Source organism: Perca flavescens, chromosome 6, assembly GCF_004354835.1.
Source record: "Perca flavescens isolate YP-PL-M2 chromosome 6, PFLA_1.0, whole genome shotgun sequence".
NCBI classification, from domain to species: Eukaryota; Metazoa; Chordata; class Actinopteri; order Perciformes; family Percidae; genus Perca; species Perca flavescens.
The window spans coordinates 22,092,350-22,236,528 of NC_041336.1; the positions used below are offsets into that span (position 1 = coordinate 22,092,350).

The 144,179-nt window shown below is 41.0% G+C and overlaps 6 protein-coding genes across 10 annotated transcripts in view; 4 read left to right on the plus strand and 2 right to left on the minus strand.

The window, feature by feature from the left end:
• The first annotated feature begins 6,067 nt into the window (after window positions 1-6,067).
• kirrel3l (kirre like nephrin family adhesion molecule 3, like) lies at window positions 6,068-40,269 on the plus strand. 2 transcript variants are annotated; one of them, XM_028580365.1, is made up of 15 exons: window positions 6,068-6,667; window positions 26,594-26,749; window positions 27,374-27,523; window positions 29,378-29,535; window positions 30,917-31,067; window positions 31,241-31,346; window positions 33,573-33,721; window positions 33,829-33,956; window positions 35,122-35,248; window positions 35,415-35,515; window positions 36,220-36,418; window positions 37,244-37,363; window positions 37,571-37,680; window positions 37,850-37,939; window positions 38,043-40,269. In XM_028580365.1, the coding sequence occupies exons 1-15, from the start codon at window positions 6,628-6,630 to the stop codon at window positions 38,532-38,534; spliced, it is 2,277 nt and encodes a 758-aa protein (XP_028436166.1). In that variant the 5' UTR covers window positions 6,068-6,627; the 3' UTR covers window positions 38,535-40,269. The 2 variants fall into 2 exon arrangements, with proteins under 2 accessions (XP_028436166.1, XP_028436167.1); XM_028580366.1 differs by having other exon boundaries at window positions 37,244-37,351.
• Window positions 40,270-40,783: 514 nt separating this feature from the next.
• On the minus strand, window positions 40,784-63,665 carry st14 (ST14 transmembrane serine protease matriptase). Its single transcript, XM_028579519.1, has 19 exons — window positions 63,275-63,665; window positions 56,489-56,636; window positions 55,669-55,829; window positions 53,930-54,000; window positions 53,365-53,519; window positions 52,608-52,646; window positions 51,814-52,042; window positions 49,072-49,211; window positions 48,824-48,927; window positions 48,240-48,349; window positions 47,835-47,965; window positions 47,241-47,345; window positions 46,651-46,758; window positions 46,191-46,304; window positions 45,498-45,617; window positions 44,819-44,999; window positions 43,356-43,624; window positions 42,655-42,791; window positions 40,784-42,518 (listed from the first exon to the last, which is right to left on the minus strand). The coding sequence occupies exons 1-19, from the start codon at window positions 63,299-63,301 to the stop codon at window positions 42,357-42,359; spliced, it is 2,511 nt and encodes an 836-aa protein (XP_028435320.1). The 5' UTR covers window positions 63,302-63,665; the 3' UTR covers window positions 40,784-42,356.
• A 2,088-nt stretch (window positions 63,666-65,753) lies between these two features.
• On the plus strand, window positions 65,754-99,395 carry aplp1 (amyloid beta (A4) precursor-like protein 1). Of its 3 annotated transcripts, none has more exons than XM_028579520.1 (17): window positions 65,755-66,168; window positions 86,333-86,512; window positions 87,538-87,667; window positions 89,313-89,425; window positions 89,920-90,113; window positions 90,209-90,531; window positions 91,757-91,884; window positions 93,153-93,227; window positions 93,348-93,506; window positions 93,669-93,797; window positions 93,970-94,069; window positions 94,193-94,360; window positions 94,490-94,510; window positions 94,624-94,691; window positions 94,841-94,906; window positions 95,065-95,208; window positions 96,387-99,395. In XM_028579520.1, the coding sequence occupies exons 1-17, from the start codon at window positions 66,109-66,111 to the stop codon at window positions 96,486-96,488; spliced, it is 2,160 nt and encodes a 719-aa protein (XP_028435321.1). In that variant the 5' UTR covers window positions 65,755-66,108; the 3' UTR covers window positions 96,489-99,395. The 3 variants fall into 3 exon arrangements, with proteins under 3 accessions (XP_028435323.1, XP_028435321.1, XP_028435322.1); XM_028579521.1 differs by having other exon boundaries at window positions 65,756-66,168; window positions 96,390-99,395; XM_028579522.1 differs by lacking the exon at window positions 94,490-94,510 and having other exon boundaries at window positions 65,754-66,168.
• A 5,073-nt stretch (window positions 99,396-104,468) lies between these two features.
• zbtb32 (zinc finger and BTB domain containing 32) lies at window positions 104,469-113,654 on the plus strand. The gene is made up of 5 exons (XM_028579544.1): window positions 104,469-104,552; window positions 107,361-108,400; window positions 109,273-109,382; window positions 111,523-111,690; window positions 112,761-113,654. The coding sequence occupies exons 2-5, from the start codon at window positions 107,385-107,387 to the stop codon at window positions 112,988-112,990; spliced, it is 1,524 nt and encodes a 507-aa protein (XP_028435345.1). The 5' UTR covers window positions 104,469-104,552; window positions 107,361-107,384; the 3' UTR covers window positions 112,991-113,654.
• Window positions 113,655-130,480: 16,826 nt separating this feature from the next.
• Window positions 130,481-134,011, plus strand: igflr1 (IGF-like family receptor 1). Its single transcript, XM_028579582.1, has 7 exons — window positions 130,481-130,562; window positions 130,655-130,847; window positions 131,134-131,170; window positions 131,824-131,914; window positions 132,004-132,081; window positions 132,279-132,383; window positions 132,971-134,011. The coding sequence occupies exons 5-7, from the start codon at window positions 132,036-132,038 to the stop codon at window positions 133,294-133,296; spliced, it is 477 nt and encodes a 158-aa protein (XP_028435383.1). The 5' UTR covers window positions 130,481-130,562; window positions 130,655-130,847; window positions 131,134-131,170; window positions 131,824-131,914; window positions 132,004-132,035; the 3' UTR covers window positions 133,297-134,011.
• A 3,456-nt stretch (window positions 134,012-137,467) lies between these two features.
• The window catches only part of kmt2bb (lysine (K)-specific methyltransferase 2Bb), a 29,789-nt gene continuing 23,077 nt past the window's right edge, over window positions 137,468-144,179 (minus strand). For both annotated transcript variants that reach the window (XM_028579513.1, XM_028579512.1), the window contains exons 34-36: window positions 143,845-143,928; window positions 140,096-140,225; window positions 137,468-139,977 (exon numbers count right to left, since the gene is read on the minus strand). In XM_028579513.1, coding sequence (XP_028435314.1) covers window positions 139,702-139,977; window positions 140,096-140,225; window positions 143,845-143,928 — 490 coding nt within the window. In that variant the 3' untranslated portion in view covers window positions 137,468-139,701. The remainder of the gene's footprint in view (window positions 139,978-140,095; window positions 140,226-143,844; window positions 143,929-144,179) is intronic.

Genomic DNA, 144,179 nt, shown 5'->3' on the forward strand with positions numbered 1-144,179 from the left:
GTTTGCTGCAGGCCTTGATTTGATGCTATTACTCTGCAGATGGAGAGACTGGCTCGGTCTGCATGAGCCGAGAGCTGCTGGTGGACAACACTTGCCTCTGGCCTGGCCGGGTGGCACCGAAGCACATTTTGAACAAACAGAGAGCTAAAACCGACTGGGTTGAAAAGGGTTTTAACTTTCTTAGCGTCTCCCCTGAAACTACATCCTCCTGTGATTCCTCAACACACTCTATGTTTGTGTTACAGAGGCCAAATGACTAAATCTTTCACATATATTTCTCCCTCCCTTCAGCCAGATGTTCCTCATTCATTTTTCTTAGACACAGCTGCATATGTATATAATCCATGATTTCTCCTGCTGGACTGGGGCATATTGTGTGTCTGTGTAAGTAAGCAGTCTTCTCTTTTGCACCAGGGGTGTAGACCTGTTTTTACTTTAATGCAGCGCTGTTAGTTTTTCATTGGCTCAGTGGGCAACAGAAAGTCTGTCTCAAGATGATGAGGTCAATCCCTACCCACAGCTCTGGCAGGACCTTAGCACAGGTTATCTAACACAAGCAGACGGATGACATCTTATCTGAAAGTGCTTAGCTACCTATTCCAGGTCAAGGCAGATTTCCCGCTGTTGATTTTCTAGCAGAGGCTTGCTGTATTACCCATCTTGTTTCAGGCCCCCAAAGCATCTCTTTCTTCTCTGTGGCAACCATCAACTGCACTAACCCAGAGGAAGACTGACAGCCGACCCACTGAGGAGGTGTGCAGGCAAGCCAACCACAACAATAACAAAACTGGAGTCAGAAGCAGAAAGGGGAAAAGGACAGACCCTAATAATGGCCAGGCCGTGGCTTGACATGCTATGAAAAGTGACAGTGGACGAGTCATCCATTATTTATAGCAGTTGCAGAGCTGGGTTATTTATTTTTTCAGCAGCACGAACAGCAAGGGATCATGGCACAAAACAAGCAGCCAGTCGTGGCCCATTCACGTGATTGTCAGCAGACAGTGAGGCAAACCCAAGGAAGCTGTGACTGTAGTTGAGACCTAGTACAGACACTGTACCCAGGACAGGATTCACCTTGACTATTGCTGACTCAGTCTCTCTCATTGCCTCTCTTCCATGTCATAGGCATGAGAGGTCAGTGTCACCTGTGGATTGGTCAAAACATTGTGGCTGCTTACTTTTAACTTGCAATGTTAATGCTATGATGAGGCTCTGCTGCATTGATAAAAGTATGCAGAATATAATTGTGTTCATCACATTGTTATTGTGTTGGCAGTTTACTAAGTATGTTGTATCATAACACATTAGAGTTTGCTACACAGGGTAACGAGTCAAAGTGGAATATTCACCAAATAATCACAAACTGTTGATAGAGCCAACAATCAACTGACACATCCATCAGTAAGTGGCAGAATTGCTGATCTCAGTGCGAGACTGCAGTGGCTAATCTATGTGTATGGATTAGCAGAAGTGTTCAATAGTTCTGTCCAGGCGACTGGATCACTATCGTTGTCTCAGATATTTATCGCGGCTGAGTGGAGCGGTGTGTGTCTGGACATGGCTTAGTACAGCAGAGATGCCACGGACGCCATCAGGGCATTTCTGGCACACAGGAATGAACATGACATCAGGAACAGATGTTGCACATGGTGAGGCCCGTCAAGGGACAACAACTCTGCATCAGTGCATGAATATTTTAGACAGCTTACTGCTGTACTTATCAGCAGAGACACGGCTAGGCTGGCCAAGGACCCAATCAATCTGATCTTAAATTTCGGAGGGATGTTATAATCACTTTATTGAAGAAGTGGGGGAAAAGGCACACCAGCTTGAAGAAGTGCTGGCTTGCAAAAAGGAGGAAGAGTTTTTTTAGATGGTTTTTTATTAGATGATCTTCATCTGGGCTCAAATCCTCAAAAAAAACAAAAAAGCATTGGTCTTTATCCCAATAAATATGCATATGAGCTACGGAGTGCGCAGCTTCACATCCTTTTTGTTACAATGACTTTATTACCATGTGAGCCTCTATACCTTAGAGTCACTATAGTCACGACTACTGTAATGTCAGACGGCAGATCTTTTCTATATATCTGTAGAAATGGAGTTTAACAGCCACATTCCTGTAATCCACACCCTTTTTCTAAGAGCAGCTTGAACCAGAAGCCTCAACCTCTCCTTGACCCCCGAGGAAAAGAATCCCTCAACCAGATCCCCAGAGGGACTTTCATTACAGACAAAAACAAAATCCACGGGTGGCCAGAGTCATATTCTGATATTAGGGCAGAGGACCTGGATTTGATATCTGGATGGAAATAGTCCTATAGACTGCTGAGTGAGCCCCAGGTCCACGTTCAGCTTTAATGGCCCTCCTCCTGCTCGTCAATCACACATAAAGAAAATGCTTAATTGCAAATTTCAAACCAGTGCAGTGGACTGACGTCATATTATTGGAATGGGGGAGAGGAGACAGGTTTTGAATTGCTCGCGAGCTGGGCAGATGGATACCACTGCCTAGCAAAGGTATATGTCCTTATGAGTTATGAGCTTGTAGCAGCATTTAGAGTTATGGTTGACACAGATCAGCTCAACATTCAATATCACAATTACAGTAAAAGCTGGTGTAATGTTTCTCATATATATAGCATCATAAACCTTAGACCCCTAGAGCAACCCAAACACTGCAACATGATAGACATACATGTACTCTACAATATACAAAGTATGATGTTAATATTCATCAGTCTAGCAGGCTATATTTCAAATTCCAAGACAAAGCTTATTAATTATGATACAGATTCAATTAGAAGGAATGATTAGTCTGTGTTTTAACAACGCATGATGATGATGATGGTGGGATTGTTTCATATGCTCATATGAAATGCTTTACAATGTATGTCCAATGTGTATTTTCATTCAAAACTATGTGGACTTTTCCCATAACAGTAGAAGGTTTTGAAACAAAACAAAACTCACATTCCTCAGCTTCTAGCTCATGTTATATTGAGTTTACTTTTGAGAGAGAAATGTCTTCTTTTCCTGTGGTAGATAATGAGGTTGATTTTATTCCGTTTAATATTCATTCAAACTAAACACACGGTTTGTGTCGGCATGAATACATTTTCCTCCACTCCAACGTTAGATCCGCTTTCGAGCTAGACAAAAGAGAAAGCAAGTGATTGTAATTTTAAGACCCAGCATGCCGTTCACCACGACTGACAACTCTTTTTTAATTGACCCTGGGTCAAATAGGAACTGAGATAATATTTTGTTAAATTATTCTCATTTCCCTATGAATCACATTTCCATATATCTCCACTTCATGCCTTATTTATTACCTCCTTACAATTACCATGCAAACGATGTCTTAACTGTCACCCCTTTCTTCCTCTGAACAGTTTAGCAAATATCAAACCATATTTATTATTAATAAACCCACAGCTGAAAACCCCCTTTTTATCTATAAATTATTCACACACTCAAAAGCTTGGGGAGTATGGGCGCCCTCCATTTGATGCCACGGAGGCCAGCATAATTAAGACTATTGGCTCAAACTGATGCTTGTGCATGTATCATCTGTTTTGCCCTCATCTATCTGTCCATCTGTGTGAGCCATAGGAGATCATACGTTTCAATCACAGCATCATGCCCGGTGACAGACCGATTTCCACAATGGATGTTGATTTTATTATCACAGCACAACTGGTGAAGGCAGCCCCTGCTGTTTTACTGCTCACCCAAGCCCCCCGCTGTCAGTCACTCATTGATGGTTTCACACATGCACACTATGCCCTACAAACACACACGCACACACATACACACACACACACACACACACACAAACAACTAAAAGCACAATTTATTTGTATTACTCTCTATCTCCCACATTCAAGTGCCTACTCGCAACCTAAATCGCACTCTGACATATGTAAAAACAACAAACAAGAATCTATTCCTGCACACACACACACACACACACACACACACACACACACACACACACACACACATTCAGACACGCTCATTTACCCATGTGCTCACTCACACTAACCTGGGTTGGCTTCCCAGCTGTGCAAGCTGTTTCTTCCATCAACATGTGTTTACTGGCAGGGGAAGGTTATGTTTGCATTACAGGGAGGCAATAAACTGGAAGGTCAGCCCCAGGGTTTTTTTTTGGGGGGGGGGGGACCCTCATGAGGAGTGATTCCTAATCATTGTGCGGTTCAGCCTTTAGTAAAATGCAGCGCGAAATGTCAGAAAGAAAGACTCTTATTTTTGTGGATGATGTTTTCTGGAGTAAACACATGCTGAAGTCCTCAGTGTCCAAATCTACACTTTGATGAATTTTTCACAGTCTTGTGGAGCGCTAACCACCTGGTTGAGTTAACAGGGAACAGGGAACATGTGTGCGTGTTTTGTGTGTGTGTGTGAAGGGGGGAGGAGGGGTGTTAACATTAAATTAAGTCATTGCTTGGTACAATACACATTCAAGTGAAAGACTGATTAACCAGATGACTGCAAGGCCTTTTATTTTGGTTAATCAATAGATCCTTGAATAACTAATGAACAACATCAAAGAACCAGCCTATAAACAGCCATGGGCAAGTGATAGACTGCACTGTTTTCATCTCTTTATAAAAGCCTTAGCTTTTGTTGAAATATGATAATGATTCTGTTCTCTGTTCATTTAAGCACCCGCTGTATGACAATGAACAATAGGCTCATTTTAGATCAAACTGCACCTGAAAAAAAAGTAAGTCGTGAGTCAACTTCAAAGAAAATAATTTGCAAAAATACTCAATAAGCCTATGAATTGCATGCAACTATTAAGGGCTTTAAATTTGAAAACTCTCATTGTGAGTTAACTGAAATGGCATAGTCTAGATAACATTAGTTGTTTGGGGAAAGCTGAGTAAATAAAAGACATCAGCAAATGTAGTTAATGCTGACAGTTTTGATGATTTATTCTTTCAAATGTTGAGGTTTTAGAGTCAAGAGGTCGTTTCACCATTTGGCAAAACATCTGCAGCTGCTTCTGCTTTAATGCAACTACTTACACATAATTCACCTCAATTGCTTTCCAAATCTGTTGGGTAATGGAGGGAAGCGATTAACTGATTTTCAACAGTTGGATTTCCTTTTAATCAGAAATTGTCCAATGATTGACAAGAGCGTAACTTCGTACAGAAAAATTTAAAGTTTCTGTATAGTTACGACAAAATGAATGCACACAGGGAAGTCAGTTGATAATTGGGCTGCAATTGACGAATATTTCATTGTTGAATAATCTATTGATTTTTTTTAAATTAATCGATTAGTTGTTAGGTCTATTAAACGGTGAAAATCTTTTTAAAATATCTTGTTTTGTCCACAATGCAAAGATATTAAGAAACTGGAGTCACAGAATTTGACTTTTTTTTCTTAAAAATGACTCAAACTGATATATTGATTATAATTGACATTGATATAATTGACTCATTGATTAATTGATTAATCTTTGCAGCTCTGGTTAATAATACATTTATTAAACCTCAGCATGAAGTTAAGTTAAACTGATACTGTTAAGTCTTGACATGATTAAATCACAAGATAAGATAAGACAGATAGATCTTGTTGTCCCAAAGGAAATTTGTCTTGGACACATAAAGCTGCAATTATAAAGCAAAGTTAAGATACATGGATTTGTGTTAAGAATGAAAAATTCCGAAAATGCAGGTTTATATTGAGCTAGTTATCATGAATAGTATTATAATACTGGAATACTGTACTGTATAATACTGTCACCTATAGGTGATCTGTAATGACGTTTAAAAAAAAAAAAAAAGTAGCCTATATGAACCTCTTGCTGCAAATCTCGGGCCACATTGCCTGTCTATCATTAATATGATTGAAGTCTCCATGTGGGCTACTACACCCAAAAATCTTGGGGCAGTCATGTCACTCCGTAGAAGTGTTTTAAATACCCTCCCCGTGACGCCCGCTCAGCCAATAGCATCTGAGGGGCTCCTCCGACTCAGCTCCTGCCCGATTTGGTGTACCCCCCCTACCAGATGACTGTAAGTGCGCATTTCCTATCGGCAAGAGGGAGTGAGAAGTAAACAGAAGAGACCGACGGGGGAAGAGTGTGTGTGTGTGAGAGAGAGCAGCAGTGAGTGTGTTACAGAGTAAGAGACTCCAGCAAAGGGGACGAGAGGCATCTCCACCGGGGTTCATCACTGCGCACTGTCGAGCACGAGAGATCGCTTTCGAGCGCAGCATGCTCAAGAAGGTTCCAAAAGTGGGCTGTGGACGAAGCTAGGCTCCTGGTTGAAACCTCCGATTCACTAATGGACTGTTAGAGAGAGCGCAGTGAGAGGGGCCAGCCGTGCGTGCAGGGAACGGACCCCGGAGAAGAAGCTGATGCAGTGGGAAAAGTTACCAACTATGGAGATGCTTTGTTAACTGAGAGTTTACAAACTGTTCGGACCATTTAGAGTAATTTCTTTAAACTGGATGCTATTATAGACGAATCCCAGCGCTTATCCGCCCGGTGATATCTCTCGGTGCCGCGGTGAACCATACCAGCTCAGTCACATAGACGGAGCGAGTGAATCCTTCCACGCAACACAATCAGCGGCCAGAGCTACTAACATGATGGCGTTATACCTCATCTTTTGCCTTATGGTCACAGGTAAGGCATGCTTTTGTTTCTTATCATTTAGCATGCAGGTCGTTATTGACGGAGAGCACAGACCGCGCTCCACACTGACGCGCTGCGTCAAGCCATCCAGTGCGCCGTATGCTGCAGTGCTACAATTCACTACTGTTAATTGCCGGTAAATGTTTAATTAGTTTTGAAAGAGTGATTACAACAGGAGGTTTCCCTGTCTGCAAGCCGACCCGGAGCACCATAGTGAATAATGGCACTGCGTAATTCGGGGAAGCTGTGATTGTTTCTGTTGTGGTTCAGATTTCAGATATGAGAGAGACGATCTGTGCTTCAGTGGATAGACATGAGGTTGCGGATGCAGGGCGCACTAACGGAAAGTTTAACTTAAAATATTATTATTTTTTTTTTTACCAGGTGGATTACGAACTGCTACGTGTTTCCGTGTGTTTATTCACAATAAATTATCTCGTGTTTTAAAAAGAGGACGAAATGCTTGGATATGTAAACAGGTAAAGATGAGAAAACTAAAGCGCTGAGAGATGAGACAACAGCGCCGTGCAGAGCTGGGCATCCCCTTTCCCCCCGAAGTTAGTCAGCGGTCCCCAGATTGATTTCCATTAAACAAAAATAACTGAAGAGGTTTAGCTACATTAAACGGTGTGAAATTTACGTTTGCTACTGGTCCTGGATCTGAAGTTTTTCTCTTCGAGTTGTAATCCATCAGAATCGTGGTCACTATGAACGGTGCGTAAATAGATAAAAGGGTGCATGGTCTATCATGAGGGGGAACACAGTCCCTCGGGTGCAGAGGCAGATAGAGAGAGTGAGTGAGTATGAGAGGGACATGGAGAGGGGGAGCATTTGTTTTTCGGGAGACAGGCAGAGACATAACGCACCTGTCTGCCCACCCCCCGCCCCACTCCCCCCCACCACTGCTTTTTGATTGCAGAATCGAGTTGCCTACAGTAGTTTGCTTATGAATTCTTATAACTAAATATCATATCTCATATTAAAACTACCCAGTCTCAATGAAAATCAGACAGTGTTGTATGGAAAAATTACATAAATGAATTGCTTTGTGAAAAACAATAAATTAGTGTTTAATTGAATGCATGTCTGATTTATAGTTTTACCAACTTTATGTATACTCTATGCATCACCTTATCGATATTATTATAAAAGTGATCCAGTAATAGAATTACCATGAGACAGAGAAGGAAACTAGATGCTTTTCCAGTATAAATATAATCATTATGAACAAGCAGCTCTCTGAGCAGCTGGTAAAATGTACTCTAGTGCTGTAAATGTCTTGATGCCATTAACACTGTGCAACTGTTGACTTATCAGCATTTTTCAGAGTCGTTGATAAACTCATGGTCATAACACTTATCTGGGAGGGACAAAGGATGGAATAATGACATCAAAATCCCTTTAGTTTTTTTCTGTCTTTCTACTTCTCTGCCTTTGCCAGAAGCAGCATTTGTATAGCTTCCATCACATGCGGTTTAAACCAGCTTTTAAGATCACAAATGGCAAAGCGTGCTTAATAGCCATTTGTTGTGAGTAGCCTACCTTCAGCCCCAGTTCAGCATGGTTTTGTCATTATTCAAAGCTCGGGGGAGGGACATGACACCAGTAGACCTCTGCTCTCTGACAGACTAGCAACAGCTGGATGAGAAGGGGCGGTAGCCAGACAGTGGCATACCCCCCCCCACACACACAACTCCTTTCTCTCTCTCTCTCTCTCTCTCTCTCTCTCTCTCTCTCACACACACACACACACACACACACTCACACAAAATGATAATATGAAAACAGTAACAGCTGCCCTAATTAGAACCTAAGAGACCCTAGACCTCATTTATTGAGCCTCTCTTACAATATGGCCACAGCTCATGACTTCTCTTTGATATGGCATATAGAATACATTTGTATGCATGTAGTCTTGTACAACACAGATCATTTACTTTCTCAGAAAGTCCCCTGGGCTCTCAGAGGAATTGGATTCCACACTGCATCAGTATTCTGAGTAATCTTCAGTGAGCTCTCCTTTGGAACCTTTTGCTTTTGGTCGCCTGCGTCTCATCGGGCCAAGTTCAAAGGCTGTGAGCCGAGATTACAAGTTTCTCTCCCTTCCACTTAAGTCATGTCGCCACTCACGTCTCACTATAGTGTAACGCCGTAGAAATGTTCCACCTTGCTTCTTCTCGCTACTTTCTTTTCCTGGCTGCAGAATTTGTGACTATGGGACAGGAGGATATGAGAGCGTATCTGCTTAATGGGCTGGAGGCGGTTGCCAGACTTTCACCGAGGGTTGAAAGCCTGTTCACACACATATTTAATGCAAGCACATACAGGCACAAACAGACAAGTGATATCTAGCTGGGGAAGTGGTAATCCCTGACCAAGCTCTATGCTGCCCACCCCATCTTCCTTCCCTTTCCCATTACCAGAGATTTGTCTTTTCCTCATGCGGGGCCGATATGTTTGTGGACGCACTGGCAGCATGGCCCAAGAGGTTGGTTTCAGGGAACTGTGCATATTTTATGAACTACCGCTCTTTGAATTCTTGTGGAAGGAGTCAAGATTACGCAGAGGGAAACAGAGTTTAAGATGAGGAGGGGCAGGGATGGGAGTCTTGTTGCAGGGATAAGACTCAGATGTTTCACCAGTGTCTTGATGATTAAGGTGACAAGCAGCAGGGAAACACTGAGGAAGACTGCTGAGCATCGTTAACCTTTTCTTCATCTTGTTACTCTGTCTGTCACACAAACACACACACAAACTACATACTCATGCTCAAATCTCTCCTTTTGGTCTTCCATTTCTCTCCCTCTATCAATTTCAATCTTCTATGGCACAAAGAGATTGAGGATAGTTGTAGAAAGTTTGAAGGCGAGAACCCCAGCCAGCCGATGAGGAGTGTTAGATACGAGGTGCACAATAGTGCAGACGAAGCAGAATTCGAACATAGCTGAGTCTTGAACAGAAGTGTCTTGCATTATTTAGGAGACATTCATGGCAAAGATATAGATGGATTTTGGCCTACTTTGATTTCCTGTGAGCTAATAGTTTTGCTGTTGGGGTGTTTTATGAATTTTCTAGATTCACTTGTGGCCACAAAGCAAATGTAAAGATAAACATGTTTGTATCTAAATCTATGTCCAAGATATGTATTTTAGTTATTCTAACCTAAAAAGTGAATGTTTCTTGTACAAAGACTCTAGATTTTCACTTTCATTCGGAAATGCAGACACACACACACACACACACACACACACACACACACACACACACAAACAGACAGACAGTAATGAATGATCAAGATCTTAAACAATGGCCTGCTGTTTCTTCTCATCCTGGAGACGTGTCTTGCACACATGCCATTGTTTTTCTGCCCCTCTTCACAAACAGATATCTTCCCATTCCCCCTTCCTGCACACACACTTGCTACGTGTACGGAAGGAGAAACTGGAAGGAGAAAGGAAACAATGGGGCTTCATAATGTTGCCTGTCTCTAATCAGCTTTGCCATGCGGGTAAACACAGATAAAGAACTTGGCAGTGTGTCCCGAGGCTTTGTTATCAGCTGCTAGCAACTTAACTGGATGTGTACGCCGGTATGGCTCAACACAGGAAGCCAAAGAAGCCAGGTAGCAAACTGTGGATGGCACTTGGCCTCTTCCAGTATTATTTTTACCCCTACCCGCCCATCCTCTTTTTGTCTTTGCTTTCTCCTTGTGTCTGTCTCCGCACATCCTCACCTTGTCTTCCTCTGGGGCAGTCGGAGGATCCGGGGAGGAAATGACAGGGAATGGGACAATGGAGTGGCCGTGTAAGCTTCCTGCCATCGCCTGGAGTCTTCTTCCCCTGTTACAGCACTTCAGGCTGTATCATCGGCATACAGACTGGGGGCAGCACAAACATGTTAATTTCTCCGTACAAACAAAGTAATGGAAAGAATAGAGAGAGAGGGAGAAACAGGATTTCTGTGCATGTTATTAAAAACAACAGCCCCCCAAGAAAAATAGTCACATTTATACAGTAGCAGTTATTTTAACAAAGACTTGGATTGCATTTATCTCACCCTAAAATGCAAGTGTCACTTCCTTCAAGATAGATTTATCACCATTTCAGAGGACCCTAAGCCCAGAAACCAACATACAAGAGAAACATTGCAGACATACTAGACCACACATTCATTTTGCAATCAATTCCTGCCCTGCAAGACAAGAATTTCATATCTTCTGCCGAGACACAGAAACCAACAGCAAATTGAAATTTATCTTCTGCGTTGCAGCAATATCTGTTCCTGTGTTATCTTCACCAGCCGTGTTCCTTAACCTTGTATTAAAGATAGCTCTGTTGGAGAAGGATTCTGGCAGCTGAGAAGGGGCTCAAGAAAAAAAAAGAAAAGTTCAGTTAGGAATACAATCAGACATTTATTTAACACTAGATGCTGATTTATTTAACTTCTCCTTTTTCCTAATATGAAATGTATAGTCACTGGCACTTACCAAATAGATCTGAAATATATAGCTGGCTGTACCATTGCTTGTGGCATGTGCACATCATGCAGATATGACTCATAAGGAGCTCACGGAAGCAACATCCTGAGCACACACACACACACACACACACACACACACACACACAGAGGTCAAGGGCACACACAGGGGCAGAGGATGATAAGCTGAGATGAGTGTTTGGCATCTTCAGGGCTGTGTGCCCTTTCTTGAGCGATTAGTCAAAGTACAACTGTCTAATTAATGATGCTCCAGCAATCAGGACATGTCATCTCCTTAGCCAACTAGGGGTAAAAACATATTCAATGAAACACGAGATAGCTTGCATGCTGCTCACTTTATTAGTGATGGAAGCTGCACCCCCCCCCTCCTTTTCATCTCTCCTTCCTGACAGTTCAAACTGCTTGGAACGCCAGGGCTAATATTGTGTTAGTGACTCAACCATTAACCAAAATAGTGGGTTGTCTGTGGTTCATTCTCTTCTTCATCTGCACAATGAAATACTGCAGTGTTGTTGTAGGAGGCTGGGTGAAGGGTTGTCTTTTATTTCCATTTTCCATTTCGGATGGGGCTGAGAAACTCGCCCTGGGAGGTCTGTTAGAGAAGGCAGCCAATTTGCTATCAACTGAGGGGTGTCAGTCAAAGCTTATCGATCGAGCTTTTAACTGCGGCTCCCTCACTGGCAAAACATGTTAATGTTATTGAGCTGAGTGGAGACGTGAGGAACAGTGAAGTGCGTGGGTGGCGGTTGAACCGGTAGGAGGGTAAGGTGTGCCTCTCCCCTGCCTTCTGTTTGGCCAAAGAAAGCCGATGCAGAAACGCCAATGAGCTTCAGCATGAGAATAGGGGGAAGGTGAGAGAGAGAAAAAAGGAAGGCTGAGGGGTCAAAGGGATTTACTGATAGGAGCCTAGCATTTCAGGTAATGGATATGCTTGTATTGGTGTAAACCAAACCTGCTGTTTTTCTTCCAGCATGGGTGAAGTGAAAAAACAACAAAGGTGTAACTGACTGCAAGTCTGAGGGGGATTAATAGAAAGTTGATATTTCAACACCTCAGGCTAAACATTAGATCTCAGGTGTACACTCAGTCACGCAGAAAGCTTTTGTGTGAGTGCATGCATGTGTCATTGTTTGAGTGTAGAGTTGTGGATAGGAGGGTGTAAGAGGGTGAGGTAAGGAAGGTGTATAGTGGGAGGCTTTCTGCTGCTGCCACATTCCTGTGAAGCTGCAGCAAGGAGGGCAAGAATACGTGGATAAGTGCTTCCCAAGCTGGCTGAGGTGAACCTAACACCCCGCCTAGAGGAAGCAGCCCAACTATTGTTCCAGCACATTGCACCCGTCTGACTGAGGCATCCTAGTGCTGTGCAGATCCCAGGGGTCTGCAAAGAGAACGAGGCAGCGGAGGAGAGGGACTGATTGTTCCCTGCTCAGACTATCCACAGATGGGGCTACGGCACAGGATGCTGGCTGTTTGCTTTAGAAAGTCCCAGGCGTTTGCTTTGCAGCCGTGGTGTATAGAATGCTCTGGGGGATAGAGGAGAGGAGAGTGCCAGTGGAGACAACAGCAGGGGAAAGGAAAGAGAGAGTCGAGCAGAGAGAAAGAGAAAGAAAGGGATAGAAAAGGGACCTTGCCTAATATGATGTCAGTGTGAATATAGTGTCAGTGCCAGGAAAGGAAGACAGATGATACAGCCATACAATGATAGGGTAGTTGGGCGAGAGAGTGCTCAAGTCCTTCCCTGTTTCCAAACAGAGACATATAGAGCTGATAATGGAGAAGGAGGGCGAGTAAAGAGAGTAAGGGATGAGATGCAGGGAACCCAGGCTGCATCCATCATGGGGTTTGGTGCAGAAGCCATTTGTACCTTTTGTTCTCCATAATTTGTTTTCTCAGAGCCTGCAACGGGAGGGGTGAAGGGGAGCGACAAAGCTACGGCAGCCATTTATTTTTGCACTAATTACATAAGTGAGACAGCATAATTAGACGTATAGCTAAATAGACAATAGGCTGAGAGAGATGCACAGAGAGAGATAGACAGGAAGGTGTAGATGCATTTAAATAGATGAGAGGCATGGCCGTATCTATTTCACATTCAAAAGTATAAGGGAACACGTTAGAAGACGTAAAGGGGATGGAAAAGGATAAAAGGAAAGGAAAAGGGAGAGTAAAGGAGATGGGCCGATGGAAGGGATAAAAGATAAGAGGGAAGGAGAGAAAAGCCCTCTTCACAGACGGCACTTTGAGGTGCGGCCCTATGCTGCTGGAATAGTCACCTCATTTAATACACCTGCTCAGCGGGAAGGGATAGAGAGATATAAGGAGATGTCGTAAAGAAAAAGAGAAAAGGGCAAAATAGAAGAAAGGATAGAGGAGACAGATCTCATCTCTGCTTCTTCAGATCAAAGGCAGAGAGTGGCTACAGAAAGCTGTTTGTTGTGGCTTGTTTGGGAGGGTCTCTGTCTGTGTGAGGTCATGGTTTGACCTGGCCTGCTATTTTGTTCATGCAGTATTACACTTCAACACAGCCATATGACAAACCCTTGAAGGCATCACAGGACATGGGACAATTTTCTAAAGAGAACTTGTGATGCTCTGGGGCGGCGAAGCTGTAGGAAAGCTGACAACAAGATGTAGGTTGTCCGGTAAGAAAAAGATAGAGAAGTTAAAACCAGTAAAGAGATTGTACATATTTTCAAAAAGGACCATGTTTTTAGCTAGTCGATTGTTGTGTTGCAGAATGTTCTTTGTGTGCTACTGTAATGCAGTTGTGCATCAGGTCCATTTGTAAGCGGTGCGTGGGTGTGTTGAGCATGTCAACCTCTTTTATGGCTGTGATACAGGAGAAGGTAAATAGGCCCTTAATGAAGCCACTCAATCACAAGCCAGTTAAAACAGCTGACCAAAGATTTAGGGGCAGTCAGGCCTGATTGGAGGCCTATTGAAGCCGGTTGAGGGAAGCTCTTGAGCCGTCACACTTTAGATTAGCCATTCAATGCACCATAGACCTCTGGCCTAACTGCTCTTCTTTCTCTAAACAGTCCTCTGACACACTATAGTATAGCTCCAGTCAACTCCCTGATTGTGCTGGGGAGTTCTTTAAAAGCCAATTTAAACTCAGTCCTTTGTTTAACTCCCCAGGAACTCAAGCTTGGACATTGTGTGTGTGTGTGTGTGTGTGTGTGTGTGTGTGTGTGTGTGTGTGTGTGTGTGTGTGTGTTCTTTTATTGTTGGGCCAAGGTTTAAGATTTGTGTGAGCTGTCTTTGAGCATGTGATGTTTTGTTAAAAAGAACTGGGAGTATCAACAGAACTGGCACAGACTAGTTTTTTTGGGTGAAAGAGTGTGTGCATGAGAGAAATCAATGGCCCAATTCAACCTATTACAGCCATGACTGTTGTTGTAATGGTGTGGAAATGGACAGTGGTCATGTGGATCCCTTTTCTACCTCCAGGCTCGGCTCACAACTGAAGCTCCGATTCATTTCCTCCCAGCTTTGATTTAAAAAAAAAAAGTACTCTGAGGATTTCAAAAGACTCTCACATGATGGTGATGAGAGAAGAGATCCTTCCGTTTTGTGAAGCGGGTGAAACCTCCATTCTGCCAGGTTTGCCGAGGGACAGACATAACACTGGGCTGCAATTTTCCTCGACAAATAATGACTTCTCTAGTCCTCTCTCCTTCCAGCCTTTGCTTCTTTGATCCCAGGTAATGTGTTAACAAGCAACAGGTTCATGGAATACCCATAACATTAGTATGTGTATTCGCGCTGAGGTGTCAGAGTGTGTGTGTGTTTGTTTGCACATGTGTGGCTTCATGTGTGTTTTTACACCAATTAATGAATTGCTTTATATGCCTGCTGAGGTGATGATGGCCTGTCTCCAGCAGGGCATTGCTTTTTTTCTCTTTTGTGTCAGCCTCAACCCATGATGGCCAGGGCCCTCTCTCACACTAACACATTAATGAGACCAGTCTAATTAGTGCCTGTGGTTCCATATAGGGGAACCCTGGAAACCACAGCACCATTGTGAGTTGGCCTTATCAGGGGACCACTCAAAGACAGAGGACCCACTGCACCAGTGAGAAATTTCACACATAGGGAGACCTGTTTGGACTCAGACTCAAATTAGTGTCCTGGTTAATTGGGATAGGACTACCAAAAATGAACTGGTCATATTTCCCAATATGTGACCACCGAGGTTCAAGTTCTTCCCGTTCAGCTCCCTCTCTCCCTCCGGCAGCGCTCCCAAGGGCGATGCAGAAAAATGATTTTGCTGTCCTTCATCCCTCTCCCTCACTCCAGATAATTCAATCTGTTCAATATCAAATAATCTCTCCCAATTTTTCAGCCCATTCTAACGTTTTTTGCTCAAACATACCTCTGGGGGATAAGACTCGTTCCACCTTGTTAAAAAAAAAAGAGAGGGAGAAAGAAAGGGAGAGAGGTAGCCCAGGAAAGAGGGATGGCAAATAGCTCTCAGTGGAGTGCTTTTAAAAGCCTCTCTCTCTCGTGGGCCATATGTGAAACAGCGGCCAAATAGATTGAAAGAGAGAAGAATAGTAAGGATAGAGAGATACAGAGGAAGATAAAGGAAGACTGAAAAAAGGGGGGGGTGTAGGTGATGCAAGTTGTGGTGCTTAAGGTCTGGGGCTCTAACTTGTGTCCCACAGCACTTAACATACCCCTAGCCATCTCTCCTGGCAGTTAATTAGAATCCAATAAGGTTGCCGCCTGTTGGTCATTATTCCTCCAGTGTGTTTACCCTTTCCAGAGGCTCCATTCGCTGCTTAATCTGCCGAGAAGCTGAATGTCAATAGGTCAGACCAAAACTCCAGAGCCCTGAGAGCCAGGGAGAGACAGAGTGAAGGGGGAAGGAGACAGGATCAGGGGGATGAAGGAAAGAGGTCATTTCTCTCCCTCTCTCCTCTCAATATTTTCCTGTGACGTTCCATTCTCGTTGTTGTTTTTTCCCCTCCCTCCATCCCTCTGCATCTCCTCTTCTCTTCTTTTCTTCTCACTTCTAATCCGTCCTCTTGATTGTTCTAAGCTGCTTTCAGCCAGCCCCTGGGGGTGGGGGGGGGGGTGGGGGTTCGGAGTCTGTTTTAATTAAGATTTAAAAGACGACTCCCTCAAGAAGGGAGATTTAAGAGCAGGATGGACTGAGTAAAGTAAATAAATAAAAGGTATGACAGATTGTAGATAGGGCTCAATACAATTTCTGAAATAGGGAAAAGGAGAATGTTTAAAAGCCATTATTTTACACACGCAGATGCGCACATCGCACACACCCACACATGCACACAAACGCAGCCAGACTCTGAGGCATTCCAGTGGCTAAACCAAATGGGATTTTTTTTTCTTTCTCATTTGTAATCAAGCGGCACAATCTATATAGATTGATCTCAACTTCCTGTGATTCATACCATATCCTGCAAGGGTGATATGGGATCAGTGGTAGCCAGCAGGCAAGCTGAGGGAGTTATCTCCACACTCTGTCTAATAATCGATCATCTCACCAGATGGGCTTAAGAGCCTGTCACGCTCCACTTGTTTATCAGAGCCCCAAACCTGGGGCATCTCCATAGATATGACCTGCAAAGAAAGTCTTGTTTTGCAGACAGACAGTTAGGATGCATGAACTAGAGAAACTAGAAAAACGAGAAAAAAAAGAGAAACAAGACGTGTTTCAAAAGTTTAAAGTTTGCTTTTGCTGTCTTTGCATTAGGACCAGACATGTGGATAGAAGCTGAAGTCATTTCCCTGTGTAATGTGGTTCTATTTGGGTGGTAATGTCACCATCGTGGAAGCGCTAGACGTTCCTTAATTAACAGTCTTATCGCACTAGGACAAAACAAAATTTCTCTGTAGAAGTCTGGCCTTCAGTGATACAGGCACTGTACTGTCCGGCGTAGCTTTACTTCTAGTGTGCAAACAATGTGTTACAGACAAAGTGTGTGTCCGTCTGTGTGTGTCACTGCAGCCGAAAAAGGCGCGTGCTATGTGTTTGGTAAAACAGTCACACATCTGTCCCTGCTGCAAAGCGTACATTCTTCAACCAGAGTAAAAACCCGAAAGAAAACACACCCCAAAAACAGAGTGCACAATGAAGTGTTTAAGTTATCAAGCCACAGACTTTGGTGCAGCCGGTAAGGTGTTAAAGGCCAGGCGAGGGTCAAGAGCCCAACCCACTGCATTCTCTGCCTTGGTACATCCCAACACACAACCACCATATGTCCAGGGTTTCACAGTCAATGCGCAAACCCACCCAGCATCACAAAGACCTATTCACACCCAGTTGACTCTGAGGTAATCTGCAATGCCATGGTATGTTTAGGACAGAATGCAGCACTAGTTCAACCAGTGGCTGTTTGAGAAAAACAATAGACTCGAGCGTACCGAGGAGTAAAAGGAGTGTTAGGGAAAAGGGTACGTAGACAAAGAACTTTACAAAGCATTTTGAGCGGATAAATGCAAGAACGATCTTGCCCTCAGCTTGCTGCAGCTCCATCACTTGCCTCCATCAAAGCCCCTTGAGATTCTCCCAGCACACTCTGCCTCCGTCACTCACAACTCTGTTAATAAGGCCAGCAGTAAACGCCAGGAAAGATATGCAGGGATGAAAGATCCTTCTCTCATGTTTTTGCTTTGAGGATGCGTTTCCGGGTGTCAAGGCGGAGGGGAGGGGGGAGGGGGTGTTATAGCGTAATGCTGCATTTGAATATAAACAATAAACCCATCCGCTTATAAAATAATATTTTGTGTCCCATATCCTGTTGTGTTGCAGTTCTAGGGAGGGACTTTTGGCAGACACGAAAAAGAAAGCCCCCACCTCCACTAAGCTAAAGGTATAGAAGAAGCCCATGCCAAAGAATAGTGTGCGGAGCTCCTGGGGGAGGGATATGTCACACATATATTCTTTCACTGCAGCGATTAATATCTGGGAAAAAAGGTCAAACTTGACTTGAAACAGTCCAGTATATCACAGTTACATTCAGAGCCTGCATTTCATTCATCAATCCCTGCTGTGATGTCTCATCAGCCTGGTCACACAGGAGAGACCCACACTGCACATTATCAAAGATTGATGGGATGTCCTAGTTGAAAACGGGGGGGGGAGACTGGTTAGGGAAGGGAACTTTGCATTACCCTCTGCCTTTTCGGAGGTGTTGACTGTGTGTTGCGTCGCCTTTTTACAGCCCAATGCAAACAGCATTACTGTAGTTGGCAAATGTTATGCCAGGCTTCGCTACGGCGTGACCTAAAGACCTGAGCCCAACATATACCGGGTGGAGTGGGGAGGTGGTGGGGGTGGGGGGGACACTTGCAAATGCAGACTTTTGAGGTCAATGCTCTCACACAAGATGACGCCGGCTGACTCAGGAAGCCTAAGACGTAGGGGCTGAGCCTTCCATCTCCTCCCATCCGCCCTCTTCCTCATCCTCCCCTGTATCGGAAGACAAAACAAACTGACAGAACAAACAGGCAGATTATCCTAAATCCTTTTTTCTCAAACACACAACATAACCATCTCTTATATCCACTGTTCACCGTCATCCTACCCGTTTCTTGTTCAGAGTGCTTGCTTAATAATTAATTGATTAATTAGTTCGCTCATTAATCATTTATTCATTAATCATGGCCTGATTTTTCTAGAGGAAGCAGCGCAATCTGAAAAAACCCTGACTTCACATTTCACTCTAATTATGCTCCTTTACTAATCAACGCTTAAGAAATGGAGTTTCAGGAAATTAGTTTCCCCCTTTCCTTCTTTTTCTCAACACAAAGCAGGATGTATTGAGGTCGGCAGGTAACGTTCTTTCCCTCCCTTCCTTGTGCTCTGAAAGCTCTTAGTCATCAGTAATTTTAAAGGAATGATTCAAGTTACAGGCAATCTGATGAACAGGATAAAAATTTGATGTTAAATTAAAACTCGCCTTTTCTCCACCTCGAGATGAGAAGTGAAGAGAAATTCTGTTCACAGACCAACCACAGGCATTGATTAATACATGGCAATTTGAAGACCGTTTGTAAGAACAGAAAGGCAGCAGCATTGTGAATCACACACTTATTGTTTTCACTGGATCCATGGCTCTCCTGGGAGAGAAGGTCATTTGCTTAATCGCCAGTAGTTCTGTTCTCTGGACAGAGAGATGGGAAGATAGGAAAGTTCAGAAACATATTCTGTAATGTGGAGTGAGCAGGAGAAGGGAAACATTTCAAACAGGTTTAATTAGAAGGGTTGTTGTGCCTTTGTGGTCCTGTTGGATGCAGAGTTCACAGCACAGCTCAGCTGCTTTCTGTGAAGGGGCTCTTGTCAGCTGCTGACAAAAAAGAATTATGCATCAAATTAAAGAGAGCTCCAGTGAAATGGAGGCAAGTCGGGCATTAACCTCTAAGCTTTAAAAAGCACACATATTAAGCAACACTAATGAGACTCTCATTGAGCTCGTTGTGTTTTATATTCAAACACACACAAAGGCACAGCTTTGACTTCAATGTGCCATTGCTGCTTCTGAATGAGGTTGTCTCTCTAATTCATCTTACCAGCAGCACACACTGCAGAAGTGAACAATAGCGTAGATGGCCCTTTTACTCTAATGAGATGCATACATTTACAACATTACCACCCTCATTAAAAAATAATAATAATAAAGGGGGGGGAAAAAAGTATTAATTATGAAACGCACTACTTCCTATCGTGAAAAGCCAAGGGGGTCTCCACTGGGCTCAATTAGGAAGAGTAGGCCGCAAATCCCTAGACTAAATTAATTGACACCCCAGGGCATTAGGCCCAGAGTCCCAGTACAGAATCTATGTAGAGAATTCCTTTGTTTTCATTTCCACAGCCTTTTCAAAAAAGCAAGAGATGGGGGCAATTTTAACATGATCTCTTCATTGTTTTATGGATTTTAATTTGTATTATTTATTTATATATGTATTGTTTACTTGTCATGTCTGCAGCTGGGAATGAAAAGATTTACTTTTTTTTTTTATTCCTGGCCCCATCTTCGAAAAGCCTTTTTTGTCACATGTTGCACACTATCGCTGTTTTATCCACCATGTCAGCTGTTGTGCACACACTAAACCGGGGCTTTTGCAAACAGCACAAGAAGTTAATGATTTAAAAGCACAGTAAATTATACTGAAAGCCCTTCCATCCAAACACTGGGGAAAGAGGGGGAGGGAGCCAGAGAGGGAAATTGGGATACAGAGACAGCAAGAAAAAAAGCGAGAAAAGACAGAAAAGGGCTAGAACTGTGACACAGATCCAGCCAGCAGCTGTCTTGCAGTGAAAACACCAGGGGGTAAGCAGGAATGACACAAAATGACAAGACTAGCTCAATCAACATCTTGTCAACACTACTGGCTGATGTGTACAGACAATTTCATACCGCCACCACTGGCTCTCTCCCCTTTTCTCTCTTTTTTATATGGCTTTTTATTTTCCTGTCCTCCTGCCAGCCAGCCAGTCACTTGCTATCTGTCTACATAGAGTCAGCTCTCAGCTCTTTGTCTGTTGGCTTCAGAGTGGGGGGAGCTGTTTAAAAGCTGTGCTAGAATTATACTCAGAGAGATGCTTCTGCCCACTAGAAACCCTAAAGATATGGGAGTGTGACAGTTAGTGCGTTTGTGTGTATGTGTGTGTGTGTGTGTGTGTGTGTGTGTGTGTGTGTGTGTGTGTGAGAGAGAAGACAGTATAAGAATGAGTGTATGTATGGCACATTGTCGGGCACTGCAGCACAGTGACTGCAAGAACCATTCACATACGCTCACACACTGACTATGTCACATCAGCACTCTTGGTCTCCCCCTGCAGTCTCCTCCTTTTTTCCCTCCCTTTTTCCCCTCCTTGTATGCATACCACTCTATAACTCTATCCACTGCATCTGCTGTAGCAGGTACCCGGGGAGAAACTCTGCCGCTGCTCGCCCATGCGATCAGCCTGACTGCTGCCCTGATGTGTGCAGTGCCCTATTCTAGTAGAGAAAAACCTCGTGGTGACAGCCTTGGAGACAGACTGATTACAGCGTTCCATCAATCCCCTCTCATGGCCCACTCCTTTGCAATTGGAAGCTGACAGGAGACCACTTTTTCCATTTTTATCTTACCTCAGTTTTTCCAGTCTTTCTAACATGTGGTGGCTCTTTTTCTGTTGTCCCCCTTACCCTGCTTCCTTGAGTGTTGTGTTGACAAGCTGACACAAACCCCTGTGATTTTCACACCAGGGATGCAGAGAGCAGGAGCAAGGGACAGAGGATACAAGAGAAAAGGAGAGGGAGAGATGGGAAGAGAAAGTGCAAGGGAGAGGCTGGCAAGAGATGACAGCTGACACGGAAAAGCAGAGTGATGGCAGAAAGAGGCACGGAGAAAGCAAATCAACAATTAGTAACACCTTACATAACTCTCAAAGGGGGCCTGCTAGGCATTGATTTCAGGGATCATGGCTCACTGACTGTAGACGTATGAGTTATGAACAGAGGAATGAGAGGATAGGGGATTGTAGAGGAATGGAAGAGAATGCCCTGGGTGGGGTTATCAGAGCAGCAGGGAGGGCTGGGTGGATGAGCGGGTCCACTCTCTAAAAAAGGGTCTAGGTCGGAGCCAAGATTTTCACAATGGAATAAAGGCTGAAAGGGAAGGCTAGGAGGATTAAACTCCAGCGAAACAGTTCTTAAAAAGCTGTTAGACTCCAATTTGGGCACAAAAACGCAGAATGGGAGAAAAGATAGTGAGAGTGGGTGGGAATGCAGCTGGAATGCAAGGACTGAAGAGAAAGGAGAAGAGTGGCCGGGACACAGGAAGGTATGAGGGAGGAGGCCATCTGCAGAGACACAAGCTGAAGCAGTTTGCAATGGTCCAAGTCAAAGAAAAACACACAGGTTCCTCACACATGCAGTGCATGTGTTGGGTGCCACACTACCCCGAGTTGGTGGGTGGTATCTGTTGTTAGGCCCATTCAAGCCCTCAGAAGTTCTGTAGGAGCCATGGTAATGAGCTTAGTTGCCAGATCAAACATGAGATGGGTGCAGGGTCCCCTTTGGGATATAGTCTGTTCGGCTACCTCAGCACTACTATCTGTTTGTACACACACACACACACACACACACACACACACACACACACACACACACGAAGGGGAAGACAAAAGAGCCTGACTCAAAACAAAGGGATAATAATTCCATACAGAGAGAAATGGAGCTTGCATTTTCCAGCCCGATTTAGAAGCCTTATCTAGACAAGGCACAATGGATGGCATTTGGGGAAAAGGGTTATTTTTTCCAAGCTTGACATTTTTTTGCCAATTGCCTTGTTTTGTGCCTTTTTTTGGGCGGGGGGGAGGGGGGGGTATCTATTTTTCCTCCTTATTTTCTCCTTACAGGCTCTTATTGTGGAAAACTCACACCAACTAACCCTAACCCTGCCTTCGCCGCTGGGGCAAAATGCAAGTAAATATCAGCCACTGGTTTTTTTTTACATTTTGAATTATTACTGCACAGAGCAAATTGTCCAGTCAAGTTGAGAGCACTTATATTTATAGACCCCACAGGACTGGATGTTGCACTGGATAGGAATGAGGACATGGAATAAAATCAGGACTAAAATAGGGACTCTCTGCGAACGCAGCTCGGAGCATCTTACAGTGAATGAACATATGCAGTTGAGTGTCATTGTAGCTACACAGGGAAATGGGCATTGTCTCGGCTGTTACAAACCAGAGAGTCTGGCGTTATTTTATGTTTTATTTGAAGGACCTGGCTTTTTGAATGCTGAGTTAAATTGATTTATGTCCTGGCATTTATTTTTTACCAAAATGGCGCCGTAAGAGATTATGACTGTGGTGACTTGGTAATAAATGCACTGTACTGTGTGTGTTAGATTCCCATTTCATCTAAAGGTCATCTGCAGTACCATTATCTTTCTCAGTCTTTAGCATCATGGCCGGCACTCACACACACGCACGCGCGCACAGTGACTGGTTCAATCTAATTCTATCAAGGCAGATGTCCAGTGGTGGACGGATCATTGCTGACATCTGTCCATCTCTTCCTGATCCTTCCTGATGTGAATGTTTCCCTATCAGCTCAGATGAAGGAGAGAGTGCAGGCTGGCCAGCGTCGATGCAAAGCTCTTTAATAGCTTGTGTCCAAGTCGGAGAGGCTGTTTTGCACTTAACTCCGACCATGTGACAGAGACAGCAAAGTCACTGTGTCAAAGTAACTGCTAAATGTGCCCTCCGGTGCCTGACAAGTCGCTTTTCCTATTAACACTGCCCCACCCTCCACACTCATTCACACATTCAGATGCAGGCGCGCACACACACACACACACACACACACACACACACACACACACACGCACACTTTAAGACACCAAAACACACACACACACACACACACACACACACACACACACACACACACACACACACACACACACACACACACACACACAGTTCACAGAGCTCACAGAGCTCACACAGTCAGGCTAAAACACACACACACACACACACACACACACACACACAAACTTAGCCCCATGTGCATCCAGCAGCGTGAAATGATATTCCATTTTGAGAAATCCGGATTAAAATGTATCAGGCCAAATGTGTTTTGACCTTGTTACTGGGGGATGGAAAAGCACACACACACACACACACACACACACACACACACACACACACACACACACACACACACACACACACAGCAAAAGGTAAGGAACAGAGTAAATGTTGCATTTTTTTACAATGAGTACTCGTAAATCTAAATTAAAGTAACATTAAGCACAACGCATGTGGTACAACTAATCTACAGTGCACATATTTACCTGTGTAGTATTCAAAGCGACACGGTAAAAAAAACTCACTTCTACTGGATTTCAAGGGGATTCAAATCTTTCTTTTCGAATGCGATTCAATCGATGCCAACAGACAGGCACCTCATTTTGAGTCAAAACTGTGAAAAGCGATGGCGCTGTGGTGCTTGTGTACCTTGCATGTATGTACGTGGCACTGCAGCACACCAAGAACAAGCCTCCTCACACCCACAGCTCCCTACTTCTTCTGACTACCTCTCCTCCACTGCTTCTTTGTCTGGTTCTGTTCCTCCCTCTCTCCCCTTCAGAAATGTATTCATGTAATTAAGCTGCTAATACACCGTCAAAGAATTGTCTAATTCAGCAAGGAGGAATTAAAGGAATCTGGCATGAGTCATTAGCCAGTCGAGATGTTCTGTTGAGCATTTTCAATAAGGGATCTGGAGAGCAATGAATCACTCATATGGTGTGAAGACATTCGCTACAGCACATAATATGTACTCTATATTGGTACCCCTGCATTTGAATGTGTGTGCGTGCGTGACGTTAATTGCCATATGTGAGCATGAGAAATTGTATGTGGGTGAGGTACAGAAAAACAATTCAGTGCATGTAATCCATCCAAACAATCAACCAATGCACAGAATGATTACCCATTGTAAACATTTAGATACTCTCGGCAAGATACTTAATTGCAATCAATGTTTGTACTGTTGCAAGTATAAAGAGCAAAATCCCTAACTCACTCTGCAAAGGGAGAAAAACGCTCAATAGCTCATAAAGGCAGAATGTTAGGGACAGGCAGGCAAACTGTGAAAACAGCATTTTCGAAGGTATGATGGGAAAATGCCAGCCTTCGCTAAACACCTAATAGCCTGAGCTAGAAGATGTTTCACTTCTCATTGACGCTCTCAAATTGGCCTCTTTTGATCCACAGTACGTGACACACATACAGCCTACCTGTTTGCACCCGCAGCTCAATAAGCTTTTCAGAAACTTTGGTAAAATGATGTACAGAGAGACATTATTGGTGAACTAACATGCATTGTTCTCTGATCTTTTTTTCTCTTCAGCTATCTATTTACATCTCTTTTGGTCCCGATGGAGAGTAAGAAATAATGGGCGCATGTGAAAATGGGTTTTTGAGGCGGTTGTTGAGAACCACAGCCGTTTGAGCCATGGAGAACTCACGTTCCTGATGAACTCACTGTTTGGCGGCTTTAATTGTGCTGTTGGATGTCAGAGACAGGAGGGTGCAAAGGGAGAGGGGAGGTGAGGGGCAGGGTTCAGTCCATGGTGCACCCCGAGATGAAGTGGATAATTGAGTGCGGAATAAACACTGCCAACAACCTCGGAAGCCCCCCTTTCTTAAAGAAAGAAAAACTAGAAAGAATGGAGTGAGAAAGGGGGGAAGGAGACTGAGAAAGAGAAAAGGGGTGAGAGAGAGAAAATCCCAGCTACCCTCTGGGGGGAAAAGCTGCTATTGAAAAGCTATTAAACTTGCATTTAACAGGATTGATTGGAAATGAAGAGGCCTATTAAAAGAGAGGGACAAGGGGACAATAGCGCGTCTCTGGCCGCCGTATGTTGCCCTCCTTTCAGCAGCTTTCTTTGCTTGGGAGGGGGGCAACCCTGTCTGTTTAAGCGCTCCCACCAAGAGAAGCAGTTCAGGGGGGGCTTAGCACTGCCTGAATAGAACCCTCTTTATCTTCCTCTGTCCCTCTTCCCTTCCATTCTCCACAGAGCAACAAAGAAAGAGAGACTTTTTTTAAGTCCTCTTCCAGGCTCATACAGACACCCCACTTAGATAACCAACCAACTGCCTCTCTCCCTCTCCTCCTACCTTTCCCCTACGGATTAGTTACCTCTGGAGTCTTGCCATCTTACCCTGCCAGTAGGGTTTGTAATACTCAGTCTTTAGCATAGTGGCACAAATAGTTGGATCCGTATTCACGCGGCGTTTCTGTATGCGTGTGAAGACAGGCCAGCCAATCCAGTGAGACTGTGTGCCATACTTAAACACAGCAGCAGAACAGCGGCAGGTGTCTGCGCTGACTTTCAGCAGGCTCAAACGGATAGGTCCCCCGGGAACTTTAATGGAGTTTTGATTGTTTAACATCCATTTTTACAAAAAGCACACAGAAAGAGTGGCAGATTTTTCTCCACAGAAGCGTGTTTGCTTCATGTCAGCGAGCACATAACCAGATGGTCTTGAGAAAGAGTTAAATAAGTTATGAGCCGCAGCTGACTCTTCCTCTTAGACGCCAGATTTATGAGGGGGAAAAAAATAATATTTTCACACATGTCCACCTCTCTCAGCAAGTGCCATGAAAACATGAGAGTGAGCAGACCAGTTCATGGGAGTCTGCCCTCTTCCATACTTACTTTTTTTTTCACACCCCTTAGAGTGCAAGTTTCACTTTTCTCATGCTACATCTCTGCTGGCACTGCAGAAACGTACTGCCATTACATTCTCTGAAATGCCATTAGCAGTATTCTGCGTACCTATATATTTTATAGCTAATTTGTGAATTTCAGTATGAATTGTCCATCTACCACCATGAAAATGTTTTACTCACGTCTTGCTTTCTCTTTCTTTTCTCACAGCAGCCACCCAAGCAGCCTATTTCTCCCAGCAGCCCCAGGACCAGGTGGTTGTATCCGGCCAGTCAGTGACTCTACCCTGTGTCATTGTGGGTTATCGGGGAATGGTACAATGGACCAAAGATGGCCTGGCACTGGGTGGCGAGAGAGACCTACCAGGTATTATCACTGACCTCTTATTTCTTTCTCTCCTTTCCCTTCTTGTTTCTGTGTTTATTGCTCTCTCTGTCTCCGTCTGTCTTACCGCGATCAATGCCAAGCCTCATTAGAAACCAAGTCTCTCTATGTCAAACGCTGGAGTTTTACACAAATGAATGTTTAGAGAACAATGCTCTGCAGACAGGTCGGCTACTGCTGCACACACCAAACTTTAATTTGTTGTTTAGCATTTTAAGGGTCTTGCAGGAAGGTAGAACATCATATGGCTTTTCTCGTGCACTGACATTTAAATGTGTGGCAGACTAGAGAGAATGTAGAGAGGCCTCCTCTTGACCTTAGCCACCCCATCTTTATTGTGTCTGTCTTTAAAGGACAGGCTCGTCATGCAGAAGCCTTTCTCACGTGTTGCATTTCCAGCCTCACGCTGCTCTACTAACGCAATGGCTCATTGCCTGGCCCAGTGAGGTGCTGCTTGCTTTCATTTGTGCCTTAAAGAGCCTTGCCACGTTTCTCTTGCCTTTGTTCAACACACAAGTCTGTTCATTTTATAGTCCTTTCATTATGTGCTTTCTGTTGGGTGGTTTGTTTGTCTCTGACTCTATTCTCTGTGTTGGCTTCACGCAGGCTGGACGCGCTATTCCTTAATGGGCGACCCGCTATCAGGCGAGCACAGCTTGCTGATCGATTCGGTAGAGTTGGAGGATGACGCTGTGTATGAGTGTCAGGCTACACAGGCGGCACTGCGCTCCCACCGTGCCAAGCTCACTGTACTAGGTAAGATACACAGCTCATGCATGATCCTCACAGCCAGCCCTTGTGCCAAGGCTGGCAGCCCTTGGGAACAATCAGGGGAGTGTCTTCATCACAAAACACAGAAATTTGTAGACAAATGTACAAATAACACATGTAGTACACAAAAGATAATCACATTTAAAACACAACTTAACAGAGACGAATAAACAGTATATCAAAAATACTCTTCAATTTGCACCACTCAAAGATAACCCCATTGCAAATCTAGTTTCCTGGTTTAAATCTCGTCCTGAGAATATAATTCAAACCAAGCAAGTCTCAGCCAAGAGATTTATCTAGAAAAAAAAAAGGAAACCCGTCTGCTCTCAGTAGCGATAATCAAGACTGTGGACGTCTAGGATAATGTGATTGCTGCAGTCACAAATGACTTGCGTAGTCGCTCTAAAGTCAGGTTCTGCACAGTTAGCACATTTTACAGTGAGCTGCAACATTTGTCAACCGCAAGGTGGTTTTTACATTAACATGATGTGAGTGATCTACTTCTTCACACAGACGTTCCGAGGTGGAGGGTGGGGGGGGGGGGGACGAGGGCCAGGTCTTGTGGGAATCGGAATCGGCAATGCATTGCTGGCATCTGGTGGCATGCAAAGGAATATCACTCTATTCATTTGTCTTGTCAATTGTCCTTATATCCAAATAGGACACAGAAATATGGGAGCAATTAACCAGGCATGATGCTGCAGCTTATGCCACAACACAATGCAAAGCTTTTCACCACAGAGCCTGTTGTCCTTGATTCTATCTGTTGCCATTAAGGTGTGTATTCTGAGTTCATGAGGGTGATGAGCGCTACAGATAGGGTTGCCATGGAAAGGCAAGCAGATTGCGATCACAAGCGATACACAGGAACATTTCAACTAAATGAATAGCATCAGTTCTTCAGCCCTTTCTGTGTCTAGTGTCACTGCACTCACCACATGCCCACACACAGCCACACAGATACCTATGTGAAGGCAGCAAAGAAAGTTGACTTTTACATTTAATGCCCTCTGAAAGACCAAGGCTGCTGGTTCATTAACATGACATGCATTTCATAAATATATAAAGGAAATCAGGTGAATTGCTCAGGAATGTGCGGTTTATGTTTGGACATGAGGGTGTTAAAGAGAGAAGGGGGGGGGAGCATGTACGTATGTGTGTGTCCACATGTCTGTGTGTGTGTGTGTGTAAATCAATGTGGCCAGATGAGACCAAAGCAATCCTGCACAGTCAAAGGAGTCAACGGCGAGAGTGCAGTCAGGGGAATCGGCATGGAAATTAAAATCACCTAGCACTCGGATTCCATTAGTGTCCGTGCCGCGGCAGCGGAAGGACCTCTGACAATTCAGATACACACAGTGAAATTGGTTCGGTGGAGGGAGCGAGAAAGGCCAGCACAAACCCCATGTTTACGCCTTCTCATATTGGTTGGGGAGATAGACGCCTTCATCAGGGGTGGCACGCTTGGCTTGCCAGTGGTGCGTGCGAAACCATGCAAATAAATGAACAAATAAGCAATTCAGTTGAAACATCACTCTGCAACAGTAAGAGCAAATAGAGTAATAATGCTAGTCCCAAGAAAGGAAATAAATATGGTTCAGTCTGTATTTCCTCCAAATGACAACTGTTCTTGGTCTTTTCTCCTGTCTGAAACTACACCTTGTTAAACACAAGCGCCATAAGAAGATATTGTTTTGTCTCTTTTGCTGATATATTGATGTTGAGCTAAGAGCAACAGCGAGCTCAATAACAGTATGACTTCTTTGTGGCTCTGTGCTGACTTGGAGCTGTAATGACTTTTTTTGTTTTGAGTGGTATGTTTGTTCTGCTTTACAGTTCCTCCTTCAGACCCTGTGGTGGAGGGTGGCCCTGTTGTACGTCTGAAGGCCCACACACCACACAATCTCACCTGCAGAGCCTCAGGAGCCAAACCTGCTGCTGAGATCACCTGGTACAGAGACGGAGAGGTCATGGAGACTTCAATTTATTCCAAGGTACAGTGAGAACACATCTATGCCCAGCATTATCATTCAGTCTCAAACGCCTACACAATATTACAACACGTAACAGCGGGCAGAAAAATGCAAAGCTATTCAAAACAGAAATATTTTCTCTTAGGCTATGATACTCCTCTTCCATTTCTCTTTTTTTATCATCTTTCTTCCATGGTCTCACAGCTTTTTTTTCCCATCACCACCGTTCTCTCACACAATTTGTTCGCTCACTCTCTGCAGTCCCCCTCCCATTTTCACTCATGCCTGACCCCCCCCCCACCCTACCTCCTACTCCTCCCCTGCCCCCCCCTCCACTCGCTAACCCCCTCCACCCCCTTTGCTCGCTAAAGCAGCAACACTACAGCATAACTGGAGCATGCCAAAGCTCAGACAGGCATGAGTGTTTCATACAGTAGAGTTTCTGCAGAGAAGAAATCACCCACAACAATGCAGAAACACAATGGGGATGCGCTAGAGCGTAAGCCAGCCACGGCTGGGAAAGTGTCACATTTTTCATGCTCTCTGACCACGCTAAACGACGCTAAACGCCACATTTAAGGAGGCGAGAGCCTGCAGTGAGAAGGGAGGGAAGCGGATAGGAAGGGGGAGGGAGGAGAAGAAAAGAAGAATACAGGGAAAAAATAATATAGAGTTAACTACTGAGATAGCTTTTTTTTTTTAAAAAGCATTTCTGACTGGGGGGCAAAAAAAGCTTTGTCCTAGTGAGGGGTGGTGACAGGGAGTGATGTGATTTGATCTAGCATAAAAGTGCTTTTTGTGTGTGTCTGGCTGAGGAAGTGAAAGCCTGCATCCATTGATTTGGCCGTCCAGGGAAAAGGCTCTGCTTGCCCTTGCTCTCTTTCTAAGATGTGTGACACTTCTTCCTCACTGTCACCACCCAAAAAACAGACACGCTGGCACCTTGGCCATCCCAGTTTGTTTGCGTGTTTGCGTGTGTGAGGAAGAGAGGAAGAAAGTGAGAAAGCAGTGAGCCATATCCTCAGAATCTACACCTTTCCTCACTTAGACGTATTGATTTCTGTAAGCAGTAAATAGATTTAAAAGATGATGACAAACAAGGAGCGCTGACGGGGAACACTCTCAGAAATGTGGGAACAGCACAATATCCCCTGTTGCATCATAAAATATATGATTTAACTGCCATGCCAAAGAACGGGATGGCAATTTTAACTCCTCACACATGAAATAAAAGCACCTGCAGTGTCATAGAGATATTCCTAAGTGGTGCAATCACAAATGGCAAGCGACTTGCTTGTGTGCGCCATTGAGCTGAAGCTCAGTTCTGCACTTTAAAAGCATAGTTTGTCAACTGCTTCTCGGACGTCCAGCAGCATCTAACGGTTATTGTGCAACTCCACAGACACTGATGGAGGATGGAAAGAAGGAGTCGGCTGTCAGTATGCTTCCAATCGTCCCTGAGGATAGCGACTCTGGTCGCACCTACACCTGCAGGGTTCTTAACCCAGCTGCCCCAGCTGGACGACAGACATCGATCACTATCAATGTCCAGCGTGAGTGTCTCGGCATAAAGACCACCAAAATCTCACATTGTAGCAGAGTGCCTGCTATGTGCAGTAATCTGTAAAGCACATTTGATTCTGTTGCACTGTCAAAAGGTGAATGGTGCCAATAAGATTACTGAATCCAATGCGTGTCAGTAACATAAAGGTTTTCCTTCTCACAGACCCTCCTTCAGTGACACTATCAGTCCAGCCTCAGACTGTGACTGAGGGAGCCAAGGTTCTCTTCATCTGCTCTGCTTCGGCCAATCCTGAAATCACTGGATACAGGTATCCATCCTGCATATTAATTTCAATTTCACACTCTGATCCTGCCACCATAGAACCAGCAGTCTAAGATGATGATACAGCACAAACATATACAACTACTTCAAGATATTAATGCTTTCCAACCAGAGTAAAGTTGTCATCCACAAAAAGCAGTACATATATAGTTATAGTTATATTTTATTTCTGTGTCATGCCAAACATCTTGGCCCATCCCACATGGGATTACAAGACACCACAAATTCACTTATTCAACAAACATCTTCCCATTGCATATACAAATCCTTCGAACAAATACATGAATACAAATATATAGACATACACATACATACATGTATATACACGTACACACATACCACACACAAACAACTAGTTCTCATCTACACTCGATAAAGAGCTTTTTCCCTCTTCTCCCAGGCTTTATCTAAATAATTAGCCAATTTATATGTTTCATATGTGAACAGCCATCTCAATCTTTGAGCATCATCCATATTTACCAAATCAATCTCTGCTTTTATCCTACAAAACAAAAATTCACGCTGCTCACGATAAAAAGGACAATAGAAAACAAAATGGAACTCATTTTCTACATCATTCAAACATCACATAGGACAAATAAGTTTTTCCTCTTCTACATTAACATATCGTCCTGTTTCAATAGTCAAAGGCAAAACACCAGATCTCACTTGAGCACATAAGGATCTTTGCCTTTTTGACAAATTATATACAACATAATTCTCAGTGCCATATTCTGGTTTTATCATTACAAAAATACGCAATTTTGGCTTAGCCCATATATCATCAGCCCACTGCTTTTTGTCTTTAGCAAACACAGATTCTTTAAACAAACCGATATTCAGTTTTTCATTATTAAGAAACAAATCCCCAAAACCATAATTACAAAACAATTTGCATATGTCGTTAGACCAAAGACCAAGAATGTGTTTATCCCAGAGAAATATTTTCCTTGTCAACCTATTTGCTTCCATATCTAATAGACGATTCCATAACTGGGCCATACATATCTTCCAGCGAGCCTCACATGATTCCCATCCCATGTCTCCCACTATCGCCAATGTAGGGGTATACTTATGCACACCCAGCATGCACTGCAGATTATCTTCAGATGGAGACAGTAGTACTATATCATCCGCGTACAAAAGAATACTTATCATTTCATTTCCACATCTTATCCCACAATTCAATGCTTTAATTTCCTTTGCCAAATCATTTATATAAATTGCAAATAATGTGGGAGACAAAGCTTCGCCCTGTTTTACCCCTGATGATGTTGGAAACCAGTTGGTATGGAGTTCATTCAATTTTACACATGCTATGGGCTTGTGATAAACAGACTGCAGTGCCATATAAAAATTTCCATTTACCCCATACTCTATAAGCTTATATGCCAACAGATCCCTATTGATCATATCAAAAGCTTTGTGAAAATCGATAAAGCACGAATATGTTGGCTCATTTTCACTTCTTTCTCTAAATACAACATGAGCCTCTCATTAAGTATTGTAGAATACAGTTTATAAACTGTTTATAAACATTAGACTAATCTCTCTATAATTTAAGGGCACCCTTGGATTTTCATTTTGGGATTTTGGTATCGGATTAATAATTGATTTAAGCCACATAGATGGTATTTTGCCACATTCAAAACATCCTTTAAATAAATCACACAAAATATCAAATAGTTTGGGTGATTTCAGTATTTCATTTGGGATATTTTTGACCCCTGTCACTTTTCCCAATTTAGCCTTATTAATAGCCATTTGAACTTTTCCTTTTGTAAGACTGTTATTAAGATCCTTATTTATCCAATATTCCCATTTTAAAATGTAGCTCTCTATTACATTTTTCCTCTGACATAAATCCTCGTAATACCCTCCATCAAAATCAAACATCTCACAAGAGAAAAGATCTTTAAAATCTTTCTCCCACCTATTAATTACATCAGACAGCCCAGTCACTAAACTACCGTCATTCCCCAGCACTTCCATGGGTATTTTACAACTACGCCTTGGCCCTAGTTTATTAATTTCTGACACAAGTGTGCTTAGTGTTTAGTAGATTCATTGGGTTAAATGGGCTGCTTGATTGGCAGCGTTTGATTGTGATTGGCACAAGCTGTGAATCAGCTAATAACCACTTTGATACGCATGATTAAGTACCTTCCCTCAACTAATGCGACTGTATAATGTGATTATTCATCTGTCCTAGGTGGTCGAAAGGAGGCGTTCCCATCTCTGAAGCAAATGGGGACAGCCTTGAGGTGACAGTGGACTACTCTTACTTCACAGACCCAGTCTCTTGTGAGGTGTCCAACTCTGTGGGCAGCACTAACGTCAGCACCCTGGTCGATGTCCAATGTGAGTATAATAGACACAGTGTAGCTATGCTGGGTATTTAGAGAATTTCTCAGGGTACATGTTATTTTGAAAGCAGTCTCTTATTGAACTGTGTCGCTTTACTCTAGTTGGCCCCAGACTGCTGTCAGAGCCTAAGCCAATGACGGTGGATATCGGGATGGATGCAGTCTTTACTTGTGCATGGACTGGAAACCCTCCTCTGACCCTGGCCTGGACCAAGCAGGGCTCCAGCGTGGTAAGGCAACAATCACTAGTCGCCACCTCAACTTTGTGGTAAAGCTTAACACCACCCCTCAACACCATTCCTCCAGAGAGAAACATTAACACATGGCCTTGAGGCATGAATTCCTCACACATTTCCCCCAAACATCTGAGGCTGAATCTTCAACACCTCCTCTCTCAGTGCTCCCTGAGGGCTAAAGACTCTGACAGCTTCATACACCATCATCAGGACATGCTGTCATAACTCTAATCAATCTATCAATCTATCAGTCAACCAATGAGCCAAGCTGTGGTTCTAACTAACATAATTACAACTTTTAGAGCAGGCATTTCTGCCTTTTAGACATAAAAAAGGCCTGACTGCACTTGAGTATTCATTTTCTCAAAGTCAGTTTCCTAGGTGGAACAAATGGGACATTTCCACCTTAACTTCACATCATCCTGGTAAAAGTATTTCAGTGCACACACCATCAGTGGGGACATCCCATAGGAGCCCCTCTCCTGGTTACTAATATCATTTTTGAGGCGTTGTTGGAGAAAACACCCCAGTAAAGAATGCTGCGGGATGGCGTAAGCGATGCTGTCATCTCAAAGAGTAAACGCTTTCAGCCCCTCTGAGGGAAAAGCACAGGCATTTTTCTAATCCACCCACTGCCACTGTCCCTCACACAGCCACGAGTAATGGATTAATTGGGTTACTCCATAAGTGTGTTGAAATAAAAAAAATTGGAGAGAGTGAGAGGGGGTGTAGAGAGGGATGGAGGGAGGAGGGAGGAGTGGGGGTAAATGGATTAATCACAGCTTGATGGAATAACAGGATCAATGTGCTGAGGAGTGAGTGAGTGTAGCAGCTCCAAAGGCTAGGGCCCACTCACACCATAGTGCGCTCCGTTCTGGCCCCACTGTTTAATTACAACAATCTCCCCAGCAGCACGGTCACTCAGCGGTGGCTGGAGTGCTTAATGCTGTGATTAAAGCTCTTCACAATGAAATTAAACTCAATCCACCAGCATTTGTTACATTGGTCAGCCCACCTCTGTGCTGCCTCCACAATGAGTGGGCCACTGATACAGGTCCCGGTTTCCTTTGTCTGCCTCGTCTCCCCAACGCCTCGCTCTTTCTCACTCCTTCTCTCTCTCTCAGACACTTCTGACTTGTCTCTCTGGATTCTTCACTAGGTGCTCAGTAACGGCAACACCTTGCAGCTGAAGGCTGTTACCCAGGAGGATGCTGGAACATACACCTGCAAGGCCATCGTACCCCGGATTGGAGTTGCAGAAAGAGATGTCACTCTAACTGTAAATGGTGAGTGGTTTCTTTGAGTACACATGGTTGCTTGTAATGTTTGGACCAATTGTGTTGAATAAGTAGCATCAAAATTAATATCTGGCAATTTGGCGGTGGTCAATATTGCAAAATATTCTTTTATTTTTTTAATTTCTCTGCTCACTCTCCTTCTTCCTCGCACCAGGCCCACCTATCATCACAGCGGACGCCACGCAGCATGCTGTCAAGCACTCCAAGGGCAAGTTGGAGTGCCGAGTGGGAAGCAGCCCCCCGCCTGATAAGATTGTAAGTGAGCCCTTTTATTTCTGTTGTGCGTCATTCACTTAAACTTGCGAGCTCACGTACTCCGTGTTCCTCCGCGCCACAGCCACATGACAGTGATCACTCAGTGTAGCTTTACCCCTGACCTCACCTTCACACCTTTTACACCAACACATCTCCAACTCACACGCTAACAAACACACACATATTCACAGCTCTAATTGCACCGACATTGACTGTAGAGACAGTCGAGTAGGGGGAGCTGTGGGAGACTGGCTTCCTGCAGGTTTCAGCCAAACCGCATTCAATTAGCGGCCCAAGAGGCATCACTCGGCTGACCCTGTTGAACTGCTGAACGTACGCTGGGCTGAAAGAAGATAATTAGGGTGTGAGGAGGAGTGAGAGACAGGTGCCCTGCTGGCCCCGCACTAGAGACAGCAGAGAGGAGCCTTATTTCATAGTGCAGCTACCTAACCCTCCTTAGGCCTCACCTGCAGGGCAGACGTAGGAGGCAGCTTAAACATGAGCCTGTGAGCTGTGTCAGCCACGGAGCACCTTCGAGGTCGGCAGAGAGAAAGCAGAACAGAAAGAGAAACTGGTGTTCAGTCAGCGGCAGGCCGGGATCTAAGGATAAACAGCCGGGCAGGCCTCTGCTTTGCTCCGCGGTGAGGAATTTTTCATACAAAAGTGACTTACACCTGTTTTTTTTCTTCTGCTCCTCTCAACAGGTGTGGACCTTTGGAGACATGAGCCTGTCCTCTGGTACCACCGGTCGTTATTCAGTGCAGACAGTAACCAGCGACCATGGAGTCCTGTCTTCCCTGGTGCTGTCTGAGACTCTGGCGCAGGATTTCCAGTTGCGCTACAACTGCACTGCATGGAACCGCTTCGGCACCGGCACCGCCCTGGTCACCCTGAAGGAGCAAGGTACACACTGACAGGAGTTATAATCCACACCAGAGCCCTCTGCAGAAGTTATAGTGATACTCTCAATCCTTGCTGTAAATGGGGCCAGATTAGGTGAAAGCAGCACTCCGGTCTTGTGCTTATCTTAATTATACTCCTCTAAATCAATATGATTTAATCAGCAGATGGTTCCTTGAATGAATATTTTTGCCCCATAACATAGATATGGATTTGGGGACAAAAGTAAATTAGAGGAAGCCATATGCGTTTGCGGTTGGACTCATATTCTCTATCACTGTCTCCGAGCCAAGTTCAGCATCTCAGGCTGCAGCCCCTTTAAGTGATCTTAAAATTAGGCAGTAGTACTACGACACTGATGCTGCTGGAAGCCTTTGTTGCAGCAGACACCAAAAATAAGGTCCTCGCTAGTAATTTACATCAACGTAGCCGAGTGGGGTCTCCAGAGAAATGGGCAGCGGTATCTCCTGGAATCTCTAATTAGATTACTGTCTGTTGCTTCATTGCATGTCAGGCCTTGTTACCCTTCTTTCAGAGAGATTAGAGACAATAGCCAGGCTGTGGGATGCCAGATTGCCCGCATGAGCATACGCTAGCTGTGAGCATGCCGGGGCTTACGACAGATGAATTTATATAGGCTCTGCCGTTCCTAGGATTAGCAAGACAGATGAATGGATCTCTTTCTTTATTTTTGCTCTGATCTGCCCGTTTTTGACTCTAACACTTATGTTCTACTATCTCTCATTTCATCCCTCCCCTTCTCTTGACAACCATCTACCCCCCACCCCCCTACGCCACCCTTTTCTTCTATTGCTATTCTTGTGACAGAAGCCCTGCCTATGTTGATAATTATTGGTGGAGCAGTAGGTGGAGGCTGTGTCCTGCTCATCTGTGTCATCACTCTGGTCTCCCTGTGCTGCAGGCACACAGGCAAAGGTGAGCTCAACGGTTAGTATGGGCGAGAGGGTCAACAGCCAATTCTTCAAATCAAACAGATTAAAGTCTTTGTCTTTTGCGAGCTGAAAATTGAACAGGTTTTGTTCAGTTTTTGTGCCGTTTCACCCTGTGATTAAATGAAATCTTTGATGCCAATTTTTATGTAATAGTCTGCCCGGTGATGTCAAGTAAAGCTCCTCTTCTTTTCAATCCACACAGGTAAAAGGTGCACTCGTCTTTCAAAGAGTGACATCAGAGTTCAGATTGTTCACAGCGATCACAACGCGACACGTGGCAATGATGATGAGGAGGACGTCAAAGAGCCCATGGTAAATTTCTTTGAGCACCATCTTTGTATGCCGTATAGATATCTCTATAGATGGTTAGAGAAACTTCACATTAACTGTGTAATGGAATGATCAGACTTTGTTTTGTTCTTATTCAAGTGAGGTCTTGCTCATCCTAGTAATTCTTCAGAAATGCTTGGTCTTCCTTCAGGCACCGAACAGCAGCGAGTCTCCTGGGACATCACGCACAGAACACAGCGACCTCCTGGAAGAGGAGGAGGATGAGAGATCGGACATCAAGGTAAAACTGAAAATACTTTTATTTTCATTCAATCAATTATTTTCATCAATTATATGCAATATTGAACTATGCAACATTTATGATTTATTTTTCCTTCTAATAGGACCCCACCAATGGCTACTACAATGTCCGTGGCCATGAAGACCGCAATATCCGCAGCAGTGGATTCTCTGAATATGTGCCCAACACTCGGCCAGTCTACACTCCATCACAGCTGCCCTCCCCCAGCCCCATGTACGGTCAGCATGGCACCCAGCCTCGTGCCTATGACTTCTCCCAACGATATGCAACTACCACAGCGGGCAGAACCGCATATGAACAGCAGCAAGCTGCCCAGCAGCAGCCCACCCAGCCAGCCAGCATTTATCCCACTGATCCCCTCTACAGTGGCTCTGCCTACCTACCTGCTACCTATGGTCGCGCCTTCACCAGCTACGTTAAACCCGCTTCCTATGAGAAGGTGGATGCGTATGACCAATCAGATCAGGCCAGCAAAGTGTCCAGCTCGTCTCGCTTCTCTTATGCCTCCTCGCAAGTATCCTCCCAGCAGTCTGACTATGGCCGGCCTTCACAACGTATGCAGACGCATGTTTGATTGGACCAAAGAACTGGAAAAAAAGAAGGAGTACAGGAGCAGTGAGTAGATAACCATTGTCACCTCCACAAACACTTGTGGCTGGACTAACATGAACAGAGACTTACTTTACTCGGACGGTCCTTCGAGGACATGTTTGGAGGTAGCCATGTGCTTTATGGGGGTTATGGGATGACCAACCTTTATTTGTTGTGATGGATGGCGTGATCTACAATAACGCTAACCATAGAGCTCCTGAGCTGGAGAATTCAGCAGATTGTGATGTTCAAGTCAAACTTATGATTACAGTGTGATACCTCACCAGGTTATCTCTACATGATGACCACCCAAACCTGTGAAGATATTCTGTCAGTGCAAGGGCCAACTAGAAAATAAATCAAATGCATTTCTCAAATTTGGGTGGCCAAAATGACTGGGGTAGCTGTTTACTTGCCTCTCACGAGTTTACTTTGTATCAAACATGACCTCTAAAATGCTTTGAAAGAAGATATTACAAGCGAAGACAAGAAAAAACAGATATGAGCCCCCTATTGTTGTCTGTCATTTGGTGTTTTGTTGGCATGCGAAAGGAATTCTAAGCACATTTGTGTCTCTATCATCCACAAAAGACTGAGCTTTCCACATCCAGAGACAGACAAACTATTCCGCACAACAGGCTAGCTCTACTGACCAACAAGTGCTACAGGCACTGTACTGTATGAAAAGTTTAATCAGTGGTGGAATACTTCTGGCCTGAGTTGTATTCCTGGAGCTTCTTCTGATAATAACCCTTACATGTTGGACGTAGCGGTGTTGCTTACTGGTGGGAAAAGAAGGAGATATAAAGAGAATGTGTATTTTAGCCGTCATTGTAATGGAGGGCTATATGTTAACTGTGTGTTGTACCAAGACGGACAAGGTAAGGCCATGAAAACCCAAAGATGGTGACACTTGTATAGTGGAGAACTGGGGCTGAGGCTGATTACTGCTGTCCTACCCCTGGTACTGTTTTCTGATTGTAAAATGAAGAGGAGGCTATGACCAGAACAATCAAAAGTGGTGGTTTGGAAAATGGTGGCAATCTTGAACTTGAAATAAACTTGAATGCAGCGTCATCTTCAGCAGGCTCAGGTGGGGAAAGACGTGTAAGGCAGTCCTAATGTGGACCATACACTCAAGTTTTACAACTCAATCAAACTGTCTCAATATGTTTACAAGAAACAGTACTACCCTAAAACACTAAGTATCTGTACAAGTGGCTGAGCCCATCCTTTCTCTCTGTTGCATGCAAATGATGTGTCTCGTGAAAATCTTCAGCGTTTATATTCATGTTCATTTCATATTTGAGACATTGGTTTTTGCACCTGAACCAATTGCATTCCACTTCCTGGATGTTTCAGTATGGACGCCTGTACTGCCATTTGTCTAAAAAGCTGTTCCCAGGCAGCCTGATGAGAGAACAAATGCTACTAAAAGTGAGGAGGCAAACATCATCGCTTGTCTTTATTTTTATATTTTATATAAGCCTTAATGTACAGCGTGTAAGCTGCTCTATTGTAAAGTACCTTTATATACCTATGTATCTATCTTGGTTGATTTATTTGGGTTCACAGATTTTCTTCTCCAAGTTGTTCATCAATCATTGAATCCAGTTACTATGCTTTTTTGGAACACAACTAATTGCCATTTGTTTGTTTATTCTTTTAATAATGTATTAAGACTTTTATTTGCTAAAAATGAACTATCGTTGCTTGTACCTTTGTACACATATTTATATTTAAATAAAACCATTTCCGATAAAGAACTGGCTGGTGTGTTAATCAGCCTGGTGAGTAGCTTCACTGGGCATGGGGAACAGCGACAAACAAAGCTTCCCATGTAACAACAATGATGAATACATAAATTAGCAGCACTGTCTATGTTGATTTTCCTATTCCCCCAGTGGCGCGCTGCTTTTAATGAAGACAGATGAGATAGCGGAACCCCCACTGTATGTGTATCCTGCCCATCTCGTAGGGTAATAGAATAGAGCTGTGACAAAGGCAGGTATTATTTCACAATATGAGTTTGTCTTGTCACCTCTGTTCCCCAGGTAGGCACGCTGCTCACGACGGGGAGGAGAGGTACATGCTCATTACAATTCTACCGTGAGAAAGGACAAGGTCTCCCAAGACATGCATTTATTATGCACAACATAATACAAAACGAGACCTAGTCAAAGACAAATAATACACGTAATGCAATTAGGTACTGAAGAATCGGATAAAAGATGTTTATTACTACGACTCTTTTGTCTATTAAAAAAAAAAGAAAATGCAAACACACACAAACAAAGAAAGGTTATAAAGTATGTCCATATTCCAAATACAATGCTCATCCAAATACAATGCTTATAAAAATATCTTATATCTCAAAGTTGTGGCTTCTCCCTACTTTTTGAAAAATACACATTTACGCTTGCATAGTTTCACTGTAAGGCTCTATGGAATTATTAAAAGAGGTCCTCTGAGTAATATCCTTAACAAATTTTTCTTCTTAATTCTTTCCCCTCCAATAAATAATACTTATGCAAATATTTGGTTTGCTTATGCAGGATACAAGATTTCCAAGATAAGTCAGCGATGAAGGCAAGTAGAGTAAAAGAAACCATCCAGTCAAATCTTAGATTTAAAAGTTGACTGAGTTGGTCGTGAGCAAAGCGAGGAAATTCTCATAGGGATAAGAACTTGTTGCATTAGTCTGGCAAACCGATGAAAACCCATTGGTTTGCTTTGGCTCTCAGGTGTGTGTGACTGAAGCCCTCAATCACCCTGAGCTTAACTAGAGACCTGCGCAAAAGCCAAATGGATCTAATCCTCATCCTCCTTTTTTTTTTTTATATACATTTTTTGGCAACTCTTTCACAGACCAGACAAGGCCAGTGAGCATATGTAAATATGTAATCAAAATACTACTCTAGGACCCCTGTTCAGATCAACAACAACTTAAAACAACTTTAGCGTCACTACGGTCTTTACATGCTGGACTTTTTCCCCGTTTTAGCCCACGGACTACAAATCTGGTATACTTAACATCACTGATGTAGGCTTCTAGATTGATTATTGCATTTTATATGCTTCTGGTTTCAATTCATTTTAGTAGGATATGAAAATGCCCCTGCATGGATTTGAGTAACATGTTGAGTCTTTTGTTTTTCTCTCTTAAGTTATGTTAAGAAAGAAATAACCGTATCGAGTTATGGTCCTTTAAGATACTTTGATAAATAAAATCCCAAATGTATAGCTATTTACAATATGAGCCCACTGGCGAAGTGCAACATTGACTGCAGCCTAAGAGGATGAAGGCATCTCACCAGTTTAGAAATACACAATAGTAAGACTTAAAAGCACTATCTACTTGTACACTATCAAATGTGTAAAATGTTCGGATTAAAAAGTTACCTTGGACAATTAATTCCCAGAATTTGCATATTTTATCATTTGCACTCTATATTCACCAGTGATACATGACAATATTGATGGGGGAAGATACAATATGATATGAGTTGGAGTGGTTTATGTGTAACTGTGTGTGTGTGTGTGTGTGTGTGTGTGTGTGTGTGTGTGTGTGTGTGTGTGTGTGTGTGTGTGTGTGAGTGTGTTAAAATGGGGGGTTGGCAACCAAATAAAGTGCTTTAAGTCATTCATGTGAGTAGTTTTGTCCGTGCAGCAATATCCTCAGTCAGCTGCTAAATTAATACATGTTGGAGAGACTTGAATCAGATTCAAATGTTCCGTCTCCATTATATTTAGCACTATGATGCTGGTCCCCATTCTGCATCACTCTCTGTTCCTACCGACATCATCAAATCCTTGTCTCCGTCTTGAGCCAGTCTACTAGCTTGGTGACGCGTGAGTAGACACCAGGCTTGTTCCGACGAGCGCAGCCCTCACCCCAGCTTACGATGCCGGCCTGGAACCACTTCCCACTCTCCTCGAAACATACCAGGGGGCCTCCGGAATCTCCCTGGTGACCATGGTGAGGGGAGAGTGAATATTAGATTGGGTTGTGATGTGAGAGCATGACCATTATTTGGTTGTGATGAATCTGTATCAGCCCTTTGTCCTTATTCTATTCTGGACAACATGTTGCTCGGTCTCACCTGGCATGCGTCAACTCCTCCAGCCAAGAATCCACTGCAGAGCATCCTGGAGGTGAGTTGGCCCTCCGTGACCATGTCACACACCGTGTCGTTGATGATTTTCACCGATGCCTTCTGCAGCAGCTGTGACTTTGAACCTGCAAGAGCAGGACAAAGGGGTCACATGACCTCTGTGTTCGCCGCTAACATCAAAAGGTGTTAATGGGCTGGATTAGTGTTAGCTAACGAAGGTTTAAGAGGCATCCCAGGAGACCAGACGCCTGTCTTGATATATGGATATGGAAGAAGGCTTAATGGAATAGAGCAGATTAGAAAAAAGATGAGAGAAAAAGGAGGGAGGGTTGAGCGGAAGAAAAGTATGTCATGATGGGAAAGATAAAGAAATGGGAGGGACATTAAAGGAAAGGAAGGCTAAAGGATGAAATGAGAAAGAGATGAAGGGAAGAGGAAGGAAGCAGGCAGGGAAGGAAGATGAAGGACAGAGATGAATAGCTCATTGTGAGAAGGATGGGGGAGGAGTACGATGTCTTAATCTTGATGCGAGTTGGATATGCAAAAATGAAAAACAACTGTAGAGGGGGTCATCCATAATTGAGAAATAACAATATAAATATTCAAAATTAGTATAATATATCAGTTACAGTGAAAAAAACTACACATGACGACAGTTCCACGCAGAATCAGCAATTCCTGCATAATACCTCCTTCTCGGAGCGCGCCCCAGCCTGTGACCCAGCAGGGCATGCCTGCAGGGAAGACGTGGGAGGAACTGGGTAGGCAGATGGGTTGGATGGTGTTGGTGAACTCCAGTGGCTCGCTTAGTTCCAGCAGTGCAATGTCATAGTCAAAGGTCATCGGGTTGTAATTTGGGTGGGTGATGATCCTCTTCACTGATCGGAGCTGCACTCCATCCTGCTTGAACTGGTCCTGCATGCCACTGTAGGTTTGCCAGTTGGATGCAACAAGGTTCCTGTGGTAGCATCGTGGGGCAGAGGTTATGTTTCTGTACACGTGCGAGCCAGGATGGGTGAACCCAACATTATAAACATGTGTGCAATGCAATACAAGCCCATACAACAGTCCTGCAATATATGCTACTGTAAGGTTACAGTTTCTGTTGAGACAAAATGATAAGAACAGCTTCAAACACATAACAATCCAGCATCCTCTCCAACAGTCTCAACAAGACCTAAACATAAGTAGGGCTGGGCAATATATCGATATTATATTGACACTGATATATGAGACTAGATATCGTCTTAAATTTTGGATATCGTGATATGACACCAGCCTTGTCTTTTCATGCTTTTACAGGCTGCATTACAGTAAAGGGATGTACGTTTCTGAATTTACCAGACTGTTGTAGCTGTTCTATTATTTGCCTTTACCCACTTAGTCATTATATCCACATTATTGGTGATTATTTATCTAAAATCTCATTGTGTAAATTTGTTGTGAAAGCACCAATAGTCAACCCAACAATATCAACACTGATGTATTTGGTCAAAAGTATCGAGATATTTGATTTCATATCGTAATTATAAGCAACAAAAGGTATTTGATTAGATTATTGTACTGGATTACATTCAATTTTCATGATATTGTCTCCACCCCTGTACAAAAATATGCAAATATACTACTTATTGTGATATATGCCATACAGTATATGATAACTGTTGTGGCTTCCATAAAGTAATCTGGAAAAAAAATTGTATAGCAAATATCAACTGTGAATCTTTGAAAATGAACACATTCCTCTCTCAACAACAATAGAGGTGGCTCAGGTCAGCAGCATGGTTAGTGCTCCACCTACAGGCCACTCTGATGAATACAGCTCCATGCTTTCATGGATGAAATGTAAATTTAGCCCCCTTCACCTTCAAGGTTTTTCCAAATTAACTGCATCATCAGGGGCTATTTTTCAGACTTTGCAATCTGTATATAAATGGTCCTCCGATGTGCCATTTTGCCTGCAGAATATGTCTGAGCATATTGCATAATGAGATGTAATAAAATTTTGTCTAATGTGATGAATAATAACATACTAAGGGAACAATAACAGCTTATACACCCAAATATATGAGAGGAAATGTGTTACATATTATATACATATTACAGTCCTGTTCTGTATATGTGTATGCACGCTATGGATGTTGTGACTCACGCTGAGCTGCTGGTGACAAAGCAGTGGGAGGCCGAAAGAAGCCACTTCTTAGATATGATGGAGGCCCCGCAAACATGCCCATAGGTCAGGAAGTGAAGGCTGACCTGCCAGGGCCACTCCCCCATCTCAGCGTTCTGCCCTCCTACGATGCGGTTCAGCTTATAAGGCCTGGTGCCACAAGCTGACATTTAACAGAGAATATAATTAGAGAGGAGGGGCGTTGAACGGTGAGTGCAAAATACTAGGTGAGACTGGCATTTGTGATCAGAGGGAAAAATCAGAAAATGAGATTAAGTTGACTGGAAGCTATCATGATGCCAGCCTTTGCTGTGAATCCTACTACGACTCTTTGGAATCCAAATAAGGCACACTGGCATATTAGCTGATCAAAAAAACAGAAAAAAAACAGACACACCCTGAGGCTTAAATGGAGGAAAAAACTAAATCTTCAGAGATGACAAGCGTTGCTTTCAAAGACAAATGAAATAAATAAAGCAGTCAAAGCCTGGGGCTCTTTTCTAACAGACAGCTCTAACGCAAAGCTCAACTCAGCTCTTCAATAATCTAGTTTGAATGACACTGAAGAGATTAGATCCACTTTCAGCTGTTTTACAAATTGTAAAAAAAAAAAAAAAAAGATACATTTTGTAAAGTGGAAAGAGACTAAAATATTTCTTACCGCAGTAGGCCTCGTCAGAGTTATCAGAGCAGTCCATGACGCGGTCACATTCGGCATTTATCTTGTTGACACATTCTTTGTTCCCACACTTGTAGCTGAATTCAGAGCAGATGCCCTGAGCTACAGTGGGATGGAGACAGGTCCCAAAATCAAAACACATAGGGTATTTCAATCAAGTGTTCGAGCATTGCCAAGTAATAGTAATACTATGCAATCAGCAAGGCTTCAAAGTGAGGCTTGAATGCACAATGCATAGTGATTGAGGAGCAGATTGCATTGACTGGGGGTATTGATTGGGGTTAAGGTTTAATATCCCCCTTTATTCACAGAAGTGAAAATCAAAAGGAAATGCAAGAGAGCCCTGCCTGTGTGTGTGTGTGTGTGTGTGTGTGTGTGTGTGTGTGTGTGTGTGTGTGTGTGTGTGCGTGCGTGCGTGTTTGAGAGTGTGAGTGTGTTTGAGAGTATGAGTGTGTGAGGAGGAAATAAGAGAAGGAGCTGAACGAGAGAATAGTGAAAAATACTTTTGAATTAAGAATGAAGTCTTCAGTGCAGCAGGGTTGTAAAATTCTAAAGCTTTACTGACAAAGGTTAAATGCTCAACAGTTTGTATAACATTAAAATCACTCTGGTGGGGCTTTTTTTTTTTTTTTAAATGTGTGACTGGCTGGGAAAAGAATAAGTGCTGCCACTTACAGGCTTCACAAGAGGCCTCGTCGCTTCCATCTTCACAGTCCTGTTTCTTGTCACACACAACTTCACGAGGCATACAAACCCCGTTACCACAGCGCCACTCACTCTCATCACAACCTGGAGGAAAGGAAACATAGTGATGAGGAAATCATTATAAAATAAAGATGAAAACTTGAATAAAGGACAAGACATGCCAATAGGTTCAGGAGGACATTAGCGGTGAAGCCACGGTGGACATTAGCATCAGCCTTCATTCTTCTTGTGTGTATTACACATGATTAAGTGTCTGGAGGGATGTTGAGCAAATTGGGCTTCAAGGCATCAAACAAACTCCATTACTGATAAAATAATGACTACATACAGCCCAGGTGTCAGTGACCAGAGCATTAGCAGTGATGTGCCTTTAATGTTAGCACAATTAGCATAGCATTATATAGGGTTTGAATGCTTTAGAAATACTTACTGCAACTTTTCTCATCGCTCCCATCTCCGCAGTCATTGACGCGATCGCACATCCAGAGTTTTGGTTTGCACAGGCCATTGTCACAAGCAAACTGATCCTTCCCGCACTCTGAGGTAATAGAAATGCCAAGTATTAGTGCAACCGAGAAAGATGTTTATAGGAGTGATTGGAAAAGGGCATGTTCACCAACACAAACCACAGGATATACCTTACACCAGTAGGTCAAGATGATTAGAAAAAGGTAATGGCTAGAGCCTTAAAGAAATAGTCACACATTTTCTTTTATTTCTTGCCAAGAGATTAATGAGAAGATAGATACATAGGATACATTAACGGCTACAGCCTTCACAGCTCAAATTGCAAATAAAATAAAAAAGGTACATGGATGTTCCAAATGCAGTTTGAATAGTAAATATATACATCCAGTCACTGTGGAGATATCAATGTCTTAATGTGTCTTCCTGCAGTGTGTGCTTAATTTTTGGAACTATACCTTTAGGGGCTCAGAGTGGAGGATATAGGAAACAGGATAAGAAATAAAGAGAGGAGGAAAGACCGAAAAAGTGTGGTTGGGTCGAGGGGGAACTCACGGCACTTGATCTCGTCGCTACTATCACCGCAGTCGTTCCAGCCATCACACTTCAGTTCTTTTGCGATGCAGATGCTAGAGGAGCAGGCAAACTTGTTGGGGCAAGCTGCTCACAAAAACAGAGAAAATAGGGAGGGAGCAGGGAGAAAAAGGAGAGAAAGACGATGACAAATTGAGCGAAAGGGAGTGACAGTGTATGTTCGCAACATCCATCATGTTGCCAATGCTTGTCCCTGTTGATCAGAGCAATTATAAATCCATTTCAGTCAAACTGGGAGACAACATAAAGAGCGGAGGGTATTGAAAGTGGAGTGCTCCTGACTGACAGTGGCAAATAAAATGGACCCAATAAACAAGCTCTCTGGTGATTAGTCTAGCTCTTGAGTTTTACTGCTGCAGTTTCTAAGCCTCTATCACTAAACAGCTCCTTTGACTGTCAGTCAGCTACTGTCTCGTAGTCTCTCAGACTCCATGGTTACTCCCCCTATCTCGCTCTGTAATGGCAGGCTACGAGTGTCAGTGTCACGTTGCAACGTTTCACCCATCTTGCCAAGTGTCGTGTAAACGTGGGTGCGAGACCAGACTTTGAACTCACGGTTTGTAGGATCGTAAGCGCTGTATTCGGCACTGAAGCCTTTGTCAGTGTAGGACACATCGGAGTGGAAGCTCACATTTAGGACGTTGGTGTCGCTGGTCAGAGCCAAAGAGGAAATTTCTCCGCAATACCTGGGACACAAGACCAATGTTCAAAAGGAAAATTCAGGTTTATTACAACTTGGGTTTTATGTTTGTAGTTCTAGTGGGTATGATGACAATGTGCTCACTAAAGTAAATGCTAAGATTAGAGTAAAAGGCAACATTACTACAACAATGTCTAAGGGGGCGAGAAACAAGAGCAGTCAGAATAAGAAGAAGTCGTTCTGTGAACTGTGACGGATGTTTACTACAGATGGTATATAGGGTATAATTTAGGGTGTCATTCAAATCGTTAAAGTCTTACTTGTTGTCCATAACCTCCACATAGTCTTTGTGACAATCACGGGTGTCCACCCTGGGCTCTTTCATGCGGAACATGGTGAACTTCACCCGCACCTTGTTCCCAGCAGGGACCTACAGCACAGAGGAAAAGCTGATTGGTACTAACAACCTTATTCACCATGCATGTCACTCCTCCATCTACACACCAAGACATGTATCTGTATGCCATGTAAATGCAGGCATGGGCGCGCACACACACACACACACACACACACACACACACACACACACACACACACACACACACACACACACACACACACACACACACACACACACACACACACACACACACACACACACACACACACACACACACACACACACACACACACACACACACACACACACACACACACACACACACACACACACACACACACACACACACACACAGCTGCGGCAGCAACAGCGGTCTGACAGATGAAGATAGAAGAGGTACTGAACAGCTTGGCTTCTATAGTGCTGTCTCAGCATTCCTCTCATGGCAGGCTAAGGATGGAGGAGGAGGAGGAGGGCCAGTGTAAGGAGCAGAGTGTTGCAAACCTTGATGGTCCAATTGCAGTCCACTGCAGGAGGATAGAAGCTGGGGTAAAGTGGGGAGGTTAAGACTCCTTGACTTTCAGAGAGCATGCCACCACAGGTTGTAACTGAAAGGAAAACACATCATATATTCACATTTGAGCATAACACAAAGGGTTTAAGTATTAACAGAACTAAACAAATTGAGGTGAACTGTTGTAGATAAAGTACAGAATGCAGCTGATGGTAAGTGCTGTAAATGTCTTAATTACCGGTGGACTTGAGTTTGGTGCTATACACGGCCTGGAAGCCAGGCCTATGGATATCAGAGTCAGTTATCAAATTAATCAGCATGATGTTGCCGGATGACACCACTGCCAGAGGGTTGGAGGGGGGCCTCTGACCACACTTTCTGTGAGAGAAGGATGAGTAGTCAAGCAAGATGGTACACAAACCAGGTACGATCACAGAATCAGAAAGAGGCGTTTGCTACAAATTGTAGTAAACAAAACCAGAAAGCGTGAGCTGAACGCCTGATGCATTTACTGACTGGAGTTTTGCTCTTTCTTAAGACGTGAAACATTATACAGCTGTAATTCCTTTTAGTCAAAAGCACTAAAAACATCAATTTGACAAACAAGTTTAAAATGCTTAACAGAAAAAAAGCAATTTGAAAAGAAATCAATAGATAAGCACAGAGGTGTAGAGTAAGAGATAAATAAGGAGAGATGTGCCAGCACTAGATAGAAATTGCTTAGATGGAGTTTCAAAGTCAAACATTAGGTACATTAGCAAAAAGTTTCAGCACTGCTGGCGGCAGAGCAATGGAGGTGTGAATGACACTGCAAGAGCAGCAATACATCTACCTCTAGTAGAACAATGTCATTATAGAGTATTATATTATGGCTCTCATAAACCTTATGTCACCTTGGATAAAGTTGATCGCTCAATAGCTTTATAAAAATGTTATGCATCACTTGGTAAGGCATATTTGTTGGGCAATAGTTTCTGAGTTGGAAATTGCCTGCAGCTACAAATTATGTTGCATTCAGGAGCCTTTACTTTTAGAATCATAGCCCTCCCACATAGACAAAGTGCAGTTACACACAGTGGTGTAGCAGGATTCAGTTTGGCAACCTTCACAGATTTGAAAGCAGAGGTCTTTTTGAGCCAACTCAATCTCACTGAGGTCTCAAAAGTTAACAATACAATGAGACATGCCATTGTAAAGGCTTCAGGGCCAAGAAAAAAAAAAGGAAAAAAAGTTGTAATCACAAATCCAGTAAAAGGAATGAAGTGGAACATGTTTTCCACCTACATCAAAAGAGCTTTTACTCCTAAATCCCTCTGCAACATTTCAGTCAAGTTCCTAGTGCTTGTCCTCTGGGAATCTGATCGTCAAGGCTAAATAAAAGAGACAAATATTGGTTGAGCCCTATCAAACAAACCCTGCTAACAAGGTTTAAGGCAAAATGAGAATATGATTTGTCTCACAATTTGATGTACTGTGGGAGCAAAAACTTGTCAATTTACTGGTTTTCTCTTCCTCTCAGGGGAGAGGCAATAGCGCAATGGAAATAGTCCTCATTAGGGGACTTTTTTTTTTTTAAATCTTCATCGCAATATCAACTAGCACAATATACGTGTACATATCGCGAAAGGCTGCAACATATCGCAATAGACACTACGAGATTTTTGTTAGTTGAAAGAAAATATCAGTAGAAAAACTGCAAATTAAAATGTAACTCACTTTTTTAAGTGGTGCCTTTTATGTTCAATTCAATGTTCAATTTGTTCAATAAAAGAAATAAATGATTTCCTTTTATTTGTTTTAAATTCAACAAGCAATTTGTTGTATTTTAAAAGAATACTGAAAGAAACAGAAGGGCAGAATGAGTACAATTTAATATCTGTTTATTTATCACAAGTAATATCGTTATCGTATATGGTATTTTTTCCTAATATCGCGCAGCCCTAGTGCAAGGAATACTGCATGGCATAGTATGATGAAACCTGATCCAGAGATATTTTACTTTTAAAAAGCACCAGTATGACCACGTACCATGAACCATATGTTTCTATTAAAGTGCCCTTATTATGAAAAAAAAAGAAATAACTTTTTCTGGGATTTGGGGTGTTATTTGTGTCTCTGGTGCTTCCACACGCATACAAACTTGAAAAAAAAAAAACATCTATGCTGTTTTGAGCGAGATACAGGTTTCTGAATGTATCCTGCCTTCAGTCTCCTGTGAACTGTTCAAAATCTGCAGGGTTTTCTACGTCAGTAGCCGAATTGCCACCCCCCCCCCCGTTCTCCAGTTCACCAAAAAGAACTACTTGCATGTAGAGATGGCCCGATACCACTTTTTTGCTTCCCGATACCGATTCCGATACTTGAACTTGCGTATCGGCCGATACCGAGTACCGATCCGATACCAGTGGGTCATATATTTGATTATGTTTTAACAGCTGTATACTACTATCCCTGTATGGATGTGATATGATTTCTATCTTTGTTGTTGGTCTGGCTCAGGTTAAACTCTTTGTGAAACATGAACAAACACAAACAATGAATGTCGTACAACTTTCTTTTATTCTCCAGTTTGACAGTTGGTTATAACGGAAAAAGAACATAAAAAAACTACTTTAACGTAGATTTTTCTTCAGGGCTTTATTACGTGGTATCGGATCAGTGCATAAACTCCAGTACTTCCCGATACCGATACCAGCGTTTTAGGCAGTATCGGAGCTGATACCGATACTGGTATCGGTATCGGAACATCTCTACTTGCATGTCGCTGTTCTGCAGGTATTCCACGCAAAGTTAGCTAAAACCGAGATCTGAACACACAGGGTGAAAAGAGGAGCTGCAGCAATGTGCAGTACAACAAAAATATGGTGTTTTTTTTTAAATTAAATTAAACCATGTAAACCTATTCTGGTACAACCTCAAAATACAATTATGAACCTGAAAATGAGCATAATATGGGCACTTTAAAAAGGCTCCGACTTACATTGTGATGGCCTGAGAGTAATCTGGACTCAAAGAGTCATAGATGGAGACAAAGTCATGATTGCAGTCATCCTCAATGTGGAAAAAAGGGAAAGCGACAAATATGACCGTATTCTCTGAAGCTCGGATTTGCCATTGACAACGCGACTTGGTGGGGTAGCCTTTGGGGTACCCTGGTGACGTAAATGTTTTTTCCGTTTCTTCAGCCTTCAGAAGGTAGAAACACTCATCTGGAAATACAAATATTGGGAATCATACAGTGATTGTCATTGTGTTTTGTATCCTGCTCATTTAAGTTGTTTTCTTAAAAAACATTGACAGTAAAGTTTGTTTGTTTTTCCTTTCAATATTTCTTTTATTATGCAAAGATTATTCTGAAAATTAAGTTTTTTCTGTTTTTCCTTGCAATAATTTTTTGTAATTATGCATAGCAATGACTTTGCATTACAAATTACACAGTTGAGCACTATTTATTCACAAGTTCTGCCATCCTTTATGTCACAGATGTATGCAACGACAGATTCATGTCCGGATAGTACAGCTACTCTGGTAATGCAATGTAATGTAGTCTAATCATCTCAAGGTAATAAATCAGCAGACAGTGTCAAAGAAAAGTGTCGTGCATAGTGACTGACTCGCTCTGGCCCGATACAGGGTTCTCAATCTCTGACTAGAGCAGCACATGTACAGTACAGGCCAGGACAGTCATTCATTACAGACTGGCAGGAGGCTGAGCATCTAGCCAGCTGGAAAATTACAACTGCGACTGATTGAAATGGAACATGCCGTACTCACTGTCGTCTCTGGGGTTCCTCACCATGCGAGGATCTGTTACTGGAGACAGAGAGAAGAAGCAGTCAAACAGGAGGAAAGGTAAGAATGGGTTGCTAATGTTGGGTGGTTGATAAGATTTGATGCATGAGCCTAAAATATTTGGGTTGCACATTTTCTGTTCAATTTCCCTGCGGTTAAGAGAACCGGTGATGGTGTGTAGCTATTTCTGCTCCATCTCACCTTGCCCTACAGCAGCAAACCCATACATCTCTGTCTAACTATCTGGGACAGCAACATCAAATCATAACCACAGAAATCATTTTAAAGAAGACCAAAAACCACTGAGTCACAGGGCCAGAGCTTGGCTGGTGGCCAGGATGTGGACAAATGTAATGTGAATGCTGAGAGGACAGAATGAAGAAAAATGGCTGTCTAAAGCCAGGCCAGGGCCCAGCTAATATCATTAAAGGATCCAAACAGCATAAAATGTGCAATCTTAGATGCAGCACAAGCAGAGAGGTCTGGCTTATCGGTTATCATCTTATCAGCACAACTCAGAGCAAGCTCCTGTAATACAAATAGAAAGCATACCAATGATAAAAAGGGAAAATACCAATGCTAATAGGAAATGACAATGACCTTATTTATATCTGTATTCACAGAGCTTTATCTTTGCTGATTGTTAAATGTCATAATCTGGAGCCAGTTGTAGTCCCATCTTTCTGCCCCTTGGTGTGACCCCCCTGCCTCCCTCCCACCTGGCCCTGGTGGTACCTACATGATGCAGTGATTTCAGTGATCTGGATATCCACACGGCTGCGCTGCCCATGCTCCAGTACCTTCAACACCCGCATCTCTGAGAACTGAGGCACGATCTCCAGGTCTTCGACCGGAATATCAAACTGGGACCAAAAGAAGGCTAACACACCCTCACTGGTGTAAGAAGAGGTGAGAGAGAAATGGATGGAGGGTGGGAAGTGAGAGCATTAACACTTGTTACTGAAAAAGCAAAAATTAGTGGAATATGGGTGATTTGGATTACTGTGAATCACAAAAGTCAAAGCAGTAGCTGAATGCTCTGTGAGCTGTCGGGATTTACTGCAACTGTTAGTACAGAACTTCACAATCCACTAGGGTGCAATGCTACACACATAACTGGGTGTGGTCGAAATGCAGATTTGAAACTTGAAACTGACTGACACTTCAAATGCCTACAGAAAGTTGTGCAATAAAGCTTTTCCTTCATACAAGATTTAGTGTGAAGTTTATTTTTTACATTAAGCTTTCACTATCTGTTCAGCTGTATAAAAAATAAATTAGAGGAGCTCAAGATCTCACAGTACCTGAATGCAGTGATCTGAGACTTAGTGTAGTACTTTTCGAGGAGTGGATCTTTCTTGTAGTTTTCCTTAAGCTGTGTAGAGAAGATGTATTTTGAGAAGAAAGCTACTGAAAAGAACATGTACAAGATTTCTGCTTGTCTGCCTAAAGACAAAAGTACAAATTAGCATGTTAACATTAAAACCGCTTTCCATGAAAAGCACAAAACAATGGGATTCTCAATTAACCGTTTTGCCTTCAGCAGCAGTGAGCTGCGAACTGTGTCAGACAAGGCTGCAGTCATACTCATTTGTGGTCTTAAATGTGGGTCACTAACATATTATGCATGTAAGGCCTTATCTAACCTCAAGTGCTTGAACAAGAACCAGCTGCAGAAGGATGAGCAGGTGTCATTTGGTAATAAAAGCCCCAAATGACATGGAGGAAGAAGAAACGGGTTGTTCGTAGGACAAAGAGTTCCATTATCATAAAACATCAACACCAATTTCAAAATGGCCATTTCTTAAAGGTCCCATGGCATGAAAATTTCACTTTATGAGGTTTTTTAACATTAATATGAGTTCCCCCAGCCTGCCTATGGTCCCCCAGTGGCTAAAAATGGCGATAGGTGTAAACCGAGCCCTGGGTATCCTGCTCTGCCTTTGAGAAAAGGAAAGCTCAGATGAGCCGTTTTGGAATCTGCTTGTTATGAGGTCATAAGGAGCAAGGTTACCTCCCCTTTCTCTGCTTTGCCCGCCCAGAGAATTTGGCCAACCCATGAGAGAGAGACATCATGGCTTTCAAACGAGAAAAGTGGCAGTTGATCAAGGCCACACCCCCACCCTCCACCTTGCCCCCCCTCTCTCCTCCTCAATAGCTTCAGACACAGAAACGGCACATACTAAGGAAAGCTCATTGTGGGACTGGCTCTAGTGGCTGTAGTTCTGCACCAAGGCTGAATTTTGGGAAAGAGACTTCAGATACAGTATTAGGGGACCACTAAGGCCTATATAAAAGCATCCAAAGAGCACCATGTCATGGGACCTTTAAGTTAAAGTCAGCAACATTAAATATGAACCCATTGCCATTTTACTTAAACAATCTAAGACACACAGATGAGATAAAATACAGTTTTCTAAGGACTCCAAAGGCAGGTGGGGAAAAAGTTCAGAGTCAAGTTGGTTAAACATGTTGCAGCAGCAGTTTACTTAAAACTATAGTCCATAAGTTGTACTAATCATGTTAACAGTAACCTAGATCTGAAGATATTCCTCAAAAGTGGTCCTTTTTGTTGTTGTATGCGAGAGCAAACCTAGCACACCATGAAGCTCCCCCAATCATCTAGTCATCTAATACTCCAGCTCCACTCTAATCCTCAGCCAACACCCTCACTTCGGTAGCTTTTCACTGAGAAAGTGTGCGCTTGATGGGATTTGAGCGAGTTTTCTTTTATTGTGTGTGCTATCAACATGTTCCTAAGTAGTGCTACAAACATCTCCACTGCTTCCAATAATAGGAGATGCTGTGGAGGGAATTACAAAGAGGATGTACAGCGTTTTATTACACCCACGCAACTGTGCCTTCAGCTGTTTCTGTGCAATGGTAGGGGCGTTTTTAAAAAGCATTTTCACAATGCCAAGCTAATCCTCAGTTAGAGAAGGGAAATGAGAGTAACACTGCTCAAAATAATTAACAATAAACACTGTAGATGATAGAAAGGGAACAAAATAGGGAAGTCATCTTCTTTGGGTGTCAAACTCACAACTGCCTCCAGGTTGACTGCCAAATCCTGGAATTTTTTGCCGTGAGTATTCTCCAGCTCCTGGTCATACGGTACACCAACCAACTTCATATGCCCACTGAAGACCCGTGTTGATGGGCTGAGCTGCTTACTAGCAGTGGCTTCTGAATCAGCATCTTTAACTTGGAGGAGAGAGGCAGAGAAGAGGTGAGTGTTTGATCAACAAAATGATAGCTGCCTCTGATTAAATGGGAGACGTAGGTTTTTAAACAGACCCTGAATCACCATTTTAAAGTTGTGCAGTGTGATCTCATATCAGGCACACAGTTTGGCTGTCCGATCAATTAAAAAAGCCAGTTGAATCAAGAGGCTGTTTATCGAGACTTCAGAGGCCTTTTTTATCAGACCCAGTATGTGTAAATGACAGGGAAGCTGTCATGTGACATTTTTCTCCTTTGCATTTTCTCCTTTGCATTATTTAAGGAGAAAGTCTGAGCTGTCAAATAGGCCAACACTAATGGAAAATTCATTAGAAAGTCCAAACAAGCCACTCTTACTCTCTAACTCAAAGTGATGTGCTTACAGCAAGTGGGAGTGATGCAGGTTCTGATGTTATGCCTGTCTTGGCAGTAACTGATTTTAGAAATGTAAATATTCACAATTTCTCATTTAATTCTATTAAGAAAAACCTTGATTTATGTACAAAAATGTCCAACAACTTTGGTTTTTCTTCATCTTTAACTTACCCACACAAAAAAAAAAAAAAATCATACGTACATCATACATACATACACATCTAGCGTGGATGATATAGAAGAGGAAAGCTTTCAATTATACTCACAGACAAACAGCCAAATGAGAAACGCTGCAATGCCCGCAAGGATGAGAAGCGCCACAAGGACCCCAATCAAGATGCCGACTTTCTGCTTTGATGAGACCTTCTCTTTGCTGGTTAGGAAGTCAATCCGCTCGTTATGGCCATTGCGGCCCTGATGCCGAAAAGGAGCAAAACAAAGTCAGCAAACATACAGCAAGCATGTCATGTTCAGGATGCAGATAACATTTACTTTGATGTTAATTTGTGGGAGAAGTGTTCTCATTACACTAACACTAACCTCTGCTTTAACCCAAACCTTAAAAAAGATACCCAACTTATGCTACAAGGATTTCAGCTTCTGACTGAACAAATCACATGTTCTCCTCATAGATAAAATAAATAATGCACAGTAGTTAGTTGTGAACCTCCAAAAGATTAATTTGGTTATATGCATCTACAGATCACACATAAATCAATTTGTTTTAAATGGTAGGATAATGATTTGCCAGTGTTAGATGGGATTTTCTATAAAGGAAATTAGAGAAACAACACTGGAAACACACTAATCCCGTAAAAGATGAATGCATGAGTATTGTATTAGGGAAACATCTCTGACCTGTCGAGTTTGTACTCGAGGAATAGATTATTTGCAAAATGGCGTAAAACAAACAATATTTTTACTTTTCAATATTGAAACTGCTGATCTGTGACATGTTTTTTTTTTTTTTTTTTTTTTTAAAACATGACATGAAACGTCTTACTTCCCAATGTGACATGTTCAAACAGGCAGCTAGGCATATGTTACCAAACAACTGGCAAAACCTGTTTGGCAAGTGTGACAACACTCCCTCACTCATACCATCATACACACATACATGCATTGAGAAATTTCATGATAATTAAGGGAGTCCTTGTAGAGATTACGGGCTTTCTGCTTTAGGCCGTGTTTGTGCATGTGTCTGTCGATACTGTGCGCATGTGTCTGTTGGTGAGCTCTCTCAAGTGGGCGGACTGAGAGAAAGGTTTCAGGCCGGTTAGTAATCAACACACAACGAATTCAATGTCGGTAGCCCATGAGTGAGGAAGCCCGAGTGCCATTAGGGATGGAGAATCACTTTGGTATTAAATCAATTTGTCAGATGTGCTGCCCCTTAAGACGGGGGCTCAATTACATGAGTCTAGATGATAACTCATGGCAATTAAGGCCTATTCTTACCCGGCTCGGGCTTCCACACATGCTTTCTAATTGGAATCTCTAACAGCAATCATGGGCCAGAATGAGCAGAATCATTAGAGATGGGGTCAGCAAGTGCTCCAGGGTCTCTCTCTATCAGTCATCCTGATCACAGCCTAATAAAACCATTACATGCTCTTCATCATATCCCATTCTTCACTCCTAGAAAGAGACACTATCCCATTTTTTAACTGTGTAGCTTTTCTTTTTAAATACCAGCTCAGTGTGTTATGCCATTATTAAACAGGAAGTAGTGCTATCTGTCTCTCAACACTGACTGAAGAAAAGCCACAACATGATGAAAATACAAGTGTTAATGTTTGATAAGAAAGCTATTAAAATTGCTGGTAAACATTTTGTCTAGTCAGCGTCTGCAGTGTATATGTATGAAGTCTAACCAGTTTTGCAAGTGGGAAACAAGTTAACACTGCTGTGAGGTGTGGTTTAAGAAAAAAAAACGTAGGCAGCGTTACAACTGTCATTTCAACAATTAATAACAACGATTTATACCAATCCAGATCTCTTGTCCGAGTATAAATCATAGATTGTACTATAATGTACAGTACTTGGATATTGGACACCTTGTTGGACACCAACAGGTAAACTTGTTCCTGTTCACTGGACTGTATACTAGGGGTGGGACAAAATATCGATACGGCACTATATCGTTGTCCTACGTGCGATACGATAATCGATACGCTAGCACCAATTAATTTCCCTGCTGTTTTCTTACAGTTTGGACTTGCAGTGAATAAAGAGAAAAAACCTGCACATGACCTTTCCACTGGCATTTTGTATTCATAGTTATTATAGTTACCGATATCGTGATGTATCATTATAGGATTGCCTAGCAATAAATTGATTATCACATAATTGCTGTATCCTGATATTATCGGAATTGTGAGCAATGTATCGTTAGGTACCATGTGATTCCCACCCCTACTGTATACTGATTTTATGCGAAATTATATTAATTGGATAACTGCCTTTACTGCAACATTTTTCAACCAGGTTAAAGCATCAATAATGGGACAATTCTTCAGTGTGTCCTTTTGATACTGAAGTACATGTTACTCTGCTGGATATTTAAGTAAAGAGCAGAGTGAAAAGACAAATTGAAATCAAAGTGATTGGCGCCAACAAAGTTATTTTATATTCTGTACTTCAGTCATGCAAGATGTTGCATTATGAAGTGCTGTGTAAGTGTCCTCAGTAAAGGCTCAGTAAAACAAATAACTGTCTTGCCATTTTACTAATCAACTGACTCTCTACACATGGAAATTGACTGTCAGACAGATTTGTCTCAATAGATAAGTAACATAGCTGACATTTCAGTAAAAGAAACATGGTACATACTGTGTGGTTTGTAAGCCAGTTCTGTATCTGCGTGTGAGATAGCATAACCTTTTTTTTGTTTTTTACCTTTGCTCAGTCATCTCCCAGACTGTTCTCCTCTGTTGACCTAGGGTGGCTATAGACTCCTCAGATGCACACGGAAATGCAAGCATCTTGCTTTAGTTACACTTTACTTACACTTGAACAGATCGGAGTAATCATTAATGTTAAAAGCTTAAATGATTACAACACCTGTAACACTTTGTGCTGTCCCTATTGTGACAAAACAAAATGGCTGGTGTAACAAAAAAACCTATGGGCTTCAGCCCCTTATTTTCATGTCTCAGCCAGTCGAGTCCTGTCTCCACCTAAGGGCAGCAGAAACACCACAGATGATCCCAGGGACGGACTGGGGCTAAAAAAAAAAAAAAAAAAAATGGACTTTCTCCGAAATAGGTCCATCATCCGGCCATTCGCCCCTAGCCGTGCGTGACAGACACTAGCCAGGATGTCCTGATACTAAGCCACAATACTTATTTATTACCACAATAATTCAGACGAGGTATTCACAGCAAGTAACATCTCAAAACCAAACCCGTTGCATCTGCATTGAAAATAAAATCCAAATAATGAAATGTCACTGGCTACAGAAACCCCAAATTACACAAACTTGTAATTATAAAAACACTTTCAGAGATAAAGTAGGCTACTTGCTGTACCTAAACATGGGGATTAGATATATTGTAGAGCTATACCAAAACTACACTGAGTGTTAGTTACTATATACTATAATTTATAACTATTCAAATATAATGTAAGCAAATTTAATGTTGGGGAAGTAAAATAAAAAAAAAACTTTAGGTTAAATTTCATGAATCATTTAGCCCCCTTCCCTGTTTGTTAGCACGTTTAGAGTGATACCAATGCATGCCTGTTTTCCCTTTTTTTCAATACCATGGTCTTCATCCTAGCAGCAAAAGTGAGCTCACTACAACCTCTCATATACAACCAAGTGAAATCACGGTCAACCCGCAATTAATTTCTAACACGTTCAATGTTTCAAATTAACCTAACAGAAATTATTAAACACGTTAAGTTTGACAGCACTTAATGGCACGATAATTTTCATAATCATGATGCACACCCTAGTTGATAGCTGACTATGCAATTTGCTAAGATAGGGATAAAGGCTGCCTATTATAATGTGGCCTGCTCCTGGCACTTACCAGTACGTCTTGCGGATGTGAAATTAACTCTGCTGTCTGTCCCTCATCATGACCAGGCTGTGGATGCTCAGGCTCAGCTTCCACTTGGTCCTCTACACTCTGGCTAAGTGATGCAGTGCTGCTTTGGTCGTCAAGGACTACAACATTACTGCTGTGAGCTTTTTGCATTTTGCTGCATCAGTCTTGAGAGACTTGGCCCTCTCTTCTTTGAATTTTTCCCATCCACCTTTCTCCTTATGTTTTCTACTAGCCATTGTCCCGTCTAATGATGTAGGCCTATAGACTGGGTAAATCCAGCCCAATCAACCGGCGATTTGATTTTGACCTGCAAAGATTGAGCTTGTTCTGGTGATAGCCAGACTAGTAGGCCTACTCTTCTTCCTCAGTTTTTTTTTTTTTTTTTTTTTACACGTAGCATATAAGTGATCGGATTCTACATGGACCAGAGGCTGCAGCACCGCCTACTGCTGCCATCCAACCACTACTAAAGAGAGTACTCCACCCATTTAGCATTGCACCCCCATAACATTGTCGGACTCACAATGGATAGGTTTTGAAAAATTATGATAAAATTGATGCAGCACACCCAGATAAATCATCTTATTTATTCCACGCATTATTCACCCTTACAGTATCCATGATGCAAATAGACCAGTTAAAAATTTGTACTCAACATGCTAGAAGCAAATAATCTAGCCTCGAGTCGCTACCCTCAAGCAGAGATGAGGAGCGAGCTACAGAGGTCTGGTTACCTACCCCAAACGACGTTGCCTCAAGTGACATCCCTTAAGGCAATTTGTCATATTTCGAGCAGCTCCCTCTGAAACCACAAAAGGCTATAAACAACTTCCCTCCCACAACCTGTAAACAGACTTTGATGTGTAAAATCTGTGTATATCTGTGATATAATTTTCTGAACTTACCAGACTTAGTAGCAGTTTTATTATTTGCCTTTAACCACTTAGTCATTATATCCACATTGTTGGTGATTATGTATCAAAACTCTCATTGTGTTAATATTTTGTGAAAGCACCAATAGTCAACCCTACAATATTGCCATCAATGAATTTGGTAAAAAAAATATTGTGATATTTGATTTTTTTCCATATCGCCCAACTCTAGCAGCCTGCAGCAGGTTGTGCACACAGATTGTCTAATTTTACACAAAGATGCAGACAGCGGCCAAAGATGGAAAGCCCTGACTGAAGTGTAAACAAAGCCTGCGTGAAACCGAATATATAACTGAAGATAATTCATTATTTATTAAACTCCCCAGTTTTGTCAACTGTTCATTTGAATGGATCACTCAGTGGAGTCATTAATAAGAGACGTGCCGTTAACACAGCATTGACTTCACTTGCTCAAATTCAACATGGCTGCCCTTGAGATGTGGCCTAAAATGCAAGAGAAAGGGAGTATGTCCTTGCCTGAAGAATTGTGTACAGACGACTCTGCTAAGCCACCACATAAAACAGAGAACAGACTGACTACAATTATCATAGTTCCCATTTGATCCAGTATCTAAGACTGACCTCATTGTCTGTGAGTAATCAAATATTAACAAAGGAAAAAACTGTTTCACTCATGCATCTTGCATCATTTAAAACAAGTATCTCTCCCTGCTTTCAGTATAAAAAAGGCAGAGGTGTGGCATGACAACCTTACAAAATCAAATTCCTAGAGAAATCTCACACACCTTTCAAAAGAAAAACCTATATAGTTGTGAAAAAAGGGAAAACAGGTACTTGTTTTGATATGTCACAGAAGCAGGAAGGGGTCAAGTAAGAACATGCTTGGCAATTCCCTTGTGTCTAACACCTTACAGCGTGGGCACTCTGTCCTCTCGGAGCTGGCTCTCATGGATATAGATATTTTCGAGAACAAGCTACGGTTTTTGAAGTCCTTGTTAATGTCACACTAAATTAAGAAATAATTATTTTGCTGGAATCCCGTTACTGTTTGCTCACTTTCTCAGCAGTACACATACTGGTAATACTGCAGTGTGTATTTCCCCAGGGGTTGGGGACTGTTTTTCATTAGCTGTCCAATAAACGTGGTTGAGAGCTGATGAATTTCAGCAGCACTGACCAACAGCCTTGTAACCATCAATGATTCCCTTTGCAGAGTGAAGTTCACCTTTGGCCGACACTATTTTCTGCCCACATCATCTACTGGTAATTCATTTGTCTAAAACAAGACTGAATTATGTAGTTACAAGAAGTGTATAAATATGTACATTATGCATGTTCCAGGAGAATTTGACCTATACGTTAGGCAAAATAAGCTTTTTGCATTTTTCATATTCTATTACTATTATTTAAAATACCATCCTATACACATATTGCAATACAAAAGACACTTCACAAAACTGTTTTTGTGACTGAAAGTTATAGCTATGTTTTGTAAAGACTAGGTAATGTAAAAGAAGAATTATTTAGAAATTAAGTGTGGACAAAAATATTCTGCAGAATGGATCATTTAATTACCCACATTTCCAACTCCAGCCATTATCGGATATTAAATTGAGTGTATTCTATTATTTATTAAAGTATGGCCTTTCTGATAGCAGTTTAGATGTTAATAAACAAAATTCCCTTTGTTCATAACAAGGTTCACTTACCACACTCATGCTAACACCTAATTAAAAACTTTCCAGTCACAGACCACTGACAACACCACAGGGATAAACAGCATTTAACACTAGTCAAGACTGGTTAAATCATTCATTCAAACTTACATAACATTCAAACTACGTCGTCGTAGTATCAACGTTGATCCTAGGATGAGAGAGGCCCAGAAACATAGGCTATACTGATGACAATATAATATAGAAACGCCGTCAAAGGCCAAAATATCATGGTTCGAAATGTCTGTAGGCCTAATCGTGTGAACACTGTCAATGTGGTGTAGGCCCACAGCAAACAAACGTTAAGTGTGTAGTAAAACTGTCTCTTTGAGGGACATTGACGCAACGGACATTGTCATTGATACGAAGGATAATTTGACCAAACTTACGTCGTATTCATATCTGGCGGAATGCATCTTCCAAAAAACGCTCCAACTGAAGTCCAACAGGATCAGTTCACCTTCCCAGGAGTGTCACACAGTTATGAATCGAGAATTTGCAGTGTGTAGAAAAAAGTATTTGCAGGTATTTAAAGTTAAATCCAAATGTCAGGAGGTCTTCCTGTACAGTCGCGAGCTGGCAAAGCAGAAACACTTGAAACACCGCTTCCTCACACACCTATGATGTAAACCACGCCCAAATGCCTGCTGAAGCTGCTTAGTAGCTAAGTGTGGGCAAAACTACAAGACCACACTGTCATGGCACAAAAATAATTACCCAGAGTCTTCATTTAACATGTATAATGGTGCAGTGGACCATTTTATTCAAACACTTGCTGCACGAGGACGTTGTTTCTCTCTTTATTCACACCGTCTGTTCCCTCCGCTTGCCGGGTGTGCCAGTTTAGCTGGTGATCATGTTAACTGGTGATATTTGCATAAAATCAGTGAATATTCAACAAGGCCCTGCCTACTTTTAAGAGCGTTCTGGTGATGTTTTCAGTGATATCCATTATTTTGTCTCACTTGCAAACACTTGGTGAAAATGTGAACCTCTGGCACTCAGGGGCGGAGGCAGAGCAGAACGCTCTTAAAAGTAGGCAGGGCCTTGTTGAATATTCACTGATTTTATGCAAATATCACCAGTTAACATGATCACCGGCTAAACTGGCACACCGGTCATGTTGCTATCAAGAACCTGAAGAAAAAAACAAACAAACATATAGCTTGGAAGCATATGCACTACAACAACCAGTGGTGGAAGAAGTATTCAGATACTTTACTTAAGTAAAAGTACTAATAGGCATACCATACTGTAAACATACTCTGTTACAAGTAAAAGAGCTGCAGTGAAAATGTTACGTAGGCTAAGTAGCATCAGGAAAAAGTAGTCAATACTGAAAAATCCTCACTTTTTAGAAACTGGAAAATGTCGAAAAACAGTTCTGTGTTTAATCGTCTAATTATTTCAGCTGTACACCTACTTGTAGGCCTGTATATTGTTGGGTAGTTTAATTTACAATAAAACATCTTATTTTACTACTACATGTGTTTTGGGTGTAAAAAAATGAACTAGTAACTAAAGCTGTCCGATTAATGTAGTGGAGTAAAAAGTACAATGTTGTAATCTGATATGTAGTGGTGTAGAAGTACAAAGTGGCATGAAAAGAAAAGACTTAAGTGAAGTGCACGTACCTAAAAGTTGTACTTGAGTAAATGTACTTAGTTACATTCCACCATTGACATCAACGTAAGGATTTTACAACACAGTAAAAGTCCATCTCCTAATGCCTTACAATACAAATATAGTGATGTGTTACAGGTTTTTGGGGGTATTTCATATTTGTATTTTTTGTTTGTCGAGTTGTATTCACTTGTTACCCACTGCTCCTTTTGGAGATTCCAGACATTGTCCAGAGGTTTTATGTGTTTGTGTAAATCTAATGCAATACAATAGCATGTGCACTCAGCTAACATAAATGGAAAACAGCTATTTTGAACATAATTTAATATAATGCAATCCACTACAGCAATACCATAATACAGCCTCAAAAAGTAATTAAGCCAACACTCTCTATTGAAGGATTTTAAGAGGTTTATAGTATCCAGTGTTGCACAAGAAAATTAAAAAATGAGAAAAGTCAATAAATAAATAAATAAATATAGGCTACATTCTAAGGCATACATCTAAAACTAATGTAGTCTACAACAGTACTACCTTCATGACGTTTATAATGTTCAGGTTTTGTTAAAACAGTTTGGTGTTGATTACAACTTTCTGATAATTTTGGCAGCCACATTTATAGTCCTGTTAAATTAGATCACGTTATACAGAGAAGTGTTTCAAATATGTTGTCCAGTCCCATTTAGATCAATAAGGGTATACTAAATATTAGAAACACCACTCAGTATAATGCAACACAGTTTATTGCAGGACTGTTGTAATTACCTAGTAGTTCCTGATAGACTGGCAACTGAGGGTAGGCTAATTGTATGTTCTTTTTTTATTATTTCTTATCCGGTTTAATAATTCTGTGACCCGTATTTGTTTTAGTACATTTATTCATTTAAAATGTTTAAAATGAAAAGAACGCTCGTATATTCATATGCTAGATTTTTCAATGAGCGTGAAGAGTACAGTTTTAAAAATATTTATCATTTAAGTACTTGAACTATTTTGTAGGAAAAACGTATCAGACAAAACATATTATTCACAGACGAGCATTTTATAGGTCTTAAAAATTGCGTTGATAGGGATTTTATCTTTAAGTTGTATTCTCTATGGTTCAAGGATTTTCCCCCAGATGACGTCATCACACAGCCAGATCTGTTTGCTGTTCAGCTGAAGGAGAAACCCACTTCATTTAATTCACAAATGAAAACTGCAAAGTAATGTTAATGTCCAGAAATGTTCGGGTGCATTCCCTTTAAACTGACGCACTGATAATCAGCAGGCGATCCAGCTGTCGTGCATTCTCAACCCATCACCACCAGATGTCTCTCCTCACTAAGCCACCGTGCGGTCGCCATGAGTAAACTGTGATAAATACCCGCAGAAACAGGGCTTGGTTCTGTCAGGCTTCATCCACATAAAATCCCAAGCTGCCATTGGAGAGCCCGTTGGCAAGAGCGAACAGGACGCAGACGCAGGAGATATCGCAGGAAGGCGCCCGACGAACGCAGTGTCCATCACTTCAGCTCATGTAACCAGACAGCGTATGTTGGAGGCAGTTATTTAACAAAAGCAACTTCGTAATAAAAAAGATACAAAAGAAGGCGAGAAAATGGGACATACCGCAATATTGATGGCTGTATTGTCCTACTGCGTGTTGGAAAACGTCGAGGTAAGAGCAAGACAATCTGGACCATTTGTACCGATGGCGCATTGTCATTTTGCTGTCCGTTTAACTGAATGTCGATGTGGACAAAATGCTGTGTTATAGTTCATATCGACATTACACATGCCACGCATACAGCTGCCTCTTTCTCCATATTGCTGACACGCACCCTTATCTAGGGCAGGTTTAATTTGTAAATGCATCCTCGGGCTCCGTCCTATGTCAACAAGAGTAACGACACACAGAGTCCATGAAAACGCAGTGATAGTGAGAGAATTTCAAATGCAAAAACTGCAATAGCATGGAAGCTGACTTTCAGAACGTAAATATAAGAGTCTTCATAGAGACGTGGTTCACAGTGCATTCGGCTCGCTGCGTCAAGTCTGGGCCTGACATGAATAATGTCACATAGGCCTTTTGCTCTGTGCAAGGATGGAGCTTAAATCCCATTTTATTGGTATGGGACATCTGGCCTTGTCAGAGAGAGAAATCAGCTTGCATCCGTCCTTTAGAGGAGTGGTGCAGCTCTCGAGCAGGATGGAGTCGTGCATATGCAACTGCTGTTTTGTATTACATTTGGTCTTCATGACAGAGCAGTAAATAGATGAGATAACTCCCAATTTAATCTCACAGTGATGATCAGGAAATGACAAATTTTCAACGGATGGTCCTCTTTCATGTAGCTCTATTTCTAAATATGTTGCCTTGAAAATGCATGTGAATAAACTGATCATCCAAGAGGCTGTGACTTTGACATATCATTGGACATAGAGTGCGATACAGAGTATACAAATGAGAGAGATGGGGTCATCTTATTGGCATCTGTCTCCATCAATAGGTAGAGAGGAGATAGTGAAAGTCTCTGATAGAGAGCGACAGATCAATGGGCCGCCAGCTGCTCCCACCTCCCGCCTGTCTCATCACGACTTACAGCAGACACAGTTTGATGGACTCTGCCTTTTATAACTCTTTAGTCATCCATCATGTTCCCCACTGTAATAGACCTGATGTAGGAATTCAGGTTGGAGCCCGGGCATTTGTGTGTAGGAGCAGGGGGGTGTTTGGAGGTGAGCGTGAGTGTGGAGGAGAGGTGGATGAGTCATGATGTCCCAGCTGGAGCTGCGTTTCAGGTCAAACGTACTTTTCCACCTGGAAATGAAGAGTGAATGAAGCGGCAGTATCGTATGTAGAATATTGAGTCTCCCCAAGTTCCTAAGAGGATTTGTGAGATGTTTATTTATTAGCCATCTTCCACAGTGAGTCTGTAGCAGTCATAAAGCCTCTCCTTTCATTCTGAAATAATTTCACTTCTCTAAGAGCCTTAGCGGGATTACTGCTATGCTAAGGAACAGGCTTTAGCTTCATACAAGGAGACCTACCCATGAAGGTTTACACTGAAGATTACGCTGTGAGAGGGTTGGCTGGCTGGATTACACTGTGGTATTAGTCCTAATAAAGCTGTCAGCTTCCCTTAATTTACTGAACATTCTTTCAGCTGAAATGTGCGAATTGGATCAATTTGTTTTGATCTCTCTTTTACAATGAAATATATTTAAATGTGTCAGTGCACTTGGATAATCAAAACGTAATCAAATTAAAATCCCAGACTGCATTCTGGATTAGTTTGTTTTAGTTGAATCACAAATTCAGCATCGGCCTGTGTTCTGATCGGACAGACACATCGATGCCAAGTTGTCACATATGTCAAGTCCAGTAATGGCATCCCAGGTATCTCAGCTGCAATAGCAGTTACTGTACCTGTCGCAGCACCCAGAGCATTTAGCTAATTGACACTCAGATACAAGAGGTCATTCATGAAAAAAATGACAATAACAACCACCTTTATGGACAGCCTGTAAACTTCTATATCATGTAGTTTGACTGACTGACATCTATGGAGCAGAGGAAGTTTGAATTACATTACATTTGTTGGGTTTTGTGTGCCCACAGCCTTTTGGTCGGTTACATGTGCTCTTTCATCTTTAATAGGTGTGGGCAATATGGATAACATATCACAGTCAATCACATTATGATACTATAGAGGTGGGCAATATAACAATATAGTTTTTCTTTAATAATTAAGAATTTATAAATTATATATATATATATATATATATATATATATATATATATATATATATATATATATATATATATATATATATGTATATATATATATATAATTTTTTTAGAGATTTTGTCATACCATTCATCCCTAAATCATGTTATTCATAGGTATTTACTTTTCTGGGTTTGTTGAAAAACAGACATTCCTGGCTAGTTATTTTATCCAATGACAATTTCTCCACTGTGTATACTAGATTTTGTGATCAGTTAACAGTCAATATAGGTTATCTGACCGTTATTTTTTCAATTAATCGATTACATTTTATAACGTCAGGAAAATAGTGAGAATAAGGACCAAGCTGACATATTAAGGAATCCTGTTTTGTCCAACCAACACTCCACACTCCAAAGGTATTCAGTTTACAATCAGGAAAGATTAAAAGTTTTTGCCTACATTTTTTTTTTACTTAAATGAATATTTGATTATCAAAATGGCTACTGATTAATCTCTGTCAGCCGACTAATTGTTTATTGCTTCAGCTCTTATTGTGATATTGAATTACATATACCATTAGAGAGGATTTTATCATTATCACACAGCCCTATCATGATGTAGTTTATTTTCTGGGAAATTAATAGAAAATTAGATGCAATTATCTGACAGCTATGACTTGGCTAATCCAGTAAACTAAATAATATAACCAATCCAATTACTCTTATTGCATTAATGCAAACATATATATATATATAAAAATCATGATATTGTCATTTAGCAGTCCTGGTCATTGATTTGCAACATTGCCTGCAATTGTGTAATACAACACAAGATATTAAAGAACTACAGCTACTACTGCAGAAATGGTTTGTTAAATGCCATATTTGATACAAAAAAAAAAAAAAAAAAAAAAAAAGAAAAGAGGAAGCTATAGGAACTACAGGTATGCTCATCTTAAGTCAACCAGCTCTGTATTTATCAAGATAAATGACTGCAGTGTGAACAGGAGCCTGAGCACTCCAGTCCAGAGAGGCTGCAGAAGAAGAGTAGTCACAGACCCACCATATCTACAGGTTTCAGGAAATACAGAAGCATAAAGGGAGGAAGAGAAAATGGAAGGAATGAGCAGAAGTAAGACGTAGGTTTTAGTATGGCTGAAGATAAAATAAAAATGGTGAGTCATAAAGCTGCTGTGTAACCTCCCCTCTTCCACCAACACATCCCCACCAACAGCAGTTTCAGGCCTTATGCTGGAATACAGCCATACAGATCCATGCATCTCCCACCGCGATCTGCCTCTCAGTGCAGTAACACAAGAGGATTTATTGGGGTAAAAAAACAAGAAAAAAAGATAAGGACAACTACATCTCTCTCTCTCTCTCTCTCTCTCTCTCTCTCTCTCTCTCTCTCTCTCTCTCTCTCACACACTCACACACACACACTCTGCCCTATACTCACTTAATTAATTTTAGAGCCAAGAGATAATCTGGTTCCACTAATGGATTCCCGTGCGCTTGCTATTCTCTACTATATCCACAGGCAAGTGGGCATAAAACGTACCATTTTGTTGTATCACATGTTTTCCCTCTGTTCTCTGTATCTGAGTTCCTTTCCAGTGATTTTAATGTGCAGCACACTCACAGGACCTGGATTAAATCCTGCAGAGTCATTGTGAAATGAGAGCTGTAAAAGTGCCCTAGCAATTGAGCTTTTACTAAAGGTGACAAACTAACGAATGATATTATTGCGCCCTGTTGGCCATTCTTGCAGTCGACAACATTGAAACAGTGCCTTGTGCTGTGAGGTTAAGAGGGTTATTGGGAGGGTTGGTTCATTTTCTATTATTGCTACAAGTTGTTTAGAGTGTGAATGAAGAAAATATATGTTTGGGTCTCCAGGCATGGAGTTCATCAAGCTCTTCTGCTGAAAATAAATTTACATTAAATGCACATTTGCATCCTCCCGATAGGTTCAGGAAAAGCTCTGCCAAATCCTGTAGATGATTCAATCTTGTCTTCTGGCCTTACTGAAATATTTCAAATTATGCATCTCAGCTGGAAGGGGAGTAATTCCCAATCCAGCATTTAATAATGTTTGCTTGCAAGGCTCATCACTTTGTGTCATCTCTATAACCTGCCATGCATAACCTGATGCACTGCATTTGATGAGTTAATTTCTTTGGCTTCCCAGACTGCACAACTGTTTCATAATCAAGGACTAACATTAACTTCCAGTTTCCTAAAGATTACTTTACTTTTCATCATCTACCTACTGAATGTCACATATAACATATAGGCTAAGTTGATTTTTGGGGCAATTTCAAACCTTGAGTACTTGCAGATCAAATGTCTGTTAAATGTGTCGGTAAAAGCTGAAGCCCAGATGGGACTGTGTGGTTCGGATGTGTGCAGGCTTCTAATGTGTGTGTTTTCACATGTCATGAGTTTGCTCAGTGTCACCTAGAGGGATTGAGATACTGATCACATCAATGTGGCTTGCAGGGCAGAGATATTACTGCAGCCCAAGGTCTCCACACCCTGCATAACTAGCTCAGTAAGCCTAACGGGTTGGATTTCTGCGTAAAAGTTTAGTGCCATGGCGAAACGAGATGTTTAGTCCTGTCGCAGCTAGTGGGAGGTTTCAGAAGAAGCCCCCCTCAAAAACATCTGCAGTGTGGTGATAACACTTGTCCTCCATGTTCAGGAGGAAAATGAAAGAGTGCAGTGAAACAGATTGAGGGCTGGTGGAAATAGAGAGAGAGAGAGAGAGAGAGAGAGAGAGGATTGCCCTGGCACGGCGGATGATCTGAGAAATGGAGAGGGTGAGGGAGAATAGTGTAAGTGATGTAGAGCATGTAGAATGTTATGTGGGTTGCAGGGTGGAGAGCATGCTAATGGAGGAACCCAGCCCTATTGCTGTTCAGCCCGGGCATCTGGAAGAGCAGAGAGATCCATCTCTGTCATGTACATGTATTCACAGGTGGCCTTGAAAAGAGACAAGGGGTGCAGAGGCAAGAAAAAACCCTGTAGCCAGAGTGGAGCACTAAAAGTGGGACTGTAAAAAACCTAATTTCCTTAACGGCCGTTGCTGCAGGGTTGGAGAGAGTGTGGGGTTGGTGGGTCCGCTGAGACTGATCAGGCCAGTATTAACGTTCTACAGGAGAACATTGGGAGCTGTTATGAAGGGAAAATGGATGTACTTTTTGGCAGGTTGTTTTCACTCTGCTATCATTTGCACAGCATTGGCTACAAAAACACAGCTCTTGTCAGAAGGAATTAAAGCTAATCTCTAAGACATAAATCCAAATGTAACAAAGGTACTGTGGTATTGATGGGTAGAAACCACACATACACACAATTAGGTCACACACTTACACAGATAACTCAAAAATACATACACATACACACACACACATACACACATTCACCACACACTTGCTACTTTATAAAGATGGCACGCTGCAGAAGCTGCATCAATTATTAAAGGCTGTGGAAAGGTCTGGGCTCTCGCTTGTCGACGGGGCTTTGGCACTTGTCACGCAGCCTCTCAACGCTCCGATGCCAGTTCTCTCTCTTCATGCTACCTGGTTTTTTTTCTTAACCCTCTTCCCCGCCCTCCAGGTCCACTCCCCAGGCTCGCTCTACAGAACACAAAAGAAAATGCCCACGCCTGTGTCCTCCTTGCCTCTGCCCCCCTCATCCCTCCTCTGTCTCTGCCCCAGCCTCCCCTGCCACATCCCAGAGGCACTCCTTACCCCTCCCCTCCCCTCTCTCCCAGAAACTGCTCCTCCATCTGCCTCAGCAGCTTTCAGTGGCCAGTGACATCTTTTAAATTTCCTTGCGTATACTTTCATTTTTCTTGAATAATTCATGGTCCACACTCACCCTTTGTTTTATTCGTTTTTTTTACATTTCTTTCTTCATTCTTGATATTTTCAGACATCTCACTCCATCTGTCTTTATTTGCACATATCTCTGGTTCTCTATTGTCGCTACACAAAAGTATTACCATCATATATCCTTCCAATATGAATATATTATATTATTATTAATATGAATCAATACAATACAAAGTGAATTTCTTTCAGCAAATATCAGGAGTTACATTGTTAGGTTTGTGCTGTAATCTTCTTGTTGGTTGTACCCATTTTCCCTAAATACAAGCCATCAAATTCTCTTTTAGTGATTTCCTACATTTCCCTAAATGCTTTTTGACAACTGGTGTAAACTTGTTGCATCCAGCTATGATGTATATGCGTAAGCATTAAAGTTAGCTTAATATTGAGTATTGCATATTCAATGAGTACTTCAGTGAGACAAAAAATTGATATTTTCCGAAATATGCAACCAAAAGGATTGCCAGCAGTTGTTTATTTACCAGTGTTAATGTGTTATTGTAGAGGAGTGCATATTTCCTCAAACATACCCTACCTTCCCCTGAGACAAAATGTTCCCACAGCATTTGACTCGAAGCTTAGTATTCAGCAACCCCAGATTAGATTCTCCAAAGGCTGCCTGCAATTGACTCTGCCTCTGTTTTAGATGGCTTACCTACTACAAACCACCAGGCTGGTGCAAGCAGCTATAGATGATGCAGGGACTCAGGTGCTGCTGTGGCTGCTGTTAATCATCAACAATAAGATTCAGCCAGTGATGGGAAGAGACAAATCGTATTCCTTTCTTTTCTCAGCTCAGGGTCATTGTGCTCGCCAAGGCCAAGCTGTGCCAATTAACAGCCAATACTTAACCAAGCTCATCTGACCAATTGGATACTTCGCATGAGTCTAGCAGGGGTTTGAAAAAAAGAATGTAATAAAAGCACACATCAGACATGGAGGTTCCAGGGTCTTCTGTACAGATTGTCTCAATGATTAAACCATTTTCCCTTCAGTTGGACTTTATGGCCTGAGGAAATGAGATAACACTAATATTTAATCTACTGAGTGATTCTGCAGTACAGACTGGCAGACTGCACCGCCAGCACGCATTATCTCACCAGAGTGGCCCGGTCTAAAATAACACTGCAACGACTATAATGCAAGACGGGACATGTCAGCCTCATATGATCTCAGTTATCATTGATTTTGTGCTCAGTGGGTTTGTCAAACTGCGCTTTCTAGTGCTACTGAAACGTAAAAGTGCTTGTTTTGAATAATGTTGCATAAAGACACTTGGTGAGGTGATTTATTATTTAGGCCTCTTCCGATGAAAATCGGATGATTCAAATTTGTTAATATCCCATCTTTTGTAATGTAATGAGCATACTTAAAGGAAGTTTTGGAGGGACAGTTAATAAAGCAAAAATGGAAAGCTAACCAGTTGTGTTGTAACACGCAGGCTGTGCTGGCCCTGAAGCAGAGGAATAAGAGGAACGTGACGAATTATCATGTCAGCAACTGAGTCACCACATTGAGATTTACCAAGAGTGAATCATCAAAAACAATACAATATAATGCTGTCACTGATAGTGGTTTAATAGCAGCCAAGACGTTGTTAAATATGGTATATTGCATTCATTGTATTTATTATGTTAATACCATTGATGTATTATATTATAATTTATATTATATTATATTATACTAATTTCATTTACGGCTGTAATTTACAATCATTTTCTTGATTGATTAATCTGTAGATTTTAATCTAGTAATTGTTTAATCAATGAAAGAATCTATAAGAAAAAAATGCCCATCACAATTTCCCAGAGCCCAAGGTAGTGATGACAAATACTTTGATTTCCACAAAGATATACAGTTTCCAGTCATATGAAACATATAAAAAGTAGCACATCTTCATATGTGAGAAGCTAAAACCAGCATTTTGTTTGCCATTCTTCATGAAAAATATCTTTTAATATTAATTCATTAAAAATATAGTTGGCAATTTATTTAAGTTTTCACTGACTCTAAAGAGAGTCAATAAACTCAACTCAGCAGGGCCCAGTATTGCATAAAATAATTTAAGTGGCGTGTAAACAACCAACAGACAGTGATAAGGAAAGCTAACCAATCATTAAGCCAGCGATCAGCGACCCGCCGAGGATACAAAGTCGAACCAAACATATGGGGACTCTTTCATGTGAGAGAGAGAGAGAGAGAGAGAGAGACAGAAAACGAGTGACATGCTTGAAATTCTGTAGGGAACCAGTTGCTACGGTAACAGGGAAGGTAGCCGGCTCCTGTGGGTGGTGTTACCATGGCAACCACCCTTAGTGGCCAAGTGATGCTGAGAGGAAGAACGTAGAGGAGAGGCCTAAAAAAGTGTATGTTTACGGGTTCGATGGGAACAAGTGAGGCAGACGAAGAGGACAACAAGGGAACGGAAGCTGATGTTAAATTTGGGAGCGTGACGCCAGCCTGCACACTGTTTCATCAAGATCATCTGGAGAAGAACCTTGATTTATTTATTTTTTTACTTTGCTTTGTACAAGTGGCAAGCCGGTCCCAGCGGGCCTATCATTAGCTGTTCATCCTGCTGTTCACTAACAGAGCACCTCATTACCATGAACAGTAGGCCAAAGATGCTGTGCAGGGCAACCTACTCTCTGAGAGACCTGGGAAGAGGTTATCCCCTCATTATGTCTTTGCCGTTTGTTGGGGTAAAGCTAGCCATACTGTACAATCGGATCTCTCACTGGGAGTTAAAGACCAGTTTGTTCCCACTGTGGCGATACCACATGCCTCTGGTTTAAAGCCATGAACCAACATGTTGTGAAGTTTGGTTAAATGTTACATACACATACCATTATACTTTATGTGATGTATAACGTATTGTATGCAGTATGGATGTGGGGTCTCTGCCATAGTTAAAAAGATCAATTATTGCTTTTAGCTTTCTGGGCACACCACCACCTCAATAAATACATATAATAATGATGTAAATAAATACACACAACCACACACCAATCTGCCTCTACTGTGTGTATATATATATATATATATATATATATATATATATATATATATATATATATATATATATATATATATGTGTGTGCGTATGTATGTATGTTTATATATAGTATAACCTCAGAGCCTCATTTTCATAAGATGCATCTGCTAGACATGCTCCCAGGGGAGCAGGCATGATGTGATTAGAATTGTGCATGTGCATAAATCAGAGACAGAAGGAAAAAGATATATGAACATTTTAACCCCCTTTCCATTCTCCTCCTCCTCTGTCACCGCCTCTTCCCTATGCAGTATATCACTCCGTTGTCTGCTGAAAGTCTCTATTTGTTTATGTGCACATTCAGTTCAGCACAGTTTTATTTATTTGACTATTATTTATTTTAATTTAAAAGACTCATTTGCAATCATAAAAACCAAGATATAGAATACAGCAGAAAAAAGACAGATAACCAGTTCCTTATTTACATATTTTGTGCTATTAAAGTGCAAAGAGCATAGCTCATAAATCATATGGATGACATGCATCCATGTCCCAAAGGACTCATAACTTTCTAAAAAGAATATGAACTTGACATAAAATAATTTAAAATCGTACTTGAGTGATTTAAGTTCCAAAGCAAGATGCACTCCAAACTGTTATAACTGATCATGAAACTTTTAACTCTATTGGCAGATTCCTTTACTTGTTTTAACAAGCACAATATGCAGTGTAGACAGATCTATAGATAATATAATACTATAATACTCACAAAGTGCATGAAGAGACAGGGAAGTAAAAGTAGAACTGGGGGGAGAGATGACGTGCGGATCCAAAGAAGAATACCCAGGAAGAAGGACTTCAGTGCAAATCGGCTGCAAAGACAACAGAGTCAAAAGCAGAGTGAAGGGCTTGAGATGCAGCAAAGGCCAAGAGTGTGAGATAAGAAAAAAGCAAGAAGAAGCATCAGATCTTATTGATGCTGGCTGCCTGCTGTTCGTCAGGGAGACCGTAGAAATACAGTCTGTTTTTAAATGGATCAATTATTACAGTCTTTTAACCTAAACATACCCTTATTTAGGATTTCAGATTCCTTTAATCTACTTAAAACATGCTCAAGGGCATTATGGTATTGTTTTAAGACCTGTTTTAAGTCTTGTCTCCCCCTGCACAAAATACACACTTGTCCGATAACTTACTCTACTATGAATAAAGTTATCATTTGTATATATGTCCTCTGTCTGAAATTGAAAATCATGTTACTGCCTAATCTCCATTTACCTTGGGTTTGAGAGGCAGCAAAAGCCCAGAGTGTGAGATAAGAAGGTGTGGTTCCAGGGTGCATTACCCATTCTAGAGATCTAGCTCAAAGTCTGTCAGTCATTTAAATGGGGAACTAAATTAAATGCTGCTCTTGTCCTGTTGTGGTCTCAGGATAATAATTATTTGACATATGTATGCACTTTTCTATCATTAAACAATTATGTTTTGCTTATTAGAAGAGAGGTTAGAACTATCTATGTGGCAATAATAACCTGTAGAAAATAATTGTCTTTGTGTTTAATATATTCTAGCTGTGACCATGCACACCATGCACTTGCTAATAGAAATGTGAACCTTCGAGTCACAGATATGACTGAAGACTTTGGAATGTATTTACCACATAAATACAGATTTGGCTTTAAAATCTGCCTTGATTCAGTAGCAATTGTTGTGACATTAGGATGTTTCAGATGGACCTGAAGTGTTGAACTCTGCGCTAAGCCTTTGATTCCTTCAATCCCCTGAGGTATCTCTTCAGCTTGAAATCGTATCTGCAGGCTCACAGTGTTTGGTATTACCATGTTGGCATTCCCATGTTGTGTTGCTTAACTGTGAAGGAGGTTCAGCAGTGTTATGTAACAGCAGAAATGCTAGCAGCAGACAAAATCATTTCAGTTTGACAATGTAGAAGAAGCTCTCTGGACTCCGGAGTCTCTGTTTTTCTGGCTGGATTTATTTTAATGAAATATTATTATGCAGTTTTCTGTGTCCCACATATCTGCAGGAGAGGATCCAGGAAATGACAAACTACCCTTTGTGTTTTTGTCCTTTCTGGAGAGAAAATACGCACAGTGTGGCGTCATTATGGTGTGTGAGTCAGAAACAGCATTTGTTGAAATGTGGGTGGAACGGAGAGGAAGACAGAAGTTGAGCCTACTCTATGCAACACAAGTCTCACAATCACTTGTTTAATTTGGAATATTGCGTATGCTGCCTTCCCAGAGAAATGGAAGCACCACGCATGAAATTAGTGTTGTATCTGTGAGAGTTTCCTGTTTTGTTCCTGTGATTGTTTTGGAAATTTCTGACGAGTTTTACAACAGATGTTGCTGAAAGGCAGGATGTTTAAATGATAAAAAAGCTCACAGGAAACATATCTGTAACAATGTTGCCTGCACAATGGGAGTAAAATACAGGTGTGTGTATTATGGAGTGTAATATAAAGAGAGAAAGGGGAAGAGAGACTCAGGATGTGTGTATACATGATATTTATCATGAGTCATGTGAGTCCTAGCTGGGAAAGGTGGTCATTGGGCTTCTGTTGAGTCCCATGGGGCTATCATACATCAGGGAAATCGGTATCCAACTCATATGATTCCAGGAGGAGTTAGGGATCTTTACAGAAAAAAGAAATCAGTCTCTTTCTTATTTCCCAACTGCAGCAGCATGTAGACTGCTAGTTGGAAAGATATATGCTAAAACCTAGAGAAAGAATATATATTCAGACCCCAGTGTGCACAAATACTAAGTAAGTACTCCTAAATAACCACAATCATGAAATGGTTGGCACTTCCACCCTTCAGATCTATGATGTCTCTTGCAGTGATGCCATCTGACATGCCCTGTATTTTAAGCTATACTTGAAATTAAATCAAATATTGGGAGCTGGTTGTGGCTGCTATTTCAGACCTAGATGAACCCTGGTGATTATTGGGCCATCTGTTCCCAGTGTGCCCAGCTGGAGGCTGGACCGCTGTAATCTGGACTGATGAGACCTGACTTAGAGAAGGCCGTAATGTTTGCACATCTTTGCAACCAAAAAGCCTCTGTCATAATGGTTGGCGATCAGGCATTGAAATAAGGCATTCAGATTAGTATGCAAGAAGTAACTTTACAGTTGTGGTTTACAGTAGGAAGCAATAGAACAATACATAAAACACAATGCAATATGTTCCACTCTGCCCATCAGTCTCTTCTGAATAGAAAATGAATGGCTTCAATTAGCCATTAGTCAAAGATGTATAATAATGAGTGTCAATGTGCTGAGCTAACCTGCTCTATCCTCCTTTGTCCCCTCTGCACCATGAGAGTCTAGCAGACTAATGTTGCTACTCTCTAATAACTACATGCCACACCAGGAAGAGGCCTGATGGAGCCTATGAATAATTAACCAACATGATTACAATGATGAATGCTCACAAATCTCTCTGGCCATTTAGCACTGGTCTAGGGAGGGAGGCCAAACAGCAGAGTGTCAGGCATTGTGTGAAAGCTGTTAGGGAGGGAGGGGGAGACAAGAGAGATATCAAGGATAGGGCGGCTGGGGTGGATCGGGCTCAGCCTTGAGAGGAGGCGGAGAGAGGGGAATATAGAGAGAAAGAGTGAAGGAGGGGCCCGGAGAGCAGGAAGACACCCACTATTTAGCCATCTGTGCTGCAGAGAAGCACGAAGACATGCTCAGGAAGGCGTGTGTGTGTGTGTGTGTGTGTGTGTGTGTGTGTGTGTGTGTGTGTGTGTGTGTGTGTGTGTGTTTCATACATGTATAGGTTATGCATCAATGAGGCCTATTTGTACGTGGGTGTGTTCCCTACATGAGGTGGAAAAGTGGCCAGTCCACAATGTAACAGCATTCACGAGCAATCCTAGCTAACCAGTCTTTTCACACCAAGAGTGACAAAGCTCATAATTAGCACAGTAGATAGATTTAATAGTAACTCATTTGTTCTTTTAATTACATGTATCACCAGCATTACATAAAAGTATTTATTAGGAAATATAATGACTTGAAGTATATAAACTCTGATAGCAACATTTAATAGCATTGAGAGCAAATGTATAATGTACAAATGTTGCTGCCTGGATCTTCAGGTCCAGGCATTTTACGAGTTGTCTGTCCTTGTGATGTATGGTTTATTACGTTGTCACTACATGGTGTATTTTAGTTAGATGGGATATCCCAGATCCCTGTTGCTAGGGAGTAGGGATTAGCTCCTCAGGGGTCTGATGTCTCTAGTTAATTATCAGGTGTCAAGCAAGCTCTCTGCAATATATCTCTGACCATAGAGTCTGTATTTATGTAGTTGCTAGTGCATTCTCAACTTTAAGTAAGCACCATAGTGTTTCACACAACATATGCACAGCTACACACATGTACCTTGTAATAACACAAATACATAGGGCATACAAAGGGCACATACCTAACAAAGGAAGTATAGAACAGATGAATTATTGATAAATTAAACTCAGAGAAACATAAAGCAGGATCAAAAGCACAATGAATCACAATTGTATGCAAGGGAATACAAATGATCTTAGTGCTATCAAAGGCCCCTATGTGACTGTAATAATTCTGCTCCATGCTCTAAGCACTAAAAGAATATACCTAATAGATAGCATCTGATGCATTTATGCCATGGTTCTCCAATGTACAGTCTGGCAGCAACTTATAAAAGGTGACAAATGATGGGTGGGCTCCTCTCCCCCGCCTTTACTGGTCTGGCTTGCCTGCCAGGGCCGGAGATTGCATCATTACAGAGGATGAAGTCATCCTGCAACATAAGGGTGGAACAGGTGCTGAAAATTTAATTAGACCAGTGTGGAAGATGCCGAGGAACATGTAAATGTACTGCCCTTGCCCAAACCCAGCCCTGACTGGCAGAATTATTTATTTTACAAGATCTTATCTGTTGGAGGCTCTTATTTTGAGTGTTCCACGCTGCAGAATCATTTACTAGAGGGATATCTGTGAAAATATAATTAACCATTATTATAGCCGCATTAGCTTTTCCACAACTTCTGGCAGAGTGTGTCCTTGTCTCTATGGGATCACTTAGTTTCCTTGTGAAGCTTTCTGCTACTGCACTGTGAAGTTTGAAGCAGCACAGTCAGTATGCTGCGGATATGGAGAAGCAGATCAGAGAAAAATAGAATTTCAAGGGAGCTAACGGATGCAAAGAAGAACCTGATGTAAAAGCAAAAAACCAATCAATGCTTTATATCACCAGGTCGTTATTAATGATGCAGCATTCTCTGCAGTGGGGCGCTGTCAGGCTTCTGGGCTGTCTGCCTGTTCAGCCTCCTCAGCACTAGGACATGATATGTGGGACTCAGGATGGTTGAACAGTGCTGCCTTACCAACGTCTGAACCTCTTGCAGACTGTACTGCACAGAGATGCTTCAGTACACTACTGTATTTTCCCACTGAGACATGGAGAGCAGCTCTGCGGCCTGTCCTTTACTGGAGAAGAGGCATAATTGTTGACAGATTGTGAAGCATTATTGTGAAGCCAACTGGATCAGTGTGCCTCAGCGAGACTCAGAGAGAGTCTTACACTGCCTTGCTCACACCACGGCAGTCTTAACACTAAATACAAATTGCGTACCACCAAGACACTGAAAATCGTTGTCTTCATGTTTGTCAGTCCTAAGGGAAGTACAGCTATAAATTGTAAGTATAAAATATGGACAAAACAGTTTTAATGAAGGCCTGAGAATGATTCATTCACAGTAGCAAAAGCTATTTTTAGCTGTGAATAAAAAGCCTAACCCCTCACCACAGAGGACTATTGTCTTTCTATTTAATCTGTATCTAGTGAATACAGCAATGTGTCTACTAAAGACCTCATAGCATTGAGAGGAAAGCACGTTTTACTTTTTGTAATTTTTGTAAGCATTACCTTTCTGCTTTAGTTAAATAAATAAAAAACATATTTTCAAATAATGTTCAGTAATATTGAATATATGTTGTGAATCAAGTGAAATGAGTCTACAGCCATGCTAGCGGCTCTGAGAGGCTGCACTCACAGCATTGCTTTGAGCTAAATCCTAATGCTAGAATAACAACATGCACGGAATGACAATAGCATGCTGCTGTTTAAGAGGTATAATGTTTACCATGTTGAAAATCTTAGTTAAGCATGTTAACATGCTAACATTTTACTTATATGCGCTAAACACAAAGTGAATCTGAGCCTGATGGAAATGTCATCCACTTTGCAGATAATTGGTCATCAACCAAAGTATAGGACAAATTAGAAGTTTTGACCTGATGATGGTGCTAGAGGTAAAGTCGGGGGATGAATAAAGTCATTACAAAACATTGTAATTTAACCATAAATGTCTGTACCAAATTCCACGGAAATCATTATCACATAAAGCCAAAAATGTTGATCTTGTGATGGTGTTAGAGGAAAAGTCAGGGGATCACGTCAGTAGGTTTCATCCTTTGGGGATCATGAATGTCTATCCATCCAATAGTGGTTGAGATATTTCAGGCTGGTCCAAAGTGGTGGACTGACCAACCGACGTTGACATTAATAAAGCCATGCTGCTTGCATGGCTACATTTATTATTTATTGTTAGCTATTCAGGTTCACTAATTGGTAAGTTATATGGGAGACAATTTGTTGTGTACATGTTTGGTCTGTATTACCCACAGCTTTGGAATAAAGTAGGTGTGTGCAATAGAAATAAGTGTGCACCTTACCTAGCTACACATGATTTTCCCTGCCCTCCAGAATCTGTCTGGACTTCCTTTATCAGTTGACGATTATTATGTTGTTAGACTCTGCTCTTGGTTGAATGACCAACTTGCCATTAGCAACTTAGAAAATCCTCTCCACCGTCCTCAACAGCACTCTGGTACATACATATTTGTGCAGTTCTGTCGTGGTTGGGCTTCAGGTCAGATATTGGAGTTAATTTTACAGTAATACCAATGATATGTGATCTAGGGCTTAAGAACGATTGACATGATGCAATTAGTTGAAATGGGCAAAAAGTACAATAGGTACTATTTAGCAATGCATGCTAAAATGTATTTTAGCATTAATTGCCTAGGTATTTAAGGATTAATTGCCTGGCTTAATTGTAAAAGTTATATATATATTTTAGTGTAATACAGTAATTAAAGCTATAGTGCGTAGTTTCTGCCGCCCCCATGAGCAATTCTAAGTAATGACAACAAAACTGTTGGCGCGTCCACATGATACATGCCTTCCGTGACCGCGCACAGACCCCAACCCTCCTCCACACAGTTGCTAGTAGCCAAGGAGGACACAAAGGATTAAAAAAAACATGATGGACTCTTCAGAAGAGGTAATTATCTTTACTCTAGTTTCTGCGTGGGAAAGTCACCAGACGCCACAATCTTCTGAACATAGCCATACTGAGAAATACAGAGAGAGTTGTGTGGAGCTGGTAGTCTTAATTAGCTTTGTAGCAAGTAATTTGGCAATGGCTTGAATGTAACGGATGTTCATTAATATCAAAAAGTTACATTCTAAAGTTTTAAGGTTCCACGTGACTAAACATGATCAAATAATAAAGCTAATGAAAACAGTATGTTTTCAAAAAAAATACAGTCAACAACATTCACTGGAATGAAATCAGGCTTCTATCGTCATGCCCGGGTTAAAGCATTTAGTCTTGCCAGATGTTTCCCAGACTCATTAGTGTTGCATTAACTGATTTCCCAGGTCAGTGTTTCTTTTTCCAAAAAATAGGTGTAATGTAATAAGATATTAAATACCGCAAAATACATTTCTGTCCAGCAACTGATGCTTCCTTAAAAGTGTTCTTACCATTTCTGTGTAAGAACAAAAAGGACTGACGCATGTTGACGACAGCTTTGGTTATTGCTGTGAGAACACGACACAGTACGATGAAACACATACTGTACAAAGGCACTGTGTGGCATTTACACAACAGAGCAGACGGAGTCTATGTGATGTCAGCCCCTGAGCGAGGTTTATGGGATGCTGTAGCTGTGTGTGGTGGTGACCAGAGTGTGGTGAAGGAGTGATCATAGAAGACCAAAAGAAGTGTAAATCATAAAACAGTATTTCTTATTATGGGTTATCACAAGAGGGAGATCTAATCTGGTTCCAGATCAGGCTGGAGGCTGGGTGTGCGGCCTTGCATGGAGGTCAGGGCCTCAGTCTCCTGATGGACTGCTATTGATTGGGGGGAACGTGGCGATACAGTTGCAGTCGCTCAGCATTGATTTTCTGCAAGTGCAGTAGTGGAGAGCAGGCAGAATGAGAGAGCTGGACCAGGGGGGAGCTGCCAGGTTATCTTCTCAAATATCCGGACGTATTTTTCTTCTTTTTTTTTCGTGGCACTGACCTTCCCTGAGTCAAAGAGATATATCTATTTAGAAATTAGATCAGCAGCTTCTGCAGTGCTTTCTTGTGCTCATCCAACATTACTCTTAAACAATAAAAAGCTCAAATTCAGCACTGTCAATAACTAACTTAAACCTAAAAAAAAAAGTAATGCAGAATTTCATTTGTATATAAACCATGTAATCGTGAGCCAGGATGTGCAGGATTGCCTATAAGGAGGAAGTCAGGCAACGTAGTTTATAAAGTGACAAAGTCCCCTAGGGAGGAGGTAAAGGTAGACGGAGGGGTCAAAAAACACACAGGACTCCCACCCAGAAGTATGCTGTTTGTGTCTGTGTGAAAGAAAAAGTCACCGTTGACTTATTTTACCTTACTTTTGCTACGTAACTTACGTACTTAACTAACTTCATATATGTAAGTAATGTAACAAACATACTTATTTTAACCCTAACCACGATCTTTTCCTAAACTTAACCAAGTAGATTCGTAGCCTAGACAGGTTGAGCACTGCACAGGCGCAAAGATTGCTCATGTTGCTGAAAATTTGTAGGATAACACACAATACATTTTATATAAATATCATACGAACTACAAATAAGAGTTTGTTTTCCAAACCAAATGTTTAGTTATTTTAGATTTTTAAATGTTTTCCATACCTTCTAAGCAGCCATTGTTTTCATTCATTTAATTGTGGGGTGATCGTTAACTTGAAACTTGCTTGAGATGGATAATCAATCACACTCAAGTTGCCAGCAAGTGCTGACAGCCAAAGCTTAAGGCCGGCCACACACTGGCTGCATGGCGTGAGCGTGGCGTTTCTGTTGCGTGTCAGTTGCATGGCGTTTTCTATGTCTTTGCACACCAGAAACGTGTCTGACGTGGCGCTGCTGCTGCTGCTAGTCTTGTCTGTACACATGTCTGTTTCCCATTGATAAACTGCACTCAAGCAGTAGTATACTTCATGTAAAACATAAATATATACTGATTTGATTACAACAAATACAACGTCGGCAGTATTGACGGCAAAATAGGGTACAGAATATCTCCTTCTGTATTGACAGGTGAAAACTTGGAGTTAAGCTTTTCTTTGAGAAAAGAACAAAGAACGGCACTGAAGTCATTCTTAAAAAAGGAAGATGTGTTCGGAGTTTTGCCGACCGGATACAGCAAAAGTTTAATCTATCAACTAGCTCCGCTACCTTCTTTGTTGCTCTGCTTGGTTGTAGCGCTATCCTATTGCATGCAGTGGGAATTTGACAGACAACCGTTTATCCCGCCCCTCGGATTGAGCCCTGCCAATGGTAAATTCCCAGACCCAACATCTTGATGCGGGTCTGGCTTGTCAGGCTACATTTTCTCATCATCCACTGGCAATTTATATTCAAACAATATTAAAATGAATTGGAAAAAGCCTATAATGTAGGAAAATGCATTCATAAATCTAAAAAACTCTGCTATGCTTTGAGAAATGGTCAGCAGTAATGAAAAGTAGATCCGTAATTTGTAAGAAATCTGCTAGGACATGCAGAAACACAACCTCCTCTTAGCGTAATTATAATGCATAGACTGCTCAGGGCCTTTTATATTTTTTGTACATTTACTCAAAGGGTTTTATATATTTATTTTATTCTGTATGAATTTTAATTAGGACTTCAAACACTTGAGCTCCGGTCGGCCAAAGCAGGGCTTCCCTTTGATCAGGCGTCACTCTCCCATATTTTATCTCCTCCATTTCTTCCCTTTGGGTAACTTCCTTCTAATTGGCTCAGCGTCGCTCGCCTTGTCTGTCATCAGTGTGTCTATCTCTCTATCTGTCAGCGCAGATGAAAGGATATGCGCTTTACATAGGCTCCGGGGCGCAGGATGCCTTTTTGAGGAGTTGGGAGGTTGGACAGTAAACATTACTGCATGCTCTCTACCATGAATGTTACTGTCAAGTGATGCACTGAGAAACCCACATCTTTTACTTGCGCTAACTGACCTCCAGCAGACTGTGCATGTGTTTGGTAAACAACTCATGTTTGCACCAGAGATGACTCAGACATCCAACATAATATACTTTTGGACTTTCTCATGATTTTTGAAGGCTTGCTGCCGTCCTTCTTTCTAAAAAAACTGTTTTGTCTGTTAGGTCAGATGAAGTCCTTGTTAGTGCTGTTTTCCTCCTCCTGCCTAACCCCTCCCCTCCTTTATTCCTCCCTGGGCTCTTGCTGTCTCTGTGCTGTGTGTTAATGTAGTGAAGTGGCCCATCGGTCAATGAGTTTGTATTAACACCTGACTCCCAACCCTAGCTGCTGTTTCTTCCCTCCCCCAGGCAGAGGCAACATATCCCACGATCAATAACAACATCCTATAAGGCCGCTGGAGAAGGGGAAGAGGAGGGGGGTTGGGGGGGGGCAATCTTTTACATACTCTTGTATATTTTTGCTGTACACCTTCCTTTTCATCTGCCACCAGTCAATAACTCAGGCCTTTTATTGGCTCTTTTTGTCATTCACTTCAGGGTTATTTCAACAGGGAATCTTCTATGGATCTTTCCTGAATTTTTAGGTTTTCCAATATTCTCTTAAAGCTTGCGGTGTGCACTCAATTCTCCTGTGCATTAGCTTCTACTTCCTTCCTCTACATTCTCGCCTCTCTGTTTCGATCTTACACTCACTCAGTCTTGCACCCTGGCTTACACTTGGGGTCGAATGTTGGATAGTGCTGGAGTGCATTTAGGAATTATCTGTGGTCTACCCGCCCTGGATCAGCTTCAAACACAATATTGTCTGCCATTGTGTTTGTATCGACTCCTCCTCACCTCCCTTGTCTCCCCCCCCCATGCTTTTTAGGCTCTAGCCATGACCGAGGTGAACGGGCCAGGCCTCCAGGTGGCAGAGCCGCAGATTGCCATGTTCTGTGGCCGTCAGCTCCTGCACATGAACCTACAGACTGGCCAGTGGGAGCCGGATCCTCAGGGCCGTCCGGGCTGCTTCAAAGAGCCTGGTGAAATCCTATCCTACTGTCAAGAGGTAGGGTCCTGAAACTTGCAAGGGAAATACCATAAACCTGAACAAGTGCAATGAACACCAGTCTGGATCAATGCTTTTAACAACAGCGCAACAGAATCATCCTTAATGGCAAAGAGCTGGTTTTGAAAGAATGTTGCATTAAATCAACACTGTAGAAGGCTTAGAAAAATCTAGTAAATTTAATTTTCTTATTCTCTAATTTGCTTTTTTTTAACACCTGTCCTATAAATCTATATATTTAATCATATATAGTAAAGTGATGGTGGCCTGTTGGAATATTTCAATATTTCATTTGTAGCACCATCCACTTTTCCTCCTCTTGTTACCTGATATGTGTACTCTTTAACATCTACTGTAAAGTAATCAATGGTACACATACTCTCCATACACTCCACATTTATTTGAAGTGCAACAGTAAGGCAACCAAGCGCCATCTGGAGGTCAGAGTAGACATAGCTGCTACAGAGAGCAGCAGCCACGAGCCTGAATGGACTGTAATGTGATTAGCAGACACATTATGCATCTGTGATGGATTTTATACAAAAGCCTCCCTGTTTTCCTTGACATTTGTGATGAAAGCATTTTTAGTGTGCATTCAGACTCTGTGCCAGCTACATTTCTCTCACCATTAAACCTCACAAATTTTCAAATTTTAAGTGTAAGTAGTCAGATGTGAAATTGGAAATATTAAAAAACAAGAATGTCCATTGAAATGATAACTTCAGAATGCCATGTCCAACGTGGCTTCAGATGAAGGCCTTACACAGCTTTGTATACGTATTTAGAGAATATGTTGCATGACTCTCTCCCTTGTTAGCGTTCTCCCCACTGACTGTGCTCTCCTTCCTCCTCTCCCCGGATCATGCTACTTTTATTCTCCCCTCCTCTCAACCAATTCCTGAACCTCTTCTCTAACCATGTTTTTCCCTGTCCACTGCTCCTCTTGTCTTAAAACCTTCTGTTCTGTCCATCCATCTATCTGTTTCTGTGTCTCTTGTCGTCTCTGCATGTACCTGTATGTCCAGATGTACCCAGCACTTCCGATCTCCCATATAGAGGAGTCAAAAAGACCTGTCACCATCCCTGCCTGGTGTAAGAAAGGTTGGGGCCACTGCCAGACACACCCCTTCATAGTCCTGCCCTACCGCTGTCTGGGTAAGAACCACACACTGGACTGCCATTAGATAATTACACTAACAAGAATACACAAGTTTGACTGTTTGCTTGAGATCATGCCACCTGTCTCAGTAATATTTTAAGCTTTTGGCCTTTATTTGATAGTAGACAGTGGAAACAGAAAGATAACGTGGGAATAGAGACAGGGGAACAACAAAATTTAAATCAGGATTATTGCAGTTATGCATCTTTGACCACTAGACCAACAGGACACCCCTATGGAATAGTTGAATATTTTGGGAAACATGCATATTCGCTTTCTTGCGGAGGTAGATTAGAAGATTGACATCACTCTCACGTCTGTCTGACTAAAAGTTGTGAAAAGAAATACTGGGAACCAAGCAATCGGCCTGTTCCGAACAGGCACGTGCTTCAAACGGGCACTGCACTAGTGAATACAGCCAGCAGCATCTTAGCATCAAGACTGGAAACAGCTTGCCTGGCTCCTCTTCAGCTCAGTAACTAAAATGTGTAAAAACTAATTTTTCCATTACAGTGTTTGTACGAATTTAACAAGTAATAACATGTAACATCTGGTTTGCTTAGTTATATCGATCTTCTGATTTAACTCTTGATAAGAAAGCCAATGAGCATATTTCCCAAGTTGAGCTGCTCCTTCTCTGGGTTTATTGCACAAGATAGAATAGGCCAGGCCACAATAGTATACATTTTATAGTAATCAACAACACATCCTTTTGAGATATAGGAGTTTCCCTTAAACACTACACAGCCTATAGCATTGCGTTTTATTGGGACCTAAGATACAACAACATACAATATTATTAAAGAAAATAAAGAGTGACATCATGAATCAAAGCAGAAAAATACATCAATTAGCTCATGCCCATGCAAATAGTGTATATGCTAACATGTTAAGCATGCTTACCACATATGGCTTTACATTGATTAAAAAAAAATCACTATTAGAACTAGTTTACTATTAGAACTGTCGATAGGCGGTGATACAAAGCAGGATATGCAGTTTTACAGTATTGCAGGCTGTCTGATATAAGCCACTAGGGGGCAGATAGGCCTACAATGGATGAGAGAATGACTGAGTGAGTAATAAACAGTAAGTCACCCTGGATTCAGGAAGCACTTTGATTCTTTCAAACAGCGTTGTAGAACTGGCTCTAACTTGTTTAATTTCTGCTGAACTGCCTGATGGGTCAAAACATTCCTTTATGCATGAGCCCTAAAGACCAGCGTGTAGTATTAGTGTTGTATGAAGAACAGCTTTTAATTGGATATAGACTATTAAACCTCTTGTTCATTTCTGTATGGTCTATTGTATAAAACAAATAAGTCATCTGCATTTATGATCTCTATAATACATGTTTTATTATTCATTTTTAGTAAAGCCCATTTTCACTTGATGTCCTTGACTTGCTACCCTAGCTGCAGTTTGTCTGCTCAAAGTGCTTGTACGTTACACATATACGCCTTCTGTCTGTCCTAATTTATGCACTCTAGCTTATCTATTCTAGTCCACAATGTATCTACTTGTTTCATGTAATCTGTGTATCGCTCAGCTTGTGTTTATTCATGTTCACTCTTTTTACGCACTTAAAATACTCCCACTGCTTTAAATCATCTTACACTTTTTTCTTCAATCGTGCTGCAGAGGGCGAGTATGTGAGTGAGGCCCTGCTGGTGCCCGACCGATGCCGTTTCCTCCACCAGGAGCAGATGGATGCTTGCGAGAGTTACGTGTACTGGCACAACATTGCTAAGGAGGTGAGAAGGGCAGATCAACATCATGTTTCCAATTGTAGAATGATTACCTGTGAGTAAGAAAAACAAAGGTTTTCAAGCCACGTTAAAGCATCAGGGTGATTCTTTCCACTGGGGGCATTTTCATGTACACAATGAACTTTCCAGTGCAGATTTAAAACTTCTTCTGTAGCCAGCCCGAACAGCAATAACAGAGTCAGACTAGACTAGACAAGTCTGCCCAGTGGTGTGTTGTGTATCACGTCATACTTTTTGACAGTACGCCTACATGAGTTTTTTTTAAATATCATTCTGATGGTGGCAGAGTTCAAGCTGTAATTCTCCCTCATTATCACCTCCTGTCAACTTTTTATATTCCAACAGGAGAAACTCAGAATTCTGTCTTGCTATATTTAGAATTTGCAGTATTTTATTCAACTTTAGCATAGAAATATAAATTCCAAAACTCAATGCACATTGTGTTTTCAACTTAGTGGAATCGATTGCCTCCCTCTCAGGAATGCACTGCAGACAATCTGGAGCTCCACAGCTACGGGATGCTGTTGCCGTGTGGAGACCATTTCCGCGGGGTCGAGTATGTGTGCTGCCCAGGCCGAGGCAGTTCAGGCGGTAAAGGAGAGACGGAGGAAAGAGAAGTCCCCGCTGGTCCGCAGACTCTCACATCCCAGACCAGTGAAAAACTCAACTCTGTGTAAGATAATTCAGCTTGACCACACGGAGATGTCCGAGGATGAGCGAGTGTGTGTTAATGTTCATCAGACTAATGACTGTTCCACTTCTCCACAGTACCAAAGTGACAGTCCCCACTCCCAGCCCCTCTCCTGACACAGATGTGGACGAGGCCGATATGGAAGAGGAGGATGATGAAGTGGTGGAAGAGGAGGGGGAGGAGGAAGAGGAAGAGGAGGAGGAGGACGTTGATGAGGAGGAGGTAGAAGAAGAAGAAGAAGAAGAAGAGGAAGAGGAGGCCATACCTGTTAAAGATCCAGAGGAGTATGAATACCCCATTGACTCAGGCCCCTACCAGACATCAGACTATCTGGACTCTTTCTACTACAAGAAAAGCCATAAACCCACCACCTCTGCACCTCTGATGAAGGGAGACATCTGTGAGTGTCCCTAATTTATTCTGTTAAAGTGTTTATAAAAAGTCTTGGCCTGCAGTGAGGGTTTAGTAGCTGCGGCCAACAATAGTCTCACTCCTAGGGTATAAACTATGGTGTTTAGTAATGGAAGGATAGCTCTGTTTTCGTCCAACACATATGGCCATACTCCCCATATGCATGCATGCAAACAAGCCTATCTGTCTAAATATATATGGGAGCTGTATTTGCTGCTTAATTCTTTCCAGTTCAGCCTCTGGTGAGTCTATACTGACCACTGACCTCACGGTCTGTGTGCGTCATGTAGATCTGGTGCATATCACACATCCACACCCACAACAACCTCCAGGCCTCAGAGGAGAGCTGCTGTGCACAGGAAACGGAGCAGTTGACCACTAAACACATGAACTAAACAACTGAACAAAGTCAGGATGGTAAACCATGACGGTGCTCACTGTCTATGTGGGAAACAGTGTAAGCAATTACGTAAAAGAAAAGCCAGAGCCTGTTCTGTTGATACTCTGTCAGTCCATCTCGGGTTGGCTTTGGTATGATGCTGTCAGGTTTATTTTAGTATTATTAAACCCTACCATACAAAAAGTACAAACCCTCATGCTACTCTCTCTTTTGTATACATGTAATACAGCAGATAATTGTTTTCTATCACTGTACATGAAAATGTCAAAAGTATATAAGTAATAGATGTAAAAATGTAATGCAACAGTACTGCTGCGTTTATAACAAATAATATATTTCCATTAAAACAAGTGGAACTTATGTACTGTAACTAATTCAGTTACTTGAAGTCTCAACGCACATTCCAATTTCTTCATCACAAACATATCATGGATTACGTTTAATAATCTTGTAAATTGCTTTCCAATATTGGGGATTAGTTGAATGCCAGAGAATCTATAGTAATGATTATTCTTGTGTGTTACACAAAGCGATGCTTTCCCTGGTACTCTGCTGACGTTATAAAAAAGTAATTATCTTCAGTCAAAATTCTCTCCAGGACACAGCAGATGTAGTTGCACATTGTTGCTTGTTTAATTTTTCCCTTTCCTCAAATTATAGTGTAAAATTGCCCTCTCTCTCTCTTGCTACTTTCTCAGTGCACACCCTGTCACATTTTGACCAGGGCTGTTCTTTTAATTACAGGAGAATTGCTCTCTGGCTCTTGCGATCTGCGTGACAGTAATAACCTCTGTTTTCTGTCTCTCCCATCTAGTGACTACACCTCGGCCCACAGATGGCGTTGATGTTTATTTCGAGAAGCCAGTGGATGACACTGAGCATGCCAACTTCCTGCGTGCCAAAACAGACCTGGAAGAGCGCAGAATGAAGCGTATCAATGAGGTGACTTTCACAGGGCTAAGAACTAATAGTTTATAATAAGGCTAATAGTTTGTTGGCTGGCAGGTCGGACTGAGACTGGCTGTTCCATTGCTCTCGTTTTCTAATCTTACTCTTAGAATGACCGGTCACCGACCTACACATGTTTTGTGTATTCAGGTAAGCAGATAAAGAATAATAGAAATGTCACATACGGCGCTAAGAAACAGAGCTCGGTGGTGCAGCCTAAAATTTATATTATCGACAGTGGACAGTATATATTCCGATGTATAATGAATCCTCTCATAATTTCAATAGAATGTGATTTCAGTGCAGCATAAGACTCTTAGTTACCATTTATTGCCAGGAGTTAAAGTTTTTATCAATAAACCAATAATATACTTTGCAGTGGTCGTAGAGGCAGAGCTTTCACAGCACATTATGTAAGTTGAGAGTGTATCACACTGCACATCTATGTTTGCGTGCATGTGTGTATCTCGCATGCACACAATCTCAAAACAGCAGCTGTACAACTTCAAGATTGTCTTTTTGATTTGTGGTTTTACCACAAATACCGTATTTTCCTCACTGCAGTCAAGCCATCTCGCTCAACAGTTTCAATAAGCACCACGTCTTTACAGATGCACAGATGTATTTACTGTTCTTTCATAACTGGCCTTCTAAATAAAAAAGGACAACTCAGTAAATCAGACAATATCTGCATCATAGTTTTTATTTTTATTTTTAACATTCATTGTAACCAGCAGTTGTTGTTGTGGTGATAGAGTTGATCAAAGGCGTTGTTGTGGCAACTAATGCCCCACTTTTTTGAAAGAATAGTTCAACATTTTTGGGAAACATCCTTATTTGTTTTCCGTGAAAAACTTAACTTGTTATTTTTACACTTCACATTTGTAAATGCTACGAGAGTGGTATCAATCTTCTCATCTCACTCGCAGCATGACAGCGAATAAGTGAATTTCCCAAATAGTTGAATTCTCCCTTTTAGCCAAGTTTTTAAAACCAAACTATGTTGAAAAATTTGAATGAAGATCAGTGACATTTTTACCGGTGCACCAGTTAACAGGCAGAGTTTCTTGTGTGCACTTTATGCAACACACAGTCTATAGCACAGTCTATAGCAAAACAAACGGTAGAGCCAAAAATATATATCCTGTTGCGTGCATCTGTCAGTGTGCTATTTATACAGGTTATACCCCATTTCATACTATGATAGTGTATGTGATGCTTTTATAGAAATAAACTGGTGTCATGTCTTTATAATTCCTTAGATCATGAAGGAATGGGCAGAGGCAGACAACCAGTCAAAGAATCTGCCAAAGTCAGAGCGACAGGCCCTGAATGAGGTAAGCAGACATTTGTCAACCTGCTGCATTGGGTTTATTCAATGGTTTAAGTTATCCTGTGGCAGTGGAACACCAGCTTTACTCACCTTTGCATCTACTCCCTCATCTTTCCTCTATAAGCACTTCCAGTCTGTGCTGCAAACGCTGGAAGAACAGGTTGCTGGAGAGAGACAGAGGCTGGTGGAGACTCATCTTGAAAGAGTGGAGGCCATACTTAACAACAACCGCCGCCTGGCCCTGGAGAACTACCTCACTGCCGTACAGTCTGATCCCCCTCAGGTAAGTCCATCGTGGAGTGCTGAGGAGGGGAGAAAAACAGCACATATAGAAAGTTAAACCTGCCAACAATCACAAATCTGCTTTAGATTATTTCTCTGTGGTACCTTTTATTTTACTGTCTGGCATTTCCTGACTCTGTCCTCCTTCAACTCTGTCTTCCAGCCAGAGCGCGTGCTGCAGGCTCTGAAGCGATACATGAACGCAGAGCAGAAGGACCGCAGACACACACTCAGGCATTACCAGCATATTGTGGCTGTCGACCCCCAGAAGGCTGAGCAGATGAAATTCCAGGTGTGTGTGTGTGTCTGAGAGTGTGTGAAGATTTGCTTCCGAGGCTTTTTTATCCACACCCATGCTTTTGAGATGCAAGGCTGCTTTCTGCTGACCATGAAACATACAGAACATTGTGTGCTGAAGAGCTCGTACGTGTTGCGGATAAGTTAATAAATACTTTTTTTTGCAGGTGTACACACATCTCCATGTAATTGAAGAGAGGATGAACCAGAGTCTTGCACTGCTGTACAAGGACCCTACCTTGGCTGAGGAGCTGCACAATGATATCCGTAAGCTTTAACTACTATTATCCATCATTATATCCTTTTTTTTCAGTTTTCAAATCTGCAGACCCATGTGTGTGAACGTGTTGATGACTTTGTTTTTTGTTTTTTTTTATGTGCCACCTGTAGAGGAGCTGGTCAAGGCAGAAAGAGGAGACATCAGTGAGCTCATGACCACCTCCTTTTCCGAGACCCGCACGACTGAGGAGCTTCTGCCGGCTGAGAGCGAGGAGGAAAAGGATGATGAAGAGGAAGAGGAGAGAGCCTTCCAGAACAGGCCTTATCCTCCGCGCATTGGTATATACATCCACATACTACTCATACAAATTCAACATCCTTAAGTCCGTCCTAATTGTGTAAGTGAGGTGTAAAAACGCCAGGCTGCTGTTGTTTATAATGCTTTTTTCACTCTTTTGTTCTCTAAAGAACTGCAGTCTAATAAGAAAGGTGAGCTGGTATTCAGTGTCATTAAAAGCATGGTTTCCTTTCTGTTTACAATGATTGCAGTGTACTTACTCTTACTTTTGCTCACATCTACATGTTTTTGTCTCCACCCTTAGTGTCTGCAGTCGATGAATATGACTATACCACATCTGAGAGAGGCCCTACTTATGAATATGAGGAAAAGGTAATGATGATGATCATTTTGGCCATTCTGAAAGGCTGGTGATATTTCAAATAAACTCCATTTCAGTTTAATAAACACTATGTTTAGTCCCAGAAATATGTTTTTGCGTCCCAATATTTCTCCTATTCTTACACATTCCCTGTCCTTAGATCAACACCTCTGTGGAGCTCAAGCAGGTAGTCAACAAGCCTCCTGAGATCGAGAGAGACGAACTGGTAAGGTCTAGTATGAGAATCATAATGTTCCTGTGTTCAAAAACAAGTGAATAAATTTGCATGAATTCAAATTAAAATGACTTAGTTCATATTGTCCCTACAGTACATGTCGCTTTTTTAATGCACATTAATCACTGCACATTTCTCTGTTTTCACAGCAACCCGATGCATTGGAGACGTTTAACCGCGGCGCCATTGTAGGGTTGCTCGTGGTGGCCGTGGCGATTGCCATGGTGATGGTAATCAGCTTGCTGCTGGTGCGCAGAAAGCCCTATGGCACTATCAGTCATGGCATCGTAGAGGTACGATCCTAGATAGGCCTTTTTATTTAAGCCAAAAGCAGTCTTAACAATATAATATGTAATATGTTTGCATTAGAATGTCTAAAAATGGCACTACTAAAGCTTTCAAAACTCAATATATTATATTTTTCAAGAATGTAACAGTGATGGTAACGGATTGGCTTTTTATCCATAATTTTTATTGCTCAATTGTAAAGTGAACCAATACGTTGTATTTCAGACGGAGCTGCTTGCGCCCAAACTGTCATGCAGTATGAAATATGTGAAAAGACCATAGCATGCATGTACAGCAGGGCTGCCTGGTTTGGTATATAGTTTCTAATTCTTTTAAAATAGATAAGATTGCTTTGTATTGTTTTAGAGATTTTCTTTATATGTTTAGCAAATTTAAGTTGAGGATCTATGACCAATCCAAGATATTTAAATTCTGTTACAGATTGAATTTTTTCATTTTGTAAGTTCATCTTAAATCTTTCATTTAAATCCAATTTCTTAATAGAAAAACGCATGGAAACTGTTTTTGTAAAATTAGCACCAACTGATTATGATTGAGCCACTGTCCGACATCAGCGATACATGCAGAGAGTACATAAGCTGCCAGCTCTGGTGACTTAGCAGGTACATAAAGAACTGCATCATCTGCATATAGCTGGAAGCTGGCACCTGAACAGTTTAACAGTAGATCATTAATAAAAAGACTGAACAGTAAAGGACCAAGTATAGAACCCTGTGGTATGCCCATTTTGATGTTCTTGATTGAGGATTTTTCCTGGTCAACTTTGACACACTGTACTCTAGCCTGAAGATAGGATGCAAATCCTTTTTTAAGGTCAAGGAATACTGCTCCCACCACCTCACCCCTATCCAGGGATTTTTTCACATTTTCAATAAAACCAGCTACACACTTACAGTACAGATATGAGAGTGGTATTGATCTTTTCATCTAACTCTAGACAAGAAAACAAATAAGCATATTACCCAAAATGCCAAATTATTAATTTAAGGTAGTTGGTGAATAAATACTATATATAAGAAGGCTTGTGGGCTCTCCCAGGCCCAGAAGCCGTGGCAGATTCTTAAACAATAAACAATGTATTCATATCTCAGTTGATGGTATAGTCCTTGCTCGTAAATTTGTCTTTAGTGTGTAATAATTAGAGCTTTTGTGTGTCTCGCAGCAGGTTGACCCCATGCTGACGCCAGAGGAACGACAGCTCAACAAAATGCAAAACCATGGCTATGAAAACCCTACCTACAAATTCTTTGAACAGATGAACTGAGGTACTGGGGCTGCCAACAAGTCATGCCTGACCACTTGTTTTGTCGTCCCCCTCCCCCAGCACCCCCACTCTTCCTTACAGTGGTGTCCCAGCTACACTCCCTTTGATGGATTTATGAAATAACTGAATAAGTATGGGGAACCTATTGTAAATGACCAACAACAACCTGTCATCACTACTAGAATGTGAATAATGACATATGATACAAACTCATTTATTATAACACACAAACACATTACAAACACACTTATTATAATCTAATACTCCTATTAGATAAACCTCCTCTGAGTAGAGGGGTAGAGTCTGAGGATTATTCTTACCATTCGTGGTGCCACAGCGTTTCATAATCCTGAAAACATTCACCTCATAGACAGGAAAACCATCCCAGTGGCATGACTTGACCCATTGCTCCTCACTAGATGTGAAGTTGAACGGTACATAATGCTTTATAGTATTTATTTTTTAGTAGTAGACTCTTTCGTTCAAATTGTACCGCAGATATGATGTAACTGTGTAGATGAGTGCGAGTGACAGCCTAGTTAAATGATGGTGTAATTCTCAATTTGAAATTCACTCAGTGATAAAAGGGCAATTACAAAGTTTTTGTCAAGCTGTCCTTATCTCCATGAGCTACTGTAACATTGGACAATACCTCTAATATTAAGACATGAACATTAAGTGAGGATGTGGAGGTGTTTACTTTGAATGTGTGAGACATTTAAGTTTTAATTTTAAAACATACAGAATTATGTTCTGGTACAAAAACATCATATTTTTTAATTGTAAGGATCTGCTCTCATTATTATTATTAATTATTTGGCCAAATATACCAAATATTCCATTTAGCTAATTTAGTCAGTGAATGAGTTTATTTTATTTGTACTGCTACCTAAATAACTGTAAACAGAATAATCAGAAGTCTGTTATGTTGATGAAAGCATGACAACTTGGTGTATGATACTGCTGTATTTATTTGTGCTGTTCTTGTCATTGCTTTTGAAAAGTTGGAAATGTCACCATTCAAAATGGACACTGTAAATAACGTAAGAAATACATACTACTAGATGTAGACATTTCTATGATTAATTTGCATCGATGTTATGGAATAATACATAAAACTAGTACATTGTGCTGTTGCGAGAAGGAGAAACATTTTCCTAACATGGCTGATTGAAAACGGACTGTTGTAAAAACCAGCACAAGACAACGACACAGTAACTTCTTTCTGAATGTATTTAAGGTAGACATTGAGATTCCATCTTCTTTTTCAGTAATGCATCATTCCCCTAGTAGACCTAATAGGAGTAGTGAAGTTCAACACATCCAACAGACAGAATACATGCGTGGCGTCCTTCTCATCACTTCCTGTAGCAGCCTGTTCATTTTCACATTTGGCAGATGCTTAGGCGTGTTATAATGCACAGAGCAGCGGAGTGTAAAAGCCACAGCTATAGTGATGTGAAGTGTCAGTGTGTGTAGTAAGACCACACTCAGGCATGATAGTAGTAAAACATGTTGTATGTCTTTAAATCTCCCAGTTTGACAATTTTGGACTCAACAACATTAAATGTTAGTACTCTATAGATGCTATATTTAAGTTACTCTCTTCTTAAATAGCTTTTCACTGAATGAATCATTGTAGTTTGTCATATGTATGATCAACATAGTACCCTGTAGGTAAAGAAGAAAGGGATTGCCCCTTTTTTCTGGCTGATTGTTAACTGCTTAGTGTGTCAGGTAGAATTTCCTTTAGCCACTTCTATCAGAACATCTTGGTTAAGGAAGGTCACATTGTGGGATTTAGCTTTTTGTTTATCAGTCTTTACGTAACTATGCTATAGTAGAGATAATCCATACCAAAATTAGTTCATATTTTATTTATTTATTACTGGTGGAAGTTTTCTTTAAAACCCTGCATTTGTCCATTCAATGTAAAAGTTGTTTACTTATAAGTTGTGTTTTTTTTTGTAAAGTTTGCTTTGCAATAAGCAAAAAGGAGTTTGACTATCGGAGGTGTGATTTAACATTAATCTTCAGTTTTTCTCGTTAGGCAGGTTAATTGCAGGTTGCGGTTGTGTTATGACAGGTGAAGAGAAGTCATAGCCCTTGTATAATTTGTACAGCTACGTAAGTGAATGAAAACGTTGTATGTTCACAGTTTAAGTCAGTTGATCTTGTAATGATACTACTGAAACCATAGATGAGAATAAGCTTGCCTGTGTTTCCCAAACCACTGAAGGTTTCCTACCAGCATTTAGCAGACTTAGAATGGTGTATACTGTAGTTAATCAAATCACATTTGTACGTACGTCCTCTGTCAAATTCTGGACTTCTTTGTTGGTCTGTCCCCTTCTCGGCGAAATATAAACAATGTTATTGAGATTTTAATTGCTGCATTATTGCCTTTTACAATGCTGTGTTTTGGATGTAATTATTCTGTATTTTTTATTTCTATGTAATAATCAGTTGGATCAAGGGTCATGCTTTTCACCTGTAATGTAAATGTAGAAGCTTGTATGAGAAAACATTGACAAGTTTATAACATTCAGAAATGTGAAGTATAGACAGACATAATGGCCTCTGCCTAATTGACAAGGAGTGGCACTAAGCACAAGTAGAACCAAATTACTCAATTTGTGTACAGGTTGCTAAATGTTAGACATTGATTCTGTCTGTCTGATTTCAATTATACCGCATTGATTCTAGGGATGTTGATAGCACCATTGAGAGAGCTGTTCTTCATTTTCATTCAGACCTTTAACCAAAGACATGCTCCACAAATAAGCAGACAGTCATTCCTATTTGGCAAAGATGTTCTCTGTTGTGTAACTGTATTTGCAAGCAATCTGAGAAATGAAAACTAGTCAAGCTAATTAATAGTGTAATAAAAATGAATGACCCATAAAATACTGTGTCTGTGCTTATTGAATTACTTCTTCACAGATTTGCAGATGTTCATTCATTCATCTCACAGAGTCAACATGCAGGAGATTGAAAACTAATTATGATGTAACCTGTGTGATGAACCCTATGATGTAAAAGCCCCAGTCAAGAGGAGGGAAACTGTCTGACTAACCCATTCTGGAAAATCTTTTTTTTTTCTTTTCTTGAATCTCCTCAGTTGAATTTTTTGGAAAAAGAAACCTAAAGTGCACTTAGAATATATTAGAATTTGTTTGTTTGCCTTTGCACATTGCAATCTAAATTACAATTAGCAATTGGTTTCATCACTAAAAGCCAAAACAAGTTCCACGTTTTTAAGGTATGATTTGATGTTTACGTCTGAAATACAAGTCCTGCTTTTTTGTGTGTTCGACATTGACGTAATATAATACATTTGATAGCAAAACTTTCTACAAGATAAAATCGTAATCAAGATAAAGGTCAGGTGTAAGATAAGGTTTTCTCTCAGTTCTCAGTATGGAGTTTCAGTGACTCCTTAAGCCACAGTGTCACTTCTGTGAGGCCAAAATTAAAGTTCACTTCCTATGTCAGGAGAGATACATATGATACATATCACCTCAGTGCTCTTAACAATGTAAAATAAACTACAGTATATAGGCTTTATGCTTCAATGAGTTTCCTTCAGTTTTAATGGCCATATTAAGTTGTGTTTATGAGGGGCCGGGGATATAACATTTAACTTACATTAGAATTCTATAAACAATGGTACTGTACAGAGAAAACTGACCAACACCAGAGACATACAGTGTAGCACTTCTAACTACCCATGATAATCTCAAAATCATTGTAACATTGTTAGTAGCTGATGAGTATTTTCCTTTGAACTTAATGTAGTGCAATGAGTAATGATATACAGTACTGTAGCTGTGGGGCTTCATTTCTAAGCAAATGACTGCTTTAATCAAATCTAATTCCTGTACTTTATGCTGTGATAACAAAAATCAACTGATTAGCTGCCTTGACACAGTTCCCAAGCAGCAATTCACCTGACTGTCACTACGTGGGTAGGCCTCACACTTCCTTCACCCACAAATTACAACGAAACATCAAGACCCAGCCCCTAGCCCTGCACAGGATCACTTCTTCCAAACCACAACACTGACGGGTAGTCCTGCTTACCCAGATTACTGTGAAAAGGCTCTGTGGCTGTACAGTGACAGTTTGTCATTGATGCCTCAGCGCACATCAGTCATTTTGGTAGTGGTTCCTCTGAAGTCGACTGCTACCTATACTGCCACTGTGGTAATGTAAGACGACTCATATTAACCATGACTTTTATCACATTACAGTCTGAGTGTGCATTGTGTTTAGTTCACTAACACTTTGATTCATTCAACAAAAGAACAATATGAAACCCCTTAGTATGCAGGGATTAAAACGCTTGGTAGATAGATCAAAGGTGTGTTGCTTACTTGATGAATAAAAAGATAAACATTGCTAACATCATATAAGATGCGTGGGTTCTGAGGGACACACTAGTGCAGAATGAGTGAAGAATCTGCATAGACTAGCATTTACCTCAGAGACCCCACACAGACACCTCAGTGAGTCAGCATTGATGCTGGGTCTGATGGTTATTGTTAAACTGACAGTGAGGGGATAGCAGATGCTGAGGAGTGTGGTGTGGGGGACTAACAGTCTTGCTATTACTGGAAGGTGAAGCCCTCAGCTCTAGCTGTATCCTTTCCATATGGTGCTAGATGACATTTAAGTGTTGGTATAATGCTAATTTCTCTGACAGGAATAGATGAGATCACACTGGTTTGTAGCAATACTTGATGATAACTGCTCACACAGAAAAAAGGTATGCACAGAAGCCCCCCAAATGTCAGTACACACACACACACACACACACGCACACACACACACACACACACACACACACACACACACACACACACACACACACACACACACATACACACACACACTGGAAGGTCAGTAATATATAGCCGTTGGAAGGAAAGCACATCTTCTGAAAATAGAATCATAACTTGACAAATGTCACCTAAAGTCAACAAGTCAAACCTGTGAACACAGCAATTACAAGGAAATCACCTTATGTTTAACACTACACAATGCACACACTAACACTTCACACATGTCCCTTGACCACAAAAGATATAAGTGGAAAGGACATTACTCTATGTGTGTTTAAATGATACATTTGGAATTTAGTTCTTAGTTCTTTAGTATTTGGGGGCATGCTTTGCAGTCGCTCAGAACGCCAGATATTTTCTTCTATGTTCAATTGTGTAAGGTTTGGCACGCAAGAAAATTCTGAAACAAGTCCATATGTTTGCTTACACTATGCTCATGACATAGAAACATCACTACACAGGACAAATGGAGGGCAGCATGCCAAATTTAATTTAATTTATTTTACATCATATATGTTTCCATATATTACATGCATACATCATGACCAAAACAACTCTGGAAATTAGATGGTACTGTATGTAACATTACAACATCTCTTCCCGAGCACACTCATATATCACTTCAAGTCATAAATCTGCAGTTACTGTAATTAGACCTACACATAATGCTGTAGATCAGAACTTCTGATGACAAGCATAATCAATATTAGATCACTTTCCAATGACGCATTACTAACTAGTGGCCCGATTAAAGAGCATAATGTTGAGGAATGTACAGTTAGTGAGAACTGTATATGCCAAAATATTATTACCTCCTGATGAATTCTGTTTGCCTGATATTAGACAGAATTGTCAACTCATTACATTCAGTTTCCATATTCAGCCTGACATTACCTCCACTCTAACCGATTTCCGTGGGGGAGGAGGATTTGATTTTCCCCAACTAATGATAAGAGACCAACGTATCCGCCTGAATCTAATGTCATTTTAAGCCAGGGCTTTAAAGAGTGGAGTGAAGCAAAGTAAAAACAAACTACAATGTTGGGCGATAAAGAGAGGGTTAGGGATGTGTTTCATCTAGAGTCTTTTTATCAGCTGGGAAGCAAAAGAACGAGCAAGACCCATAGCTTGTGTGAGAACATCCCAGTAGAGAACACAGGCATCATAGCTTCAGCGAAACGTCACTCACGCAACCTTTGGCTGTGCAGTCTTTCTTATTACGCCTATTACTTCAACAGTTTTACAACAAACTGGGAATTTCTCTTTATTATTATCTTTCAAATTGACAGACAATGTGTAATTCATGGCACAATTTCACGGGATCAAAAATGTACAGTATTTGTCTCTCGTCTTGACTACCATTCATATTTCGGTAACACTTTACAATAAGGTACACAAAAAATAGGTTACTGTTTTTGAAAGGGTAGTTACTGTTTTTCAGAAGGGTAGTTACCCTTTTTCAGAAGGGTAACGAATGATTAGTTACCCTTTTTCAGAAGGGTAGTTACCCAGGGTAGTTACCCTTTTTCAAAAGCTTACGCTCCCAATTAATTAGATTTAATTGCAGGAATACTGCCATCTGCTCCCCAGTTGCAATTTACCATCAACAATCTATCCCAGCTGTTGAAAAGGAAAGAGTGGAGAGCACTTAGTTTGTTATTTAGTTTTTGTTTCAGTTTGTAATCAAAATTTTTCTTTCTTTTTACACTTACAGCATGTCTGATTGTGCTCAATGCATCTCTCTTAATTATGTCTTTTTCTATTGGGGTTGTCTTTGGAGATCCTTGTTTGCTTTAAAGTTCCGTGATTGTCTGCTGCCTTTTTTATTTATTGTTTTGTAATGGGGTAGCCTTTTGGCCCCTTGGGGCCGAAAAACTTTACAACAACCTGCATAGCACAGACTCTACAGCCAACATTCACTCTCCTTTAGCTATGTTTTGGTCTCCACCAACTCTCAGAAGTATCTTGCTCTTGAGCTGCTGAATGCTCCACTACAGTATGTACACCAACAATGTGCTAACTTTGTCAGCTGCATTTTACAAATACATTTTGAAAATCATTGTATAAATATTCACATATTATATCAAAGTATATTATATTCAAATGATTCTTGCATTTCAAATGCAACAACTGAAAAACAAACAAAAATAGTGTGTCCTTCTAAAATGTGTATGCATGCAGAGTTTTAATAATACTGTATAATACAATAATAAATAGGCTGCTAATAAAAGCTTAAAACATAGCTTATTAGTTTTGAATGGCCAAATAAAGCTTTAAAAGGCAAACAGGAGTAATAATGTACTCATTACTCAACCATCGAAGTCTGCTAAACTGACCAGCTCTCTACAGTTTTCACACAGACATCTGATATATATCGAAAGGACAAAGCAGATATTTTTATTTTAAGGGTGCAGGTTTCAGTTAGGCCTAGGTCTGCATAACAGTACCACTGGGCTTTTGTCTGTATGTTTCCTGTCACAGATCAGTGTCTTTGAAGTGGTTTTTGTCTCAGCAAAGAACAGCCTATTAACGTAGTGACCAGCAAGTGATGCTGGAGGGGAGGAAATCATGTACAGCATGTACAGGTATACAGCATCAGTAGGGGAAGCAAATACCACTCTAACCACTGTCCCTGTTATGCTCAATTTCTCAATCACACACGGGCGCACACACACTCACACACACACACACACACACACACACACACACACACACACACACACACACACACACACACACACACACACACAGACACACACACACAATTTGGTCAGATGTCACCTTTCTAAGTTTCAGAAAATGTGTTACTTCTGTTTATTTTGTGATTTGCATGCAATATCAATATATGTTATGTTTTCTACCCTGTAAAACATTTGAAAAAAATGTAATAGTAAAACTGCCGTAGCAAAAAAAATGCTTTAAGCAAAATAGACTTTAAAAAACAACAAACAAAAAAAACTGGTTAACATAGGAAAAAGTTAGTCTTTCACAGTCAGTCTTTTATCACAAAAGAACAAACCAATGAGCACCATAATCAATGAACCAATAAGGAAAAGAGATACGTTGAAGAGGAGGGACTGTAAAGGCAAAGGAGGAAACCACCCTGTCCCTCACCAAAACCTATACCCAGACAGACATGTCACTTTGCAAGTCACTTCACAGTCATGATGCGAGGTAGCTTTTCATTCTCCAGGGAGAATTTTCACTAAACACCGGGCGGGTAAGTTTCTCATTCACACACCTTGCTGCTTTTTTTAGTTTCTAAACTTGAAACCACAAGCAGATACACTTTAACGCTGCTCATCTAACCTGTTTTCTGTGATCTACTGTGAACACAACCTAGTGTGCCGCTATTGATCTTCTGTTGCCCGTGGAGGCTTAAAGTTCAGTCTTGTGACTCCAGTTCTTTACATGCGAGATTTGGGGAGGCTGGCTGTAAGTTCATGTCCTGTCAAAGGATGTGTAAACCTGACATATGCATGCAAGGTTTTCCCCTGTGTAAGCATTGAGATAGTACTGTGACTGCAAGAAGCTCAAAGACCTGCAAACTATGTCACAACTCTGCAAGAGTGCATTGTAAATTTGAGCAGCATCAGGGGAAATTTGATTATTGCACAAGCCAGTTACAAAATATATTCTAAAGATACAACAGATTTAGACAAAGTTTGCAGGGACGTGAAGCATAATAAAACAGAATACAATACAGTAAAATAAGTGATGTAAAGGCCAGCGGCCTCGGGAGAAGACCACTACATGCATTACTAACTACGCATAATTAAAAATATACATGTCAGGTGCATCACATTAATCACATTAATGAAAGTAGGAGTCAGCCACAATATTTGAAAGTTCAATCTAACAAGCAGTTAAAACTAAAGTTGTTTTTTTATTGGCGAGCCAATCTAATAAACAGTCGCCACTGAAAGACAGCAACATTTCTCTCTGCAAACGAAAAGGATTAAAGGTTTGTATATTAAACAACAACACATTGCACTACTTTAAAGTTTCTGCAGAACATCCTTGTGCATGAAATAGCATGTTGTTAACTCAAGTCGCCTTAAAGTTATTTATCATAAAATACATTGTAGAACACCATATGAATCGACCTGCTAAATTACTATCGCCACAGTGCTGCTGCTATGACTACAGTAATACAATTACACCACTATATATTAATAGCATTATTATTTTATAATTATATATTCATTTTTATTGATCTTATTATGTAAAAGGAAATTCATGAGAAATAAAATGACTAATGTACAAAATGCATGACTGCATATTTTACAGAATATATTTTAATTGGGCATAAAAGATTAATTAACATAATTTAATAAATGTTTGTTGTATGTTGTAATATTTCGACAATATACAATATTTTGATCAGGTAGCGCATAGCTTTTGACAGCTGTAAGCGGTCTACTGCTTTATATTCATGTACGCAGACGATACTGTAGGGTTCACTGGGCTGATGCGTGCTTGATTTGTATGATCATTTTCCCTACGTTCTCTCAACTTTGTGCACTCAACATTGCAAATTGTATAACTGTAATTACTTTTTTAATTAATAAATTAACGCTAAACTGACGCCTAAAGCTTGCTGGCTGACTGGCTCTTATCAGATATAGTAAATCTAAATGACTTTCTACTTCTGATACTGGAGCTACTTCACTGTCACTTTCACTCTCAGCTATACGCTTTTGTGTTTAAATTTTAAATAAAATAGTTACGAATTTAGTTAATTTGATTAAGAGCAGAGAGAGTGGGTTTTGGAAGGCGCACAAATAAAACTGCATGCACATTTTAAAAGAATTCCAGTAATGAGACAACTAAACGTCATTTTGTTTCACATCTACTTTCCATTTACAGTCACCATCAGAGGACCGAATGGGGTTGCAACTTGCTCTGTAATAGCTCACAGTACTTGTGACCTCCACTGCAGAAACCAACCACACACTGTATAATCATAAAAGTTCCATATAGACTTCAGACTGTGTGAAGATGACAACTTCAGGCATCCGGTAGTTTCGACTCACAGCCACAATGTTTTCATCCATGTAATCTCAATTTTATTAAAATTCCAAATATTTCTGTCACATACTTACATATTTACATAAACCCACCCTTGCATTTGATGTTTGTCGTATCTAAATACAGTTATTGTTGTTGACGCTCAAACTTTACTCATGTTTACTCATGCGTACAGTCATTAGTCATGGTTTCATATACTGTTACGGCTTTGTGGCTTGAGAGTGTGTATGTGAGCGCCAAATATCAAAGCTTTCACAAAACGGTACATTTCCACACATCAACCAGAAATTCAGACACAATATCAGATACAGTTGTGATTGACATTTGAGAGTCTCCTAAAAACAAATTGTATGAATCCTATTGGTTGTCAAGATAGAAATATGTGGGTGGGTTATTTGCTTTAAAATAAAAACCCATAACCATTTTATAAACTATTCTTTAAACTAGTTAAAAATTAAATTCGCCGGGTGCCCGTATAGCTCTGTTAGTAGAGCGCGCACCCATATAAAGAGGTTTACTCCTTGACGCAGTGGCCCCGGGTTTGACTCCGACCTGCGGCCCCTTTGCTGCATGTCATTCTACCCTTTCATGTCTTCAGCTTTCCTGTCAAAATAATGGCCGAAAATGCTAAAAAAAAAAAAATGTATTTCACTGTTACACCGTCTCGTCGTAATATAAACAAATAATGAAATCACTTTGGGTACATTCTGCCCCCTCAACTCTCATTACAGGTAATGTTGTTTGGAAAGAATTGAAAAATAAAACTGTACGAACCACAGATAAACATATTATCTGCTAATCACTCGCCAATCCCTGCTGTTGATTTGCAAAGTGGTTTTCCTGCTTACAATTTAGCATTTCTTGAAATGTCACATACCTCGTAATCACCTGGAAAGTTAGATGTAAAGCTAGATGTAACTAATTTTGACACAGTGTGGGCATAATCTGATGGTATCTCTCTCTGATTGTTTTTGTTCCTTTGACTCTCTCTTCTCAGACGTTTGATAATTTAAATTCGAAAATGATCCGAATCAACAACACCCAATACTTCCACTTCCTGCAGCAGGCAGATGCCTTACGTCGCTCAGGGTCGCTCTGTGATGCCATCATCTCGGTGAAAAGTCAAACTTTCAGGGCTCATCGGCTGGTACTGGCTTGTGCTAGCAGAAGACTTGCGCAGCAGCTAGCCCAGGCAGACATAGACAGCCCAGTCCACTGCACTCTGGAGTATTTATCACCCCACACCTTCCAGCAAGTTCTGGACTTCACCTACACACAGACTCTTGAGGTGTCTGTGCATGACCTGCACCTGCTGCTTACAGCTGCTCAGTTGCTGGAGATGCAGCCGCTGGAGGACCAGTGCAGGAAGCAGCTGGGCAATCTCCACTACAGAGCCAGAGAGGAGGGCAAAACGAGAGAAATCATATGTGTCAAAGACGAAAAAGAAGAAAGTGCCGAGAACGATCAAAAGCAAAAGGAAAGTCCAGTTCAAGAGGAGAAACTAAAAGAGAAGCCTTCCCCAGTGGAGGAGGCAAGCAACTGCATTGTCATGGAAAACCTCTCGCCCTCTGATCCTGATGAGAAGTCCAACAGTCAGCCATCCCCAAGAAAGAAGCCCAAACTCTCCCCTGTGTCAGCAACATCCCATAACAGAGACAGTGTTTTCACCAGGCCTGCCAGCAGCAGTTCCTCTTTCTCTTCTCCCTGGACAAACATGTGGAGCTCTGTGAACACCCTGAGGCGGTTAGCGAACTATTCAAGCTTAATTGCAACTCACCCCCTTCAGTCCCCAAACCAATCCTCTGTAGCATACCCATTCTCCCTCTCCACCCCCCACGTGTTCCCTCTTCTCGGCTCTCATTTTCAAACCCCTGTTCACAGCTCTGTAATGGGCTACTCAGGCTTTTATCCACATTACACACAAACGCTTCACGCCAGGTCTACAGGGATGAGGAACATAATCAAGCAAGGCCTGTTAAAAAGAAAAAAAAACAGCCAGAGAGCATTTACTGGGACCGTTCAAACCAGTGAGCAGAGGTAAGTCGAAATTCGGACATGATTTTGGAAACTTCTTCTTTTTTTTTCTTTTTACTTTCAGTCATTGTCTCCCTATTTTTCCTCTCACAGTCATTTAGAATCCCCTAATTTGCTCAGTTGTTCCCTTGCGACAGCTTGTTACCTGACTCAATGCTGTTTGATAGAGCCTCCTGCACTTTCCAACTACAGCAGTTTCACCTGTTAACCCTTCCCTGTCAGTCAAGTCTTTTTCTTTTTTGACAAGTCATAATCTTTGTTTTCAGACTAATTACAGCACACAAGAGCAAACTATAATACAGTAACATAGAAGTTAATTTTCCAATAAAGATAAATATAAGTTTTTAGCTTTTTGTGTTAGATTAAAACAAACCATACTTGCTGTTGTGATACTAGAAAATTGTTTTTGGGTGATTTACCTCCTACTGCACACTTGTTCCAAAGGGGAGCCCCCTAAATTTCTCCCCTCCTTTGCAGACTTCAAGGTTTTCCACCCACTGAAACCTAGTTGTTTAGACATGGACACTTTGTACCACAAGAAATTGTTCAAAACATGTGTGTGTCTTTCTGGAAAAATATAGCTTTTCATTATCCTGCTCCTTGTACTCTCACATTACATGAAAGTTAAATGAGCTTTTAGTCTGAACGAGCGCTATAGATACAGTATCTTGTGGTTGGAGATGGAGAGGAAGGAAAGGGTGTTAAAGGATGTAATCTGTGATAGCACATAATGTCGTAAAATATATGCCGACTTGCTGTATGGTTCCTCAGTGAGCTATCTCTTTGGAGCACAAATAAAAGCAGTTTCTTTCTTATTGTTAAAGGTAGAAGTAGTGTACTCTTTTACAACTGTTATAAAAATGTATTTTCCACAGTTACCATGAGGTACCCAAAGCCAGCAAAGAGAAAGTTAAAGACTGCAAACACTGCAGTACAAGCCTCCGTGTTGATCCAGTGCTGCGGGAGTCAGCCTCCACATTACCAGGTAATGATACGATCATAACAGAAACCATACAGTTACATATTTAATGATCACAACACATTAAACATGCTGGTGTTACTATCCAACACAATCATGGCTGTAAGCAGTACTCCTGTGTAGAACCAATCATTGTAACACGATAGTGAGACAGTTCGTCATGACCTCTAACCTCAGTAGACTCCAGCAGCTACGTAGCTACGCAATGGAAAGTGATAAAAAGAGAGTTGTGGTTTTGAGAGCATGGTGCAGCAGGAGCAGGAGTGTGGTTACTAGATAAAGCTATATATATATATATATATATATATATATATATATATATATATATATATATATATATATATATATGCAGTACAGTATGCACTGCATCGCAACAGTGGTTTGTCCTATACCAAACAAATATCATGCATATTTATTTCATTAAATTACGTTATAAATGTAAATATTTTAAAATTATTAAAAATTATGATTTTAATGCAAGTCAATGCAATACCACAAAAAAATAGCTAAACCAACAGAGTGGTGTGTGTGTGTGTGTGTGTGTGTGTGTGTGTGTGTGTGTGTGTGTGTGTGCAAGTCAAGGCAAGTATGATAGTTCGTCTTGTACAATCAAGCTGATTAACATGTTTTATCTGATGGAATGTTATGTTCTTCCTTAAAGAGATAAGGCTAATGGTAAAACTGTGCTTTACAAGTGACTTACTCCAATGCAGTTTGCAGTGTCATAACTTACGAAAAGTACTATAGTCAGTAAGTACAGTAAGTACATAATACTACTCAAGCACTTAGGGACAATCTGTCTCTCTCACGTATACAATTATAAAATGTGTAATAGCACATATACAAAAAAAGTATTAATGAAGCATTTGTGTTCAATGACGCTATGAGATGTTTCATTGTCTTTTGTTTTTTCTTTCCCCTGAAATGATATATGTTAATAAGGGCAATGCAAATGTAAGCATTATCTATATAAGATGTTAGGTCTTTTAAAGTGAGAAGTGAATAGAAATATTGGACAGGAAGCATGCTAATGACAACAGGTCTCAGCAGGTTGTGTTTATAGAGGTGAGTGTTCAATTGTTGTGGTTTATTCTCTCATTTTCCCCTACTACAGTACGCACCCTTCTTATTTCAGCATCCTGTCTATACTCTGAGGCCCAGGTTTTCACTTGAGAAACCATAAATAAAAAAAAATGTACTGAAAGGCTTCAGAGTTGCTACTTTAACCTCAAAATCACACCTTTGTAATTTAAAAAAAGACCCAATAACATCTATGGCTGCAGACGAGAGATGTGTGCATTGTGACAGGAAAATAAGCTTGTAAAAACTGAATGTATTGTCTTGCAACAGGATGCTGACCTAAAACAGACTTGTGCCTTTCAAGGTGATTGAAATACTGTGTATCTGACCTATTATTCTAAAGCATATGCAAGAAACTGAAACTGGCATTATGATTAATTCGCTATCATGTCAAGGAGGCGCGGGAGTATTATAATGTGTGACGGCTTCTGTCGATTTAAGCAGGATTTAAAAAAAAATGCAGCTTTATTATTTATTATCGATTAATATGCTGATTATTTTTTTTCAATTCATCACTTAATGGTGTGGTCTATAAAATGTTAGAAAATACCAACAAATGCAGAGCCCAAGGGGATGTCATCAAATGTGAAATGTTTTATCCAAGCAAAAGACAAAAGACAAAGATATTCAATTTACAATGACATAAAACTGAAAAGCAGAAAAGCACCACAAAGGAGAAGCTGAAACTAGGGACTAACGATTAATTCATTATCAAATCATTTGCTGATTAATTTTCTCGATTACTCAACTAATCAAGCAGCTCTTAAATGATTCACTTTATTGTAAGTAATTGGTCATTTTGGCGGCTTGCAAATCCCATTGCCCTTTAATGTTTTTGTCTATAAGGACGTAAATATGACAATATACATAAACAATTTACACATAACAAGAGCGAAAGGGGAAAAAAAGCGCAGATTTATGAGCTTACATTTTTTACTGTGTTTGATAGTAGGAAACAGGAATGAACATGTAGGGGTGGTCTGTTGGCTGCTGCAGCGAGGCTCCTCATTGCCCACCGCAATGTTCAGACCTTGATCTCTTCTCCCCTCATCTTGTGTTTGCACAGGTGATGCCTGTGCAGGGTGTCGATTCTGTGAAAGAGGAGATGTAGTTCAGCGTGAACCACAGTCCAATCGACCAGACCACAGAAGTGAAAAACCCTACCAGTGCCAACACTGTCCCAAGAAATTTAGTCTGAAACATCAACTCGACACACACATCCGCGTTCACACTGGTAAGCACACTGTTAAAATCGACAGCGCACGACAAAACATGCTTTGTCTGGCGAAAGAGGGCACTTATGACTCATTTTTATCAACTCTCACAGAGAAGTAATCTCTCTTTAGTCTCTTTTTTGTAGCCGATGGTTTTTTTTTAAGCTTAAAACTGTGCTAGCCCTTTTGGATGTTTTAGACCATTTACTAAAGTATTACTGATACATCTTCCAAAGCAGCACTATTGTGGTTTAGATTTTTGACCAACTTCCAGGCAGAGGACGGTTTCCACTCATTGTAATACTATGAGCCACACCTTACAGGAACTTGAAACTTGCAGACTTGAAATTTGTGTGAGGTAATCCATCAATCAACGATGAGCATCTAGCTGCTTTAACTGATTTAAAGCTACTATGATTATTTCTGTAATGTAATGCAATTAAAAGTGTGCCCTTACAACTGTATTACCATGCAATGTTAGCTGTGACCACAGTAACAACATCAGGCAGAATATTTACTGTGATGAATTTCCTTTGTCAAGCAATTTTCTCAGCAAATGGGCCCATTTTTTCAGAAAGAATGGGTCTTTAAGATGAAATCTCATCCTAAAACAATATTTTAAAGAACTGTTTTACTTCCCCTGTCATCGAAATCTTAAATATTAATTTGCTCTAAAACAGAAATATGCAAACACACACATGAATATATATTTCAAAAGCAGTTGTTTTAAAAAGGACCTGCTGTTGAGTTTTAATCTTTCTTTTATAATGATATGATGAATGATAGTTAATACCTATTGATCTACTGTAGTCTGTTTTTTGTTACATCCACATACAAACATGGTTATACATATAAGTTTTGCATAAATCTGAGATCTGAATGTTTTGTTTAATTTCACTCTAAATTAAGCAATTAATCTCATAATAGGTAACAATTAGACCTGATAAATTACAGTCAAGTAATATAATATACCCTATCAAATTACCAAATGGTATAACACTGGCAAGGATTACACTTTTAATGGCTAAAGGTATGAGACCCTCTCACATATAAGCACACCTCCATTGTCTTCCTTCCTTGCTGCTTCAAGGAGAGAAACCTTTCGAGTGTCGTCTCTGCGGGCAGCGTTCACGGGACTACTCAGCCATGATCAAGCACCTGCGCACTCACGGCGGGGCCACGCCCTACCAGTGCACAGTGTGCCTGGAGTTCTGCAATAGCCTGGCTGCCATGCAGAGACACGTCAAGAGCCACGCGGTGCAGGACTTCCCTCCTGACTGGAGCATCAACAACACCTATCTGTACAACTCACACATGTGAGCCTCACAGCACAGACTCCTCTGTCTACACAAAGTTCTCACAAGTGTCGCTTCAGTTTGTGCCTCTCATGTACCACCAATAGGCCTACATCTCAGTCACAGAGATTATCATGTGTTTTTCTGAAGAATACATCCCCGATGATGTTTATAAAAAACAAGAAGGTCCTTTAACAACACTTAACACTCTCAATGTTACAACAATATTTGGATCAACGACGGTTCATATCCAGGATAATCCCCGGATTTTCCGCAAGATGTCCCTCACCTTCCGTTCTTTGTGTTGCCATTCTTAAACTCTGTTTCAGTTTCAGAACCTCCAAGCAGACAAGCTACACGCTGAAAATGGCAAGTTTTGAAGAAAAATGGCATCGTGCAACAAGGCAGGCCTGCTTGGCTCTTTCAGGGAATGATTGTAAAAATTTACAAAGAATATGTTAAGGGAATTTACTATCTAATTAAGACGTTTTGGGACGGATTGGTGGGGATTTGTTATGGACAAAATACGCTGGTAAGAGCAAATTAAGTTTAACCACGTATCCAGCTAATTTAAATAGCTCACTGGTCTCAGGTCTACTGTGTTGTGCGAACCGTTAACTTAGATTTAATATTGTATGTGGCGTTTTCTTTTGTGGGGTGCAAATGTTTCACCAAAACAAGTTCCTTCCCAAGACCATTTTGCAGAGCCACTTTCTCTGCGTCTGGACGATTATGATTGGTTTAAAGAAATACAAACAACCCACAGCGTATTTTTCTCCTATCCAGGGATGTATTTGTGGAGGAGCTGGACCTTACTCTGTAGCGCTGTGGAGATAGGTCTGGCAATGCAAGACTATGACAACACATGAAAGGCACAAACTGGGGCTATCACACGTGTTGCAATAACCTCGATACAAACTGAAACTGCTCTGTATTCACATTCACAACTGTAGAATAGAGAAATGTGGGACTCTTGACATGTCAGAAAACATAACAAAAGTGTTTATCATTTAATCAGGTCATGTACGTGCATTAAAGCCACATCAACAGCTTCTCCTCGTGAAATGACGCAGGCACCTTCCCTCTTACTTTCATACTTATTGGAACTTCTTGTGAAGTCAAATCCCAGCCAAAACTCATATATGGTAACATTAAACCATTTTTGGAAGACTGTATTTATTAAACACTGACAATAAGGAATGTGCTGGACAAATAAAAACATCACTGGACAGCTCATTAAACTGCTTTGGTTCATTGAGATGAGAATAACTGAGATTTTGTGGGCAGCTATGTCTGTCTAGCTAGTGACAAACTATAGTCCAGAATTTTCTTCCATTAGTTGATTTTTTGCATCATCAGTCACTGACCTAATTCACTAGTTGCAGTTCAAAGGCATGAATATACTGAGTAAATACCAAGTGGTATTTAGTAACTGCCATACCTCTCTAAAAGCACCACACAAGTATGACTATATGCAGTATGTAACCACACACAGTCAGAAGAACATCCCGGCTACTGAAAGCTATTTGTTGATTTGTACAGCATTATCTGAATGTGTATGGGGAATGAAATAAATAAAATACATGTTTAACTCCTTTTTCATGAATTGGCTTTAATGGATCAATATGCCATGTTTAAGACTACTAATGCATCAAATAAACAAGCTTACTCAAAACGGCTACCTTGGCAAGTTTGTGTCATTTGCACAGATAATAAAACATGTAAATGTTGAAAGGAAGTGCTGGGGCAGTTGACCACAAATTTTTCCTTTTATCATTACATTTTAAATCATTAAACATGTTCTGCTATTTCTTTTATATTCCTTTATATACTCAAAATATCTACCATCTCTACACATGATATTAATGAGCATTAAATCATTAAGTATCAACTCTGTCAAGCCACTGTTTACCTTGCTTATGACAGTGTGAAGAAGATAAAGTGTGTTTTTCCTCTTGCAATTTAAATGAAAACTCTATTTCTCTCTCCATTTTGCTGATCAGGCTACATGGTATTCCTCAAAATTGATTGATTGTGGCTGTGTCCACACTGGCATACTTATAATCCACTTTAGTCAATGATGCAGCCCCTTTGATGATTTAGGGAGGCTACATATACCTGGACCCTGAAACTGAGGCAGCTAAAGGGAATTGACTGTTAGCTTAATCCCCATCCCATAACAGTGATTGTCCAATCATAGCTTAGCAAACATAACTAGGCACAGCAGGCCTGTGAAGGTTTGGATCACACCACATGCCGAAATGGTAGGCCTACTCATTCTGTAGTAAGAGCGATACTGGGGATCTAAGATTGGTGTCTTTTTTTTTTTGCCTTTTCACAACCAAAAACACAAGAGCAAAAGTGTGAGGAGTGCAGTTAACTAGTGGTACCTGGTAGGTGATCAGAGTTGGGTGTAACGCATTACAGTAACGTAATTACTTTTTCGGGTAAAAAGTAGGCCTAGTGTAACGCGCTGCTACTGAAAATTTGGTAACGAAACGTAGCCTAGTACCTTTTTTTCCCCCAGGGACAGATTTGACAGCGACGCTGCCTCAGCTGCGCGCTCACAAGCTCCACACGGGACGTGACAGAGGCTGGTGGTAGCAGAGTAATCATGGCAAGCAAAAAGCAGCCAAAGCTAACTTTTGAGAGCTTTTTAGTGCCTTTTTGCTGGACGGCGCTCTGAGCTACAAGTCGATACAGACATTGCATAGTATACACTAACACCGTGTAACGCCGATGACCTGCTGATGTGCATTCAGCCCGCGCTGGACTCATTCATAAGGAATCAGCCGTCACTCTGTGAGTAGAGAATCCAGTCTGCAGTGTAGTTCAGACACGTCACTGATAAACCAGAGATTGGCTTTATGGTCAAAGATAGTTTTTGTATAATTAACTTCAGTCTCTGCCAGAGACGCGCTTTTAAAAGTAACGTAAAAGTAACGAGTAAAGTAAAAAGTTACTTTCCATAGGGGGTAACTAAGTAAAGTAACTGATTATTTTTAAAGAAGTAATGAGTAACAAGCAAACACTACTTTTTAAAAGTAACTTCCCCAACACTAGGTGATGTGGTGTGGAACTGACGCAGGTCTACTCTGAATGAGCCCTTCTCCTGTGGCATGCAGGGTTAAAGCGAGTGGGATATTTTGGCTTGGCACATCATGCCTGTGTGTAAAATGATGAGCTGGAAGTGGCTGTTAGTGTTGTAACTGCATCACTATTTCAAAATATAAGTACATACCATTTGCCACTAGATGTCCCCATGTGTCAAACTATATAAACTGTATTTATAGAGCGCTTCAAAACAACCAAAGATGACCAAAGTGCCGTACAGAAGAATAAAGACATAAAGTACATAACTCACACAGGCATAAAATACAAACAGAATACAAACTACTCAATAAAAAAAAAGGTTCCGTAAAATACCGTCACTCTGAACACCTACTGTAAATGCAATCTGATGTAATAGCAGTGAGGTTTAGTGTTTTTACACCGAAGCTGAGGTGCTGCAATCTATGAAAAAAGAAATGTAGGAACGCTCATTTGTTGTTGTTTTTCTTTTTAACATTATGAGGAAACATGTTAAATGAAGAACACACACACACACACACACACACACACACACACACACACACACACACACACACACACACACACACACACACACACACACACACGTTTCCCCTAAAGTATCCCCTCTTGCAATACCCAGGGGTGGAAAGGGGACTGAGTACCCAGGGCCTTCATGTGAGGAGGGCCCAAAAAGATGCTAGAATGAGCATGTTGTGCTATGCCCCCTGGCAATACAGACAGCAATCATCAGTCCTCTCAAAACCTAGTTGGTAAAATATGTGCCCTGTAATAACTTTAAAGTAATGGTTCGGAGTAATTTCACCCTAGGGTCCTTTGCACCATGACCTCAAGCCAAACACCCCCCCAGAAGCTTTTTTCACCTGGGTCTAACATTGGGAGAGTTAGAGTAGCGTTATCAGCTGAATAGCTTATTAGCGCAGGGTCTAATGGACCCACGTTTGTATCTCGTAAATGACCCTGCTAATAATGCCCGAAATGATACAAAACTTCTACAACTAGAACAAATAGGTTATGTACTCATAAAACGATGGATTGGAAAGTTTGTAAGTACACCAGAAGTTTATGAACACTTGCCTGCTCTCTTCTGCTCTCTGTTGCTGCTGCTGCTGCTGCTGCTGCTGCTACCTGCAGTTAGAGGAGTGCTTAGGGCCGTCTACAAATTACTACACCGAAAAGAGATACAACAAAAATATTTATTAATTTAATGATTAAATAAGGTAATGTCTCCAAACTTATCTCAGTTATTACTTGTCTCCTGCTAGTTATACTACAGCACTTACTTTAAAAAAAAAGTTAAATTAAAAAATATTTTTGTTGCATCTCTTTTCGGTGTTGTAATTTGTAGACAGCCCTAAGCACTCGTCTTACTGCCGGCAGCAGCAACAACAGCAGAGAGCAGAAGCCAGCAGGCAAGTGTTCACAAACTTCTGGTGTACTTATAAACTTTCCAATCCATTGTTTTATGAGTATGTAACATAGTTGAATGGGTTCAGGTTAAATTCTACTAAATTGGCATAATTACGCCACCTACTGTTAAAAGCCGTACCTGCTTTGAGTAGTTGTAGCGCAGCATTATGGGAAATTCCTCACAGCAACGGAGGATTTCCAACAAGGTAACATGTCTGTGAATGCTTGTGGACAATTTAGCGTTAACTACTTGAAAAGCACTTAAAAGTTGACCCAGTTTGTTTGGTTAGATATAATAATTGTTTGAAGTTAATTTGGCAGTGGTTGTATTTAGTTACCAGCCGTTTTATTCATGTTTAACCACTCGAAAAATATTTTCTGCACGCTAACTAGCATTTACATGTGCCGTCTTTCCAGACAGAGCATGCTAGCTGTTGTCCTTTGAGATGAGCATTCACACACTGTTGTCTTCCATTGTAAATGCAGGCAGAGGCGTAATATACTGGCTGTTACCAACTCGACTGGCTCCGAGTGATATATGAGACATCTCACATAGGTCACATTGGTGCCGTGACTCGTCCATGACTACGCTGGACCAGGTGGATGTCTTCTCGTCATCAGTTGGAGCTGTATATCTTTCATCCGTGTATTAGATTGTTGGGGTAATCTAATTGGTAAACAGTCATTTTTTTTCTCCTTTTATTCTCATTTTATTTGACTTTGAATTTTGCTAGAAAATATGAGTCTCAGCAAATTTAGTACCTTTCATATGACTCCTCATAATGTTGGTAGAGGGAGAGGGTTACATAGCAGTAGCACACCAGTGCCATTCTCGCTGGGTGATCATCATAAGACAATGTTAGATGTAGATTGTGTGCACAGTTCTCTTAGAGGTGAGGATGTAATGAACACTCATGGCCAACCTATAACTGAGACACATCCATCACCGAGTACAAGCACATCTGTCCCACACCCTTCCCTTCCCCTTGATGAAGTGAGACTGGCTGACCAGATGAGCACTATTGTGCAGCAGATTGGACAGCAAATAGCGGATAGTGTTATGACACACCTCAACACATCTAGCCCATCAACTACTGCACATACCAGTCATTATGAAACACGCAATAAAAGAGGCCCCTCCCCCAGTCAAACCCTGGATCTCTCCTAAGTCCAACTAGTCACCCAGGGCAGAGTCAAGGACCCACGTGTGTTTCGAGGGGAGAGTTCGGATACATTGTCTGTTGACGAATGGGAGGAATCGATGGAAAATTACATCAGGAAGAGTGGTATTCATCTGGAGAATCAAGCAGAGGAAATTCTCATCCACCTGAGAGGCAGAGCCAAGGATGTTGTCAGGTTTGGGATTAGAAACGGAGAAGTTGATGTCCAGCATAACCCCCAGGCCATCTATGGGCTTCTTCGCAAACATTTCAGCTCCAGCCATTTCTCCTCTGTTCCTTTAGCTGACTTTTATTCCACCTTGCCAAAAGAACGAGAAGAACCATATGAATATTGGCTGAGACTCAACCGAGCAGCTGATGTTGCTAAAAGCTGTCTTGAACAGCAGGGTAAAATGTTTGATAACCCCAGTGTAGAAATCACACGTATATTCATCAGACACTGCCCCTGTAGAGATTTAGCTCTTACCTTCAGGTCCAAGACAATTGATAAATGGTCAGCTTGTGAGGTTCAGGAGGTGCTGGACGAATACCATTTGGAGAAGGGAGTTAAGTCTTCTGCTGAAATGGGTAGCAAAATCAATGTGAATAAAGTTGAGCTAAGCCCTAATGCTGGTTGATTGGCATGCTTGAGAAAGTGCTGCTTCAAGGCCCAGGTTATGCCCGAGCAAATAGAAAGCCACCTACCACCAATAGGCTCCCTAGAATTGAGAGCTTAACTGAAATGCCATGCTCTGTATGTAAAGACAGCTCCCACTCTGCCCTCACACACTGCCGGGAGAACAGGCTGTGTTTCCTATGTCACTCACCTGGACATTCCCGACACAACTGCCCGGAAGGTGGGCGCCTTCCCTTTGGTCAGCAGGGAAACTGAATGATCTGCGTGTAGGGGAGGACAGCGCAGATCCTAAGAGTGAGCCTCCCACCTTGGATTTGTCAGAAATAGATGATCTTGAAACATTGTACAACACCTACAGCAATGTGGTGGAGCCTGATAAAACATTGATTGTGCAAGGCCTGCATAGACTCTCAAAGACTGACACCCTTTTCTACACAGACGTGATAACTGGTAATGGAGACGTCCTCAGAGCATTAGTGGACAGTGGATCTATGGCATGCACTTTGAGTGAGGCAGCTGACATGAAACTTAACCAGTCTACCCCTAACATTGTAAAGAATTCAGCTGAAAAATATGTAATTGTCGGTTGTGGAGGTCACCTTGTCACACCTTCTGCCATGTACGACCTCACTGTATCAGTTTATGGCTATAGAGTGATCGTTCCAGTCCTAGTCGTGCCAGGCCAGACTGATGATATGATTCTCGGCAGCAACACCATAAGGTGGCTCATTTCACAAATGAAAAAGACTGTTAATGACCAGTATGTCACATCGCCAGTGAACAGTGACCACCATGATGAATTGCTCCATTTAATGTCGAAGTTGTCTGCCTCAGATGAGTGGGAAGGCAGAGCAAAGCCAACCTGTATCAGCACAGCTAAACTTAAAAGAGCGGTCACTCTGCATCCCATGACTGAACATTTAGTGTGGGCTAAACCGCCTGCCACCGACATCTCCGCAGTAGGTAGTACAATCGTCATTGAGCCCACCCAGTCCAAGGCCAGACCTGCACAAATTCTGGTAGGGAGAGTTGTCACTTCCTTGTCAGGGGATGGATGGGTTCCAGTAAAAGTAGTAAATCCCCATTTGCATTCCCATGTAAAAATCAGTCAGCAAAGCAGGTTGCCCGTCGCCTATGGAATGACTTTTTCTGTGTGTATGGTTTCCCAAAATGCATACATTCGGACCAAGGAGCCAATTTTGAAAGTAATCTCATTAAAGAGCTTCTGGAGATGGCTGGCATCCAGAAATCACATACAACCCCGTACCATCCTATGGGGAACGGAGTTGTTGAACGGTACAATAGGACTCTTGGCAACATGATACGTGCCTTGCCTCCCCAGTCAAAAGCCAGGTGGCCACAAATGCTGCAGATGCTGACATTCTGTTACAACTGTACTGAGCATGAGACGAAGTTTTGCACCCTTCTTTCTGATGTTTGGGAGGATCCCGCGCCTGCCTATAGGCCTGTCACGATAACAAATTTTGCTGGACGATAAATTGTCTCAGAAATTATTGCGATAAACGATAATATTGTCATCGAGAGACCATTTGCATCTAATATAATGATAATGGCATAATAATGCAGGTACACCTTTTCAAAGATCAATATACTTATTTCTAAAGAATATTTAACACTGGAACTGGAAGACATTTTAAATATCCACAATATGTCTGTGATCTCCTTTAGTATGTCGTCTTTCACGCTGATGTACAGTTGTGGGATTGCCGTTTGTGACACGTAAGTTCTCAGACTACAGACTCTGTACTACATTTTACAATTATTTAACACTAAATATTAAATTTAAATAATATATAATGAATAAATTAAAGCTATCTGTATGGCTATATGCCACATGGCCAGTAAATGTACCAAAATAGTTCTGTTTTTCAGTCTTCATTTTGGCGAAGGTGCGGCTTCTGCTCCTCTTCAGGTCGGAGCTTCGTGGGGGCGGGCCGACACACACACACACACACACACACACACACACACACAGTCCGTGGACAGCTGTAGGCTTGTACCGTTAATGTTCTGTGCATTGTCGGACACATGCAGCCACTTTCCTGAAACCGCTTGCGAGACAGCGGCGTGTATGTCCGAGCCTGTCTCCACCGCCTCCACCTGCAGGTTGTCAGTTGCGTGGTTTGGAATGAAAGGAAGAAAATGGGACGCCGAGTAACACGGTGGATATCGCTCATATACTTTTTTTTTTGACGGCGCCTTAACTGCAAAGTGCTGCGGGAAACCCTGCTCCAACTCTCAACTAGCGTTTTTCTGTCTCTCTCTCTCGGCCTGGAGTCCCGCCCACACAAAGACCATGCGACTGACAAGAGGGTTCACTCCTCGTTACGCTCAGGAACCGAGAGTGTTCCTCCAGTCTCTCTGGTAGAGAGAGACGAGGAAAACAAACAAACATGCAAATGGAAATTATCGCGGCCGGAAAAATTTTCGAGCTCATTTTTTTTTATCGTGCGATAACTCGATTTATTGACTATCGCGAAAGGCCTACCTGCCTATTGATGTTGTATTTCAGCGTGCTCTCCCCAACGATGCTGTTGTGGACCACTGTGAGTTTGTTTCTCGCTTGAAACGTGACCTGTCTGAAGCTGCATGTATTGCCCGGCAAAACAGTCGAACGGAGCAGGCTCGTCAGGCGAGGTACTACGACCGCAAAGCAAAGGGGTCGCCTCTCACTTTTGGAGACCGAGTTCTGCTTGCAAGTCGTGGTGAAAGAGGGAAGAGGAAAACTGCAGATAGATGGGAATCCACAGTCTATGAAGTGGTGTCTGTCAAACCTGAAATCAATGTGTATCACATCAGAGATCCCGTGACATCTAAGGAAAAAGTTGTTCACAGGAACCTTCTGCTTCCCGTGAGTTTTCTCCCTGCTGGGGGTGACGATGCCTTGGAGTCAAGTTGCCCATCTGTTGCTGGTAGTCACCTGTCTGACCTTGTGGTCCCCACGGATGTACAGGACAGTGAGACATAGACAATTAAATGGCTGATGCAAATGGATGATGCAAGTGACGGTGATGCTGCTGCCGATGTGTTTGAGGGTCATCCAGTTGTGGCTGTAAGTGCTCTGCCCTCTGAGAGTGGAGTGTCTGTAGCCCCAAATGCTACGTGTGAGGACTTAAATGTCTCTGGTTCATCAGTTTATGCTGCACAGTTGCCTTCTCCCACGTTCTCCACTGGGGGTGTGGCACACCAGGGCGCACCCTCCCCGCCCTCAGCGATCGTTCAAGTCCTCTCCCCTGAACGTACAGCTGACAAGACAGTCCCCTCCCCGGAACATGCTACTGACACACTAGTCCCCTGCCCTGAATGTTCAACTGACACTCAACCGGGTACATTTACACAAGCAGATGTAGTGTGCACACAGCCACCGCAGATTTTCACTAGGGCGGGTAGACATATAAAACCCCCAGCTCGCCTTATTTGTGAAATGAATGAGCAGACTGTAGAGGACTCTGCGTCAACAGTTGATTCTTTGTTTTCCTTTGTGAGGAACATGTTTTCTGCGTAGATTGCTGGATGTTGTGAAAGTTTTTTTTTACACTGGTATTTACCTGAAGTATTATGGTATTAGGAGTAATGTTTATCATACGAGAGGTGTAAACGGCATCTTTTATGTCTGGGTTGGTAAGGGGATTGGCCACTCCCTTCCTGACTTTATTCCAGAAGGAAAGTCTTTGACTGACTTAAACTAAGTAATGCTCTTATCACACTTGTCACACAACTTATGTACCTTTTTGTGAGTTTGTAAATCTCATTTTGTATTGTTTTCCCTCGTTTATTGTGCCCCACTTTAGCAGAATTGAAGGGGGGTGTATGTAACATAGTTGAATGGGTTCAGGTTAAATTCTACTAAATTGGCATAACTACGCCACCTACTGTTAAAAGCCGTACCTGCTTCGAGTAGTTGTAGCGCAGCATTATGGGAAATTCCTCACAGCAACGGAGGATTTCCAACAAGGTAACATGTCTGTGAATGCTTGTGGACAATTTAGCGTTAACTACCCAGTTGACCCAGTTTGTTTGGTTAGATATAATAATTGTTTGAAGTTAATTTGGCAGTGGTTGTATTTAGTTACCAGCCGTTTTATTCATGTTTAACCACTCGGAAAATATTTTCTGCACGCTAACTAGCATTTACATGTGCCGTCTTTCCAGACAGAGCATGCTAGCTGTTGTCCTTTGAGATGAGCATTCACACACTGTTGTCTTCCATTGTAAATGCAGGCAGAGGCATAATAAACTGGCTGTTACCAACTCGACTGGCTCCGAGTGATATAGGAGACATATCACATAGGTCACAAGTACATAACCTATATGTACTACTGTAGACGTTTGGTATTATTTCGGGCATTATTAGTGGGGTCATTTACCAGATACAAACGGGGGTCCATTAGCCCCTGCGCTAAGCTATTCAGCTTATAATGCTACGCTAACTCTCCCAATGTTAGACCCAGGTGAAAAAAGCTTCTTGGGGGCTGTTTGGCTCGAGGTCATGGTGCAAAGGTCCCTAGGGTGAAATTACTCCGAACCATCACATTAAGTTAAGAGTGTTGACATTACATCATTATGTTTTGCATTACGTCTTTTTAAACATGACCATTTGAAATTAACTGGAAGAAATGTCCTATGTGAAGCATCAATCCATCCATCCATCTTCGCCCGCTTATCCGGTGTCGGGTCGCGGGGGGAGCAGCTCCAGCAGGGGACCCCAAACTTCCTTTTCCCGAGCAACATTAACCAGCTCCGACTCGGGGATCCCGAGGCGTTCCCAGGCCAGGTTGGAGATATAATCCCTCCACCTAGTCCTGGGTCTTCCCGAGGCCTCCTCCCAGCTGGACGTGCCTGGAACACCTCCCTAGGGAGGCGCCCAGGGGGCATCCTTACCAGATGCCCGAACCACCTCAACTGGCTCCTTTCGACGCAAAGGAGCAGCGGCTCTACTCCGAGCTCCTCACGGATGACTGAGCTTCTCAGGGAGACGCCAGCCACCCTCCTGAGAAAACCCATTTCGGCCGCTTGTACCCTGGATCTCGTTCTTTCGGTCATGACCCAGCCTTCATGACCATAGGTGAGGGTAGGAATGAAAACTGACCGGTAGATCGAGAGCTTTGCCTTCTGGCTCAGCTCTCTTTTCGTCACAACGGTGCGATAGATTGAATGTAATACAGCACCTGCTGCGCCAATTCTCCGACCAATCTCCCGCTCCATTGTCCCCTCACTTGCGAACAAAACCCCAAGATACTTGAACTCCTTCACTTGGGATAAGGACTCATTCCCTACCTGAAGTAGGCACTCCATCGGTTTCCTGCTGAGAACCATGGTCTCAGATTTAGAGGTGCTGATCCTCATCCCGGCCGCTTCACACTCGGCTGCAAACCGATCCAGTGAGTGCTGAAGGTCACAGGCCGATGATGTCATCAGGACCACATCATCTGGAAAGAGCAGCAATGAGATCCCCAGCCCACCGAACTGCAACCCCTCCCCACCCCGGCTACGCCTTGATATCCTGTCCATAAATATTACAAACAGGATTGGTGACAAAGCGCAGCCCTGGCGGAGGCCAACCCTCACCTGAAACGAGTCCGACTTACTGCCGAGAATCCAGACACAGCTCTCACTTTGGTCGTACAGAGATTGGATGGCCCTGAGAAGAGATCCCCTCACCCCATACTCTCTATGTGAAGCACCAATAGCTAAAGGCAAAAAATGTGGCTATTAACTTACTGCATAGTGAACAAAATAGATTTTTCTTTCAACTCCTGAATAAAATCTGTATCCTGGCGTACAAAGCACGACCGCATTGGACAAACACAGTAGCATTTCAGAAAGCGTGGACAGAAAGCTAAACCGCATTTCATGAGAAACATCCGCATAAACAAAATTTAAAAAACCAAAAGTGCCATTGATGTGAAATAATTACATAGCTGCAGTTCAGCGGCAGTTTCACATGGACAAGCTTTCAAATCCTCAAACTGGAGAAATGATGTTTTGTTTGTTCAAAGACTTCTGTCACTTCCAGCTTTGCGGTTTTGGAAACTGTTGTTTCACAAAGCAAGATTTTGAAAATGAGGATTCAGCTTTCTAGAAAACCTCAACATCCTGTTTCCATGAAATTCATAAAATTTGCTGCCACTCATGATTTCACATGGGGTACATTTATATTGTAAGAAATGTGAAATGAATGAATATTATACGGTCAAAATAATGAGGCAAAACTGAATGAAAATGTTAACTAGCACACTTACTTAAAAACGAAGAGGGTTAAAAGGGCTGGGTTTAGATCTTCTGAAATGGACCAGTAAATGGCGGTCAGCAAGTCCCCAGTTTGGAGAGTCCCGACATGGAAGCTAAGCAATGTACTGCTGTGGACGGGGCCACACAGCAGAACATATTTTAGCCTAAAAAAAGGTCCATCTCAAAATAAAAAAAATAAAAACTCAGTTTCAGTTTAAGTGTACGCTATATTTAGATCTAATGTATCCCTTTAAAAAGGGGCAGTGGTGGCCTAAAGGTTAGAGAAGCTAGCTTGTGACCGGAAGGTCACCCTAACCCATGGACTGTTCAGAACAGTCAGTAACAAAAACAGGATGAAAGGGATTCCTGCCCACTGAGTAAGGGATATTTAATTTCCTGTTTTTCAAAGAACCTTGTGTTTTTGTGTGAGTTTTTGGCATTCAGCCTTTAAACATAGCACAAAAACAAATATCTTCAACATTGGACAGTTTGGATGACAGTAACTCTGAAAATCAAGGCCTTCCTGAAGCAAATGATGATGATGAGAATTATATTTTTTTTTTTCTAAAAGATATCTAATATAATTAGTGGAAGTGAAATTTTGGATATAAAATTGCACAACAGTGGGCTGCACAACATGCAAGTTGCTCATCCCACAATTGCATGTTCCTTACAAATGGGGCATCATTTCAAAGGGAACTAAACAGGCTTTCCAACAGTATAAGATCTATTGCCAAAAAAGCATTGTTACCACAGAGAAATAATCTACCAAACACAAATTTCCTTACTTTTTGTGTTAAGTTTAGATGCATTGCATGCAACATTTAGAACAAGGGGGATTTTAAATTGTCCCTTGTGGTGCTCATAGCACCTAAAATTACATATAAAAATGTTTCACTTGCAGGACATAAAAGAAGACACATGATATTATAGCTGACAGGAGGAGCACTTAGCTCCTTAAAATGATTGTAACTACTTTAAACACTTTGCTACAAATAAACAAAGAGCAGACCGTGGTGACAGACATGACAGCTCTGAGGGACTTTTTTTTTGTTTTGTTTTTACATAGCTTCACCCAGTCAAAATTGATTGCTGGCAAATAATGAGTTAGTTTTAATAATAAGGAAAGCTTATTTGTAGGAAAGACGCATAATCTTCTAGATCAAATCTGTTTTTAACTACCCTGAGGGCGGTGTCAGTGCATCCCATTGCAATCCAAACAAGACACTAAATACTTCCTTCTAACTTCCTGTGACTGCACTATGAGTTAATCAGCTACGCAACACTAATAGGTCATTCACCGTCTTATGGTCATTGCAACTTGCGTGTTGTGCTTCCCACAGTTTTGCAAGTTTATGTCCAAAATTTCACTTCCACTAATTCTATTAGTCATCTTTAAAAAAAAAAAAACTTTGCTTTTAAATTAATAAGGAAAGAAATTCCACTAATTAACCCTGACAAGGCACACCTGTGAAGTGAAAACCATTTCAGGTGACTACCTCATGAAGCTCATTGAGAGAATACTAAGGGTTTGCAGAGTTATCAAAAAAAGCAAAGGGTGGCTACTTTGAAGAATCTAAAATACAAGACATGTTTTCAGTTATTTCACACTTTTTTGTTAAGTACATAATTCCATATGTGTTCATTCATAGTTTTGATGCCTTCAGTGATTATCTACAATGTAAATAGTCATGAAAATAAAGAAACACATTGAATGAGAAGGTGTGTCCAAACTTTTGGCCTGTACTGTATATGTGTATATATATATATATATATATATATATATATATATATATATATATATATACATATATATATATATATATATATATATATATATATATATATATATATATATATATATATATATATATATATATATATATATATATATGTATGTATATGTATGTATATATATATGTATGTGTATATATATGTATGTATATATGTATATATATATGTATATATATATATATATATATATATATATATATATATATATATATATATATATATATATATATATATATATATATATATATATATATATATATATATATATATATATGTATATATATATATATATATATATATATATATATATATATATATATATATATATATATATATATATATATATATATATATATATATATATATATATATATATATATATATATATACACATATATACATAATTCTCATCATCATCATTTGATGAAAATCAAGGCCTTGATTTTCAGTTACTGTCATCCAAACTGTCCAATGTTGAAGATATTGGTGGCTCTGCAGTTACCTGACAAACTGGTGTTCCATAATCATGTTACTGTGATAGACAGATGGCATAACAAACTTTATCCTTGTGTTGCATTTTGTATTAGTGACAACAGTAATAACATGAGGTTGCTGCCACAGCCTGCTATTACTTTCTCCATGCATAATGTAAATTTAAAATAACGCATACATACCTCATACTCACATTTGGGTGAAGAAAATTAGAAATGAACTCTTTGGACACCATACAGTAAATTGTGAAAAACAAATAACTTGAGAAATAGCAATGAGTCATATGATTTATATATGAAAAAGCTTATTCTTTTTTTCCTTAAATATTTCTTTCAAATGTTGGAGACATGATTTTCCTCTGCTCCTCTCTTTAATTTTACAATTAGGTTGCCAAAACAGACCATAGAGACAATTTAATTGGTTTGTAGACCATGAATATATGTAAATATAGAATATGAATGGAATTGCAAGGAAACAGATGGAGTGTCTTGTGGTTTGTCAAATTTGTTGATCATCTCTGTCCAAAAAAAATATGCTGCACTTCATGACTTCATTCCTCCTTGCCCCATTTACTGCTCTGATTGTTGCCAAATTTGGTAAAAATTTAAGCTAGAGACAAAATCAGGATGCTGACAGAGGTGACTCCGAAAGGGAGGAGAGAAAAGTGTGTCATAGGCTAGTGATGCATAGGGCTAATAAGCACCTCTCATGTTTCCCTAGCTCCATGTGCACTGAAGCACAAACAATGTAACAGGCCTACTTGGCTATATGCAGTCATTCATCAGACAGGGTTAGAGTAGGGATGGACAATAAACAGAATTTATCAAATTAATGAGTTTAGGAATGTATTGCCAAAGTGAAAGTATATGTAAGCTTACAAGTACAAGAATCATGAGGCAGGCAAGGGTCAAAATCAGCAAGGCAGTCCAAGCATCAATACTATTTTGAGACCACTTCAATTTTTTTCTCCACATGCTATAAAATTGAATAAAACACCCCAAAATTAATGAAAGTAGAGATTTGTACTTGCCAAAGAGCTTTGTGTGGACTCATCCATGTTATTTGGGGTAATTAAAATTGGGTAATTAACAAGAAAATTGATATAGGGATTTGGAAAACGGGTCAAATTTGACCCGAGGACAACATGAGGGTTATTCCGTCCTCGCTGATACAAGATAATCTTTGACCTGTGGAGGGCAGTAATATGCTTATCAGCGTCTACACTGCCGGAATCCAAGAAGAAGAAGAAGAAGAACCAGAGCCAACATTACACAACTGTTTTAACAGGCTACACCCTGTTTTGTATTTAATTGTTCTCCAGCTGTCGTCATCATTCTGAAACCAGAACACAACAGATGTTGAGGATGACTTATTTTGACTCCTGCCACCTAAAAAGAGGCAACAATTGTCTGATGTTACTATTTACTATACTTCTTAAGAAGTACTTGGCATGATGAATAAACAGAACTTCATGTGTTAAATAGGTGGAGAAAAAAGTAAGCAGCAGCGAAGGGAATGCCATGCAGTGATGTAGCCTATAATCACCATACATATCAATACTTTATTAAATTATTAAAAAATTAACAAATTATTGTGACAAATAATGTTGATGTTGATTTTTGAATACCTTCCAGCCCTTGCTAAAGCCTGTTGGATGTAGCCTACTGTGAAGCCACAACAAATAGAATAGATTATATCTTTATTGTCCACCAGGATGGAAATGTGTCTTCGGCTCACCAAACACAAGAAACAACATTAAAAGCAGACAAACACAATGTCATATTGCACATTTTCAAACAGTATGTCTGTGGCTTGAATGTCATGAGTCACTTTGTTGAATTAATAATACTATTGCAGTTCCCAACGGGCTTGTTTAAAACGGTCCGATTGCTGAACCCCATTTTCCACATGTGGAAGCCAACTGCTGCTGCAACTTTCTCCAGAACCATTTTACCCGGAAATAATTTACATTTACAGGATGCCCTCAAAGCATTTCATATGCATCTCAGCTGTTTCCTAATTTACTGTCTACTTCTACTTCTAAGGTTCTGAGTTAATCAGCCGACTGGACCGAGTGCGACTGGCGCTGATGGTGTGAGTCTGTCTGTGTTTGAAAGAGAGAGAGAGAGAGAGAGAGAGAGAGGTGAACAAAAGGTGAAAGGCAACGAAAATAAACTTTATAGTATTTTAACTACATTTTGGTCTCGTCTTTTTTTTCTTTTTTTTTTCAATCATTTCATGTTGGCGGTGCTTAACTAAACTAACACTTCAGCTGAGCAGAGGTAGCCTATCAATTTCTTTTCTCATGCTCGTAGGAAGTGAAGAGTTTGGTTGTAAAGTTAGTATACCTCAACGGTCAAAAACACACCGTGAAATACACTTAAAATACACAGCGGAGGTATTGTTTTCCAAATAGGCATAAATCTAATAAATAAATAAATAATAGGCTACATTTATTAGATCTACAGTTTAGGTGACAGTAGGTGATCAGTTCAAATACTCACAACAATGAATTATTACAATGAATATTAAACAAATAACTACATGGTCTGAAAAGAGAAAAGAGCATTTGTTACAGCTCAAACCAATGCCCCTACATTTGCTGTGGAGTGGGAGGCGCCATGTCTTCGGTAGCTTATAGCTCACTGAATGTTTTACTCCACAGAGCAGTTTAGTGATGAAGGGGCACTCTGAAAGATGTACTAAACTGGGAACCTACTGGAATGGGAGTACATGTGAGTTGTGTCCTACCCCAGGCCCAGGTAGGTCATTATTATTATTATTATTAGTAGTAGTATTTTTATTATTATATTACAATATTATATTTTATTGTTATTTTTAACAATACCTACAGGATATGAAATCACCTTTAATTGTGGATATGGTGACGACGGATCTAGACACGAACTCCCGAGAAAAGCGTGCAAAGCCAATACGTTCAATGATGGCAGCAGTCTATTTTGCCAAACTTGTGGATCATGTCCGGACGGGTTTAACATTTTGAGCCCGTGCAGCCGAACTAATAACACGACGTGCGAAGCTCCAAGGTAAGAAAGCCTGTTTAACAATCTGGAGGAGAGAGAAAAAAAAATGCAAAACTGCGGCTGTCGATATGTCAGAAAAAGGCCAAAAATAAATAGCCTATTAATTATGACATCGCTAATTATTATCCATCCTAAGTAACGGTAGAAGTATCACACCAAACCATGGCTGTATCGTTACCACGGTGCGGAAACAGGCTAGAATGACTGTTTTTAATTCAAGTAAAGACCGCTTTGTGTTTGTGAAAAGCAAAAGCCTACTCAGTAATATTTTTTTCTGAATTTCTATCAGGACGACGTCTCCAGTGACTAGGCCTACGCCGACGCCGGTAAGCATTGTCTAGTATTATTTTAAAAGCGTTTTGAATTGGCGTACGTGATCCCAGTTTCTCTCTTTTTCCTCAAGAGCCAACAGCACCGAACCATGTTTCAACTTTTTCCAGCACGGCCCCGACGGAAATTCTTTTAGGAAATGATCTTATGTTATTTTTTATAGACTACCAATAAGCCAAACAATTGTGTGCTCATGCTGTTGAAGAGGAAGTTATTGCGTCATGGTTTATTTTGTAGACGGAAATGAGCCCACCTAAAATGGTTTATTTTGTAGACGGAAATGAGCCCACCTAAAATAGTCTTGGTTTCATGGTTTGAGTCATTCCTTTCATTATTATTATTTCTTAGAGAAGGTTAAGTAGCCTAATTATCGGCAGGTATATAAAAGTGTTTTAAAAAATAGAATTAAAATAATTCTGAGCAAGTCACAAAATCATGAATTCCATAAATTCATCATAAACCTATAGCCTTTTTAATCCTTACAGTTGTTCTACAAAAACATGTTCCTTTTTTTAAACGAAAGAATGAAAGAGCATTTTCCTCTCTAACATGGAACAAAAACAGGAAAATGGTTTAGGTTTAACGTGACAGAGAGTTTTTGGTTATTTTGATCCGGCTATATTTGATATTTGATCTGTTTTCTTGTCAGATTCAGACAAACACAGGATCCAGCTTGAAACCAAATGAAGCTACTACAACTCCCCTCTCTCCAGATCTACGTAATCCTGATGTACTACTGTGTAAGTTAAACATACACTTGATTATGGAACACATTTCTCATATAGTCTAAATTTAACCGTGGCCTTTTTTCCTTTTTCTACTGTTGCAGGGGCAGTACCGTTGGTCATCCTAATTTCCATCATGCTTGTGTTATGTGCTTGTCTAATCTACAGGAAGAGTAAAAGAGGTTTGCATATTGAAAGTAAAGATTTGCAACACAGATAAGTGAGCATTAAAGTGAAAAAGAAACTGGAAAAGTCTCTGACCAGAAAGCTGACCACTCCATTTCAAAACAAACCTTTGGAATGTAATTATACTGGGGTTGGGTGGTTCTGGCTGTAACTCTAACCATCTGTGTCTCTCATTTTATTGTGACTAACACAGGCCAGCACACAGTGTTGACTTACAGCAGAAAATCTTCATACGTCAATTCAGGGTTCTCTCCTCTGTCTGACCCACCTGGTAACAATGATCTGGAGGGGATTCTGAGTGAGTGGAAATTACTCCTTATAACTCTAAGGGCGTTTTCACACATGAAAGTCCGAACCAAGGTCCGGAACAAGGTTCATGTTTTTGTTACATTGTATACTTTGATCCGGTAAGTTTTGGTTTCGCACTGTAGTTATGCAAGCGCACTAAAGATCTATACGTACGTATAGCTGTGTCTCCAGATACTTATAATTGATTGGTTTGTTGATGGGCTTCCCTGTAATTTTGGTTCGGGTCAAACTAAAAAGTATGAAAATCCGGACCAAATAAGGTATGTGTGAAAATGCCCTGAATGTACTATGTAGGCCTATATCTTAATGTTTGAGTCAGTCCGTGACAATGTTAAGATTCAGGGGTATTGGTGATGTGTAGGTGAGGTTTTATACCTCGTTGTTCCTGCATCCTGTTCTACTGGAACAGTAACAGTCACAACCATAACAATGCGTATGACCCTGGCTGCTGTTAAGTCTATTGCGTTATTACTGGAACAACCCATTACACTGAGCTTGGATAATACCAGTTAAATAAACTGATATAATAATTTGGCAGAAGAATGCATTTTAACGCCACCCAACTTTCCTCTGTAGGTCCCAGCATCCTGTCAGCGCCTTTACAGACAGTGCTGGACAACCTGGATGTTTTAGAAGAGCTGGTGATTCTGTTGGATCCAGAAAGTCAGGGAGTAAAGAACACCAAACATCTGGCGTCTCTTTGCTCCTTCCCTGCCACCTGGATTACTTACACCTACTCTATGAGGGAGAGTAAGAGCCCTCTGAAAGCCGTGTTGGAGGGAGTCACCTGCAGGCACCCTGACTTGACAGTAGGGTACATGGCTAAGCTGCTCAGACATATGGAGCGCAATGATGCCATCGCTGTTCTTAGGAAATTAGGAGAGGATGTGATGATTGTGTGATATTCATTCCACCTGTGAATGCCAAAAGTCTTTTATGGCAGGGTTTGGACTGCAGATGTTTGCCTAAAGGCCGTTTTATAGTCGTGGCTTGGTAGTGTTACATTTCCCCCGACTCATTTCCTGGTTCTCCTTCTCCATAAACAACATGAAATTTAGGAGAGGGTTAACTTTTCCTGCTACAGATTTCCAACCTTGGTCAGAAAGAACAGGGGAGACACTTTGTTTCTCTTACTATAACTCTAGAGTCGCTACTCGCTCCGAAGATAATTGCTCACTGATTCTCTCACTGATCCCTCGCTCTATCACCCACTCCCCACACACACACACACACACACACATGCCAGCTCGACACACACACCACCGCGCAAGTATAAACATCAGGGGTCTCATTTATAAAACTGTGCGTAGGATCCTTACTATAAGTGTATGTACGCCCAAAAGCCCAACTTGGCGTACGCCAAAAAAAAGTCAGATTTATAAAACCGTGTGTACGCACACCTGTAAGCAATGTTCCCTTTATAAATCACAGATTGACTACAAGTGTGTGTACATGGATCAACCTCTTATCCCGCGCTGTACACGCCCATTTTTAACCATAAATAGTCAAGGCAAAGCACCTCGTGAATGCTGATCAGTATGTTAATGAACCTGGCAGCTGTTCTTCGTTACACCGAAACATGCCGAATCATGACGACTGGCAGAGAAAACAAACAAACAAACAAAAAAAAAACTCTCAGACGCTCGGGAATTACTGCCAATTGAATTATAATTTCGGCCTGTTGTCGCACAGTGTAGGGAAACCGGATCTATAGACTACCTTTATTAATAAAATCTTCCAAAACAGCAGGCATTACGGCACTCGGGGACAGCTTCAATATACCAGACATATATAATAAGATTTAACAGAACTATATATTATATCCAAACAAGCCTTAGTGATGAAGTTGAAGATTATATATCATATTTATTTAAAAAAAACACTTAGCTGTCTGACATTTCCCTCTGAAAACAGCCGGTTTCACCCAGTGTGGCGAGGACCTGTATTTGGACCGGGATGGCACGGTTCCGGCGCGTTGCCCTCTCTACTGGACCCAATTCAGTACATAGATCCAAGAGCGCAGCTATATTACTATTACAGCTATATTAGGGAATTTAAATCGGCATATGAGCCAGTCATCGTCATGGTCCCTGAAGTCTCTTTTTCTCCTGATTCTTCCATTGGGGTTAGTCCTCCTGCAGGGCCAGCAGTGCCATCATGCAGCATTACGCACTGGTTCACTGCAGTATTTATATGTTTAGCCTACAACAATTTGTGATTGTTAACACCTTGCTAAAATCACAGCATCAACTAGTGGTATCCCCCACCCCGAGATACAATTTGAAGATGAAAGAAAGTGTAATAGGAAAACACACTTTTCTTCATGCAGGTTTTGTCACTAACGGTATTAAAGTTCGGACCGATAACGAGGACATAGAGCGTAACGATTGCGCGAGAGCTTAACGGCTGTATTTCCAGACTTTGACATTTGATGATATATGCACAGTTTTAAAGACAGATATTTAGTTATTTACACTGTGTTCTGCAGTTATCTAATGGTAGGGTATTTGATGATATCCTGTATTCCATGCAGTTGGGCCTCCTGCGCTCCGTAGTGTTATTTAAGATTTGAGTTGAAGGTGTTTATGGAACAATTATCACTCAATTATCACTCAGTACAATCTTCATGATATGGTGTGAAGAAATGTGCGTGAGGCATTAATACTTAAACATATTAAGAGTAGCCTAATTGTTATTCCCACATGAACTCTCTGCAGTCTGACTTCAGTTCACCACCTCACCATCTGCATCGCCAATTCCTATTTTGTCTCCAAAATGTGCGTACGCATGGGTCAGAGTTTGCGTGGAGGACTGCATTCTCCCGTCAAGTTTTTTTTTTTATAAATCACAACCTTTGCGTGGGAAGTGGCGTACGCACATTTTCAGCCCCGTTTTGTGCGTACGCCACATTTATAAATGAGACCCCAGGCCACTTATGTAGGCTACGGCGAAAGCTCTGCGTGGAGCCTGCGCAGAACTGTAAAACAGCCTTTACTCTGATCATTTCTTTGGAATCCACAAAGAAATGGCGGAAAAGGAGGCTTTTTGAACAGATCTGTAGTAAAAATATAGGGAGAGAGTGGTTTAATGCACAATAGAAAAAAAGAGATGAATCCACTAATTGTACATATCGTGTTTAGTTCACTTTTCACAAGGAGTACTACTCAAGTTTTAAAAACAGCTGTACAATGTCCTCTGTGGCAGGGATTTTTTGTTGCATTCTGGGATTTTGTTATTGGCACCACCATCTAGACTGCATAACCTGGGAACCAGACAAATCTAAAAGGTTTTCTATTTGCTCTGGCAGATATGTCTGGCCTCCCTCCCATTCAGACAGGTTTCCAGCCCAGCTGGCCCCTCCAGTGAGTGAGTGAGTGCATCAGGGTCACGAATTCAGATCAAACTGTCAAGCTACGCGGTGCCGATCAAATACTGTATCAATCAAGATCAGCGCTATGTCACACGTTTCGTTGTTTGGATTGGTTGTAGGTCTATCCGATTGCGTCCAGAGGCATTTTGGTCCAGCCCCTTAGAAATCAAAAATTAATTGACTAGGTCCAGACTAATACGCATTTGAGAATAAGTCTGGCAATGCCAGGCTATATAGAACATAGATTTCACACAGAATTTAGTAACATAAAATGGCGAAGGGTAAATATAGTGAACAACATAGTAAATAGGAAAGGGATATCAAACAGCCATTGGCATTTATTGGACAGAAATGTTCTAATGAAAGATATTATCAAGTTGCATTATGGGAAGTGCAGGATCCAGTGTTCTTGGAACTTGATACTAGAAACTAAAAGTCAGAATATCTCAGCTTCTGCTGCTTTAATTTTGACCATTCTTTTCTTAATTTGTCTCTTGTGAGTACCCCAATTTTTTGGAAATGTGCAATACTAAATTACTCTGCATTGCAATTTCTTTCAAGCTTGGTGCTCTTCTCTGGGCAGCATCAAGAGGTGTATATGGAAATATCTCTGAAAGGACAATAGTACTAGCAGAACTCTATTTTGTGCCTTGAAGTACCTGCATATGTGGAAATGTTGAGCTAATGAAATGTTTTCATTTTTCTGCATTGAACCCCTCCTCCTTTTTTTACTTTGTACAACTAAAAGTTCCAGACAGCTTCTATCTTCTAACATCATCTTTACCCAGCCTTATCACATTATGTATGCACATATTGAAATACAATTAATAGCCTAATGAATCATTTTTAAACAAATGTTAATTTAGTTTTTTTAAAGCCTCTTGTAACATGCCTACGAAGGAGTATCAGGGCCACATTGAGGGGAAACACTATCTGATAAAGTAGTAATATTTTGAGAAAAGGTGAAATTACGAGAATGAAGTTGTAATTCAATCAGAATAGCCATAATAATGCAAAAAAGGTCGCATTACAGTCGCAAAATCAGCGATGGTAATGACCATAAGTTACATGCACAAGCCTTATAGGAGGAAATGAAACCAGTCGCGTGATGTGACGAGCAAGAAATCTCACCTTATTTCTTTGTACAACTTAAGTTCCAGACAGCTTCTATATTCCAATCTTTTTTACATCATCCTTACCCAGTCTTTTCCACATGTGCTTTAAAGTGGCAACTGCTGGCATCAGGGGACCTCCCTTCCTCCAGACAGCTGAGACAAGAGCTTGCCATGTGGCACTCCCACGCCGCCGCACAACCCTGCGGCGAATTGCTGGACTGCCTGATCTAGTGTGAATGAACCCTTACTGCTGTAGAGAGAGAGCTGTACTGCTCTGTGCTCTGCTGATATAGTAGTATCCCATTACAGGCCGACACAGCAACACCACCATCATGACTTCTTGAAATAATAAACTTTTTCACCGGAATAAATAAAACTTCATTCTCGAAATCTCACTTTTTCTTCTAACAGTGGCCCTAATAATGTCGTACATTCTTATTGTTTCACAGGATTAGTTTTTCTACCTTCACCTTTTATAATAAAAATGGAATTTCTTCAAACATCTTAACATCTTTATTAAGCAAATAACATTATAAATAAAAAAGTGCATAGAAAAATTAAACAGGTTTAGAAATATGTATACAAATATTTACAAACCCAGGGTTTATTTGTACATGGTAACAAAGACGTAAATTTAAAGATCACATATTTTCGCTTTTGTATGTCTTTTACACTTACTTTAAAATAACCCTACTATATATATATATATATATATATTTATATATATGTGTGTATATATAACATACAGCTTTCTTAACAGATTCTGGGAGAGATGGTCATGATAACTTCAGGTTTTGACTAGTACTTTCCATCCTTCATTGCAAACACACGCACATACAAAATGACACAAACAGACGCACGCACACACTCACCAGGTCTGCAGGACATTAAAACCAAGCTACTCTTAAATTATCATCCTCTATTTTTGCATCAGTATTCCCAAACATCTGTGTAAACAGCTGAGGTAGAATCCTTGCAAGGAGTTGGGAGTGGCTCTGCGCTTGTGGTCAGCTAGGTGATTGACACAAGTTGTTCTGGGCTCCATCCCAGTGATTGGACATGCAAGAAGGAAAGGGGATTAGGATCAAGACAAAACATGATGGGTGGAAAAAAAGATGATCATGGGCTGGGGGAGGCAAACAGTGCTCACTTTACTCCTGTGGCTGATTCTAAGACCGTCAGTAATCTACCGTAACAAAAAATAAAAATTATTTTTTAAAATTACCTGCATTAGAACAATTTGTCATAAAGGCTTAAACGCATGCCAAAACTGCCCCCAAAAAGAAAATTCAAGTAAATTAGTTTAACAGAGGACCTCAGTTGTAAACAAAAGAAATAGGGGAGATCTCTTAACACACTACACCGCCACCGTTTATACAAAGCACAACCTTTTACCATTAAAAATATAAATCAAAACATGAATAAATATAACTACCAATTTGAACAGTGTGTGAATTAGATTATCCTCATCAATGACGGCACTGAACATCGACTAAGAACAACATTAAACATGATTTTAAGGTGCTGAGTGCATTCTCTCAGCTCCATTTCAGACTGAATGTTTTCTTAAACCTCTAGAAAGTCTGTGCAGGTGCTGAATACACACTCAGTGGCGATGCTTTACACCAGTGCTCTCCCTGATTAAGAGGCAAACTGTAGCAGGTTTCAAAAAGAGGAAGATAATTTGTACGTTTGATGGTTATTTATGTGCAACTTTAGGGCAGCAACGTCTTATTGCAATAGGTAATGAGCATCTGCCATGAGAGTAATAAAATATATATTTAAAAAACTGATATTCACCACAACTCTTCTATTTTGGCTTGGGTAGTGTTTGCTACATACACTGTACATCAAGAGGAAAAACAACGTCTTAAAGACCGATTCTGTCTTCATAAATATGACACTATGGTTACTGACTGAACCGTTAAGATTGCTATCTATGTTAAAGTCAACACAGGAAGAGAGGAAGAGATGCACACCGATGATCTTAAGTGTGAAACTTAGCAGACTCTTTCTATTCCAATGACGATCAGAGTACTGCTGGAGTGCAAGATAAATGGTCTCAGCAGGGTGAATAAACAGCCAAACAATTCCTGATTTGCAGGACATTTTTGTCCAACTAAAGACGTTAAAGACCTTTCAAAGCTTAGCACCATGGTTGTTTTGTCATTCTTGAAGAAAAAAAAAAAAAATTAACAATGTGAGAAGTTTTAAATGAAAGATAAAACACACAAATAAAGGTTCGGGTGAATGTATGGCTCAAGAACTGACTTCACCACTGCACGGATGGGGCAATAATGTTCCCATCACTGGAGGATGGAGCAATCGTGATTACAAGTGTATTATAGACAGAAAAGAATAAAAAACGTATAAGGAATCTCTCGACGCCTAGCTATAGGGTTTCAGCAATGATTCAAAACAAATAAGGCTTGACGTGTGTATCAAATAAATTCTGTTGGTGTCATCCATACTGATCCAGGAAACCCTACGTTTTTTAACGTCAGGTTTTAAATCTCCTGTTCTCATGAACATCAAAACCACTTCCACAATATTTACTGTTGTGGTTATTGTGTCTGCTGTATCAGCTGTACATCGGAACGCTTTCCAAGGAAAAATTAAAAAAACGTGAACTTTCTGAGGAGGTTCTTCTCTTCTACAATCCATAAAAATGTCCACACATAACTTCTGACCAGCCAAATATTCCCGACTGGTCTCATAGTGGCTAATTCCCTCTTCTGTGCACACTGCCCGCTGCTTCCCCAGGACCTTAATTTAAGGCTGCCTAATAAACAGGATCCTCCGATTATCATATGAGGGAAGTCTCAGTTGAGGAAACGCCGACATCGCCGGGTCCCACAGTTACAGTTGAGTTTGCTGCTGGCGTCTTCAATGGGGAACTTGTAGTCATATGTGAGCTCCTCCCCCCTGTAGATCTTCCGAAGAGCAAAGATGACGATATGCTTCCGGCCTTCCACGTTGATCACTCGAGAGTAGCAGTTGGGTTCACAGGAGTGGTTGATGAATCTTGCTGCATTGCCGTGCATGGTTGCATCCACCACATCAAAGTCATCGATGCGGAACATGTAACAGCCAATACCCTGCAAAGGCAAACATGAAACCTATTGATACATCCTCTAACCTTTCTCAGCTTTAACCCTCAATTATTGTAGGCTACATTTGAATGAAACTGATCAAAGAAACAGAAACCCGACCGACCTTGCCATCGTAGTACTTCTCCCTTTTGTCAGTGAGCACTGAGCGAATAACGATGCCTGCGTATTCAATAACCATCTCCCCTGCTTCGATGTTCCTCTTGCAGAAAAGACCACGGCCGTGGATTGCAGACCTGCAACAGATGCACAAAAGGTCCGGTTAGATCAGACAAGTTCATTTGCTGGGACGCCAACAGTGATGATGTCTCAACTGTGTCCTGTCGAGGTGCAGACTCAAGCCAATTTCTGGATGCTATTTTCCCATCATTCTTTGCTATTTAAGGTATAGAATGGGCTAAAGTACGGTATATTATTATACGGAGTATTAACTTAAAGGTCCCATGACATGGTACTCTTTGGATGCTTTTATATAGACCTTAGTGGTCCCCCCTTCAGCATTGGTGCAGAATTACAGCTACTAGAGCCAGTCCCACAATGAGCTTTCCTTAGAATGTGCCATTTCTGTGTTGGGGGGAGACAAGGTGGAGGGTGGGGGTGTGGCCTTGACCAACTGCCACTTTGCTCGTTTGAAAGCCATGATGTACCGCTTTCTCATCGGTGGGCCAAATTCTCTGGGTGGGCAAAGCAGAGAAAGGGGAGGTAACCTTGCTCCTTATGACCTCATAAGGAGCAAGATTCCAGATCGGCCCATCTGAGCTTTCATTTTCTCAAAGGCAGAGCAGGATACCCAGGGCTCGGTTTACACCTAGCACCATTTCTAGCCACTAGGGGACCATAGGCAGGCTGGGGGAACTCATATTAATGTTAAAAAACCTCAAAGTGAAATTTCCATGCCATGGGACCTTTAAAAGATTTGAGAAATAAAATAAAATGGGGGATAAAAATGAAAAAGGGATTTCATTATACTAATAAACATAATTCAGTCTATTTATTAAAACAGTGGGCTAGCACACCAACAGATCTAAAGTGCATAATTGAACCATTAAAAAGTAGTTTAAGATTTCAAAAAAAAAAAAAAAATGTAATTTGTCCAATACTTTGGTTTATAACCAAAAACCTAAAAGTAATGACATTCCTGTCAGCCCCAGCTGTAATTTGTGTTTTGTGGTAATTAGCAAATGTTGGAATGCTAACATGCTTATCTGCTGAACATCAACATGTAGAGATTTTCAATGGGACCATGTTAGCATACTAACTTTAGAATTTTGCTCAAAGATCACTGTGTCTAAATACAGCTAGACAGAACGGTTTCAGAGATTTGTTTTAGTATCTTGCTTGTTTTCACGCTGTGTCAGAGTCTCCCACATTGTATAAAAGGTAGCTTCCTCCTCCATAAAACTGTAACTCACACATCTGGTCAACAGCCATGCATTTGTATACCAGTTACTTCAGAAATGTCAGAGGCCTCTGCGTGACTAACAGCTAAGCCACACTGTATCCATTATCTTAACTAATTATAAAGAAATGGAGTCACGCGATCTACACTGGTTAGGTCAGCTCTCCCTTGTATGGGTCTGACTATTCATATCGGCCACACAGCCTGCACAAATATTCGGTAATACATTTTTTCCACTCCACCTACAAAGCTTATCTAATCCCCCCCACCTTTTTTCCATTTCATTAGCACTTCATGAATAGATGGCACTAAAGCTAAACAATAGTAAGTAATTAGTGGGAATGCTGTTCTACAGCATTCCAACTATTGTTATTCGGTTCTTTTTATAAACTTATTATTCCGTACATTTTTTGGCTCAACTTCTGCATACTTTCAGCTATTAAAACCATTCAACTTTTCAAATGTTCAGCTCTTTCAGCTAATGATGGGACTTCTTCAACTTTTTTTCTACTATTTATACTTTTTAAAATATATAGCTTTTTAACACTTTTTTTTAACATTGAAGTGAATGAGAGCATGCTTCAAATCCTTCAAATCTTTTTCCGCTCCCAAAAGTTTCAGCTCCTTCATACTTTCACCTACAAACGCCAAACAAACTTTAAAATGTTCACAAAATATTCAGCTATTAGGCTTGTGCTTTTCAGTTTGATATCTTTTACAGTTTTTGTGAAAAAGCTGTTTAAGTTTAGTGATGATTTCAGGAAATTTTATCGATTAAACAGAGTGTGTATTGCGCTTGCTAGAGTGGATGATGTCATAGCTAGAGGGTGAAGCTTCGAAAAACAATTTTTTTGTTCCTTGTCTATAAACTGCTCTCACGCCCACAATATCTACTTGTCATACACACTTTATACATCAAAACGTAGGTATTTTTGTCTAGTTTCAGACAACTTGCTCAGTTATGAGATACGTCTCATACTTTTGGCTCAGCGAGCTTCCAAATGACAAGAGTTGAAAATATTTCTCCATCCGCTCTCATGTTAAAAATCCTTTATATTTCCCAGTGAAAGGCACAGCGAACCACTTTTTTTAAATCGCTGATATGCCCACATTTCTAAGTTTATCAACATAAATTTTATACCGATACGTTCACAAAGGCCTTGTGGTGCTCAGAATGACGTCATTTGACTGATAGCCGTTATCATTTTGGCAGGTTTGAGCCTTTATTTGAGAGCTTGCTCTCAGTGTCTCTCAATAGCTTCAGTTTGGCCCAGCTGAGAGTTTCAGCAGGTGCTGCTCGTAAACTGATGACACATCAAAGGATGTTTACAAACATTCACTGGCCAGTCGTTACCATGACAACAGACACCCACCCAGATACTACAGGCAGGAATATGAACTTTAGTCTGTCTTCTCTGTTCTATTCTCTTGTTCTGGTCTGTCTGTCTTCTCTCTCCCTGTCTCTCTTTTTTCTCTCTCCATCCCTCCTTCTCCCTCCCTCCCCCCTCTCTCCCTCCCTCCCCCCTCTCTCTCCCTCCCTCCCTCCCTCCCCCCCTCTCTCTCTCTCTCTCCCTCCCCCCCTCTCTCTCTTTTTCTTTCACTCTCTCCATCCCTCCTTCCACTTTTGACAGTATTACAGTTTAGCTTCCCGCTTTTCTACAAATGTATTTCAAGAAATCATTTTATTATTATATATTATATTTTATTCGTGGTGTTATTCAACTTTTCAATGAAATTCATACTTATTGAACCAATTTCCACTTTTTCAACTATTCTTCAGGTAAAGACCTCACAATGTTCTACATATTTTGTCATTTTTCAACTTTTAAAGCCAACAATTCAGTTTAGCGTCAACTTTGAACTTTTTAACGATTTCCACTTTTTCAACTATTCTCACTATTTCAACTTCTTCTTACGGATTTAAGCTATTCATTCAGTTAGATTTAGCAATTCAGCTATTCAGCATTCCCACGCATTATCTGCAGGAAATGCATTTTCTAGTTAGTAATTTTTGTACAAAGCCCTAATATTCCCAGAAAGGATTTGGGTAGTCTCCAAAAAATCATTGTCCTCATCAGTATAACTATAATTGTCCTTGATGCTGATTGAAACTCTCTAAACATTTTCTCAGACCATTTTTATAATTTTATAATCTGTGGGTTGTAAACTTACCTTGTGAATATTACTGTTTTTTACACTTAAATGGTGACCTTAAACATTGCATGTGTAACTAATGATGACTTGAACTTCTTGTTTGAGTCACTTGTGGCACTGTCCTCACAAAGGCATTTGCTATGAAAATTATTTGCAATACAGTTTCATTGTTCCTACCCAGAATGTTGAAACTCAACATTGTTGTCCCCAGGTGCTCCTCCAAGACAATAACCCAAATCAAAATATGTGTTGAAGTATTGTATAGAATTTAGATTATTTTGCAAATGTAGTACTGTGCTGACCTGTACACGCCTACAGCCTCCTTCGATGTCCTTTCCAGATGTCTGAAGCGCATGGCCATGGGCAACTCCAAACTAGTGGCCCGTCTAAGAGGAAGAGCAGACGATAATTCACCAAAAACATCAGAAAAGATTATTTTGCCATTTCTTTAAAAAAAACAAAATGGTCTGAATTATCTAAATATTTAAGAAATATGTGGACCGCATTTACGCTTCCATCTAATAGGTTACCATACCTGTTTTAATACCAAATTGCAGAAAAGTTTGGTAAAAAACAAGGCCAAAAAAAAAAAAAAAAAAAAACAGCAAGGAATGTGTTACTACATTTTAACAGAGGA

Excerpts from the sequence above, each read along its gene's own strand:
- kirrel3l (XM_028580365.1), top strand. The coding sequence starts at position 6,628 with ATGATGGCGTTATACCTCATCTTTTGCCTTATGGTCACAG. Across the intron at positions 6,668-26,593 it reads CTTTTGCCTTATGGTCACAG|CAGCCACCCAAGCAGCCTAT; the intron begins GTAAGGCATGCT and ends CTTTTCTCACAG. Across the intron at positions 36,419-37,243 it reads GGTCACCCTGAAGGAGCAAG|AAGCCCTGCCTATGTTGATA; the intron begins GTACACACTGAC and ends TTCTTGTGACAG.
- st14 (XM_028579519.1), bottom strand. The coding sequence starts at position 63,301 with ATGCATTCCGCCAGATATGAATACGAC. Across the intron at positions 54,001-55,668 it reads CAGTCAACCTGGAGGCAGTT|CTTAAGGAAAACTACAAGAA; the intron begins GTGAGTTTGACA and ends TTCTCTACACAG. Across the intron at positions 48,350-48,823 it reads ACTGCAATTGGACCATCAAG|GTCCCTGCTGGGAACAAGGT; the intron begins GTTTGCAACACT and ends TCTGTGCTGTAG.
- aplp1 (XM_028579520.1), top strand. The coding sequence starts at position 66,109 with ATGGGACATACCGCAATATTGATGGCTGTATTGTCCTACTGCGTGTTG. Across the intron at positions 87,668-89,312 it reads CCTGCCCTACCGCTGTCTGG|AGGGCGAGTATGTGAGTGAG; the intron begins GTAAGAACCACA and ends ATCGTGCTGCAG. Across the intron at positions 91,885-93,152 it reads GAATGAAGCGTATCAATGAG|ATCATGAAGGAATGGGCAGA; the intron begins GTGACTTTCACA and ends ATAATTCCTTAG.
- zbtb32 (XM_028579544.1), top strand. The coding sequence starts at position 107,385 with ATGATCCGAATCAACAACACCCAATACTTCCACTTCCTGCAGCAGGCA. Across the intron at positions 108,401-109,272 it reads GTTCAAACCAGTGAGCAGAG|TTACCATGAGGTACCCAAAG; the intron begins GTAAGTCGAAAT and ends TATTTTCCACAG. Across the intron at positions 109,383-111,522 it reads GTCAGCCTCCACATTACCAG|GTGATGCCTGTGCAGGGTGT; the intron begins GTAATGATACGA and ends GTGTTTGCACAG.
- igflr1 (XM_028579582.1), top strand. The coding sequence starts at position 132,036 with ATGCTTGTGTTATGTGCTTGTCTAATCTACAGGAAGAGTAAAAGAG. Across the intron at positions 132,082-132,278 it reads CTACAGGAAGAGTAAAAGAG|GCCAGCACACAGTGTTGACT; the intron begins GTTTGCATATTG and ends TGACTAACACAG. Across the intron at positions 132,384-132,970 it reads TGATCTGGAGGGGATTCTGA|GTCCCAGCATCCTGTCAGCG; the intron begins GTGAGTGGAAAT and ends TTTCCTCTGTAG.